This window comes from Numenius arquata, chromosome 11 (genome assembly GCF_964106895.1).
Source record: "Numenius arquata chromosome 11, bNumArq3.hap1.1, whole genome shotgun sequence".
Lineage (NCBI taxonomy): Eukaryota > Metazoa > Chordata > Aves > Charadriiformes > Scolopacidae > Numenius > Numenius arquata.
In genome coordinates this window covers 44,829,236-44,973,414 of record NC_133586.1, presented here as the reverse complement: position 1 = coordinate 44,973,414, position 144,179 = coordinate 44,829,236, and the positions used below count along the sequence as shown (strand labels likewise).

The 144,179-nt window shown below is 47.6% G+C and overlaps 1 protein-coding gene across 1 annotated transcript; it reads right to left on the bottom strand.

Moving 5' to 3' along the window:
- Positions 1–67,975: 67,975 nt before the first annotated feature.
- KCTD16 (potassium channel tetramerization domain containing 16) lies at positions 67,976–136,772 on the bottom strand. The gene is made up of 2 exons (XM_074156198.1): positions 135,941–136,772; positions 67,976–68,427 (listed from the first exon to the last, which is right to left on the bottom strand). The coding sequence occupies exons 1-2, from the start codon at positions 136,770–136,772 to the stop codon at positions 67,976–67,978; spliced, it is 1,284 nt and encodes a 427-aa protein (XP_074012299.1).
- Between the last annotated feature and the right edge of the window lie 7,407 nt (positions 136,773–144,179).

Below are 144,179 nucleotides of genomic sequence, written 5' to 3'. Positions count from 1 at the left end.
TGGCTGTCACTTATTTATTGGTTTAAAGATGCATTTTGGAGACCCTGAGAGAAAAGTGCCGGCTTTCACTTTCTGGAGCCCCATGCTCAGTAATAGGATTTGAAAGTCATCTGTCTAATAATGAGCGCTGTACGTGCCACTGGCTCCCTCCCCCAGCTCCAGCTTCCTGCACGTGCTATCAGCATGAATAAATGATGGTGTAAGAGATTAAGTATCTCTTTGATGAAGTTGGGGGGCAAGAGCTTAGAAATAAACAAGTCAGTCTGAACGCTCTCTCGCTCCTTCTGAAGTGAATTAGGGGCTATTTTCTGGCCGTCTTTGATCCTTAATAATGCTTAGTCAAATATTAAGTGGACTGTTAACTGGGGAATAGCATAACAAGAAGTTTAATCTTCTTTGTCAAATCACTTCTGGAGTGAGCTAAATATTTGTGGACCTTATGATTTCTGCATATTTTATAGTAAAGTCATATTTTATGCATCTGTCTCTTACACAGGTTAATCTCTAATGGAATCAGTCCTAGGGGGTAAAAGGACAGAGTTAGCCCTAAGTCAGATGTGCCTCCTGGAAGACCATGTTTGTGCATTATTTACCATTGTAGAGGAAGGCTGTTTTCAGAGCTGCCTGAGGAAAGATCAGTTGGCTTTGCATGTTTGAGCGTTAGAGCTGACACTTATTCCAGACCAATAAACTCTCCTTCAACCCGATGGTTCAGATCGGTATGTATGTGTGAGTCTTCAAAGTCTGAAACTGAAGCGTAGACAAATAGTCTTTTCCCTTTTTCATTTCCATTTTCATTGGAATGAAAAGGTGAGAATAGCAACAGCAGAAACAAACAGAGGAGGAAAACTAACTCAGACCCATAAAGAACAAAAATAAAGAAAAACAATAATCAGTATTTTGGCTTAGTTTGTTCCAAATGTTACACCAGAGTTGTTGGGTTTTTTGAAAGGAAATTCTTGCTTTTACATATTTCTGCAGAGTAGGGTCTGTGGAGAAGACAAAGACGTAGAGCCAGAGCCAATGCTGAGGAATAGTTTGGAGGAGGAGAGACGGGATGCAGAAGACTGGAGAACACTGTCCGAATTACGGGCTCAGATTATCACTGCAGGCAGAACAGAAAGGACACCTTTGCAAAGAAGGGCAGTGGAATGAATGCCATTTGTCATTTACAGTAGGTATGAACTGTTAAAGTACTTACCAGAAGTAGATGCCCCCGAAGAGTATCTGCCTTCTCCCTCACCCCTCCCCATGCACTTCTGCTTTCAACACCACAAGCAGTTCCCAGTAACGAGAGGCACAGAAGGACACAGGTCACCCTGCAGCCTCTCTTGCCGTGGTTATCTGCGCCCAGAATGGGAGATGCTGCTTTGATTAAAGTGCCAAATGATTCTCCCTCACATTACAATGAAATGTGACCACTGCTCGCCATGGAATGGGACATTTTTGTCACCTCTCCCCTCTCTTTTCTAATAGCAATATCCATCTGCAGCATGCTAGATAATGTGAATGTCCATTCACATTTCAGTTACAGTGCGATGACTTGTGCTTGACAGATCTCATTATGTCATAGATCATCCAGTTGAAAATTTACATAGCCTTGGATTAAAAGCCATTAGAGAGAAGTCTTCCACTCCGTGTGGTTTCAGGTAGGCAAACCCCTCTCCTTATGTCTCTATTTTTTTTTAAAGTAGAATCTAATACCGGAAAATTGCAGAAAAGTAACAAAATCCAATCAATGTAATCGGGGTTGTCAAAGACTGGGACTGGAAATCATAACCTGGATTTCCATGAAGCAGATGAGCCACAGCTGGTCTGAAAACAGTGTCTCGGTGTTCTTAGACCTTTAAAGCCAATATTCTTTCTCCTCATGAAATTTCATTATCCTTGAAGTGATGCTCTCCTGTTTTTAAAGCCTGCATCAGTAATTGAATACTGGCTCAGACATTGGCACAATGAACGTACACCTAATGAAAATCCATAACAGATATTCACGTAGTTAAATTTCTTCTCAATTGTCACCTCACAAAGTTGTTCCTCTCCTGTATGGAAGAATATTGTGCCAGAGATTTCAAAGTCCTCTGGGCTCAGTCTCCAGAGGGTACATTTGAAGAGCAGAGACAGTCTGTGCCCAATGAGCAAGCCAGGTGTACCTTTGTCCTTGCAAAATTGAAACATATGGTAAACGATGGGTGCCTAATTAGAGCCACTGAGGGAAACCTTCATTATGAGACCCAGGTATCTGAGCATGATAATCCAACAGATAACCAAGAGCTATTCTCCATCACTTGCTGCTGCTTCAACTTAAATGACCTCAGGATGAGAAGTTGACCCATCCCTTGCAAGTTCTGTATCTTTTTTTGGACTGCATCCTCCTTTGGATCAGGGCTCACCTTCTGCCTCCATGCTCTCTCAAATTGGGTTCTCTCCCCTCTACTTTGTTGTAGAGGTCATTTTAGAGAACAAACAAGTGCTGGCTTTTTTTCCTGCTTTTAAAAACATAAATACTTAGAGCTATGTCTGTCAGTCACCAAAGAAATACTGCAATTGGCTTAAAATCTGACTTCTTGCTTCCATTGCATGTTTATTGGAAAGAGCTGGAGACTTTGCAGGGAAAGAAAACATTAATCCACTGCTGCCAGCCAGCCTTTGTCTGAAAGGAGGGACCCTGGATTTAGTTTTGTTTTCCCAAACTATATTTTATGGGACCACATACAAATTCTGCAAGTTTAAGCTTATCTTAAATATGTAACCAGCATCCTAACTCCATAATTCCATATATATTCTTATAATAAGACCAGAAAGAGGATTATTATGTAGAAAATGTCTCATAGGTTGTATACATAAATACTCTTTGCATGTATTTGCAGAGATGTGGAAAACACAGAACTGGGTGGAGAGAGACTGCAAGCTGAGACTAGTTTTAACCACGGCGAACAAATGGCTTAAGACAGGTCTGTAGATCAACTCATTTAGACGGCAAAACCAGACAAGTGTTCAGGCACTAAAGCCTGCCTTCAGGGACGAAATGGAAACAAACTTCAAGGTAAGTAAAAGCTTGGAATAGTTACCCCGAATCACTCATTTTCTGAGATAACATGAGAGAAAAGCAAGGCTGACACCTGAGGAACAGAGGAGGGTGTCAGGAGAACGAGAGGTGGTAGAGTCATTTCCCCACAGGACAGAGGATGGACAAGCAGCCATCACTTACAGAGACAGGAAATTCTGGTGGAGGGTTCTGTAGAAAGCCATATGGGATTGGTTCTGTAATTTTTAGTATCCGTGGCAGTTATGAATTCTTGTTCTTCAAAGGTATTTTTAGGTCTCTCGAGAATGTCAAGTGAGAAGCTGACAATGGAGTGACTGTTATTTGGGAAAGATTTGCTCATAGGAGAGCAGGAGCTTCTGCCCTTTGCTGGCCATATGAACTCCACTGGACACATGGGGGCTGGTGGCTCTGGCGAAGTTTTGGTTGAGCCTTGAGTGATAGATGCTATGTGCTGAGACTGCATATGTGTAGGAACCAGGGATTTGCTGGCAGTGGGGATCACTGTGGTAGCTGCAGAGTCATGTTGGCAAACGTATGTCAAGGTATGGTGTAGGTTCGTTCTGCGTGTATTGGGCAGCAATGTCCTGACCTCATCCGTAGACAGCACGTGCTGCTGATCACTCTCACAGATGCAGTTTTTACTGTGTTCAAAGGAAGGTGAATTCATCTCTAGTATACAACAACTTTAAAATTCCTATTGTGAAAGGTGTTTCAGCCTTTCTTCATTCCATTGTTCATAATCCATTGTGATGTGTTCTACAAACTTAATGGGATTCTGCTGTCTCTCAGGAGATGGGGGAGTGAAGTTGGGTCCTCTCAGCAGTAACAGCCAATACCTGGCCAAGCTTTTCTTGGTTTCAACTGTGTCCAAGTGCATTGATGTGAAAGTATTCATTGAACTCATATGTCTCCTTTTAAGGTCTTCAGTACCTTTGTGTCATAGTATGTGCATCAATGGCACCAGATTAAAGGAGTACCTAAACAAGGATTTGTGCTGCTGATGGTTAATTGTTCTCCAGTTGCAGCAGTTTTTTTCAGTCATCTTTATTTCACTTTATTTCACATCTTTCGTTTATTTATTTGTGTCAGTGTAGCCATGTATTTTTCTCCCCTTTCTAGGGAACCGGCAGAACTGCTCAATTATTCCATTGCTGTACAGATAATAAAGGGATGAAGCTAGGTAGGTATCTTGTACTTTTGGAAATCTGCGCACTAATGAGATTTTCTGCATGGGCAATTTTGGAAAAGTTGTGTTTCTGTACTCAGTTTTACAAGCTAGGCAAAACCTTCTCTTGATGTTCCACCAGAGGATTGATTAAAATGCCTCAATTTGAAAGATTTCCAAGGAAAATGTAAATATACAGAAGTTGAAGCGTTTATCAAGGGTGTCCTCGAGTCCGTGGTATGCAGCATACAGGTACAAATCTTGAGGGACAGAGCCATTTTTTGCTGCAGGAGATGTTTGGGTGGTAGCCACCACTGGGCAGTGAATGTCCCTGGCTGCCAGCTGCTGGAGCGACCAGGGCTGGTCTGGAGGTCAGTGCTGACCCACATGTAGTAAAAACCCACCTCTCCATTTCTGATGACTGAACAGACCTTTTAAATGGAAAATTGTTAAGAAGTCTTCAACAAATGAGCTGAAATAATAGAGGAAGGGTTTTTGTAGTTCTACTTAATTTTTGGGTCTGGTGTTCTTTGAATCTGTGCATCAGCAGAAGTACCTGGGAAATCGTACGAGTGTTGGCCAGAAAAGGGAAAGGAGAGAGAAAGTGTCTCTGCATGAGGCACATCAGGTGGAGTTGTCCTGCTCAGAGGCACGCTCAGATTAAGGATCTTGGTGGCACTTCTTCCTCCTACATCTCTCAACCAGCGTTTGTCCGTTCCAGGCAAATACAGTCCGTGATGTTTCTGCTGACAGAGAACAATTTCAGACCCATCTGTTCAAGCAGCAAGAGACCTTTCCTATAACTTTGGAAGTCAGCAAGAATGACTTTAGGGTTTGCTCTTTTTCCCTTCCTCTTCCTGCAAAATGTGGGATTTAGGTTTATATTTTGTTTAAATTTTTAGGTTTTTTTTCTAAGGTATACTCCGGATCGCTCTTTTGTGCTTGTCCATCTCATGCCCCCATTCTGGCCATCACCTCTATTCACTAATCTTTTTTTTTTTTTTTTTTTGCAGGAGGATTTGGTTTCTTTTTTTTTTTTTTCTGAAGTTTTTTCAATCTGGTTTCAGTAACGTCTCTTCTGTCTTTCTGGACAAGTTTTGTCTGAGCTCTCCAGTAGCTCCTCATGAAATATCATCAATCTGGGCTGGATTCTTTGGCTGTTTTACCTAATCATTCCATGATGGGAATGTATTAAACAAATTTGAGGGATTACTGTGGGAGGGACTTTTGTTGTTGTTTATGGTTTACCTGTTCTTTGGAGAAAACACTTTCATTGCCAGCACCATCAGACTTTTATGAGCACTGACTGTGTTAATGAGAGTGAGAAAAGAAATTGCGTTTGTGCCAACAGTGGGAACAAAATACGTAATTTTTCCATTAGTCTATCAGGTTAGCTCATGTAAACAACATGATTAAATTTGCTTGGGTGCATCGTGCTATATAAATAATAATGAAAATTAAAAAACCATGCAAGGCCCAAAGATAACAAGATTAGGTTAGGGAAGAGCCAGGAGGGCAGTGACAATGTTGAAACAAAGAAAGATCGGCTTAATTCATCCGTGGTAGGGACAGTCAGGACATCAGGGAGTGGTGGTGCCATTTAGGGGCTGGAAAACAAATGCCGACCCAAAGCTGAATTTCCCACCAGCCTCCATCTCTGGAGTGCTCTGTGTCTAAGGGACACAACGTCACAGAAAGGAGTAAAAGCTTTATCTCTATGGACACTTCTCACGCTGGAAATCAATTTTAAAGAAGCAAAAGAGTTTGAACAAGAAGCAGGCTTCAATTTCAACACATCACTAAACGCTTCTCTGAGCTAGTGCTGTCAATACTGTGTTCAGGGGCAAGAGAGGTGGCAGGTTAATTCATTGTCTTAGACCTTTAAATAAGAGTGTGGAGGGAGTTTGTGGTTATGGGATTCCTGCGTGGAACAAACATCTTGGCTGCTGTTTAGGACTTTTCATAAGACGTGCTATATGAAGTCGGAGTAGCTCTGATAACATGTCAGTGGTGATATAGGCTCCTGTCAAATGGTTGTCAAATATTTCTGTGGTCCCTGCTAAAGGCAGAATTCTCCAGATTTTGCCCAAGACCTTGTGGGAAGAGTGTAGTATTCCCTTGCTCTCCCAGGCAGGGTTGGACAGAGACTGGACACACTCGAGCCCGGTGCAAGGTGAGCAGGAGCAGCCCCGTAGAGCTTCCTTAGATAAAGGGCTCTTGGCTGCCATATGGAGTTTTCCCCGAGCTCTGATAGTTCTGCTGAGTGCATACATAAATTGGAAATAAATTGGAAATGCACAGAATGAAATAATTCACAGGCTACACTAAATTATAGAAATGGTCAGTGCTTTGGCTCATGCAGACGAACAGCCGGTAGATGAGTTCAGCAAAGCTGCCTCGATTTTGGATTTAAAGATAAAGCTGCTGGATCACAGCAAACTTGAAGGTGAGTTTTTTCACCTCCTCTCTGTGTTTGCTGATGTCTCCAGCACGTACAAATGATCTTGGGCTCCAAGCTCTTGCCTGAAAGAAGCAGAGTTAAATAAAAAGGAAAGAGAGGAGTGTATGAAATTATGGAAATGCATCAATGAAGCATTATGGAAATTGGTGGATATTTGCAATAACATTGTTTATTTAATGTCATGTTAATCTGATAATAGTTATATTTTCATTATGGAAAAAGAAAAGAGAAACGTAACTTGATGTTGCTTTATCCTTATGTATTCCCATGAGACCCCCTTGACTGTCAGAAAGCTCAACATGCAAATGTAAAAGTCTGTGATTTAAGGGCGCAATGGACCATGAGAAATCCATGAGAGTCTCATGATCTGCTGTAACACCATCTGTGTTTGCTCAGTGTTGTTGCCTGCGGAATAGGAATAAGGTGGTCCCAAAGCTGCAGAAGATGGAGCATTGCCCAGCCCGCATCGCGGGAACTGGCACTTTAAAGTTTTAACATATACCTACTCACGGTCGCTCTTACAGCATCTAGTGGACCTGCTGAAAAATGTTCTCTTCACACACTTTGGAGGTTTCAACAGTGAAGACCATATTTCTTCTAGGAAGGAAATTCCCATACAGACATTGCCTGGTGGCTTCTTAAGGATGCTTGTGTGAATAATATTATTTATGTAGAAATTCAAAAATCCATGGATGCTTGAGGATTTGCTATTCTGATCACTATTGAGATTTTATTTTAATCAGAATTCTTCTAAAGTTCAGTAACAAAAACCAGAAGTACCAGACGGACTCTGAAACACTGTAGATTTGGGTCTTCACTGAAAGCCCCTAGAAGATTTAAGAAGTTGGTGTATTTCTGTACAGTGGTGAAGCATCTTCCTATTAGCGAGTGCAACACACAAACCCAAATCTTCAAAGATAATTATAAATCCTATTGAGCAAGTATTAAACATACAAATATTGTTAAAGGTCGGGACCTCAATCTTTACTGTGAATGTAAGAAGATTATTGTGATGGTGTAGATTAACAGCACTGTGTCTAGAGTAATTAATTTCAAGCTTTAAACCCAGCCTGCCTCTTATGCCTAGGGTGGATGTAAGGCACCATCTCCGTTTTGTGTAGAAAATGTAGACACACGTGGATGGGGTTGTTTCAGTCTCTCCTATTCTCATTTCCAGAGGTGGCCGAGGGTCGTTGTGCTCGGCCTCTGAACCCCACTCTCACCGGAGGAGAAAAAAGACTTTCCTGGAGGTGACAACACCGGCACCCCAGCTCCCGACCCAAAACACGTCATTTCTCCCATTTGTGATGCTTTGGATCCTCTATCCATCAATGACGGGAACCAAATCTGCCCCTCTGGAGGCACATCTGTCCACCCCTGGATGTGAGGCACTGTTACTGGCACTCAAAGGAGGGGATGGCCCCGGCGAGGTTTGGGATGAGCGTGCCGCTGTCAAACGGCTCCGGTTCCTACTCTTTGATTCACAGATTGGTAGGCAGCTTAGCAAATCTCCACAGCAACCCCATGTGTACCATAAAATTGTGAATTATCTTGTTTAGAAGAGGTTCATTAGGAAGATTAATGGGGTATTATTTTTCTCTCGTTCAATGTCCTGATGCAGAGGGGGCAGGGTAATTTTCCCAGCTGTGCACAGCAGCAATTGGTCCTCTCCAGGGCCCCCAGCATCACTGCACTGTGATCAGTTAAACTGCTCAATCTTTGGAAGCATTATTTGTCAGCTTAATTAGCCCTAAAGGAAGCACTTTTTTAAAAATAGGACAACAGTTTTGTTTTTTCCTGAGAAGGACGTAACATTATTAGCAGTGGCAACTTGTTTAAATAAAAGAGCTTCTAAACTGCGATTTAGAGGAACCCTTAAGAGTCATTTAGGTTTTTCTCTCTTCTGCCCCTGAAGTCACCGGTTTGTCCCTACCCTGTCTCCTGGGGGCTGCCATCATCGGTGTCACATTAGTGCAATTACATGGTTCTGCAAGGGGTCAGGTACTACCACACAGTGAGGGAAGAGAAGTAAGATGTCTTCATTAAGGAGACGGCTGAGCTATGGAATAGTCCTGCTGCCTGGCTCTCGTCTTCAGCTGGGATGTTTCTTTGCAGAAGAATTCATAGCAGAATTTAATAGCAGAAGAATTCAGAATTTCTTATTGTTCTGCTCTTCCAGGGTAAAAGGGTCAGAACAAGTCTCGGAAAAAGCCACAGGAAGTCATAACTGTGGGTGAGTCTGACATTATGTGTTTGCCACAGACAGATGTGACTGCAAAGATCCGTTCAGGCTAAAAATAGCTGGTGAGGTTTTAGATAGAATTAAAATATGCGGAAGCTGTGGAAGGGCTAGAACTTGATGAGCATCAACAGCCGCATCTGTGGCCTATTCCAAACCCAAGGATGTAGCTTCAATAGACTTCTGTCTTCAGCGAAAATTAGAACTTTTTTTTTTCTTTTTAAAATCTTTTAAAAAAATATTACTTGAACATTCTATTTCAGTCAAGAAAATGTCTCCTCAGTTTAAGGAGATGTTCTGTTATTATGATTGCAGTCATATTTTTTTTCTTATTTATTATTATTCATACCATGTGTAACAATTGATTTCAACTTAGGTTTTTTTTTTAGTGCTGCGCTTAAAAATACCAGGCTTTCAAATGTGTTTGCTGGTCTGTTTTTTCTGTCCTAAGCAATTATTTGCGAAGCTACAACTCCTGTAAATTAAAATGTCATTTTTAAATCACACAAGTTGAGGCTGGTTTTGGAGTGCATAGGAGGGAGAAGGGGTAGCTGCGCGCTGCTTCAGAGAGGATGCTCCTCCAATGTGGGTGATCAGCGGGGGGGAAAGAATCAAACTCCTGGGTTTCAGTGCTGTATGAACGGTGATTTCCCCTTCTGAGCTGGAAGGGGGGACGGGGGAGATGAGAGTGCAGCACATACAGCATCCCCCCGGGCTGGGTCTCCGGCCAGTCTCTGGTGGTGGGATGGGCTTTGAAAGTAGAACAGCCCCTGGGCGATGGGTCCTTGGAACCACTAGTGATGGTTTTTCCCTCCAGTGATGGGTTGTTACTGCTGAGCTCTGGACCATCGCTTTAATCAAGTGCTCTGGCCCTTAGACAGAATCCTGGATTTGGTTGATTGGTGTATTGTGTGGGGTTTTTTTTTTTTTTTTGGCTCTCCTCTTCCTCTTTTTTCTTTTCTTTGTTGTTGTTGTTGTTGTTGTTGTTATTGCTGTTTAGTGATTGCATTTTTGTTAATTCCCTGGAATGGCTGTAACTGCACCAGAGCCTGGTGCCGTCTCCCCATGCCGGTTGCTCTGCAACCTCGGTCCCCGCAGCTTCGTTGGGGACAGGTACACCACCGCTGCAGGGGCTCCTGGTCTGCAGCAGGGTGTTACAGAAGGACTGTCCACCGCTGATTAATTGCGATTTCAGACAGTTCTCGTTATCACCATGCTATTAATTACTTTAATGATGCATTCATTTAGATTGAAAATATGATACTAGTAAAGTTTAATTAAAAAAATCAATAACTCATTAACACTTTATTGTTACACCTACATGCGTCACCATATTAATCTCCTGTGTTGCAGAAGTGGTTGCGCTTCAGCTCTGGTTCCATGGATCTTTTTGTTAGAAGCGATTTGTTGATGGGACAATCACGAGAGTGTTTCAGTCACCACGTTCTTTCTGCAGAGACTGCGGGTGGCGAAGTCACATCAATTCTCCTGTTTGGGCTGGGCAGAGCTGACAAGTGCCCCAGGTAATAGTCGTTCTTTCTATTTTTGTTCAAAGAGAAAATACCGTTTGGGTGTTTGTGTGGCTGGTTGAAATTCCATCCTTTAACAGTATATGGGAAGGGATAAGTCACCGAACTTTGAATTAGGGGCCATGGGTTTGGGACAAAGCCCAGGAATTTTATCTATAACAGCACACCTTGATGTTGGGATGAGGTGTCTCCTCTCCTGCTATTCCACCTTGATACCTGACATTGACTTTGGTTCGACATCTGCCTGGCTCTGAGGGACCTGCTGCTGCTTTCATGGGCCTGAGAGGTGTCAGATGGTGTGGCTGAGGGTTTAGCATCATTTTGGGCTTACATATGAATGTATATGTGCGTACATGAGCAGAACAATGTTTTGTATTTCTCACTGGGACAGATGGGAGAAGGAGCAACAGGGAGCTACTGGAAACCATCCAAGTGTTTAAATGAGTGAACTGAAGAAAGAGAGTTTCTGAAAATGTATTTGTTCCTCAGTGGATAAAATACGCTCATTACTGGTGTGTTCCCACACGTCAGTTAGTATAGTCTTTAATTAAATTATCCCCAGTTGAGGGTTCTTCTAAAGAACCAGAATGTCATGGACAAGATGTGACTGATCCTTGAACATGTCCCCTCTCCTCTTTTGCCCTTCGCTCCTGTTCATTCAGCTGCAGCAGGACGCGTTTCTGCTGGGGAGTGACAAGCTCTGGTCCCACCATTGCCAGCGAGGTCACCCCTCCAGATCTCCTCTATCCCTCTTAGAAGAGTTTTTTTTCCAGATAATTGATTTTTCTTTTAGGGGATTTGTTTTGTTTGTTAATTCATTGTGGTTTTTTTATACTTAAGAAAAAGGTACATTCACATCTGCAACAATTAAAACTGGATTTGTCATTTCACTAGACCCCATTTTCTAGATTCTCCACCTGATTCCTCAAGCTTAAGATCCAAGGTTCTCAAGAGAAGCCCTTACGCTATTGCCAGGCATCAAATCACACACCAAGTTTTCAAAGCCATAACCACGCAAGCAGCGCTAACAACGATTCATTATTAATAATTATGCTCTAGCCAACGCGCAGTGCTTTTCATTTTCATTGTGTTGTACGTACATTAACTAATAAATCTCCATGATATCCCAGTGAGAGTGGTAAGTGCTGTTATTCTCATTTTATGGATGGCAAAATGAGATACAGAGAGGTTAATAGCAAGTCTAATTGGCCAATAATTACCCACTTACCACACTGAAAATTAAGAAATAATCCTCCCATTGTCATTACATCAGCAGAACAAGGAGAGAGCAGTGCTCATGTCCTCCCTATCCCACCATTTAACCAAGCAGCTTACGTGCAAATGAAAGAAAAGCGAGTGCAAGAGCAGATAAATAAGTTGTTCTATTTTTTGTTTAACATCTATTTTCCATCACTGAGTCACTTCAGGATAGAAGAAAATTATTAAATATCCTCTGAAATATGTTAAGTGATGATTTAAAGCAAAGTCAAGCTTCATTTGTAAAACATATCTTTTGGAAAAGAAATGGAAGAAATATGATTTAATTATTGTTATGGACCAGTTTAACTTATTTTTTCTGTGGAGGGAAAAAAATGTAGCAAAACATTGCTCAATTTGGAAATACCTTTCAGTTTTACATGGTGCATATCCACAGGGACCTTGGCATGTATCCTTAAAAATTGTGTTTTACGTAATGAAGCATTAATAGTGCTTCATCCAGTTGCCAGAATATGCCCCTAAAATTCCTCTGCTGATGTGAGCTCTTACAGAAAGAGCAGCTCCTGCAAACATCTGGCAGCCTCATGGTCATCTGTGTCTGACCCTGGGACCAGGCTTCTTTAATGGAAGTTTCTCTTCTCTATGGTTTAAACAGAGTTTGCACTGAAGGAGAATCTATAGCAATTAGTGGGTTTAGTGTGTATAAAAATAAATGATAGAAATGTTTTTTAAAATGGATTCACTGATGGCCAAAGACCTGGCACAGCTGACAAAAAATGTTAATTAGTTTGGTTTCAATAAGCAGTTCCTTTTTGTGGCTATTCAGGACATTAATTTTAAACACTGACTTGTTTCTTGCTTGTCTTTTTATTAATTGCTGTCTGTTTGACGTGCAGGAATTTCATCATGGCTTCCATGTTAAACTGATTCCCGTTTCGCTTGCTGCCTGTTCCCATATGTCAGTGTATATATATATCTGTATCTCTCCAACACATGTGAGTGTGCCAGCTCACACACACATGGATGTTTAACCAATAAATAGAAGGCTATATATAACAGCATTAATTATCTAGATCTGAACAATCAAATCAAATATAAACAATTAATTTGCTTTATTCCTTCTCTCCACACGAGAAAAGAACAGCTGGCAAAACCATAATAGTTTGGACAATTGCACCTATGCTCATGAAAGAGCCTGCCTGCTCTATGCTTAGATTTCACTCCATTAATTCTTTGTTTCTTAATGTTTGCTCTTTCTTCTACCAAGTAAATAAAATAAGACCATTGTACCAATGGCAGTCACTGTATTAATTTAGTATTCTGAATATTAGGTCTACAGTGACTCAATTCAGAACAAAAATTTTTCTTCCAAGTCAGCATTTCCAAAGCTGTTTTGATATACGGTGGCTTTCAGTGTTGTGAATGGAAGAAAATCATAAGGTATATTGGAGAAAATGTTTTATTTCATTTGGGGTTAGCATTTTTATTTAAGCTTTCTTTTTGTTTCCAGTTTTTAAACCAAAATACCTATATGGAAGACGGTACTTAGAAATCAATTTTTAATGAAAAGCACTAATTTCAGATTTCCCATGGGAAATGAGAAATTCAGCTTGAATTTTGATTCCAGCGGGTGAGCGCAGGGGGTTCTGTGCATCGCGCCGTGAGGTGGGTCCATCTTCCACAGAGGGGAGAGCGCTCCAGTAAATCCTTTAGTCGTTTGGAGGAGATGTGACAGCAAAACGGCCTTAACGATTTTCTTTGGTGACTCCACTTAATCCCTAATGGAATTGTTTGGAGGAACCTGGTCTCGGGCACAACTGGCTGTTTAATGGACTGGAGCTGGATGCCAGGGGTTGTGTCTTCTGCTGGAGTTCGTCTCTCTGGTGCTGCTGGAGCGTGGTAGCCCAGGATGGAGGATGATGTTCCTCGTCCTCGGGGGAGCTTTGGGGGAAGGAGCCGACGTGGTCCAGCCCTGTGGCCAGGCTTCGTGGGCTGGGACTTCCACTGAGAGTGTGATGTCCAACATGGTAAGCATGTTGAGTGTCAAGGCTCTGCTCGGCTTAAAAAAGTTAGCTTTAAAAAGCTTTGCCAGACCAAATTGTCAAAGCCACCTTTGTCAAAAACATATAAGAGAAGAGGTAGTAATCAGTGATTATAAAAATTCAGACACTGCAAGTATTGTAGAGTTTCTCAAAACTTTATCTCCAAATTAATTTGAAAATGTGGGTCAACTCCTCTTTTTAAACCTCAAATGCTTTCTAAAAGTCTTACCTGAAGATATCTCTCTGTCAGACTCCCAGACTGGACAGTAGTAGTTGCCTACAGGTAGAAATAAATGGCTGCCTATGCAGCCTGGGTAGATTCCTGGTGTAGCGTGAGCAGAACTAAAGCATCAGGATAACATTGCCTAAATAGTCCTGTTTCTGTAGGTGTTTCATGATCAGTAGCACATAGTTTACTGAGAATGAAACTTATGAAATTCAAAAGAAATGTAATAGTATTTTCCAGATGTTTTTCAAAAATCTCTAACGGCCAGCATAAAATCATCTTTATCTAGTTGTGAATTTTGTAGCAAAAATGTAACTTTTGATTAAATTCTATAAAGGCAATCAATAAATCTGCAAGAATCTATTATTTGCAATTAAATTTTGTAGAACACTTCCATAAGTACACAAATTGTGAGCTCATAAATGAGATCAGCCTTTTGATGCATCATTTTTTGATGTGTATCCTCCTTCTACTAAAAACTGGTGGCAAACAAAAATAGATTTTCTGTCATGGGTGGAATTGTTCTTTTTCTTCCTGTACTCTGTAAAACATCATCTGCTCTTTAAATACATATTATAGAACATCAATGAAAGCTGCTACCTTTTGTCAATGAGTAGAATATTAAAACCAATGATCTGACCTGTTTCTTATTTAGCTATTGATTCTGCCTCTCTCTCTTTTTTTTATATTTTCCTGAAAAAACACAAAGTTAGGGATTTGCTTTTAGAATCAGAGACAACAGCCCAGGTTGTAAGGGACCTCCAGAGACTGTCAAGTCCAACCTCTCATGGGAAGGGAGCCCAGATGAGATGATCCTGCGGCTTGTCTCGTCATGTCTTGAAAACCTCCACGGCGTCCCCGGGGAGGTTGTTCCCGTGACTGATCTCACAGTAAAAAAAATTTTTTCTTATGTTGAGATGAAACTTCTCCCAGGACAACTTGTGCCCATTGTCCTTTTGTCTTGTCATGTGGCCACATGGTTTTCTTTACTTAAAACAAAGTGGAAGGGGATGAAACGTTTAAAAGCTGTTTCAGCTATTTCCTCTTGATCCAAGAATTTATTCTGGCTATTTTTCTGAGCCAAAAGTTAACAACAGAGTTTATTCTGGTCAGCTGTAAACAAAGCAGTGTGTGCTTCTATTTATCAAATTACTTGGCTTTTATCTGGAGGTCAGGCTGAAAAACACTGACTGAGCACCTGAGATAAGTGGGAACTAATGCCAGCGCCCAGTTCTTCCCAGTGTTCCCCAGTGCCCTGCCTACAACTCTGGCAGCCCCTCAGGCTTTTCTCTGTGGACCGTCTTTCCACTTCATGGTGTGTTAGAAGACGCGCTTTTTGTCCAGGCTGGATTTCTGATGGGTATGTTTAGTTCAAGAAAAGGTTATCCGGCTGTGGTTTCATGGCTGTTTCTGCTGCTGTGCTGAGGCTGTTCCTGGGGAACGTGGCTGCTCCGTGCAGGGCGGGCTGGCTGTGCTCTGGTGGCCCCACACTGAGACACGCTGCCTGTCCTCTTGTGTTGGCATTGGGACACCTCATGCACACCCATCCCATGGGATGAGGCTGGAGTCGGTGAATGGGAGCATTGCCCAAGCTGGAAGGTACCTGGTGTGGGAGCGGGACGGGGTGTGGGGAGTGGGATGGGGCACAGGGAGGACCATCGCACCGTGCCAACCCATGGCCATGGTGGGCACTGCCCTGTCACAGCAGCTGCTGCTGCGCTTCCACTCTGCTGTCAGAGGGTTTATTCAATGGTTGTTCCCCTTCTGAAAGGTGAATTAAATTATTCTTAAGTTGCCTTATGTGAATCAACCCGTTCAATATGGTGCTGGAAATGTAGGGGCTTCTACTTATTTTATTTACATTGATGTTGCTTTTAGTGGGAAAATGGTAGTTTTGGTGTATAGATTTTAATTAAGACTAAAAGAAGCCTCAAAGCTAACATTGGATGGAAAAAGCCTTCATTGGATGGAAAAAATTATTTCTGTATGAGTTTGAGCTGCCTGTTTCGGTAATTCAGATGATTAAAAATTGAACTGGACATTGAAGATACTAGATTAAATAAACAATAGACTAATTTAAGTTATTTTAATGCTCTTGTGAGTGATTTAAATAAGTGGCTGGCAGAGGAGTGAAGGGAAAAGAAGTAAAGTTGTTGGTCCTGCTTTCTGAAGGGCGACCTGTTCACTTCAACATGAGATGGCTTAACCCCCCACACTGTTTGAAACGTTCCTGAATTATCATCGGAGCTGCTCGGGGAACCCGCATTCCCACGGTAACGAGCTGTTACCTGTTGCCCTCAATCATTCTTAGGTTACCGAGTACAGTTTAATGGTATGGAAATGTAGTCAGCTGCGAAGAGGGAGGGGCAAAAACCCAGAGTCCAAGAAAGGCAAAACGAATTTTTAAAGGTTTAAACGGGCTGAGCAGCACCACGGGCCGTGTGTCACCGCTGCCGCCTTGGGACACAGAGGACGTTCTCAGAGTAGAAACGGGGATGACAATCCTCTACAACACTTAGAGAGAGCTTTGCAAAGGAATGTCCTTTGTGCCTCGGGGAAGGTGTGTGAGCCTTCTGAAGGCAGTGCTGGGAAAAACAGGCTTGTAAACATCTGACAAAAATGTGCCTTTCTAATAAATATTGAAATACACCCTTCCCAGAACTTGGGAGTATTAGTTCTGGCACCGCTTCAGGCCTGTCTCTCACTGAGTGATTGATTTCTTTATTTCTGTTCTCTCCTGCCAGCCCCTGGGAACGTGAGCGAGTTAAATCTGGAGAACCTTAAATTCACTGCGTTTTTATCAGGGAACTGAACGAGGGGAGTTGGGTGGAGGCAGGGCAGGGTCTCAGGCTGTGTACTTCCCCAAGTCCTGCAGAACACAAAGTGATCTTGAAAGTCTGATTTCATCTGCTTATTTGAAAGAGGCTGGTCTGGGGAGGTCTGGCTATGAGAGATGGGATCATTGACCCAAGCGGGATTTGTGCAGGGGTGTCTCCATGCTGTAAAACACCACTGCTTGGTGGCTGGTCATCACCTGGGTCTCCATCGGCATCAGTCAGCTCCTGCCAGCGAACTTCAGAAACCCATTTTGTGTTTTTGTGAGAGAAGGTGGTGTAGAGCGAGTCTGCCGTGTCTGGCAGGGTAGTTTCATACCCTTAAACTGGACTATATCATAGATAAGCCTGTGTGTTTCTTGTTCATTCTTTCCTTCTCAGAGCACGGTGCTCAGGCTGAGGAGCAGAAAGATGTCTCTGCTGGAAGCTGGGGCAGAGAAGCTGAAGATCTGATGCCGAGGACAAACAGAGATCAAGGTGTGTGCAGGTGACACAGTTACCGGTCAATCGGCATTTACCGCACAGTTTCTGTATTTCGGTTACAGAATGTAAAGTTTAAATCTCGTTTGTAATAAGCACAGTGTCACAACAGAAGGAAGCGGGGACAAGTGACAATAGGCAGCGTCTCTTCCCTGGTGCCAAGAATCCAAATGCAAAGAGCAGGTGCCGCAGCAGCAGCCGTGTGAGGAGGATGAGCCGCAGTTGGCAAAGCACAGAATTCCTCAGAAGGAGAAAAGAAGCACGAGCACCCAAAATGCCACCGGGGAAAGCTGGAGAAGCACAAGCACTGTCTTCTTGCAGATCAAGACAATTTTACTAGCGTCTGTCAAATAGCTCACATGTTGGATTTTTGTTCATCCTTGTTTCTCGGAAAAGGACAAGCTGCCACCTGGCACTATCTGCTCCGGCGCAGGGAGCATTATCTTGCTTTGCAGCCCGTGCTGCATTTTCCTGGAGCAGATAAATTAGAGAGGGTTAGTGACTCTCTGCTGTTTACACATGTAATGTTTTTGTTTCCTCTGCGCCGCCTTTGTCACAAGGTTTAACCATCTTGGTAATTGCAGCTGACGGCTGTTGGCTGACGTCGGGGTCCAGAGCGTAACTCGGAAGTGCAAGGAATAACTAAATGGTCAGTTAATTCAGCACAAAAACACTTCCTCATGGGCAACATCCAAATAAGTTCTTAAGCTTAAAGCATTTGGAAAAACTGCACTAAACTCACTTAAAAAGATGGTTATCTCACCAAAAAGGTTTTGGCAATCATTTTTGTTGTTGTTTATTTTGCCAAAAGCTGTATTCTTTTATAAACCGGGGTTGGTTTTATACCTCACAAGAATTATAAAACTTAATGGGTTTTGGTTAGTTTTCATTATTATTTGGGTCAAGTCTTTTCATCAAGCAAAACTGCTGTGAAGCACAGGATGTGATTTTTTGATTAACCATTTTCTTGCTAGAGCTGCAGGTGCCCGGGACTGCAGCAGCCCGACAGTGTCCTCCCAGGAGCTCTCTGCCCTCCTGGAATTTCTCCAGAAGCCTGGAAACAGGTTCAGGCAGACGTTACTGAGACACGGTCCAGAAATATCCTGTGGACAGAAGGGATAAGGGCAAGGTTACTCTTCGGGGATTTTGGACTCCTTCCCATCTGCTGTCAAGGTAAACCATCCCCTAACCTTGCAGAACCTCTTACAGCTCCAGCAGAAAGAGTATCTAAAGTGATGGAGTTACATATGGTTTAGCAGGAAAGTGAATGGTGCAGAGAAGAAAAATAGCTTTTCGTTTTATACTCAGTTTCAATTGATTGCTTCAGCTAATCTCTTTTATTTGATATCTACCTGATGAGTGTTTTAGCCTGTTTTTTTTAATGAAGGGTTGAGCATTGGGTAAGATCTTTTACAAATGTGACTAAGGAAACGCATAAAATCAAGATGACTGTCTAATTCTGCTCTGCTCAGCCAACAGAGCAGGAGAGAGAATAAATGTTAAATGCAATTTAATATACAACACATTTTCAGTATATGGCATGCAAAGAAATTTTGCTTCCTTCTGGCCAGGAAAATGTCCTATTCATATTGCTTCAAAAAAAAAAAAAATTGCACTGCTCATGCTTGTTTACACATTTACAGATTGCTAGAAACAGGCTGATTTTCCACCAGTCACTTCCACAGTTCTTTGAAGAAGTCCTGCTATTTCTGTATCAGCAAAACTGTACCCGTTGGAGGGTCTAGTAACCACACAAGACTGAAACACTTCTCCTTCCCAGACACATCCAACGACCATCTATACTAACGAGAAAAAAACATATTAAACACATAAATGTTTGAATTGAGATCCTTATTATTCTCCTCTTGCAAACAAGGTTGCAGAGGAGGGATTTTTCCGGGCTGGCAGCAGGTTGCAGCCCCGTTCCCAGGCTGGCACGGTGCCCCCAGGCGCCCAGCACCGCTCGCCCACGCCTCCCTCCATCTGCCCGCACGCTCGCCCCATGGGGAGGGCTGAACACAGCCCCGAAACCTTCCATGTGAGCACAGGATCCTCTCTGAGCACTGTGAGGAAGGACCGGGAGCCCATCAGCATCGCTGCTCCTCTGGGGACGCAGCGCTTGATCCGCGCTCTGCCTTCAGGGTTAAAGGAGTGGAGGACCAGTTGCGGCCAGTTCTGCAGGTGGCTCAGACCCGTGGGGACCATCCTCAACCCTGTCGTGTGTCCTCTGGTCCAGCCCAGGGCTGGGTGAGCGCTGCCGGGGCCGGTGGGCATCAGGAGGACACGCCGGCCCCTTCAAAGCCATTTCAGCACATCTGCTGCACATCTGGGCTGGGGCAGCATTATCCTTAGTGACGGAAATAATTTTCAAGCAAACAGATGGCGAAGCTATTGCCATCTTAACCTGGCAGCAGTTGTTCTGGCTGGCGGTCACCTGGCGGGCTGGCAAATGCATCTTGTTGCAGGGAATGATTTTGCAGCCGGTGCCTTTCCCTGTACCTCGCTTATTGACCTTATTCTGACACACGTGAAACCCGTGCTCCTGAGCCGCAGCCAAACCCAGCGCCCGTCTCTCAAAATCTTGAGGGAAAATCTCTGCCGCAATTGGTTTTCCTTTCTGCGTGACTCCATCCGTACCAATCAGGGGCTGTAATTAATTGGGCAGAGCCAGGTTCTGCTCAGCTTGGAGCAGACTAAGAGGAGCCCGTGTTCAGACCTCATCCCAACCCTGCTTCTAGTGACAGGGGGGTTTTGTGGTACATGCCTTTTACAAACATACAATGATGTTGTGACCAACGCTCTTGGAAGACTTTCTGAATTTCTGTTGCTGACTGGCTGTTCTAAAGCCTCTTCTCCTTTCCATGGAGGCAGGGTTCTGACGAAAGCCTGTCTTTTGGGTTTGGCACTCAGGTGCCGTGAGTTCAGCGCTCTGCGCCGGCTGCACTGAATTTCTTCTTTAGGGCTCAAATGACCCTATTCGGTGAACGTTTAAATTTTCACAGCAGCATTAAGAGTCAAAGCTTCTGCTTCTGGTTATGCATTTCTAAAATGTTATTTATTATCTTTTTCACACGTCTAGGAAAAAAACAGTGACTTCAATTTAAAAACAAGTCCTCCAGAATACAGCAGAACCAAAGAAGGTTTTCAGCAGGTACCGGCACTGGAAGGGAGTATCACTGGGTGAGGGGAGGGCTGGGATAGCACGTGTCAGAGAGAACACTTGTGCTCAGGCATGTCCCCAGTATTTACGTATCATCTTCCGCATCCTGTTCCTTTTCACTGTGGAGCTCACAAAGCAGCGTGTAGGCCTTATGTATGGCCTCTAAGGTCAGCAAGAATTCTTAAAACCCAGTGCAGCGTAGGAAAACTTGGATCAGTAGAAGCCGATCAGCGGTGGTGCGTGCGGGGCTGAGCTTATGGGTTTGCAGACACGTTTCTTGTTGGTGACTTGATTAACTGGGGCCACCTGCTGAGAAGCAGGGAGCTGCTGGCACCAGGCAAGAGAGATGTTCTCTTCTGAGGAAAAGCCACGAAAATGTTCAATATAGCTTCATGACAGCAAATCAGTGACCCTCCTCCCCTTTTTCCCACATTAAGTTTAATGCGGCTTTTCACTTTTCACACACGGATATTAAGAAACAAATTAGCCTAAAAACTTCAATTAGTTGTAATCCCAACGAGGCCCTTGGGAAGAGATAACCAAGAAACAAACTTCTTAACATTTCCCCAGCCAGGCCAACCGGCAGGACAGAGCTCTCCAGAAAATTAATCAAACCAGTTGCCCGGAGAAAGTTGCCCAAGATGACTTTATCAGCGTTTACAGGAGCTTCTGCCAGGTGTTGATGCTGTTCATGCCGTGTAGGTGAGTGGAAAACTATAAATCATACAAATAACAGTGAGTTTACATTGCCCTGATAAAGATCACCTGTGCCTTCTAGAGAAAGTGGAGCTTCAGCAGCTCCGTAGCTGTTTCAGATGATCCATGTCAAGGCAGGACTTTGGCATTTTGCTGCACAATTGATCTGTATGCTCTGGAGGCTCTCAGCCTCACTCCAAAGTTTCTTATGTGAGACTATTTAAGATCATAAGCCAACCTAATGGGCTTTGACATACTTTATGTGGCAGTTCTCCTGTTCCAAACAAGGTGGAGCTAGACAAAATCAAAAATTATTGTGTGTATTTGCCTTTTATAGCAGAAGATCATGCATACACAGCTTCGGATGGTAATAAAACCATAATAAATAAAACACAATCCCCTCTCTGGGAATCCTTTTCCAGGCATGTCTCCTGTGCGCCAAACCCTGTGGGACGAGGCCAGCCGTGACTCCCTGTGGCTGTGACAGCAGTGCTCGTCTTCCAAGATGTAACCCATATGGAAACGGAGAGCTGTGAGGGTAACGTACCTGATAAGGGTTACTCATGTAATTTACTGTTTGTGAGCTTTTCTGGCAATTACTGGAGTGAGATAAAAGTGTTCCAGGAAGAAAGGAGCAGGAGATAAAAAAACCAACCCACATCCAAACATGCAGAGGAGTATCTTTATTTTTTTCAGATTCAGTTTTACAGATGCGCACAGCATCAATCAAAATGCCACCTGCACACCCTGGCTGGTTCCCTGAATTATACAGTTCCCCTGAGCTTATGGGATGCATAAAATACACGTTTAATGAAGCAGTCACCAGTTTGGGGATCCAGAGGCTTAAGAAGCGGAGTGTAGGATATATGTGCCCAATGCTTGTTCACAACAGGTTATTTGAAAGCAAAAGAGGAAAAGGGATTCATTTCATCATAGTAACTATCTTTAATTTCTATGAGTTAGTAAGTGGAGTCCCCAAAGTGTTCAAAATAAGTTATTTTGGAGGTTTTTTTGGGAAAATACCAGTAGTCTTGCACATTTAGTGACCTGGGCATTTTCCTACTTTAAGGGAACCATTCTGCAGCACAAGCCAAGGTCCTACCCCACACATCAAGCTGTAGGAGGAGGTGCCGGGACCCCCCCTTGTCAGTGCAGGGGGAGGCTGAGCCATGGTGCAGCCAGGCAGAGGTGAATGTGGAGGGGGATAACAGCCACCATATATTGCTGTAACATGGAACCTGGTCAAGACTTTTCAAAAAAAAAAAACTTGTCTGAAGTCAACCTGGGTACGCACTCACTGACTGGTGATGTTCAGGTACTGAACTGAGAAGTGATGGGCCATATCACCATTAGGGGTGCCTGCATCTCTGACTACAGAGGGATCAGGCAATGGCTGCAGTTCTCTCTTGGATGTCCTAGGCAGGACGAGACCAGCCCTGAGTCCATCTGTGCAACTCGATGGCTGGCCAGGTTCCTCACATACCAGAGGATTTGCAGGCTTTCTGTGGAGACCATAGAACCGTAGAATGGTTTGGGTTGGAAGGGACCTTAAAGCCCCCCCAGTGCCACCCCCTGCCCTGGGCAGGGACACCTCCCACCAGACCAGGTTGCTCCAAGCCCCCTCCAACCTGGCCTTGAACCCCTCCAGGGATGGGGCAGCCACAGCTTCTCTGGGCAACCTGGGCCAGGGTCTCACCATCCTCATAATGAAAAATTTCTTTCTGAGATCTCATCTCAATCTCCCCTCTTTCAGTTTGAAGCCATTGCCCCTCATCCTATCACTACATGGTGAGAACTGTGGGCAGCTCAGCTCTGTCCTCCTCCTACAGCCCTTTCCATGCACCCCAGGATCCCAGCTCCTAAGCTCCAGGCGGGAGAAAATTTGACGTAAAAGTGCATCTCTCATTTTCAGAGCTCCTCTGGAGAGAGCCCGGTGCTGTGATGCTGGGGGCAGGCAGAGGCAAGGAGAAGCAGGCGGGGGTGTGTTGTCCTCCCTGCCCAGAGCTCTGCTCATCTGTCCTCCAGCACCCACATCTGCTTGCAATCGGGATGGACTACGTAGTCATGAAACATTTAGGTTCAATTTGGAATTATTTTCTGTAATCGTTAACAACAATTTCTAAACAGAATGACATCTGCTGATTGATGATAATAGTCCCCCAGAACTGAAATGGATACTTACTGAAATCTTTAGTTCAATCCTTATTAAAATGTCAGGGACTGCCAGTTTTAAATACACATTTTTAATCGTGAAAATTGTTGTTATATGAATTACAATCAAGTCCTAATACGCCCAACTTAGAACAAAATATATTGGAAAATACATTTCAAGCTATTGCTTGGACTGCAGCCTAATACATCTTAACTGTAATAATTGCTTTCTCTGAATAGATTTGGTCACACAAGAAACACTTTGCTAAATTTTAGGAGGGAAAAAATGGAAATAAAGGACGGGCTTTTTTTCACAGTAGTTTTATTTCAATGTGCATCAAATCCTGTTTTTATAACTTATTAATGATAAATTGATCTCAGGAGATATTAGCTCTGTATTTACAGAGTGTTTAGATGTGCTGGGGGCTGTTTTAAATGTACCAGCTGCTCAGTGCTGATTTAAGCACACAGATGTTCTTATTAGCATAACATTCAAATTCGATGCCCTTTTTATCTGCATCCTGCAAATGCACAAAAACAACAGCAGCAGCAGCGCGGGAGACCCGTGCAGGAAAAACTCCTTCTCCCCTTGGAACGCCCCCCACGGGCTGAACTGGCAGCAAAGTGCAGCTTGAGCATCCCATCGTCTCTCTCTGGGTCCTCTCTGATGGTTAGGTCACCCCTGGGGATGGGGACGGCAGTGTGGAAAGGGGCACGGTGGAGGTGATGGAGAGATGGGGCTTCTTGCAGAGGATGAGGAGAAGCTGCGTGGGCTCCGGGCTGAGCAGCCCTTGGGATTCGTATCAACAACGGGAAACGGAGATGACCCTCGACTTGGCTTTGTTTGGTGCTTTGTTTGCACGGCGCTCGCTGCTGTGCTTTCCCTGGCGCTGATGTTTTTCAGCTCTTGCCCTTGTTTGGTATTTTCGAGACAGGGGCTGTAATGGGAAGTAATGTTAGTGGTCTTTGAACCAAAGGAGCTGCAGATAATGACAGCAAATTGGTGTCTGGCTCCGAGAATTGCGCGTTACAGAAATGTGTCTGAATCACAGCTCAAGACTAGAGTACTATAGAACTGAAAAGGTCAAATCCAAACCTGGAGTGACTTTTCTGGCATCTCTTAATGTTGCGGGAAGGTCTATCCAGCTCCTCGGTGACAGAGCAGCAGAAGCCTCGTTACAGCTTTTCTGAATCATCTCAGAAACCTCCCAGGCTTTCACAGTCATCTTCAAAGTTAAAAAAGTTCATTTAAGTTTCCTTTCCTTATTGGGTATTTAAAAATATACTTTCTATTGCTAATCATGATGAAAATTACAACAATTATGACATACTTATAAAGCAAAAGTTATCGCAGGGGATATAAAGCCCTTTTACAAAGGGGCTGTTCTCTCCAGGTAGCTGAGGTGTGAGAAGAACCCTTAGTCGCTCATTTTCAGTTTTTCCATTTCAAGTCCTAATCAAAAGATTATTTTCAATTGATCCGTGATCAGGAATTTTATGAAATTTCAGCAAGAAACCTCCATTTATTTCAGCTCAGCCTCCTAAACCTGGACTTCTGAATATTTTAGGTCAATATCCAATTTTTTTTCTTTTTTTTTTTTTTTTTTTTTTTTATTATTTGACCGTCCACTGTGCTTTACGTCCATCAAAACAGCTTTGGTCCCCAGCCATTTTCTCACTGGGTTATTTTATGTATATGATGTTCCACATCTATATTTTTGTTCTTCATTTTTCCTTGCAGCAATTTTGAGCGATACCTCAGAGCACCCGATGCCTGCATCTCAATACCTTGTGGTTTCAGACTCTATGCTTTCAATAACTGGAAGCTTTACTCCAGAGACCAGGACCATACAAGGAACAGAGAAAGCGAGGCCGTTTGGTTGCTCCTTGCTCCCCCATTAGAAACATCCAACTACCCGGTAGAAATATAAAGTAATGACAACAACAAGACTGGAAATAACTTCAAAGTCAAACCGACGTCTGGCAAAAGATGAGGAAAATGTCGCAAAGAAAATATCAAAGGCTCAAGAAGGATTTTCCTCGGCACTTTGTTACAGAAGTCTTTACCACCCCCTGCAGAGGCAATCAAGACTAATGGGAACATTAGTACAGCAGAGGACTACATATCAAAAGAGTCCCTGGAGCAAATAACACCCAGTAACTAGAGCATCACTGGTGCCGTACTCCAAACCACCCCCCTCTGTCACAGAAATGAGTAAAAGGGTCGTAAACAGCAGAGAGAAAATTTTTGCCTTGTGACTGCAAATAAGCACCCAGCAGAGCTGTTAAAAGTTGCTTGCTGAAGAGAAAAATATGATTCTCCCAGTTTTATGGGCCGTGTTCAGACAGCTCTTACTCCTGTACCATAAATCCAATTTTCCCATAGATTAAATGGAAAGCCATCGCAGGCTCTGCTGAATAATGCACTGGATTGTCGTGCCTCTGCTGCGTGACGTGCACCAAATCAATCCTCTCCCACCCTCATGAATGGCTTTGCAATGCAGTGGCATCCACGGCTGCAGTGGTTGCCAGCCACGCTGCAATGCTTGTCACCTTGGGTGCTTGGCTTTACAGCCACGCTTCCTGCTCTAAGCATGAGAAATACCACAAATACCATCACAGCTGTTCACGTGGGGGCTCAGTTCCTGCATAAACTTAATTTAAAAAAAACCCACAAGGGGTTATGGCAGGGTTTAACCTAAGAATACACAGCCAGAGGTGGCTTGAGCAGCACTGGTTCCCCTAGAAGACTGCTCAGAGGTAGCTGCAATGGGGTACAGTCAGCTGTACTGGGTTTGTGTGGCAAGGGTTTGGTAGTGGGGGGCTACAGGGGTGGCTTCTGTGAGAAGATGACAAAAGCTTCCCCTGTGTCCAATACAGCCAATGCCAGCTGGCTACAAGACAGACCTGCAGCTGGCCAAGTCTGAGCCCATCAGTGATAGCGGTAGCACCTCTGGGATAACATAGTTAAGAAGGGGGAAAAAAAACCTCTGTGTGACAGCAACCAGGAGAGAGGAATGAGAGAAACAATTATGTAGAAGGTCAGTGAAGAAGGACGGAAGGAAGTGCTCTGGGCACCAGAGCAGAGATTACCCTGCAGCCCGTGCGGAAGACCACGGTGAGGCAGGCTGTCCCCTGCAGCCCATGGAGGTTAATGGTGGAGAAGATATCCACCTGCAGCCCGTGGAGATCCATGATGGAGCAGGGATCCACTTGCAGGTGGGTGCCCAAAGGAGGCTGTGACCCGGTGGAGAGCAGGACCTGTGGACCCATGGAGAGAGGAGCCCACACTGGAGCACGTTTGCTGGCAGGACTTGTGACCCCATGGGGGAGCCACTCTGGAGCAGTTCGTGGAGATTGTCTTCTGTGGGAGGGACCCACTTTGGAGAAGTTCGTGGAGGACCATCGGCTGTGGGAGGGACCCCACGCTGGAGCAGGGAAGACTGTGAGGAGTCCTCCCCTGTGGAGGAAGAGACAGTGTGTGATGGACCGACCACAGCCCCCATTCCTGCCCCCCTGCAACCGCTTGACGGGAGGAGGGAGAGAAAGGGGGAGTGGAGTTGAGCCTGGGAAGAAGGGAGGGGTGGGGGGAAGGTGTTTTAAGATTTAGTATTTAATTTTTCATTACCCTCCTCTGATTGGATTGGTAATAAACTAAATTAATTTTCCCCAAGTCGAGTCTGTGTTGCCCGTGACGGAAATTGCTGGGTGATCTCCCTGTCCTTATCTCAACCCAAGTTGAGAAATGTTGGTTATGTTTTCTTTCCCCATCCAGCTGAGGAGGGAACGAGAGAGGGTCTTCGGGTGGTACCTGGTGTCCAGCCAGGGTCAACGCACCACATCACTATGGGGTTCGAGGGCACACGAGGAGGAAAGCAGATAAATGCACCTCACAAGTGTGGCATTTCTCATCGACGTGGAGAGTGTGCTCTTGTGCACCGGTGGCAGCAGCTCACAAAATGCTTGGGTTTGCCACCGTTGTGGCAAAGATGGAGATCTGCCTGGAGCTGATGCTACACTTATGGGGAACTTTTCTTTTGCAAAACCCACTTTTTCCAGGTGTAGCCTTAAACATTGGTTCCCTTCTTGAAAATCACAGTGTCCCAATTGGTCTCTCAAGTACTCTGATGTTTGCTGGTATCTCCATGAGTGTGAACAACACAGCTCGAATCTTACCAATTTGCAAGAACTTAGGAATATTATGAATATGAAGTATGCTGTGCAGGGGAAGGTGGTGCCACATGGAGCGTGCTGTGTGCCATGATTAAGGCTAAATGAACAGAAACACCATTAGCTCTTACGTGCTCCGAATAAACAACCCCAGTCAGCTGATGCAGCAAGAGGTTCCCTGAGGCTGCTCCTCGTTATGTTTAGATCAAAGGAGGAGATCAAATCTCTGGCCAAATACTGGGAGATGTGTGTAAGATACCATGCATGGGGCACCACCTCAGTCACATATCGATATTTGTGTCTTTTTCTCAATTTTGTTTTTGTCCTTCAAGTCTTTACAGGTATTTGAGGCATGTGGCAGATTCTCCAGGTGCACATCCATGGATGGCCAACTTGAGACACTTCTCTGGAGGCACGGTCCTGATCACGTTGCCACCAGTGGGAATTTAATCCCCCGCGTTCAATAGCCACAGGGTTGGACTCATTTGTCGTTCTGCATTCCTGGTACTGTTCCTTCTGGTCTGCACATGTACATTTCTGTTAATGGTGGTAATTTCCACTGATTTGCTCTTGCCCTGATTGCTGACCTGTTTTGCTGGGTGCATGTGCAGCAGGCAGTATTTGCCTATATGCTTGTTTCTTCATTTAAAATGCTCTAAGGGAGGGCTTGAAAAAGGCATCTCTATTTTTAATATTCACACCTACATGTTGAAATTAATATTCTCATACTAATGTATGAGAACAAAATCCCATGCAAATTAAAATCGTTGGGTTTCGGGGGTGTCCTTGGACTTCACATGAACCAGGCTTTCGGCCGGGATTGTCGTACCCCTGCTCCTTAAGCTGTTTTTACCGGTCGGTGTCTTTGAGGGAGCGATACCTGGTTTAAATGTCTGAAACCGCAGCCAGGCTGACCCAGCGCAAGGCACCTTCTGCTCGAAAGCTTTGCGGAGAGATCGGTGTAAGCGCCGGCTGTTCCGTGTCCCCCGGTTCAGCGCTGAATACTAAACAGGTTTTGTTAAAGCGAGCTCGGATGCCTTGGACTTGAATCTCATGTGAACGTGGGTGGCTAAAAATAAACCTATAGAGATTCCTGGAAGCAACGCTGGGGTGTGGGTGGGAGAGATGGGCAGGACGTTTTTGAGATGTCAACTCTTTTCTCACTCACTTGGGTTGAAAAATTTAAATTCTAAAAAATTTCCTGAAACACTATTTGGCATTACCCATTTGAGTTCCCCATCAGAGCAACGCATTTAGGTGTTATCACACTGCAATTTCTACTGGGTTTTTCCTTGGAACTTCTTTGCACCAGAATTGAGCAACAGCTTCTAAAATGTAAAGTCACTTCAAATCAGAAAATATTTTTTTTCCAAAAAATGTTATGAGAGAGACTGTTGCAAGAAGCTTGTCAAAACTGCCCTTCCCATGTTAGTCCCTGGTTACTGAGCTGATATTGCCCAATAATAAAAATGGGTGTTTTGCAGAAGTGATGGTGAACAGGGTGCTGTGGGTGCTACCCGGTGCCCAGGTTTCCCATCATTTCCCTGATCCCCAGGGGTCAGAAATCACTCCAACGCCCCTGTTCCAGGTGAAGCCCAGCTCTACAGCAGAATGTTTGCCAGACACAAATGCCTGTGTTAATGAAGGAAGCACTTTGACGAGTTCTTTGTGTCCTCGTTTCTCAGGCTGGGGGCAGGGCACAGGCTCTGCTCATCTCTATGATTTTATTCAGGGGACAATTTCAGCTGGGTGTTGGCAACTGGAATCAAATTTGTGCGGGGACACTTGCAAAAGGCCGTGTTTTATTGCAGTGGCATAGATGAGGCACAGTGCTTCTATAAATGTTTTATGCTGTCTAGATTGCAATTCAGTACAGAGACTTAAAAAAAAAAGTGCAGTAGTAAAACCTGCCGTGGTCGTGCCGCAGTTCTCCTCGCCTGCTTCTCTCCTCGCTCCGTTCCTTCCCTTCCCACCCAGCCCCAGAGCTGTCACCAGCCCGTTTCTCTCACATTTAACTCCCTGTCTGTCTGTCTGTCGTCATCTCCCTCTCACTATTAGGACCTCAGCCACTTCCCCACTAATTGTGCCGCCTGACATGACACAGGTATTTTCATAACTCTGGTAAAAGCTGTTTGTTATTTCACATGGTGATCTCCAATCTGTTGTCAGGTTGGTTCCTGGCAGCCTGAGCACGAGGCCCTGGCGGCTGGATGCCTTCATGCAAGTTTAATGAAGCACAAGGTAAGTAGAAATACAACGCCGAGAGGAGGTCAGCAAAATCGCTTAATTAATTAAATAAGATAGAATAACTTTGATTTCGGTAAGGGAGTGTTATCTTTCTGGAAATGCACCCAAATGCCAGCCCAACCGAGAAGTGACACATGAGCTTGGGTTTTGGTGCATCTCCAGGAAGATAAAGGCTCGTCGAGCGTGTGAGAGGGGACATTCCATTTCGAATGAGACAGGCAGCCCACGCGCTTCGGAGGACACTTGGATGTGTGAATTACAGATAAAGCCAAGGTGCTTACAGCCACCACTGTGACCTTATATTTCTGAATGACAGAGAAAGCATCGCTTAAGTGTTGAGAATAATTAATATTTGTAGCTCCCAGCAAGATCTTTAATCTATTGCCACAAAATACAGGACAAAATAGTAAGCTTTAGGAGATTTTTTGTTTGGTTGGTTGGTTTTTGGAATGAGGAAATTGAGAATGACACAAAGGTGAAGGATCTGTTCCTTTCCCCCCCAGTTCTGATGGAGCATGCCTGGACCGGGGCTGGGGAGGTGACAGTGCCACAGTGGCTGTTCCCCCCATCGTCCGACTGTTGTCCCTGTGAAATCACTCTGCTCCGTGTTGACTTTGCTGTTTCTCCTACTCCACCCTGGCCTGGGGAGCCCTCCCTCCCCACCGCTGTGCCCCAAAGCAAGGACAGACCCAGCGGTGACCACTGTGGTGCCGAGGGGACCCTCCAGCCTCTACCTTCAGCTACTTCACCAAAGGGGTTAATTTGTTTTGAAACACGGTTGTTCTCATGAGTTATGGGCTGACTCCTGCCAGCTGAGTGGAAAAGTGATTTAATTTCCCAGTTTAAGCATGGCAGATGTGTGTGTGGGAGGGCTGCGAGGGAAAAGAAGGGGGGTGGTGTTGTTTTTAAGGTGACCAAAATCTGGTCCACCAGATTTAATCTAACCTACTTTCGGCCCTCTGGAGCGGTGAGGGCTGACACAAGACTGCTTTTGCAGCAGGGTGTGGGTGATGGGGGCGTGTGGTGGGGGGGTTCCCACAGCTATGGATCCGTGGTGGGGCAGAGATGTGGCTCCATGGTGGGGCAGAGATGCAGCCTCCTGCTTGGGGTAGGATGAGCCCTAAGGCCAAAGGAGCAGGGCGTGAGAGCATCTGTTGTCTGCTCAGACCCTGCTTCAGGTCTCCCAGGAGCCATGTCCCTGCTGTGTTTTCCTGCAGACCTGGCAGCAGCGGGACAGGCTCGTGGGCTGAGCTCTGGAAAACCCACTTTGTAACCTGTTCTTCCCTTTGCAATCCCCTCTCCCCCCGATGCACGTGCTGCAGCGGATTTACACGTTATTTGTTTAACTTAAAGTGTATCTTGCTTTAGCATTCAGTCGTGTGTTGTGAAGGTCAGAGGCCTGCTTTGGCCTCAAAGGTGAAAAGCTGTGATAAAAAATCAGGAGTTAGTAAGCTTTGTCGCTTCCCACTGCAGGTAGAGACAAGACTTGAATGATGCCAGCAGCAGTGTTGGGCAGGAGCTGAAGAAGAGGTGAATTTTATTTTTTTATGCTTTTCTTTCTGTTCCCCTTCAACAAGCACAACCAGTTGTAAGTACTTGGGATGTCGGCTTCAGTAATTGAAAAGATAATTTGGCACAGGGAATATCCAAAGACAATGTCTCATGCTAATCAAAAACCTGTGATAAAAGAACAGTACAGTCTGTTATTCATAATTAGCCCTATCTTCAGCTCGGGAAGCTAACGGGATCCAAACCAGCAATTTTAGCTGCGGAAGAGTGAGCCGTAGCAATATGCAGCGCAGCAGGAGGCAGAGCTGCTCACCGGCTGCCAGCTCCATCCCCGCTGCTGCCGCCCCTCCGCACCCATCAGCATCCAAACCCCTCACCGACCTGCACCGACCCTCCTCTCCCCGTCTCTTTTCCAAAGAGCCAGCACTAAGGGGTCAGGGGGGTGCAACGGCAACGTCCTTCTCCCCTGGGAACGGCAGGCAGCGGGGAACTCCAAGGAAAAGCAGTTCAAGGTATCTCCCCTCCTGGGTCTGTAGCACTCAACCCAGGAATCTAAATTTCAGTGTTACTGGTAACAGCTTATTAACAGAAAGAAGAAACCAATGATCAAGGATCTCACCGTGCAGGAAATGTGACGTACTTTGAATTATTCTGCACAGAGCACAATCTTCAAAACCATCGTTTTTCCTTTACACTTGAAAATTACAGTCTCTGCTGTTGAGTTATTGGATGAGGAAACAAGCGGCAGCGTTTGTGTGGTGACTGAAAGGTTTCTCCACAATGTACAAATGAAAATTCATTACAAACATAACGCAACAACAAAGAATGCAAATGTACAGACATGGGTAAATAGCAATAAATTCAGCAAGGAGAAACACTGTGTATTTAATGGAAAATGACACAGTAAGGTGTCTCTGCACACTTCAGATTGAGAACCACATTAATTCATTTCAGAGTGGGTTCATTACTATATTTTGATAACAGCGCTATTGGCGTGGTCAGGGTGGAATTTGCTCCACAAGCCTGCTCCATCCTTCAGGAAAACAGGAGCGTTCGGCACTGCAGCAGCAGCAACGGATGGCAAGAGAGGGCAACCTGGTTCGGAAATGCTGGGAAAGGCGCAGAGCGCTGGGTTGGGCTGGTGGGTCAAAGTATAACTTGAGGTCATGGATCTGGAGATCTTCAGCCTGCCCCGTCTCACTGGAGGTGGCTGGGAGCGGGACACAGAGCCTTCCCCTCTCCCCCATTGTGTTTGCAGGTGAGGACTCGGGTGCCTCGGATCAGGTATGGGAGAGTGAAGGGGAGACGATGTGAAGGTTTGCTTTGCTCATAAAGCACGTTAAGGCTGCCGTAGGTCACGTAGCTGCCAAGGCCAGAGTTGGTGCGTTTCGAATCATGTGCTGCAGACACAGGGTACCAAACACCCCACCGGACCCCGAGTGAGTGTGACCTCGTGTGCCAGCACTTGCCTTGTGAACCCCCTGCACCAGACCACGATGCTCTGCACTGGGAAGGCTTCGGGAGGTCCTTTCAACACATCTCAGCAATGCAAGGGTTGGAAAGGTGTCGTGGTTTTGGTTTTTTTCTTTAACTCAGTACAGGAACTGCTATTGTACCATTGCTATGTCAAAAACTGTCAGCTGGAGGTTTGAGGAGGTTGTTTTTTCTCTGCCCCTTTTAACCTTCTCTCTTTTTACAAATTAAAAGAAGTTTTCCCAACAGATTCAATTTCTACTTCAAATAAGCAGCGTTTATGCTGGGGAAAAACTCTTGGCTCAGAAATTGAGCAGTAAATCAATGGCAGCTTCAGAACAAGTTAGCGACGCTGAGGAGCTGAAATGAAGCCGCGGATTGATGGGTGGGTTTTCAGAACGACACACGAGTCGAAACCACACCTTTTCAGTTCAGATCTCCAGGCGTTTGTCCCTGGGAAGCTGTTCCCTCCCCGACTGACTCAGAGAAGCGACAAACCACCCATGAGAAGGCAGCTGGAGTTTGTACTCGGAGGGTACCCAATTCAGGAGCTATTTAAGCACACTCCAGATTTTCCAGTGCCAGACAAAATCCCACCGACGACATGTCTCCATGCCCAATGTGAAACATTCACTTACCTGCCTGCTTTTAGATAGGAATAAGCCCCTCCTTTTGCTTATTCATGAGTAATATAATTACGTAGAAACAGGGAATGTGGAAACCTACTTTTAGGTGCTCTGAGCGCCAGCTTCCAGCCCCAATAAAACTAAATATTCGGGGCTAAAGTTACAGGAGGCGATACTCTGCTGGAATTCCGGAGTAAATGAAGCATTAAGAGGGAACCAGCTGTTTGTCGAGCGGAGCAGCACCAAGAGCGAGGCTGTGCCCCCGGCGGCACAAGCTTTTCTCTTCCTCCTTTTCTTTTTTTGGCTCTACCTTGCAGCACTTGCAAGCAAATGAAAGGGGAGAAATGACAAAGAGATTTGCGGCTCAGCTCTGATGGCTGTAGTATTACGTGTAGGTTTCCCAGTGGAGAAAGCGCTGCAATGTATCTTAAGTATTTTTAGGGTAAAAGGACCATTGAGCAAAGATTAACTGTTCTGGAGCACTAACACTGCGTGAAAAGGCATCATTATATTTGGCAAGTGCTGCTTTCTGTCGACAGCAACCTGTTATTTGACTCCAGTTATTTATTTTTGTTAAATGAGGGGTACATTTCCATGCGATACATTTTTGAAGTGTTAACTGGAGGAATGGGATATATTTCAGGGGACACGGGGGCTATTACCTGTGTTGCCTGTCTCTTTAATACGTGCAGCTCATCGCTCCATCCTTTTTCATCTTGAAGCTTCTCTGGAGCGGCTGACACTGTTTGTGGGTCAGGCAGCAGCAGAAACACACTTTCCTTTAAGTACCTCACTTAGGAGCAGGATATGGAAATGATCCAATTAATCATCTACGATTTCTCACAAGCACATTAGAATGAGATCACAGTGTTCCTCCAAAGGAAATATTTTCCACAGCCACACTTAATTTTGCTGAGTAGTCTCAGCGCCGTCACGTCCTGACTCTCCTGTACCTTTTGGTTCATGCTCAGGCTTCTCTTGTTCCTGGTCTCTTCACTCAATTAATCCCTCTTCCTTAGTCAGCCCTGAAATGTCATCATCTGCACCAGTGCAACGTGTCTGTTTTGTGATTAATCTGCCTCATGCCTGAGCTCTGAGCCCATTTAAAAAGCCTCAGCAGCCTGGGACTTCCTACAAGGTTTTCCATTTCCTTTTCTTATTTACTGTAGAAAATTGCTGATGGAAGAAAAAAAAAAAGAATTTTCCCCTTTGCTCATGGAAAATATATCAGAAACTGAATATAGCTTCAAGGAATAGCTGAGGTCCATCTGGCTGAAACAGGAAGGCAGAAAAAAAAAGGGGCAAATGAGAGTGAGAACATCTGGATTTTAGTCCCAAGACATCCATGTAATAGAGTGAAGCACTGAAATAACTAAAGTGAGTGTTCTTACTCACCCTGGTGCACATGGGCCCTTGCCGAAAAAGGGGGATAGAGAAAGGGGAGAGAGAAAAAGCAGGGATTATATAGAATATCAACCAATGTCAGTTTATCATGCAGAAACCTTTTTCCTACTGTACGTTCTTTCCTCCCTCCCTGAGGTGGGTTGTTCTGAAACGCTCGCCCCGGTGCCTCGGTAGAAAGCTTCAGCATCTTCACGATGGAACAGGGTCCGGCAAGCCTGGGTTTCTGCTGGAGCCGGGCGATGCTGGAGGAGGTTTCCGTTCTGCTCAGCCCCTCCTGTGGCCTTGGGAAGCCTCTTGGTGAGACTCCGTTCCTCACCTGCGAGAGGCCGGTGCCTCCTGGCTGCTGCGGCGGCTGTGGGTGCAAAGGCACTCGGGGGGTGCAGGGGCTCGGATGGGGTACAGTACGATGACGCCAGCTAAGTTTTCTGCACTGAAATACTTGGAGGTGACTTAAAAAGCAAATACGTAGCATTTTTACGGTTGGATGTGTTTATCCCTGTATCACAGCAGTATCTCACGATGGGAGTAACGGCTGTAAAAGCACTTGGAGCTTATTTGACAGTAAACGTTTTGTGGTGATTCTCTATTTCTTCCCCTTGTATTTTAAGCTCCTGAGCTGTGTCATCGTTATGTATTAGCATCGGAACTCCATCAGGATGCACAGACCTGTGCTGGGTGGGAGGGAGAAGCCGATGTGTGATGGAGGAGCAGGTCCCGGGGGGGACGGGGCAGGACGCTGCTCTGCGCAGCTCGGGCGGCCCTGGCTCATCGCGCGTTCTGCGGCAGAACTCAATTTGGATAGCCTGGGAGCAGGAGGGTTTCGGGAGCAGCGGAAATATAGTCACTGGCTTTCGAGCACTGTAAATTTTCAGGTGGGCAGAACCGAATGGATTGCCCTTTACCCAGAAATGTAATTTCTCTATTACAGAAGAGTGGCTTTTGTAAAGAGCTTTAACCTGGGTAGCCTTGGTGTGCAGCCTCTGACCGGTGACAAAGCAGTGTCTCAGGGGGTACAAAGGCAGCAATAAATTCCATATTGACAGTAGACAAAATTTAGTATCTACTGCATTTTCCTCTATGTAGGAGGGAACTTACTGCAAGATAATGTTCCAGCAATTCTGAATAATTCAAGTAGCCAAAGGCACTTCTAGATACAGGCGTATGCACTTCAGACCTGCATCCCTTCCTGAGGTCTCCTTCAGTTCTGGTACCCACCGAACCTGCCTTCTCCTCTCTGTGAGGATGTGCTGCACATCTATTAAATGATGAAACTTTACCTTCTTCAGCCTGTGATTAGATTACCTTTGCTTTTACATGGAGTGCCAATTAAAAAAGAACCCCCTGCAATCTTACGAAAGAGCATGAAAGTAAACAAAGGAGGCTTGTCACGAGCTGCTCCCTCTCTGTGTCCCCACGCACACCGAGCACGACTGCTCCTGCAGTGACAGTAACTGAAACGGGTGCTGGATTAATATTTATAAGTCCTTACTAAAGCACTATTTGATCTCCTCATGAGAAATGCTGCACGTGGAGCACTTTCTGTGACCTGGCTCTCCATTCTCCGTGCTTCTTGCCCACATTATGCACGTTGCCAGTGGAATTTCACATTATTCATAACTTGCTTTTTGTATCTCGAAACGTCTGAAGAGAGACGTCAATGTCTCTCTTCTCCCTGGAGTTAGGCAGGGAGCACTGCTCTCTAAAAAGGAGCCTCTGCTCAAACAAGCTTAAAAATAATACTCAAACAAGCAGGTCTAAAACTGCTGGTGAGCGGCTTGGAGGATGCTCTGCCTCCAGCGCAGGCTCGAGTCTGTGGGATTCGGCACGCCCTGCTCTGCCGGTGCCAGGAGGGAGGAAACGGCATTTTCTCCACGTATTTCTACCATTGTTGGGTTTTTCATGAATGACATGAGTGGGGAACGTTTCTGACCCAAAATGGCCAGGGACAAACCCCTCCACCAGAACCTCAGCCCGTGCCTGGCTGGCAGCTCCCTGCTCCATCCACATTCTGCTGGTGTAGCATCTGTAAGCACTCGCCAGTTCCTCTCAGCATGTCGTTACTGGGCTATTAGCTGCTTGGGAACTGTGTAATTGAGACAGAGCGGGTTATGTCTACACACGAGACATTACCTCGTGTCCTCGCCTTCCCCCAGACCTGCTGGTACGTGTCCACCAGCAGTGGCCGCGGCAGTGGCCGCCACCTCCCACGACATTGCTTGTTCATTGGGACTGGTGTCACATGCTATTGTTTCTGCATCTGGGTTGAATGGGCATAAAGACAGGAGAATAATGAAAGGTGAATATTGTAATGGCTTTTCACATGAATTCGTACCAAATTCTGTGAGGAATGATGAATAACTTTATGAATAGGTTGCAATAAACCAGATACTCATTTAGTAGGAAGCAGTAGAGCCAGGTGAGCCTTGATTACACAACTCTTTTTCACTGAAATGTCAATGAGCTAAGTATTTTTCTTGCTTTTTTTCTGTTGGCAGACTCAGAAGCCAGAAGGAACCACTGTGAAGTCTCAACTGACCTCTTGAGAGCGCAGGGACAAAATACTTCCCAGCCAAACCCACCGTGTGTGGAATGATGTGCTGCAGAACTGTGGGGTCCGATTGAGGGTGATCTGCTGTCCTGGACCACCAGGTGACACTATGGATTTTAAATATATATTATTTTTTCATTAACAGTTTCAGTAAAAAGCAGAATAAGAATGTGAAGCCTGGGGGCAGATGGGCAGGAGTATTAGGAAGCATCCATTGCAGAGGCTCAAAGAGCAGCACAGGTGCAGGACAGTGTCTTGCTTTGGATATATTTTGCAACCTTTTCCAATTTATTATTTTGTGACAGTAGGATTCAAATATCTAAACACAGGTGTGGTTGCAGCTTACCACATGCCGTGATGCCTTCTGGTCAGCTTTGTACCAGAAAGTAAAGGAAAAATAACAGTGCTTGCAGAGCAGTGGTTTCCAAATGGTTTCTTAGGCATTTAAATAATTAGGTCTAAGAATTCCAGCAGGGAATGGCATGCCAAGGTGCCTAGGAAGAGCTGGTCGAGACATTTTTTTATGAAAATAGGAAAAATCTATTTCAGTAGAATTTTTTTCTCCTGGATATAATAGAAATAAAATTAAAAATTCCCATGGAGGAACACGGACTCTTTCACCAAATGTTGAGGAGGGCAATAAACATTCTTTTTTTTTGGTGACTTCCTCAGTTTTTGGTCCCTGTCACCTCATGGTGGCCAGTGGAAGATGCCGGAGGCTGCTCCAGAACCTGCCCGGAGCTCCTGCCCACAGCAGGAGACAACCTGTGGTGGTCCAGGTACCCGGTGGGATGAGGCCACCAGTTCCTCCTCCTCCCTAATGGGCATCTTCCTTGTGCTGACATGGGCAGCAACCTCCCATGGCCCCCAAGGAGTGAGGCTTCCGCCGGCACCTTCTGCTTACAGACCTGTAGAAAGGAGAAACTGGTGACGATGGTGAGGTCTCACTGGTTATATTTCTCAGGCAAGGCACCATTTGGATGAAGGGAAGCACCTTCGTGGAGATGCCCAGAGAAGTGAATGCAGGTGAATATAAGTGTGAATTTAACTAGACTGGGACTAAACCCTATTTTGAATCTCCTGAATGAAGTTAAGTTGAACCAAGGCCCCTTTGATTCTGAAACCATTTTAGAGAGTTAGTGATTTGGCTAGTGGTTTTGCCTGGTTGATAATGCATAATTCATTGTGAATATAAACTCCATGGAGTTCAGGTTTTTTTGTGTGACATTTTGTTTTGGTTCTTTGTCCGTTGGGAATGCTCACGTGGATGTAGGGAGGCAGAGAGCCAGAGGGAAATCAACCTGCTGGAGGGTCTGCAACAGAACTGGAGTCGAAAAACTTTTCAAATTTGTATTGATTTAATATTTTTTTTATTGCTCTGAGCTATGGAGGGTCTCCATAAAGCTGAAAGGGGGTTGGCAGCCAGAGGGATCTTGTACGTTCTGTTGGTGGTGCCTTCTGTGAGTGAGGTGGGTCAGGTCCATCCCGCACTTGGGCTGTAGCGCTGGGGAGATGAGACCTACTGTGACGATGGCTGGGGGTCCTGGCACAGGGCTGGGCGTCCCGGCACAGGGCTGGGACTGTTGGGGCTGGTGGTATGTCCTGCAGCTGTAGGCATGGCTGAACCTGTGTCTGGGAAAAGAGATGCTACTGATGAGCAACCCCTGCTTAGCAACAGGACCAAGGCAAAGGCTCACGCTATTAAACAGCTCACTTTGTTAAGTTCAAATCCATCATGTTTGGAAATGCCTGTTCTCTGTCCACCTTTTTTTTTTTTTTTTTTTTTTTAAATCATGGAGAGTTCTTTGCTTATCATAGAATAGCGTTGGGCTTAAGAGTCTGCACTTGGTTTGCTCTTCCAGGCTTTTGCCTTGTTCTTGTCCACCCGGTACTGCTCGCTGTTACTGGCTCAGATTGAATACACAGGAACAGTCTTTGTGCTCCAAGTGCACTTGGAATTATAGAATCATGGAATGGTTAGAGTTGGAAGGGACCTTAAAGATCGAGTTCCAACCTTGACACCTCCCACTAGACCAGGTTGCTCAAAGCCCCATCCAGCCTGGTCTTGAACACTTCCACTTCTCCTTGCTCCCACGGATTCCTACAGGCAGCTGTAGTAAGAGAGATTTCTCCCTTCGTAAAACCCGAGTAGAGGTGAGGAGATTTGTTCTGCCAGTGCAGTGATAAACCATGAGAAACTGAGCTCCGTCTGCCAGACCCGGCCAGGCAGATCTCCACAAGCTTTCACATCTGAAGCGGGACCAGCAGCATCGTGGCACTATGTGGGCAGGAACGAGCCAGGGAGACATTTCCCAGCATGGGGAGAACAATTCTCTTCCTTTCCCAGGCAGTTTTTTAAGTATTAGCAACCATGGTAACTGGAATAGAAATGTAACCAGCGCGCTGTGCATTCAGCTTGACACGATTATCTCTGCAGAACAGTCAATGATAAAAATAAACACAACTTGCACTGGATTCCTCAGCCACCTCGCTCTGTGCCCTGCAGGAGACCTGCGGAAAGTTTGGTGTAGTTTGGGTGAGCCCGTTGCACGCCGAGGCCTCAATCAGTTGGTGTTGATGGCATCGTTGCCCATCGCCATCATTTCTCCTTGAGCTGGATAGGAAAAGGAAGACCTCAGAGGTGCCCCTTGTCCATGGCCATGGAGACTGAGCAATGGAGGGCGATGGCTCCGGGGTGGACATGCCCTTCCCCAGTCAGGAGACATCAACATTGTGGGGGTGACGGGGCAGCAGAACCTCTGGGTGCCCGGGAGAGGTAAGGAGCTGTGTGTGTCTGTATGGTGGGTGACTGCCTTTGGGGCTGTTTGTGGCAGCACAAGCTTGGTGGATGTTAAACCCAACATACCGAAGGCTGAGGGAATGGTTTCATCCATTTTAGCACTGCAGCTGTAGCTCTGCAGGCCAACACATGCCAGGGTATTTTGCTGGTAAGCTCTGTGCAGACTGAAGCACACCGTCATCTTTCTTTTAACGGTTATTTCTGGTTTCATGTCATTCTTACGTTATTTAGAGAAATCCTTAATGTTCACTGAATTTATTGGTACACCAATGCATTTGCGCACTAAGCACAGCTATTTTTCCACTCAAGAGAGCTTTTGAAGGAGGTAGTTAGTGTTTTAGCAGGACTTACTGTACTTAATATGGCATATGTATTGCCATGCTAAAACGTCTGGAATCAATGTTTGCTCTTATAGCTGCTGGCCTAGATCAGTAATAATGCAGATTTGATTGATAACAGCGGACCTGCTTTGGAAATCCCAGGTAAGATCAGTTGAGGGTGCACAGATTGTAAGATGCGTCTTAAACTAATTGCTGGAAATAAGTATAAGAAAAAAGAAAGGATTTGGATACTTCATTTTGTCAATGAACACACTGTGATTTAAAATTCCAAATAGTTTGGATTTGACGTTTCTGCCTCACATCAGTATATACTCTACAAGAGATGGCAGAATGTGGGGAAAAATCATTACCAGATTGGTTTTGTTTGAAATCAGTCATTCATCGTTAGTTTGTGCATTTCACCCTGCATTCACCCGCAGAGCTGGGCAGTATAAACCCGACGTGCTTTTCTCATTTGTAGAAGGAAGAGCACCTCATGCGCCAAATCGCTCCCTGCCGGAGTACCAATTAAATCATCAAGCAAAACGTGTGGAAGGAGTGAAGAAAGTTTGAGTTCAGGAAGGATAAAAATTATCTTTTTTTCCCCTTGCTCTTTTTAGTAAACGTTGTGGAAATCAAGGGAAAGGCAGAGATTGCAAGCTCTTAACCACGAAAGATTTTTGCAAGAGTCATTTCCGCAAATGTCTTACATTCCATATATAGATCTTGAATCTATGCTTTTAATGGACTGACAAATGTACAATAACCCCAGATGACTGTTACTTCATTGCTTGGCTGTAGAGATAAGAGGAATGCTTTCTTTTGATTGAGATCTTCAATCAATTGTTCCTTTACCCAGTGTCTAGTGGTTATTATCCAAGGAGAAGATAAAGTTCGGATGGTAAATTGTTAATAACATAAGAAAAATGTCTGTTGTGTCCTGCTTAAAGTTTCCCATCTAGATGAAATACATTCTCCTATAATATTTAAGATTGTGTGCAATTCATCAGAGTACATATTTGATCAGTGGCCGTATTCGCTTGCTCTGTCACTGCACCGACAGGTTTTACAGTGCAGTTCTGTAAATGTGCCCACAGCTCTCCTGGCCTCCCCTGGTGCTTCTCCTGTGCAAGGGATGAGCTGCTGGAAAGGGGAAGGGAGCGAGCCAAGATCCCTTTGTCCTGCACCAAAATATCAAGGACTGTGCTGCCTCCAGCACAGAGCTGGCAAAAAGCCCAAAGGGGTGACTTGCTTCGCGCTTGGCCATCCCTGCCATCTCCCGTGGGCAACATGTGGAGAAGGAGAGCAGGAGCTCTAGGTCAGCCTCCGGGCAGGAAGGCTGTGGGATGGAGCGGTGAGGTATCCTCCCAAGCCAGTGCCTACTTGTGTCAGGAGAGAGCATCCTGAGCTGGGCCACCTCACAAGTCGATGTCGGTGTTCAGCAGCACAGGGTGAACACTGAGTAGGTGAACAGATCTGGTGGGATCCTGTGTATTCACCTGCATTTCCTTCAGCTCCTCCCCAGCGTTACATACCATGCAGTGCTGTGCTGTGATGGGGGCTGGACCACTGGACCATTTGCTCTTGAGCCACCAGCTCTTGGGAAACGGAGTCCTTAAAATGCTTTCTGGGATTATTCGTTGCCTTTTCAATTACCATGACTACAGTAATAAACGAAAACCACTTGGATGTTCTTCCTTTATATCTTTATATCTATGTTACCAAAGATAACAAATTTCCTTTCAAGTGCTCAAAATACATAGTCTCACTTTTGCTTCCTAAACGAGCAACAGCTGTAATCCTTCATCTACTCATCTCTGATTTAGCCTAGGTCATAATTTTTCATACCAATTTGCTATTGAATTTTCACCTTGTGTCACTGAGAGAAATAGCTTTGTTATTTTCTAATGGTGACTCATGTTGCACCTTATGAACTTTAACTAGTCTCAGGGTCATTCTCATTGACAAATTGCTGTGGGCTGCTCAAGTAATTATTCGTCCTTGGGAAGATGTATATCCTTTATTGAAGTTATCCTAAGAATAAAACAATCTCACTATGAAAATATCTGCTCTATCACTAGAAGATTAAATACTTATCCTTTTGACCAATTCATGCTAGTCCTTGAGAAGCAGAGATCTAGCAAAAAGTACTAAAATCTACTCCATGAAATGCTAGATGTTAGAGAAGGTATATAATTAATATGAATGTAGATAACTAATTCTGATACATTGCTATTTTAATTTCATTTTGGTGTTTCAGATATGACAGTGATCACCAAGGAAACTAAAAAACGTTGGTGGGTCTCCACATCTCCAGCAAAGCCGAGTTAGATGCTGCTGTTTGGGCGCAACGTGCTTCACTTGGGTCAGGGACAAGAAGCATCAAGTGGTCCCAGGTAATGGCTCTCCTACTTGTCTCTCTCTTGGGTTTAAAGCATCTCAAGCCTCCACTGTGACCCACGACAACCGTTGTTGAAAGGTGACCTCTGCCATAACTGACCTGGGACTGCAGGAGGCAGTCCAGGAACCCCAGCGTCTTCTCCTGGCCAAGAGACAGGCACAGGTACAGACAATATCCAGCACATGGGACTCTGGTCTGGCTGATATCTTTGGGTGCTCCCACAACAATGTGTACACAAGTTGACAGCTAACCTCAGTCAATTTATTTGAGCTCCTTCATGCTAAGTCTGAGCCCACACAGATCTGGCTGTGAGTCCTGCTTTGGTAAACAGCTGGAGCAAGGGGGACACCCTGACTCTGAAATGTGTCTGCCAAGATAAGAGCCCAGTGAATTAAAGCAAACCCTAGTTCCACCAAAATCAATAGAAAAACTGAAGGAAAGCTCGCAGTCCAGGATCTGACCCCACATTTGGTAAGGGAGCAACAAAGGCTGAAGGAACTCTGCCTTAGCAATCCCCAGTTCCTGCAGCCATGGCGCCCAGCTCCATGGGGAAATCAGACCCACGTGTAGGGGGCCGGATCCCTCCCCTCCCCTTCTCGGGCTGGTTCAGATTCAAGGACCTGACATAAAAGAGAAACCCAGTTTCCACGTTGCCCTCTCAAATCCTCTTTTATTTCCTGACTCCTTAACCCAGAATTTGTGGCAGTGTCAGCTGCTGCTGTTGTGACAGATGCTGAAAGAGGCTGGCAATATTTTTGGTGCTAAAAACAGTACTTCTTTGTTGACAAACTGTTAAAAAAAAAAAAAAAAAGATTTACTGTTATGGGGCTGTTTCCTCTCAGGGTCATTTTCTAGAGGCAATAAGTTTGGCTCTGGCAGCTGGGGACGTGTGGGGGCACAGCAGCAGGGGACGCACAGACACAGGGGCCCTCGGGGAAGGACAGTGTCCTGCGCACTCACCCAAGTAATTCACAGTAGCGCCTTCTCTGGAGATGAATATCTCTTCACACCAAGTTCCTTTTCAGTTTTCTTGCACTAATGAGATTCAGCTCTAAGTCTGGTTCTTGCTGAGAGACAAAGTAGTGGCCAAGAGCAGGTCCTGGTGAGGCAGAGGAGGAGGGAGCAGCGACCGGCACAGTAGGACCAAACCAGCTTCTTCTCCTCCTCCAGCCCAGCAAGGGGAGGCAGCTGGAAATGCCTTCTCCATCCACCCCGGTGGCTGCTGGTGCTCTGCAGAGACACAGACAGGATGGGCCATCAGGTGTGTTGAGGGCTGATGCTGCAAGATCCTGGTCCTCCTTAGGGCAGGTGCTCTCATCTGGGCTGGGGTCAAATGCACAGGTAACTCTTCTGGACTTCAAAGGATCTTGGTCAAATCCATGCGCTTACATTTTTTTTCTGTATTGATGTTGTCACGAGCGGTTTCATTAACTTCCCTGAAGCTGAAAGACAAGAGCCCCCTCCAGGACTCATTTTTCCTGCACGTCTTTGCTAATGACTCTGCACCCGTAGCTGTAAGTGCCTGTGTCCCCCCCGTCTGTCTCTGCCCAAGGTCTCCTCATCTGTCTTCCTTGGAACTAAAGGGTGATTTTTCCCACTGCTCTGGTTGATGTGCTGGTGATGAACTGATGTGCTTAATGTGCAGCCAGAGGAAACTTCCAAGTTATGCCACTTTATGGCCATCCTGATGATGTCGTATTCCATGCCCCCTCCTCCTAGCAGTATCTTTTTTCTCCCCCCCCCCCCCCCCCCCCCCCCATTATATCACTTGGCAAGCTTGTACTGCACAGTTTGTGCTTTTCTTGCTTTGGGAATAAATAGATGACAGTTGTCAATCTGGGACATTTCACCAACGTTGAATGCGATGGCTTTTTTTTTCCTCAAAGACACTTCGGGGATTTTAAATGATCTTTTTGACTGTGAACAGAAATCATGTAGCTACGCAGCTCCATTAAGGCTTTGCAAAGATTCATCCACAATAAGTGTCTCCTGCTTGTTTGGCATTCCTGATTTTTTTTTCTATTGACAGGAATCAATAGCAGCATATATGAGGAAACAGATAAATATATATCTAGCTAACGAGAGGTAAATGGCTCTTCAGAGCAAGTTGGGCTCACAAATTTCCACTTGTCCCTGCATTTTCTTATTTTTTGGATAAATATTCAGCTATGCATGTTATCCCACTCACCTTGAATGTATCTGAAATCTCCAATCTCTCTTCAACATGTTTTCAGCATTTTGCAATGTCAGATGCTGCTTCCAGCTGCAAGAGAAATTATCTTTTATACTTCTTTAAAGTAAAAGCAATTTAGAGCATCTGCAGAAACAGTAGCTCCTTGTGGAGTCCAACACCCAAGAGGTGCTTGTTTTTATACACTATTGGACTATATCAAAGGCAGCATTGTAGAGTACTTAATGATTGCCTTTTCATGTCAGTTTTAAAATTCTTGTGTAGTGTCTTTATTATTCATACCAATCTGTCTTTTAGATCATCTTCCATAGACACTCCAGATTAAATTTTCTTCATTATCATTATAGAACTAGATGAATAAGTGGCACATCTGTTCATGAAGTGGTTTATTATCTGTTCTGATGAGGTTTTGGATGAATAGTGGAATGACTTAAATATGGAGCAGAGAAATGCATACAGGTTTATGCATAATCTTAAATTCATAACCAGTAGCGCTAACTCGAGGAATCTGATTTTATACAGAAGAGGTAATTATTAATTAATGATCTGGGCCAATTTATCATGAGGGCCAACTTAATGAAGGGACAGAAAACAAACCTGCATGTGCAATAGCACTAATGAAGACCCACGCATTGTTCAATCGGTTCTCGTTCCATCACTGCAAAGGAAAACTCTATAAATATTTTATAAACACACCAGTCTAGCCATGTAACACCAAATTGCACCAATAAATCTACTTATCCAGAAGTTATTTCCTAATTTCTTACAGCTGCATCATTTACAAAGAAGGATGGTGATCATTTGTCTATCGAAGAGACAAAAAGGTTACGTTTTCCACACCCTTATGATAGTGGTGGTTTCCACGAAGACTCCAAAATTGCAAAGCCCACACTGTCCCCTTCTCCTTTGGCTGGTCCACAGGGAGACAGAGCCCTTGGAGGCAGCTCAGGATGGGCACGGGAACCAAGGTTCTCCAGCTGCAGGTCAGGCTCCCTTTCAGAGTGGTTATTTTGCTCTTTCATGCCCCAAATGTTGCTTGAGGTGCTGAGGAAGATAACCCAGTCCCAGCTGGGTGCCAAGGTGGGAAGGGAGTGGAGAAAACACTGGGGTCTCTTGCTCCCCTCGGGTGCACCAAGCACTCTTTGATGTCCAAAATGCTTCATGAGGCACCTAATGGGATGAGGTTCAATAAGGCCAAGTGCCAGGTCCTGCATTTCAGTCACAACAACCCCAGGCAACGCTACAGGCTCGGAGAAGAGTGTCTGGAAAGCTGCCCAGCAGAAAAGGACCTGGGGGTGTTGGTGGACAGCCGGCTGAACATGAGCCAGCAGTGTGCCCAGGTGGCCAAGAAGGCCAATGGTATCCTGGCCTGTATCAGGACCAGCGTGGCCAGCAGGAGTAGGGAAGTGATTGTGCCTTTCTACTTGGCACTGGTGAGGCCTCACCTCGTGTGCTGTGTTCAGTTCTGGGCCCCTCACCACAGGAAGGACATTGAGCTGCTGGAACGTGTCCAGAGGAGAGCCACCAAGCTGGTGAGGGGTCTAGAGAACAAGGCATATGAGGAGAGGCTGAGGGAACTGGGCATGTTCCCTCATGTTTGGAGAAAAGGAGGCTGAGGGGGGACCTCATTGCCCTCTACAACTACCTGAAAGGAGGGTGTAGAGAGGTGGGTGTTGGCCTCTTCTCCCAAGGGAATAATGACAGGACCAGAGGAAATGGTCTGAAGCTGGGGCAGGGGAGGTTTAGATTAGCTATTAGGAAGAATGACTTTACTGAGAGAGTGGTCAGGCACTGGCTCAGCCTGCCCAGGGAGGTGGTGGAGTCGCCATCCCTGGAGGTATTTAAGAAACGTGTAGACATGGCACTTCAGGGCATGCTCTAGTACCCGAGATCGTTGAGTTGTGTCTGTTTGTGGGTGGGTGTGGGGTGTGGTTGTGGGTGTTTGTTTTGGTTTGGTTTTGGTGTTTGGTGTTATTTTGTGGTTTTGTTGTTTTTTTTTTTTTGTTGGTTAGACTCGATGATCTCAAATGTCCCTTCCAACCAAGAAGATTCTGTGATTTATTGAACCCCTTCAGATAAGGGAAAATGAAGCATCAGATTCCCGTATGATCTTTATATGTTTACTTTGGGCTGTGCAATGTCAGTGGATTGTATGTAAAATATGGGCCTGTGTCAGACGGAGGAGTTGCATCTTCAGCTCCCAGTGACAAACCACTCGAGCTGCAGGAGCTGTCACGGTGCACAAGGTTGCCAGGAACAATCAATGAAATTATAGCCTTGTACTACACGGTTGTTTATCTGCTATTATGGAAATAAGGTACCATCAAAACTGTTGAAAAAACTTGAGGATTACAGTATGCACAATTTGGGGATGTGACAGCAACATTTAATCATGTTATTCTGACAGGTTCTGTTTAAAAAAAAAATAAAAATCACAAACTTCTGCTGTTGTTGCCTGCATAGAGCTGAAAGGAGAACAATTAATGGTATTTGTCAGATGTTATGCAAGAACAAATTTGGAAAATTGTATAGTGTCTCAGAAAGCTGAAATCCCCAGCGTAGCACACGTGGTATAACAAAGAGAAGGATGCTCATTATGAGTATGGCTTCTACCAAGCCAAAGTGCCCAGCAGGTAAGTTATTCTCCTGGATTTCTGTGAAAGTTTTACGTGGAAGACCAGGACGGTGAGACCGGGTGCAGTGCAGTGCTCCGGGCTGGGCAACCCCGGCCCCACTCGGCTCTGGAGTTCTCATTTAATGGAGAAAAAACCCTTCAGCTAATCCCTCTTGATTGTCTTTTGCTGTCTAGAGCTATGTGGAAATATTTAACTTCCATCTGAAAGTACATAAGGGAAGTTAATTTAACGTATCATCTAAAGAACCGATCATTTTACACTCAAAACTCTCTGCTGTTAATAAGGCATTAAGAGCTTAATTTCGGGCTTGAGCTCGGATCTGGGAGAGAAGAGGCATTTCCAGCCCCCGGGCTCAGGCCTGGGGAATCTCTCAATTACAACATGTCAGTATTTTTAGGAAATAATATTAATTGAATAAGTACATTTTCAAAAGCAGTGCAGAAAAAGCATTTTGCACCCAAACTGTAGTCACATCACACTGGTGCCTACATTTTTTTGAGATACTTTCCTTTTCTTATTTATTTTCCAGATTTTACAAGTCAAAAAGTCTTTACTGTGGCTTTCATGCAGAGGTATGATTTGAACCTAAATTGCTATTGTAGGAATTTTAAATATTTTTAAAAAACGTTTCATACAGTTTAGCTTTAGACCATTGTTTTTGTGATCCATCCCACTGGCAGATACTGTACTGAACATTTTTGTCTACTTCTGAAGATAGTATCAATCACCTCTTTTCCTGACAAGCCCTAAAGAGAAGAACATTTATCAGTATCTATCAGAATAGTCTAAAAAAATTCTAAAAATGACATTTTACAGGGAGAGTATGAACTGGTTGGAAAATAGCAGAAGCTTGATCCTTTCCCTCAAAAAACTCTGTGCTGCCTCCTTATATAGCTGCTGTCATCACAGCATCCCCACGCCTCACCACTCTTATTTTAGGACATCCTTTTTATATTATTCACGTCAATCCCATGGGGGAAGATTCCAAAACGGGAGAGCAGGAGGCCAGGCCCGATTCAGCTGGCACAAAACCTACCCAAAGCACTGAGCCCACCATTTCCTGTTGGCTCCAGCCCCTAAATCCCCAAAGCCAAGCACTAAGCAACAGCTGATGCAGGGATTTGAGACCCTGGCCCAGATTGCCCAGAGAAGCTGTGGCTGCCCCATCCCTGGAGGGGTTCAAGGCCAGGTTGGAGGGGGCTTGGAGCAACCTGGTCTGGTGGGAAGTGTCCCTGCCCAGGGCAGGGGGTGGCACTAGGGGGGGCTTTAAGGGTCACTTCCAACCCAAACCATTGCATGTTCTCCTCTTGAAGAAGGCGCAGGGACGGGCACACTTTTTTTCCAGCAGACACAATGTTTGCCCAAGAATTGTCCAGAACTTTATATGCTTAAATTTGACACCACATACATTTAGCTATAACAGTAAAATCAGTGGGACCATTAAAGTAGATTATGCACTAATAATTATGCAAATATTCCTACAGTGAAACTATAAAAATCTCATGAAGATTTAGCACATGGCTATTACAAGGAGAGAAATATGTGGAAAATGAAAATGAAGATCATTAACTTTAAGGAGTTAGGGGAATTTTTTTGCTATCATTTAAATACATGATTTGGGATGCCTTTGCAGGTTTAACCTGGAGGAGATGATTAGTTATAATATATAAGTGCTAAAATACAACCACAAGATGAAAATTCAGTCTGCCCGGAGAAATGGTGGCTGGAAAACAGAGCTCACCTGTTTTGTCCTTTTAGAAAGAACTCAAACACAACACGAGGGCATTTATAAAAAGCAGAGTAACATTTATATTCCTATCAGGTAGATCTAAAGGGAATATCCATTTTCCTATTTCAGGGCATAGATTAGTGGTTGAAAGGAATTACAAAGGGGTTTGACCGCTCCCCGCCTCCAATGCCCTTGTGTTCAGCTCTGGCTGGAGGAGCAGGAGACTCGCCGTGGCTCTGGGTGCAAAGCGGGTCACTCGCTGCCCCACGAGCCCATAACAGCTTGGTGTTTCACCATCAGGGATGTTATAAAATGATAAAATAGTTGGTGAAGAGACCACCCAAAAGAGAAAATTCAGTTTCGTTTGTTGAAGCTGGGTTCAGTGTCCAGGTCCTGATATAACACTTCGTACTCAATGAACTGCACACATATGGGAGCCACTGGAAGTGGAGATACCATGGTGAGAGGTGAGGCTTCAAGGCTGATGGCTCTACCCTGATGGACAAGAAGTTGGTTGGTAGGTTTTTGGGGTTTGTTACGCTGAAGTATCACCTTGTGTATGTTGAAGTCAGAAACCTGAAGTGCAGTTTGCCAGTTGGCCCTGGTGTGGTACCCGGGGCTGGTCCAGCTTCTGCCTGCCCACCTTGGCGCCAGGAAAGGATTATTGGGAAAGGTGTTGGGAGGAACACGCAATGTGCTGCTTCTCCAGGATGTTTGGCTGGTGGCTTAGTCCAAGGAGATCAGGAGGAGAGGTGAGGATGCTACGGATGCAGCTGGATGCATCACTAAAGGTTTAAAGCAGATGAAGATCTGTCGCTCCTCTCTGCATCAGGTCCCTGTGGTCCGGGGCACGCAACCGCAGTAACAACTACCTGCTCCTCCAGGGAAGCGGAGAGGAAAACGTTCTTGCTTGTATTTTGCTTGCGAGGGAGGCGGACTGTACAGCTGCAATTAAACTGCCAGCTTTAGCTCTGCATTGTTAGCTGAATTTATTTCTCATCCATAGTGCTGGAAAAATAAACATGCTTGTGAGTTAGAGATAAGCACTAACACTGCAACGCAACGGAGGGCATAACAAGCAGCACCAAGCAGCAGCAGAGGTAAAGAGTTGAAGAATATTTTATGTTCAGTGCAGCTCGTCCCAGACGTAAATGAAGGTATTAGACATGACATGAAGATGTGAGTGATTAAAAATATATAAAGTCATGAGAGAAAAACTTCAGTCCTTTGTGTTGGCTAAAAGCTGCAAAAGCATGAAGAGTGTGGAATGATTTCTGGAGATAATTAGATCAATATATCAGATTTGCAGATAGCTTAAAGAGAAATTGTAATGCAGTGAAAAATGTAGCAGTAGCTGTGAGGGGCAATTCAGGTGAGAGGAACAGTCCCAAGCAGGGTACGAAGCTGGAGGGAAAGTGGAGCCATCAGGGCAGAGGGAAAAGCATGGCTGGAGGCGTTGGGACTTCTGCATTTTAGGCAGCTACAGCTTGTTGTGCTGTGGTCAGGGACAGGCTTCCCTTAAACAATTTTACCATGAAAGAAAAGAGGGCTGTTGGGTTTGGGGGTTTTTTGGGGGCATTTTTTTTTTTTTTTTTTTCCCCTGTTGGTTTTTGGTTGGGTTTTTTCTTTTGTTTTCTTTTGTTTTCTGTTTTATTTCCTTCCTGCAGCTCTGGACACCAGTGGGAACTCAAGGATAACCTCACAGGGTTTGTGGGACCCGCTGTGTGAGGTTTAATTGCCCAAAGCAATGGTAGAAGGATACTATGACTCTCCCCCAAGAGCTGCCAGCCCTCGGGAGACGCAGACGGGTCCCTGGTTCTGGGAGTGAATTTATTTCCCTTCCAGTTCTCCTGCGCTGGAGGTTTCCCAGCATCGGGGGCTGCTCCCCAGCCGCTCCTCTCCTCCTCCACCTCAGCCGGAGCATCCCAGCGCGGACCGAGCAGGAACATCTTGGCGAAGCTGCCGTGGTCAGAAGGTGTTGGCACAGAGATAGTCACCCACACGCTGAAACTGGTGCAAATTGAGGGACCACATCCCGGCTCTGAGCACTGGGAACCAGTGGCTGCTCCATGCAGGGACTGGGAGCAGCTCATCCCGCAGCATGGAGCTTGGGAGGCCCGGAGCCACCTCCCACCCCTGCCCTTCCCGGGAACCCGGGCACAGCTCCCGTGGCCCGTCTTCGGGGTTAAAGGGATGGGCGGACACATCCAGGCTAATGCTGCTCTTAATTGAGGGGTTATTAGAGTAGAGACATATTTTTAATCCTCCTCTTACTGCCTGTGTGGGCATTGACCTTCACTGTCACCCGTCCCTGGCTGTACGTCACAGTCGAGCTGTGTAATTTTGCAGCCCGACTGCATTAACCGCTGGCAATCGCGCTCGCATTCTGATTATTACAAAGCTGCAGCCCTGCCTGCCTCCTCGGTGTTCGTTATCGTTTTGCCTAAAGCCATGCTATTTCAGGCCACGCTCTCTGCAGCTCCCCCAGGTTTAGATTGGATTAATTCATTAACGCAGGAGGCCAGGGAGAGATCGGTGGCAGCCGGGAAATTCAGGTTTCTCTCTCAGCTGGTGCGTGGTTATCCCAGCCACACAGCACGGGCTGTCCCAGCGCTTTTTACACCTATTTCACCACCAAGATCACAGCGTAAGTAAAATTCTGTGTTGTTCACGGAGCTCACAGTAAGAGAGAGACCATTTCAGAGCAAAGGAAAGAGGATCAGATGTAACAGTCCTAATGAATAATTATAAATAGATCAAGACCACTTCTTTCAGGCTAATGGTAAAAATAAAAGCTCACAGCTACATGAGTAGCACCATTTATTTTAGCACTGGTAATATCCCTGAACTACATACTATTCCCAATACATTATGATAAAATTACACATATTAGGCATCTTTATTGGATTTTAAAAAAAAATAATTAGAGTAGCTTAATAACAACTTCAAGTAACACAGACAAGATCACAGAGAAGGCAGAAATTACATTTTTCGCTCTGTGCCTAGGAGCACCTTTCCGATGCTCTGGGGAGGGGCTGTGCCTCAGCAGGGGGTGGGTTAACGAGGGGTTGCCCTCTGGGACTGGGTGAAAGAGAAGGGAAGCGTGGGTTTATCTTTGGGGGCAGAGCCAAGGTCATGGGGGCTGCCGTCGGTGCCTACAGCCCGTTACACCCTCGGAGCCCTGTGTCTGCTACCCCTCATCTGCTGCTGTTGCTGATCTTCACTTGGCATCAGCTCATAAAGAGGTAATAAGGGCAGGGAGAGCAAAGTTAATAACGATGTTAGAGTCAGATGAACTGAAATCACTCCGGTTCTGCGCAGAGGGCTGCGGTGCTGGGTTGGCCCCTGCTCCTCCTCTCCATCGCTCCTGCCACCAGCACGAGGGCGGTGGCAGAGCCCAGCTGGGGACAGAGGGTCCCACCGCCCCGGGTCCCACCCTGCTGGAGAAGCTGCCCACACCTCCCTCCATGATGGTTCTTCTCCCCTGGAGAGCTCAGACCTCGCTGGGTCACTGTTTTATCAGCACAAAGCTGTCGGTACCCCGTGCTCTCACCTCCAGGGCTGCAGGATCACAGAGCAGGGCTGGGGTGGCAGAGCCCACACAGAAATGGCCCCTCGCGCTACGTTCAGCAGCTCAGCAAACCCATACGCTGAAATATGTTTACATCGACGTGTGCTAAATAATTTTTGACAGCACCGTCTAAAGCTGGAAGAGCTCTGTAAGCACTTCCCAGGTGGTTCAAGGGGTTAAATCCTGAGCAGAGTTTCTCCCCGCATCCTTTCTGCTCCCCCGGCTCTATTTCACTATTTCACGGGTAAATGGACGTTCACAGGAATCACAGGTATTGGCTTCCCAGCACTAAGGCTCGAAATCGGGGAATGTTTTGCTTCAGTAAAGACTAAATAAAATCTGATAAAGGGTTTTAGATTTGGCAGCCCAGTGCAGCGCAGGCACACCTGACTGGGAATTCGATAAGATGAGATGGTTTTTAACACCTCTTGGCTACTGTTTGCTGAGATCTCTGGGGCAAAATAATCCTAATAGCTGCACCTCACTTTCCCCTCCCATAAAATGGGCATAATAATAAAAATACATCTGGAAAGATGCAAAATTTGTGCCGCAGAGAGGATGTTTATAGTATTAATGCTTTTAGTGATTTTTAACGAGTCTCTGCTGAAACCATTTTTCTCAAGCTTTTCTTTGGGAGGCAGCTAATTTACATGCAGTTAAATCACTCCAAGTTTTGTTTGGCTTGCTGTGCTTTAAAAATCCTGGGCATTTTGGGATAATTTGTCAGCCATTAGTGATATTTCTCTCATCGCAGTCCTGCTCCGGGACTCAGGGTTGCACCGACAGCCCCGTGGCAGAGCAGGACGCGCTCACAGCCGGCGACGAGTGCCCGGCTCCTCGTCCTGCTAAGCTCAGTGGAGCTTTTCTCATTAGTTTAAATGGGCGTAGGAGCAGGATTTTATGGTAATGTCACCAACCGCTTGGCAGTTCAGCTGCCCGTGCTCCACCGCTGCGGGGAGTCTACAGGGCAGACGTTGTCATTTGATTTTTATGCTTCAGATGGAGAAGAAAACCTCGTGTTTGGAGAAAGCCCTGAGCTGAGTAACGCTCAGGAGATGGAGTTACTGGGGCTCTTACCGTGGTCTGCACCCTCGCTGGCAATAGGAGAGGGCCAAGGGGTTTGTGGTGAAAAGAGTGCAGCGAGTCGCAGGTGACCTGCGCCTCTATCGCTGCCTCCGCTACAGAGTCCCCACGTGGCTTTAGGGAAGTCATTTGGACAAAAGGGACCCCGGCTCTGGGTGCCACCTGAAGCTGGAGGGGCCCCAAGCTCTTGGAGGGCTTGGTGGGGACAAATGTGACCTGTGTCAAGCTGTGGAGCTCCAGAGAAGGCGGTGATATCCTCACCCGGTGCCCGTTGTGCTCAGCAGGGTGTTCGCTGTGATGACTCTGTTTCAGAGGGATGCATCATCCCTCGTCTGTCCCAGGTGGGGTTTAAGAAATAAATACCAGGGTTCATACAGGCATCAGTGCTCGTTAACTGTCTGGGTCAAAGGATATGAGATGCTCTCTGTCAGTGCTTTCCTTCAGATGAAAAAACACTTAAAAATAATCCCATTTATGTTGACTCAGTCGTGGCTTTGCCTTCCAGCCCCAATGTCCTCGAAGGCTTGGCTGGTGCCCCTCAGCTGGGCAGCATAAGGGGCTGTTTTGGGCTCGCTGGTGGCTCCAAACACATAATTTGCCAACAAGGCTGTGTGTGGGAATTATTGTTTCTTCGCTGAACGGGTCTTTTCCTGCTGAGAAGAAAGCGCACGTTGGGTGTGTTGCTGCAGGGGTCTGCTGGAGCCGCCCCCTCGAGGGCAGTTTACAAAGGCTGGGTATCAATCAGCTCGCTGATAAAATAACCTCTTGGTTCCCAGCTAAATGAGTTCTGTCCTTCCCTTTGGAGGACCATGGCTTTGGTGTCTGACAATGTGGGCCAAATAATACACAGGTTCCAGGGTTCAATCGGTGCCAAGCAATTCACGGGAGCAAGATGAATAGTTTTGGTGTCATTCACAAAGGTCTTGCCCCTGAGACACCTCTCGGGCCACGGGGAAGCTCCTCTCCTCTTACACCGCCCTCCACGGCTCTTCCACAGCCCGGCCTCAGCTCCTCCAGCTGAAGGGCTGCTCTCATCGCCCACTTCTCACTATTTCTGCTCCTGGTTCACTCCCCGGTTTGTAATCCTCCACCTCGCATCTCCCTAAATGAATTTGCCTTTCCTCTGCCAAGCTCTCCCCCACACAGGAGAGGCCAGGCTGGAAGATGCCTCCGGAGGTCATCTGCTCCAGCCTCCCGCTCACGGCAGATGAATTTCCCCTCCGGTTTCACACCCACCTCCAGGAACATCTGAGCTGCCGCTTTGTCATTCTCCTCTCAGCAATACAAATATTGCTCTCGGAGACCAGGCGGCAGCAGGAGGGCTGTTTTTAAATATATACAGTGTTCTCTCTCAGGTTGGGAACCGACTTGATAAAAAACACTCTTAGGTCCTGCTTCCCCCAATTTGGAGGGACCAAACTGCAAATTCCAGGTATTTTTTTTTCTTTGTTAAAATTCTGCTAAGCTGATGGAATTTTGCCCTTTCGTATTGCTGTGGTTAAACAAAGAATGAGTGGATGAAGTACATAGCATCACACTTACATCAAGCCTAAAACCTACCAAATTTTCCTGGTTTTCCATTAACCTTTAATGGTTTATGTATATGCATATTTTGGCATGAACATAAAGGGCAACGTGGAGCGGCCAAGAAGGGAGACTTCAATGCCAGTGGTAAAGACAAGATTTATATTTTAGTATTGTTCTTATTTTTCAGCCCTGAATCAGTTCATCCCACCACACTTCTCTACAAGAAGTATTCTGGTGTTAATATTGAAAAGGACATGTTTGCAGAGTGTACAAAAGCTGCTGAGATGATCGACCGGAGACAGGCAGAGCTCAAGCATCGGCACTTCAGCCCCTCGGCACGTCAGCTCCGGGGGGGAGGGACCCCCTGTGCCAGGGGAAGGTGCTCCCATCCCCCGGCTTCGCTGGCTGCTTTAAACATGAGTATGAACCACTTTGAGATCTGGAGTCTGGTTTGGTTTGTAGTCAGCATCCTTGAAACCAACCCCTGTGCCTCCTCAAATTTAGAAATACTTTTGTTCAGCTTTATATTTCTAATCTACGCTTTTGATTTTTTTTAAATTCTTTTCTATTATTATTTCTTATGTGAAAAAAACTCTGGTTTGTCTTGAAATTCAACTTCTGCATTGCATTTTTGATCTGGGAGTGGGATATAGCCTGATCTCAGCAGACATGCCATGTGCTGCCAGGAATAAAAAGGGACCATCTCAGTGCCCTCAGCAGACAAAGAGCCTCCTCCATCCCTGCAGCTCCCCGTGCCGGGGGTGGCAGAGGGACCAGGGAAGACACAGGGATGATCATGGACATCTTCCTGGCTTTGATGCAGGATGCCTTATTTACCCCCCGTGCTTGTGGCTGGCTAGGTAATAGGTGAGTATTCAGCTGCTTAATAGTATGTGCTCCACAAATGGCTTTGAGAAGATGGTCTCCCCAAATTTTAAAGTGTCTGATGATGTGCTCACCAGTGCTCACCCGCCCAGCACTGGTTCCATGTAGAATCCATGAAGATTAACCATGGTGTAGCCAACAGCCAAGGATGGGTTCCCCTGTTGTCACCCCCAGAGCCTTCCGGGAGGTGTGGGACTCAGGGTGAAAGGGGGGGCTGTGCAGCCCCTCCTGGGACAGGGACTGTCCCCTCTTGGTGGGCAAGCACACACACAAGTGGCCTGGTCCGGGTCAAATAGACGATGCCAAATGCCTTTTTTTTGTCTTTGGTTGATTTTTATTTATCAATAAAACAATACTACAAAACATGGGAAACATCTGCATTAAATACAGATCTGCTGTTACTTTGCCAGTTTTTAACCTGCTGTATTTACAGAGTTCTCCCCTGCAGACCCCAGCTGAGGAGCCCGAGGGGTGGTCGCTGCCGGGCGGGGGCCGGGGCAGCACCAGCTCCTGGGCGCTCCCCAGCAGCGATGGGAGTGAAAAGTCCAGCAAGAAGCGAGTGTCTGCTGCTTTCTGCTCTCGCAGGAGAAATCTCCTCGTCTCGGTTCCCTGCAGTAGGTTTCCTCTCTGCCCTGCCCTCGGCACAGTGGGGAGAGGTGGTTGCTGCAGCCTGGAGGGTCCCCAGTGCCACCATCCCACCCAAGTCCTGCCTGACACTGGGAGGGATCTTCTTTCTCCACTGGGTACCACCAAGATGCTGAGCTCCTTGTTTGCTCTGGTTTGGGGGCACAGTAATGTTATCCCCATTTCTCTCAAGCCCATGGATGACTTGCAGGGTCACCCCTCACCCTGCCTGACCATCACGTCTGGTGGGAACTGCTGGGATGAGGGAGCAGGAAGGGTGACACTGGTACCTTCCCCTCCCACACCTTCTCTGTACTCTGAGTGCCTGGGCAGCCTGTCATTGGGGTTACAATTAGGGAGAGGTCTCCTCTCCTCTGAGAAGGGTTTGACCGAGTGACGCGTTTGGGCCGTTCTTCCCACCAGCACTTACCTGGTTGGAGCAGCCCACCTCCGGGCACCGGGAAAGCCCAGACCCGGCCCGGGGCTGCTCGCTCTGAGCACGGGCCAGAAGGACTGTAACTCTATCAGCAACAAGGAATATATATATGTGTATTTCTCTATATAAGCTCCTTTAATTATATAGCTGTAAGGCAGATTAAAGTTATATTCTGATGTCACCTGGTATCAAAGGAAATCTCTCTGATTTTCCATGCACATCGTACAGTGCTGTGCAGTGAAGGTAATTAAATCCTCAGTAATTATCGTACAGGTTATTCTGACCTGAACATCCATTGCTCTTTCACACCTGCCCTGACATGAAAAGAAGACAAGACAGTACTCAGAAGTGCGAGGAATAGCAAAATTCAGCTTCCTGCCCTAGAAAATGTGTGGGAAGCTGCGGAGCTGAGCTGCTGCCGGGGAGAAGACCCGGCACCACTACCCCTGGGACCTCGGGTGCCTCCCGTGTGGTCTCCTTTGCAATGGGATGGACCAGGAGAGGGGGAGAGTGATCCCAGCCTGGGCAGGGGAAGGTGGCGGGAGACGGAGCTAGAGCCTGGGCCGAGTCCTGACCAACGCCTCCAACATCTCCTTCTCCTCCTGACTGCGGGAATTTGTCTTCACCTCAGCAGTCAAGAAAGAAGAACAAGGTTGGTTTTGTTTTTTTTTTTTTTTTTTTCTCTCCACGTGAAAGGGAATGAGAACAATAATATATTCCATAACAGTTTAGCTTTTCTTAAGATTTATTATTAGGGATCTGGCCGGAGCCCTGTTAATTGGTACTGGGCTGAGCAGCACAGTGTGTGCTGGTGCTGAGGACCAGCTGCTCTCACCTCGTACCCGAGCTCCCGCAGGCACCACACGGCTCTAACGAGCATGTTCAGAGAGCCCAGCTTCTCAGGAACTACCCCCAGCATCGCCTAAGACATAATGAAGTATTACCATAATTAAATAAAGTTGAAAGAAGTGCAGGCACAGGTACAGCGCTGCTGCTCTGCTTGTGGTCTCTTGAGCCACCACAGGGAAGCACATCCTTTTCACGAAACAAACTTTGATTTTGGATTGCTTCCTTTCATTTTGTCTTTATTTGTCTGCCCAGGCAATGGAAATGGCCTGGGAGATCTAACTGCACCGCCCAAAAGCTCAGGAGCTCTCAAAGGACCTTTTCCCTGGGACAGAGTAGAACGCTCACCCTTGGGTGTCTCAGAGGGGACACGCTGCTGCCCCAGAGCCACCTCTGCCAGGTTCATGCACCCCCACGCCCCACCTGCACCCCACAGCACAGCTTAAATCAGCATGTGCCAGCAAGAAAAGCCACTTAAAATACTTCCAGCAAATTGTGCTGTTTTGAAAAAGCCACAGTGTATTACAGAGGCAAATAGGTGTTGGGACGAGTGGGGTTGTCTCTTAATACTGGATGTTCAGGTTTGTGAGCATCAGCTATGCTCACACTGAGCCCACCCACCGCCTGCTGGGGTGGCTACTGCGGGGCCAAAGCGGGTGGTCAGGATGGGGAACAGGTTATCGACAGGGCCATGGCAATTAGATTATTCAGGAACGCACGGTGAGTCTGGGAAACAGGCCTGGGTGGGAAAAAATAATATGTGTGGAAGGGGGACATGGTGAAATGTGCAAAAATGCACACATTGCTGTTCTAAAAGTGAAGGATTTCAACTTTTGTTCTCAGAAGTTCTTATTTTTCCATTCAAAACTGACCTAATTCAAACTAAAAAAGAGCAAAAATGGGTGTAATAAATCATTATTAATGTCTTTTTTGTTTGAAGAGAAACATTTCTTTAATTTTGGGCTAGACAAAAATGATATTTGTCATTTCACATTAAGAAAAAAAGGAAAGAAAAAGTTCAATTTTTTTCTTTATTCCAAACGGCCATTTAAAAAATAATAATTGGTCAATAATGTCAAAAGCCATTAGTCACAAAGATCTCGTCCACACACAAGGGCAACAGCTCCACAGCCACCCGGAGTCCAGCTATTTGCGGTTACTGGTTCATGCCACCGGCACCAAACACCTACAGTAATTTAGATCTAAGCCATTAGCATAAACAAGCCCCCCCCCCCCCGAGAAGTCACCCGGCTCATTTCTGATAAAAAACTGGCGACAGCAGCATCGCCCCTGTTTGATTCGCATGGAGAGGAGTGCACCGTGTGCGCGCTGGTCCTTGTGGTTGCCCTCCAGGCTGCAGTGCCCCAGCCTGGCCCTGCCCAGACCGGCCCCAGTGGGGACGATGCTGGTGGTCACCCAACGAGCCAGCGGCAAGCTCCAGGTTCCCAGGGCCACCCTGGAGAGAGCAGGCAGGAAAACAGGGTTACAGACCACTGGGGCTGTTTAGAAACAGCAGCGGAACCATCTCCTCACTCCATCCCTGCCTGTCTCCCCACCTCCTTGGCTCCAGACAAGGGGTCATCGATGTGGGAGAAGCTCCCCCGAGAGCTGTGACGGCAGTTCAGGGACCACCGCTGGCTCTGCAGGCATTGGCCCGCTGTCACCCCATGCAGAAGGGGAGGTGTCTCCTGCAGAGTCATCTGCTGGGGATGGGAATGGCATTATCCTCTGTCTGGTGGTCCTTCCAGCACTGGCTGGTTGTGGGAGCAGCAGGCTGTGACCACCACATGGCGAGCATCACACCATCCAGGAGCCAGAACCTCCAGCAATGCTCTGCTTCCCATCTGCTTGTGCAGACTCTGGAACATCCAAATCCCTGCTCTGGGGAAGCACCATATGGGGGGAGCTCTGCAAAGACAGGGTTTTTCACCTCCTCCCAGGAAGGGGCCATGGGAAAGGGCTGCCTCTGAAGAGCAGCCAAGTACCACGGATTAAAAAAAATAATTATAAAAAAAAAAAAAATCATTCTGGGATACTCGGCCCCAGAAGTGAGGAATTGTCTGGTTTTCTGGCTCTCTCAGACCCAGCCCACCCACAGTGATGCCTCCCGACCCAAGTGGTGCCGCGGGGGTTGTGTGTGGCTGGCAGAGCAGGGAGAGCCAGGCCCTCCAGTGCAGTGATGGCCACGGTACCAAGCTCCTATTGCCCCCCCGACAGCCATGCTGAGGGGAAGAAGAGCCGACAATAAACCCAACTGATGGGTCTGTTGTTCCAAGGACAGCACTGCTGAGGGTGGTGGTGGGGGGGGAAGATGGCAAACAGCTCCCTCCTGCCCCACCAGCCCTTCTCTCCCTCTCTCTTGGCAGCAGCTGCTGGAGGAACCTAAAGCTTTCGCAGGTGGGCACCGTTCAGACCCTGGGACCTGCCCGGGATGGACAGAACAGGACCAGCACTGAGAAGGGCCACAGCTCCGCATCCAGAGGAGATATCCTGCCTTTTCCTCCATCCTTCTCCTGCTATGCCCTGCCTTATCTCCTCTGTTGACTCAGCCACGGGCTGTGACGAAGACCTCCCTCGCCAAGGCATCTCTAAAACGACAGAGGATAGAAGTATTTCAGAGTATTCTTGGGAACACTCGAGCAGGTAACCCCTGATGCAGTGATGGCTTGTCCAGAAGTATTGCTGCTGGTGACTGTACTCTCAAACCCTGGCATCAGAGAATCTCTGTTCAAGACAGGGAGGCAGAAGAGTCTCACCCTGCGACCACTCAACTGCTATTTTCAGCCCGAGCCAGAAATAAATGAGGAAAAAACCCCAGCCCACCGCCTTCGAGGGAGAATAATCCCCAGCCTGCAGGGGAGGGGTGAACACGAACTGATGCTAAATCACAGCGGGCGAGAAAGCATGTATGTATCTAGCTATATATTTCTGTGTCTGTATATATATATATGACAGCCGAACGATACCAACTTATTTATTCTTGTCTGTGCTCTTACAGTGTATACGCACTGATTTATTGGAATGGCAAGACACAAATCAGCTGCAGTTTTCAGCCGCCCGACGCCACACCATGGATAGCTGTACCATCCACCAGCGCGTTGAACAACACCCGACCCCGCGCGGGGAGCCGACGGGCACGGAGCGGCTCTCCGCAGTCATCCTCCTAAACTAAAGGTCAGCTCTTCTGCCAGCAGTGACGCTGGAGCAGAAGGCAATGGTGACACCTCCGTTTATCACCTCCCAGCCTCTATAAATAGCTGTTTTTTAGCAGTTGGCCCCCAGCTCCCCGGCAGGTGCCACCGCGCCAATGACTCCACACGGGTCACAGCTATGACTTGTTTGGTTTTTTTCCAGGATGTCTCTCTTTCTTTCATATTAATTGTATTAATTGTACCAGGGAAATACAGCAGGCTAAAAGCTACATGGTTTGTTATTTCTTTTTTTTTTAACATACCACAGTAGAAACAGTTACTGAGTTATATTTGTCAGAGTCACAGTAGTTTATGCATATTTGCTATTCACAGACTGCAGAATATTGCCAATAACCTCACTGGTGGGGACTGACAACACGGATACATGCATTCATGTGAGACCATAATCAATGATGTCTATACTGAATTAAGCACATTCATTTTTTTTTTAAACACCTTCCAGTAAAATCGATTCCTTTAAATTTGTAGTTAAAACTTTTTTTTTTTTCCACAATTACGCACGAAATTACCTGTAAACAATTTGACATTACACTTATGTACAAGTGAACCACGTTGGAAAGTAGAGAGGTAATTCAGTGGGTGCCACTTAATCTACATCAATGTGCAACAGACTGACTCAGCCTCGGCAAAGTCGTTAAGTGCTTGAATGAGGTCCGGAAACGGCACATGAGCAAGGCCCCGAAGAGAGCACGAAACCACCAAAAACCCCCTCTAAATCCTGTGTTGGCTGGGAAAGTATTGCACTCGCGGCTCCTCTAAGGCGGGGACGGCTCTGCAAACCCAAACACCGGCGCCAGTCGCTTCCTGTAGATGTGAGGAAGGGGCCAGTCGTCCCCCCCCCAGCCCCGTTCCCGCTCCCCGGGACCAAGGTGGCACGGCTGGGGACAAGCGAAGGGACATCACCCCCCGCTGGAGTCCAACAATTCCCGCTCATCCAGCTGGGCCCTGCCGTCCTTCTGCCTCACGGTGGTAAGTTTTGTCTGTTTAATTCTGAATTCTGCTTTTTTCGCCTTTGCTTTATCATTGCTATAGTTTAAAATCTGTAATATACTTATAAACTGATTATTTTTTTTAGCTAAGTGATATCGATGCCAAGAAAAATAAAGAATGTCTTTTTATAATATAAATAATTTAAAAGTGCTTTTTTTTTTTTTTGTTCTTTTACTATTAATCTACAAAACCCCCTTGGGGCATAAACTATCCATAAGACTGGACAATTATTTTGTACCATGATATACATGGGGCCTTATGCATAAAGTTCTCTGGCGGCGGGGTCCTCGTGCGCGCTGGCGGGGGTGGAAGGGGCTCCGGGGCAGGGTGAGGCGCTGGGAGGTTTCCTCCGGCCCCCGCGGGGCTGGGGGAGCAGCCCGAGACACGGCTGAGGGCTCGGGCACCTCACCGTCGTTGCCAATAAAAATCAACCTTGTTCTCTCCTTCAGCCCACAGCTTCGCAAATAAAATTAATACACGGACTCAACAAAAGTAGAATTAAAAACCCCAAACGTGTTCTCCAGAGTGCTGTGGTGCCTCCACACAGCGCGTGCGGATTCAGGGAAGAAAATAAAAGGATTTGGTCCCCGTGGGTCTGTGCAAACCCCCGTGTTCTCCCTTTGTCCCCTCCCTGAGGCTTCAAGTCCTGCTCAGGCGTCTGGGCAGGTGACAAACTCTTGGAAAAACTGGTGTTTCTGACCGGGAAAGGCGGATGCGGGTGCCCAGGCCAGCGGGGATGTGGGTGGCCGTGATGGGAGCTGAGCTGTAGCACCACATGGTCACGGGGACAGCTGTGGGACCCCCATGGGGGACACCCATCCCACCGGGCATGGTGCAGGGCTGTGGGTGCCTTCACCCTCCTTCAGCCCAGCATCCTCATCAAAGCTCACTCAAGACGACTAAACAGCCCGCGATAATTAACGACCGGCTGTGCAAGGCCATCCCCAAACGACCAAACCTGTTCACCCCCCACGTAGTGATGAACGTTGTGAGCAACATAAGTGGATGTGAATTTTATAACAACTTAATGGCTTTGTCTCCTCCTCACAGACACAAGCGCCCATTTTTCTTGAGAAAAGGCGTGTTGGTGGAGTCCTGGTCCCACTGAAGTCAATGTAAGTTTTCAAATTAGTTTCAATGGAACTTATATTTGGTATTTTTTATGCGTGGAAAATAGCTCAAAGCCCAGTTTGCTCCCCAGACACCTCAGAAAGAATAAAGCACTCTGTTAAAATGAGTTTCATTTTGCCTTGCAACTGATTAAGTGACCAAAAATGTCCTAGGGACAGACACAGCTTCTCTGGCTGAAACAAAGCAGAATTGAGCTGAATATTTCTAGAGCTCAACACCCAGCTACCTTTTAGACAACTCTGTTATTCCAATTTCATTTCCCCCCACTGCGCTGCATCCATCTCCCTCTTTCCCTCCTTGCCCTGTTTCAGCAGGGGAGCCAGGTACCACTTTGACACCCACCTATTGCAGGAGCTTCTCCTGCCTCTCCTAACAGCGAGCGGGGCCGTGTCCTGCAGGCGGAGGAGAACAACCTCGCCAAAAAGGCACTAATCCATGCCTTTCACCCCAAGGTGCGTGTGTACATCTATCTAGCTATATATATGTATACGTACTGGTATGTATGTGTACATGTCTATGTACATGTGGATGACACCAGTTTTGGGAAGAGATCTTCCAGAGTTAATACATCACTCTCCTGTGCTAAGAACCACCACCACCTCTGTGCCTGCCCGGGGAGGACACCACCACCAGGTGAGGGTTTGGTTGCTCTTTCCTGACCTGCTGCTGCCCACATGGGAACTACGGGGCCGTTGTGGAGCAGCATTTTTAACTTCTCCAGTGCCCATCTCTACCTGGATGGTTTCTCCACACCATCGCACAGTGTCCCCATTCTCTGCCTGCCCCCAGCTCTAGCTGCAGAGCCAGCTGCAGGGTCCTGTGCCTGGTGGTGGTCCTGTGGCCACCTTACAGTGGCAGAATAAGGTGCCTGAAGTGTGTCTCTTTGGTGGGGTGGGATTCTTGCCATGGGGTATTGGTGGTGAGGCAAGAAGGGGACCTTTGAGGAGCAGTAACCGATGCTCAAAGATTCCCTTCTCATCTCTGGAGGGGTTCAAGGCCAGGTTGGACGGGGCTTTGAACAACCTGGTCTGGTGGGAGTTGTCCCTGCCCAGGGTAGGGGCATTGGAACTAGATGAGCTTTAAGTTCCCTTCCAACCCACACCATTTCAGTATCCCCCATTTCAGCTCACTTCACTGGGGAGGGCTGGGCCGCTCCCCACCATTGCCAGGGACCCCACCTACAGCCAGCCAGTCCGAACAGCAAAAACCCTCAAAGCACAGCCCCAACCCCCTTTTACACAAAACCACCCTGTAAAACAACTGCAACACGTAGTTCAATCAGAGCCGAGTCCCCGCAGGAAGGCAGCAGAAAGTGCATACAGACACACACACACACACACGAGTGTGCACACACGAGTGTGCACTCACACGCCGGGCACCTCCTCCTGCTCCACTGAAACAGCCGTAGGTGTTGTGTTTCCTGGCAGGTCTGGCCTGCCTGTGATTACTGGAGTTTAAGACCTTTATTTCTGTAGCACTGGAGAGTAATAACCATTTCATCTAAAACTGAAGACATGAAGGCCACATAAATCAAGCCCATTCGGGCGCATTTCATTTGGTCTAATTTTTCTACAGTTATTAATCATCGCGCAATCCTGAACGTCAGCCTGGCAACACACACACAGCGCCTGTTCTTCCACTCTGGCACACATTTTATAGCCCAAATATTTTTGATATTAAAAATAGACAGGGAATGACCTGGAGCGGTGGGAAGGACAAGGTTTCGGCTGCAGTTTTCTGCCACGGAAGAGGGGTGACCATCCCGAACTGGGTACTCTGCTGGAAATCCCGAGGGAGAGCCCTGTCTGTTCCCCAGTTTTGTTTGTTTGGTGCCAGAGGGAAAGATGCAGGAAATGTTGAGTAGGAAAAGAAACATGTTATAGATTAACCATTAAATAACTAAAAGGAGCCAAATCTGTGGATCTTGTGCAAAACATCGATTTCCATGTGATAATGTGCCTTTTGAGCAGGCAAGGGAAGGGCTGCACAACTACCACGCCTGAACAGGAGTGTGAGTGAATGTCTTAAAACCTGAATTGGGTCTAGAGCCTGCTCCCAAGAAGTGCTGAGTTCCCTGGGGATCTGAGAAATGAGCCCAGCATTTCCCAGGTCAAACCCTCTGTTTCACAGCCCTCCCTCCGCGTTGCCAATGCTGCACGTTCACCGTCAGAAATAGTGCCCTCCTCGCCTGTGAAACCTCAGCAGAGACGATGCCAAGTGCCACATCCAAGCCCTGTTCTCCAAAGACCGGGAGATGTATTGCTGGGAGGGTTTTCCCCCCTCCCTACAGCCAGCTCGTGCTGTGGGATCCCTCTGGACAGGTATTGCTTCCTTTTTTTGCTGGTAAAATTTGCATCCTCACCAATAAACACCTGCACAACGTCTGCAGCGGAGCAATGGGTACGGACCTCTGTCTGTGTGCTCCTCGTGATTCTTCTGGCCAAACAGAAACAGGGTCTGACCTGGGAAATGCAGACAGGTGTGTGGGCACACCGGGGCCCTGCGAGCCGACAGACACCACCCTGCTCAAACCGCAGGGAGACCCACAGAAACAATCTGTGCACACTCGACATCACCTCCCACAGCAGCCTCTGAAATTTAAGAGGGGAAAAGAAGCCTTGGAACCTGCAGGATGCTAAAGAAGCCAGGAGCAAGGTGCTTTGTGTTACCAGCACTATCATTTCCCATATAATTTATATATATCAATGTATATGTGTGTATATATGTATATATGTATATAATCATCTTCTTGTGCCTTTAGAAAATTAATAATTTATCTCAAATGCCCTAGCTGTTTTGTTCCCAGCTATGGTCAAAGTAATTCATCTGGAGCAATTAATTTCTCCTCTGCTTTTGCAGGCTCACCCTCCCCGGCAGCCTGAACTCCCCCTGGGGCCAAGCCCCCCCTCTGACACTGGCCTGCTCCCGGTTTCCCTGGCCCTGCGCCTTTGACCACTTGCTAACACCGGTTCCCGGCCACTCTCCGGTCCATGCTCACGCACGGCCTGGCACCGACAGCCTGTCACACCCACAGACCCGTTGCCCTTCCCCAGGGGGCTGTGGGACCCCTGCTCCGGTCAGTGCGGGACTGGCCTTTCCCACGGCTCCCCGGCTGGTGTGCGGTGGATGACATGGGACGCATGGCACCGTTTGCTGGCCAACGTCCCACCACCAGCTGCAGACAGGACTGACATGGAGATGGATGTCTGGGTACCTCCTGGGGTTTGCGTTTTCTCTTGAAAGGCAAGAGCAGGCGCCTGTCCCCTGGCAATGGATGCCCTGACACTCAGAGAGCACCAACGTGCCTTGTCAGGCGGATAATTGGTGTTTGCTTCTGTGCCGGAGGGGACCCGGTGCCCGCTCTCCTGCCAGAGCCACACATCCCTGGCACAGACCCCTGATGAACCTGCAAGAACCTGCCATCATCACCAGCACGACCACTCCACCACCACGACCATCGCACTCGGCCCCCGCAGATTTCCTGCAGCTTTCCAACTGGGATCATCACGCCTGTGACCCACTGGCACCGGAGAGCCTTGAGGAACAACACGAGGCGTGGGAAGGACACGGGGGAAGAAGATCATCAAAAAACAAATGGGATATTTTGCTGACGGCAACAAAGACCCACACACTGGTCCCTGGTCTCCACGGAAATGCATTTACAGCGTCTCAGAGAAGGTGGGGGGGCAGAGAGAGGGAGGGAGCGGGGCAGGGACAGCGAGATGGGTTTTCTACTGTTCAACCCTCAAAGACCTGAAGAAGAAACAGAACATCCACAGACAGCTAAAAAATGCTCTTTTCTGAGAAAGTGCAGTTATAAGGAGAGAGCCAGAAAATCTTTAAGCAATATATATCGATATATATATACATATATATATACACAGAGAGATCTATACACACATATATATATATATGCACATATATATATATACACATGCTTAAGGTAAACTGTCACGGCATAGCTTGTTTCTGTGACCTGTGTACATCCCTCCCAATGCAGGCAGGGGGAGGAGGAGGAGGCAAAAGGCATGCGGTCCACAGCCCCGGACACCACCCGCCCACCAGCCATGTCCCCCCCGGAGCCTCCCCCGGTGCCGGTAGGGTTGTGCCCTTAAGGTATTCAGCTTGTGTAAGACTCAGAGTTGACAAATAAAAGCGTTTGTCATTGTGCTTCCACGACCGGAAAAATATCGTTACCCTATGACTAGAAATGTTAAGGTGAAATAGGCAAATTAGGCAGTACTATAGAGATGCTTTTTTTTTTTTTTTTGTGACCTAACAAATAATTATTATTGGGAATTATTTTTGTATCACTTAGAATCTTGCCCTAATGGTAATAAGGTTGTGTGCTTTCCCCACCCTGCACCTATAGGTGGTACTTCCGCAGCAGTTCGGATTGCCAGGGGTGTTTCCTTTCCGGAAACCTGTCAGGGATTTTGATTTTGAGGAAATCCTGGATACACTTTTCTAGCTCCTCCTCGATGGAGAGCTTCTCCTTCACCGCTTTTTTCTTGCTGGAGTTGGACTCCCGGGAGCCAGAGGTGAGAGTCCGGAGCAGGTCGCTCTTCCTCCGGATCTCGGACTGTTGGAGGAGCTGCACCGGCCCCTTCTTGGCCGGTCGGTCCAGAGTCTGTATGTTGGGCTGGCGGGTGACGGGGCCGCAGATGACGGTCTCCTGGGGGGAGCTGGCCTCCGACTGGCTGTCGCAGCTGGAGGTGGAGAGCTCATTGCAGGACGTGCCGCTCTCCCCCTCCTTGTCGCCTTTGCCGTTCTTGCAGCAGCAGTCGCAGTGCGACGGGGACCACCGGGAGGGCTCGCCTGCAAGAGGAACAGAGAGTGCCCTGGGGTTACCGACAGCTCCGAACCCGCGCCCACAAACAGCCCGCTCGCCCACCCCCGGGGGGGCTCTCCTGAATGTCACCACAAAGCATCAGCAAAACCTCCGCCCGCTCTCAAGGGAGGCTGATTCCCATTGACTTTGGAGCTGCTTCACCCACTCCACCTGCACATGTTGCTCAGGTCCCCTGTGGGTCCCCTGAGGCACCCAGCGCGGGTCTGAGAGTTTTCTGAGGTCCTCCGTGAGAAACAGCCACAGAAGGACCCAGTCGGGTGCTACCCAGCAGCAGCAACCACCATCCCAGGAGCACTAATTGCCTTTCAGGTTGTAATGAACTGTTATTACCTCCACCCACCAATCCAAGGCTGAGCCCTGAGCAGGTCACATGGGGCTTTTTCTCCTTTAAGAGACAATCCTGATGAAATCCACAGAAATTTTGCCCGAGGAAACAGAGAAAAAAACCAAAAAGAGTGCTTAGATTTTGTCATTCCTGATCCATTCCTCCAAGTTTTACCTGTGTGTGTGATTCCTTTGAAGCCAATAAACTCATAGGTGTGAGCAGAGGTTATGGAGCCAAGGCCAAGGTTACAACTTCAAAACAGAGACAGAAATGAAGAATTTTCGGCTGCCAGAAGGCATCAGGACCCCAAAGCCTGCTGCCCCTTCCCAGCCCAGCTACCGACTCCACAAACACCGGGGGACCAACAGCTCGTTCCAGCACTGACCTTCCCCGCACTTGTGTTCAATAAAGGCAGGACTGGACAGGAGGGAATAGGACCTGTTCTCACAGGAGGGGTGGGTCTTCACAGGTCATGACAAAAGAGAGGCTTTTGGGAAACACGCTCCTTCATCTGCATAACCCATCGGTGATGGGAACCCCTGAATAATACTGAATTTATTTCCTGACTCACGCAGCACATTGCTTGATTTTTTTCTTTTTCAGCTGGAGACCTGCCCAAAGGCAATAATCCGTGACAAAGGGGAAGAGCTGGCATCGATAACAACTGTTCCCTGACCAATAATCATGGATTTAAATGTCATTTAGAAGCATCCATCTTCCCACTAAAATGTAATTATCATTTCCAACTCATGCAGATTGGTAACATTATCCAGAGCAAGAGAAGCAGAATTTAGCTTAGCGGCTTCGGACCAGCAGCAGAGCCCCCAGTCTCACCCTCCCCCAGGAGAAGGGACCCCGGCTGGCATCGCACCCTGGAGCTTGTGGCATCTCTGACAGGGGTGTGGGTGCAGGAGAAGGGAACGGGGAGGGGATGGCGGGGGCAGAGCTGTAGCCTGGGGCTGGGGAATCTCCTCCTCACACCAGGTCTAAGTGACCATTTGGTGCCACTGCTCCAGAAACGGGCCCCCAACAAAAAGAAAAAAAAAAAAGGGGGGGGGGGGGAGGGGGAGAGAGAAAGAAGAAAAAAGAAAAAAAAAAAAAAGAAAAAAAAGGCAAATGTTGCTGCTGACTTCAAGCCCCCAGGCCGTGGGTGCAGATAGAACCATAGAATTGTCCGGGTTGGAAGGGACCTTTAAGATCATCTAGTCCAGCCATCAACCTAACTCTGATAAAAACCATCACTAACCCATGTCTCTAAGCACTATGTCAACCTGGCTTTTAAATACCTCCAGGGATGGTGCCTCAACCACTTCCCTGGGCAGCCCCTTCCAAGGCTTAATAACCCTTTCAGTGTAAACATTTTTCCTAATACCAATCCTAAACCTCCCTTTCCATCCTAACCCCCGCTAATGCTGGGGAGGAAGGGGGTTTTGCAAGCGCATGGCAGCAAATTCTCCAAAAGCTGCACTGCTGAGAGTCACTGCCCTGCTCTCCCATTGCTCCATCTTTTTCACAACCACGAACACAACGCATAAAATTTACAGAAACTGGTGGAAAAGCAAAAGTCGGGAAGCCCCTCCTCATCCCTTCCTTCCTCTTCCTTGTCAATAATGAAGGAGCCTTTCAGTCTGTGAGCTGTGTGGCTAAATTTAATTTATAGTCGTGCTTCAAGACCTGTTCTGTATCTTGTCTGAAAAAAAGTCAATAATGGCTAAATTGAAATTTTTTATCATTTGCTTGGCTTTGACAAAGGCATTATGTACCGTGCCTTTGTAAAACCCTGCTCACACGTGCTTCTGAACAGCACATCCGTGAGCAGCTCCTCTTTGCAGTTGCCATTTCAGCTGGGTGAGGGTTTTTCCTGCGTGTTCCCGCGAGGGGCTGCTCCAGAGCCTCTGCCCTTCCCAAACACACAACCATTTATTCCAGCAAATAACCACCAGCGCTTGAAAGGCAAAAATTAAGCAGGTGGAAGGGAAATGGAGAGGGTGTTTCTGGCCAGCCCAGTGGGAACAGAGAGGTGCTGGGGCAGGGGTCCTCCTCCCGGCTCTCCCGGCCGGCGGCAGGGCAGCTCCCGCTCTCCTTCCCTGTCTTTGCTCTGCAATCGCCTGGAATTCATTTTTCTCTTCTCACCTCTAAACTCAGTCATTTTCCCTGTGTTGGTTGTGTGGATTTAAGGATGACAGTGAATCCTGACAGAGGAAATACATTCGATGCCACCGCTGCTCCCACCAGCTCTTTCAGGAGTGTTCTCCCTCCTCTGGACCCATGACTCCCTCCCAGCTCATCCCAGAGGACAGCAGGGATGAGCTGGGGATGCTTGCCCGCTCCCACGCCGGGATGATGTGCTCCGGCTGCCTTTGCCACGTCCCTTCCCCACACTGAACCGAATGAAGGCTGAAAATAGGTGAAAAATGAGTGGAGAGGGAAAAGGTCTCTGTGAGGTCGGTGCCCATTAGCGCACCCAGCATTCTCCTCCTACATCCTACCCGGGCTCTCAGCGTGGCAGATTTCGCTGCCTCCCTAAGAGTGGCTAAGCAAATTCATAGGGACTAAAGCTAAAGCCCATCCACATCCCATAGCAGTGGGACAGCCAAGAAACCCAAATCAGGGTTGTGCTGGCTCAGCCAAGGAACAGAACTCCAACAGGCACCTGAAGTGCCCAAACAACCCGGACACCGACATCAGACCCCAAACATCAGACCCCCGCAGCGGTGTGGGACATTGCCACAAGCACCGAAGGAAACTTTCCAAACCTGAGCTGATGTTCGGCACACACTTAGGTCGCAGACACCTCTTCACAGCTGTAACTTCATGGCTATGGGGAAGAAGAAGGGGTCCAGCCCCTCGTGCCCTGGCCAGAGGGAGCGGACCCTGCTTGGGGATGGCCAGTTGGGCAGGGGGACCCACCAGCTGCCAGCGGGCACGTCTAGAGTATATACTTCATTACCACCAAACCAGCCTTTTATAAGTTAATTAAGACCTGATGGATGCTAATTTCACTCAATGAATATTCACCAATGACGGGCATACTGCGGGCGACCCGGGAGGCAGAAATTCATCTATTCGTGAGGCTGAACAGCAAAACCCAGGCATGATGCAGGTGCTGGGAACAGCCGCGGGGCTTGGAGAGGTTTCCCAGGCAGAGACCTCCCAACAGCACCGGTGGCCAGTGAGCGGGGCTGGGCTGGCTCGCCGGGAGCGGGGCTGGTAGCCAGCAGGAGACGTGGGGGATGCAGAGCATCTCTGCGGGGGATGCGGGCGCAGATCCCCAAACACCCAGGGACACCAGACCCTGGCTCAGCAGCAGCCAGGAGAGCTCAAACCAGCGAGCTCCGTCCTGCAGCCTCAACAACACTCTGTGGAGAAAGAAGGGGCAAAGGCAAACAGATTTCTTTTGGATAAATACAGTTCTGACACCTTTAATTGGAGGGAAGTCTGTATGGACAACTAAACACGCTCTCACAAGCCATCCGGCCGGTCTGGCTTCCAGCCCCCCCGAGACCCTGCCCTCGCTGGCCTCAGCCCAGCGCAGGCAGCCAGGACCCCAGCGGGTGCGTGGGCAGCGCCCGACGTGGCCTTTTACTTGTAGCTACAAAATCAGCTTAAGTTTTATGCTGAAAAGACCTCGACATAATCATTACAAGAGAAACGTATCAGGCTAGCCAGAGCAGTACATTAAGAAAATCTAAAGAGAGAGGGAAAGCTATGGAGAAAATTGAATTGCCCTTTAGCATTTAATGAAGTAGAGGGGAAAAAAATAATTTTGATTAGGCTATCTACAGATAGCAGAGGAAGAAAAAAAAAAGAAAGGTTCCAGTATTAAGCAATAATACATGAAAAATACATCTGTGCCAATCAGGATCAAAGTACTTACCACGGTAGGAAGTTGGCTCTGTTAGTTAAAACGGGCCTGCAAAATTATCTGGTCTCAAGTCAGGGAAGCGGAGCTCGGCTCTGTGCCACAGCACGGCCAGAAGGGAGGCTGTAGCCGCCTCCTTCCCTGCTTTCCAAACTCCCTTCGCCTGATTGTGACTCTGCCGGGCACGGGCTGTGAACCCCCCCGCCTCTATCACCTCCTCGGGAGCCGGGGGGTGCCAGGGTGTCCCCGAGGCAGACTTTCCAAAACACATTAAAAAGCCTAAATCCACAGCCAGGGACAGGTCCTGGGACCTCACTGCAGGATACGCTCCTTCCGCCCAGAGAGCATGACAGACTGTGGGGTAAGGAAATACAACAGCATTCTAACAAGGAAAGGAAGTTGGAGATTCCAGACACATCACACAAGATCTAATTTTATCACTTTAAGTAACTAAATTACTCTCCGTATTACATCAATTAGCTGACACCAAAGTGAGGGAGAAGGCTGGGTCACTCTGACAGCGAGACGGGGACCGGGCTGGGGAATTGCAGATAACGGCACGCACGGCTGCAACCCAGCCTGTTAGGAATAACGTCCTCAGCACTCTCATTAGCCAGGAACAGCCCTTTGGGAGCCAGGGAGATGGGCAGCAGGTTTCAGAGCTGGGCTACCACCGGCACACGCTGGGTCCCGGCTGCTCGGAGGTGAGGGGGAGCTGGCGTGGGTCAGCACATGAGCCCGGGCGGGTACGGGCCAAGAGGGACGCAGAAGAGCTCAGGATTTAGAGGAAAAAAAACAAAAAATAAAATAAAAATCACTGCTGTTTGTTTCAGGCTGATTTTTTTTTTTTTTCTAGCAATGTTAAACCAAAACACTTCAGCCCTATTTCCCTGCATTTTGCAACAAGAGGAAGGCGTCTGCGGCGGCATCAACCCAGGCGGGACCCAGGGCCGAGCGAGGACGGGTGCTGAGCCCTGGGACCGGCCGCAAACCCAACATCGCGCTGATTTAACCACAGAATTCATTAATTAATGACTAAACGCTCTGAGATTCTTGGATAAAAGGGGCTAATTAATTCTGGCCTGGCTTTCCTGCTTTTCTCCCTGATCTCAGCACATTTCTCTCCCAGTGCCCTAATTATAATTATTATTATTAGAAGCTTCTGAAGAAGCAGGGAAGCCTCTGATGTATAACTGACACACAAACCCTCAGCCATCCAGTTTTCCTCTTCTCCTCTCTCTCTCCCACAACAAACTTGCTGCAGCCAGGGAAGGGGAAATCCCCACGAAGGGGGACGGCGGGTGTGCAGGAAAACGGGGAGGAGAGAGAAGTTATGACGTAAAATAATTAAGACAGGACCTTCAAACCAAAAACTAATAACATGTCTACAACTGCCCCAAAGGCCACTGCTGCAGCAGGTGGGGACATCTCCTCCTCCTCAACTTCTAGGAACTTTGAGAGTAGGTCTTTGCATGAGCTCATCCAGAAAAAGGCTAACGGAGAATTTAACGCTACTCAAAATTAACCGCTACCCACCAGTAACTCCCAGCCGAGTGCTGCCTCACCACGTGGCTGGCACCGGTCTCAGCCTCTGCCTGCCCCAGCTGATCACCCCCACATTTAATCCCCCCAACAAATTACCCAGCTGCTGCCCTGGAAAGAAACCATCACCCCTTTGCTCTCCAAGCCCACCTGGAAACGCAGAGGGAGCATAATCACGTGTGAAGCCTGTGACAGACCCCAGGAGAGAGGGCTGAACACTTCTCAGGCAATTTTTCCCCTGATAAATGCTGTTGTCTTGGAGTAGAAATATTCTAAAGGAGCATGGTGATTTTGATGCCATTTGCACTGGGAAAGTGCCCAGCTAGATCACCCCAACACCTCTTGGCATTCTGACATCCATATTATAACATTAATTTTAGTATCACACTACATATAGTTAATTTTCTGTTATAATGCTTTAGACTTATAAAAATGAAATGTTGTGATATTTCAGAATGATTGTTACAAATTAATATCCTACAAAAATTTTGAAAAATTTGATTTTTTTTTCCCCTACTGAATTTGGAATGAAACATCGATGTGGGAGAAAACGCAATGGGAGGGAGGCTGCTTTCTCACGCAGCTCCGGCCTCAGGGGCAGGAGAGCTCCTTGTTCTCAGACCTCTAGTCCTTTTATTCAGCTCCTACAGTTTTCAAGCTCTTTTTCCTGAGGGTTGGGGTGGGGGGGGTGTGTGTCTGTGGAGCAGGGCTATGGTCTGGGGCTTTGAGGGCTTTTTTTTGGGGGGGTGGTTGTTTGATTTTTTAGGGGAAGAGGGATGGTTGAGCCTGTCTTACAAAATACCAAACGACAGATTTACTGCTGCAGATACGGAGATAGTGATGGAGCAGTGACCAAAAGGGACGTTCGTTACCTCTCCCGGTGTGGGCTGCACCAGCCTTCCAGCCTGGGAGCAGCCTCACTGGAGCCATCTTCAATCCACTCTTGTCCATTTACCTTGTCCTTTCACCTTTTATTCTTACTGCTGCTTCTCCTTTAGGGTTTTGTTGCTGGTTTTTTATTTCTATTTCACATTCCTTTTCTTCTTCCTCATCCCCGTGACCTTGATCTCTCAACTACTCTCAGTAGTTTCTGTTTCTTCCAGACTTTATCTCTCCTGCTAATTGCAGCAGCTGATCCCCATTTGGGCAGTAATTAACAACCCTGCCCAGGTAGCCAGGACCATTGGCAGATGGGAACAGAGTAGCCCCTGCCCTGAGCCAGGCAGCCCCCCGGGGCCACCTCTGGCCACCTCCCCATCACCTCCGTCCCACGGGGTCCCATCGCCTGAGGGGTTGGTGCCCTCACCTCCATGCTCACCTTTGTTTCCAACCTTGTGAAGTAAATATTCACCTCTCAATGCCAAAAAAATGAAGTGTTGAAGCTTTTAAAAATATCACACATTATTCGTATAGTAAATAAAAAATGGGTTGCCTCCAGGTCCGGAGATAAGGTGATGTCGGCAGAGTGACAATTTGATTTAGATCACTCATTCATGCATGCACAACACCTCAAACAGCTTTTGCATCCATGCATGAATTAAAGGTGGTGTGATTGATGAGAGACCAAGGTCTAATTGGTGTTTTAATAAATACATTCTGACTTGGTAATCGAGCTAGATTTATCAGCAGAAAATGCCCCTGTCTAAATAAAATTACCAAGGTAAAGCTTAGGAACAATGACAAATGCCAGGCAAGTAATTGGCTCCGGGATCAGTGCTGGCAGCAGGACGGACACACGGTAGATTTATTTGCATTTAGGATCAAGAATCTTCAGTAAAATTTCAGCAAGCAAACAAAACCGGGGAAGGACTTGACAGGAACGATATTGGTTTGAACTCTCCCGTATGTTCAAAGGCAGCAGCAGTGGGGGAGGAAGGGACCGGCACCGGCTGTTGCCAGGCTCAGTTAGTAGAAAATAATCCAATTTTTACCCTTGGATGCAGCTGTGGCCAGGACTTGAGCTGCTCTCCCCAGATACCTGGTTCCTTCCCAGTCCATTCTACTCATTTAATTTTTCTATTTTAAAGGTTTTTCCATTTAAATGTTCTGAACTCGCCAACTCAGTGTAAAACCCACATTTTTTCACCCACGTTCTCTCTGTCTGGGCAGGTCTACAATGTGTGCAAGGAAATTCCAGCCAGTCCCTTGCCAGCACATACACTTTCACCAGGAGTCTTCCAGCATTTTCTTGTTTTACCAGCACTTCTGTGATCTTTCCTAAAATGCTCCATTCTGGGAACGAACTTCTGTAAGAGTATCAGATTTGTTTGAAAATAAAAATAAGCTCCCCAAATGGCGGAGAAAATATGAGACCTGGTGTTAAAATACCAGAAGGCATATTAAATGAGCCAAAATATTTACGTATGGATCTTTCTCAAAGTAACACGTGATGAAGTTAAAATTTGGAGTGGAAAGAGAAGCACGGAGCGTGAGCAGCCGCAGGGTAAGGAACAGAGAGCATTTAGAGAAATTGGCCAACCGTGGTCACTGGCCACCAGTGTCAGACCGTTTCTCAAAGCTGTGATGTTCCCCAAGTCCTACAGGCTCCTCCTTGCACTTCATGACAAAAGCCTTTTTACCAGAGGAAACCCACTTTTGTGGTCAATTTATTCTTTTGGGCATCACTTTGCTGTGCAATAAGTATTTTTCACTCTACCTGGGATGCCCCGTGCTGGCTTTCCCGCGGACACAGCCTGGCCCCGGGCTACTCAGCACCGGTCTAAAGCAGCAAACAGGTCCCGGAAGGACCCTTCAGTCTCATCATCTCCCACCGAGGTGGGTGGTGGTGACAGCCCCCGTGTGCGGTGATACCTCAGCCAACGTCTCTATCGTTAATTCAGGTCATCTGAAAACTTCTAATTGTTTCTGGTTATGGTCTCTTCAAATCAATCCTTTTTTTAAACCTTTTTTTATCAGCCTACCCAGAGCTGTCTGCTTAACCAAATCCTTCACTGCAGAAGTCGTTCAGGCTTGCCCAGCCCACATTTATCTGCCTTTTTACCTTTCAGTTCTCACCCACTCAGTAAAATCTTTGGCCAGACCGAAGCAAGAGCTGAGCGATACCCTTTCAATTCTCACCTGTATTTTTCACTGACAGTTTAGCAAGCATTTAGCCCTGAAGAAGAAAAGTAAAACGAACAGTCCGGGTTGTAGGAAGAGCTGAAGGGTTCTGACTGTTCAGCATTTCTAATATACGAAGTAATTCCAGGCATAATTCCGTGCTGCTGCCTTCCTTGCTTTGTACTCCCCTTCCCAGATACTGTGATTAGAAGCAATACCGGACCATCAGGACTGTGGTATTTAAATGTATCTTCCTCTGGGAAAATTACATTGATACGAAAAACTGACGCGTAAGTTTTCCTCTGCCAATAGTGTTTGCTCTTTCTGTCCTTCTGTCAAACATCTTTAGCTCATTTCAGTTTGGTGCACAGAGAACTAACAGCTGCCACTCCCAGCATCTTCCTTCTTCAGGTGCAGCCTTGCCCCCTCAAATTTAAGACTTTTCTGTATCCTTTTTTGATTTATTATTGCTGTATTAATACCTTATCTTAATACAATCTTTCCTTTTACCTCCTGTTACTTTAAATATTCGCTCCAGGACTTGAAAGTGAAGTCTGATGGAATCAAGCCAGGCTGGGTTCACGAGTGAGGGCTCCCCTTGTCTTCTCTGGACCATCCCCTGGAGTTACGGATGGCGTGAGACCTGCACCGTTCTCTGTTAGCAAAAGACGTGAAATCCTCTGGTAGGACATTAAATCCAGCAGCCAGAAAGCAGGGCAGTCACGCAGGCGGATGGGGAACTGAACCCCCCACTTGCTCTGCACTGACGTTTTCCTGATGTTTATTAAGAAAGAAGTTCCAGTCATCCATGAATTACAACACAGGTAAAACCAAAGCAGTCTGAAGAATCGGAAAACTCGTCCCTTCCCAGTGCCCTGATTTGAGAATTGCCCCCGGGAGCATTCCTGCAGACCGCTCCGCAGCTCAAGTGGAGAAATTCGGAAGGAGATGAGGATCGTTAAAGCATTATAGTGGAGCCGGGGCAGCTTCCCCAGCGCGGCTACGGCCCCCTCGGCACCGAGCCCCCTTGGGATACACACTTATACACATATATATTTGCATACATATGTGTAAAAAACACAGTTTGCATTCAAACTTGAGCCCTATTTTGAACACCTTTTTAATTAGCAAGCCAATGTGTCTATTACCCTCGCTTCTTGAAGATTTATATTATAAAGTGGTGACAGATGGTTATGGTAATATGGGAGAAACAATTCTTGAATTTTGGAAAATTAGAACTCATGAACTCAAAAATGCTCTGGAGATACAAAGCTATCATGTCAGCCTATGTTGTTCCAATTAATTGCAATCAATTGCTAATTGAGAGCTATTTTAAGACTTGTCATTACCCTGAACATAATGTAGAATAATTTGTGTGTTCCCCTTTACCCCCATCACAAATGACATCGATGCAGAGAAATCTCATGAAAAAGAGTAAAAAAGAGTAAGAGGAGCCTGATTCCACCTCCCACCAGAGCAGGTTGCTCCAAGCCCCCTCCAACCTGGCCTTGAACCCTTCCAGGGATGGGGCAGCCACAGCTTCTCTGGGCAACCTGGGCCAGGCTCTCACCACCCTCACAGCAAAGAAGATCTTCCCCACATCGCATCTCCATCTCCCCTCTTTCTGTTTGAAGCCATTACCCCTCATCCTATCACTTCATGCCCTTGTAAGAAGTTTCTCCCCAGCTTTCTTGTAGGTCCCTTCAGATACTGGAAGTCTGCACTCATGCTTCATATGGGAATATGTTCATATTTTAAAAACAAGCGCATACACCCACGGGGAAAGGAGGCACCGTTTGGAACTGGATTGGTTTGGTTGGTGTCTTTAGCTCGACTGGCTTCACACCAAAGGCCCCCAAATACCAACAGAGTTATTTTGACATAAAAAAATCAAATGACCTAAATAACTGCACAGCGTTCAGCAGCAGACTGGATGCTTTACTGCAAGAACCAGTGGAGCCGGCAAATCCAACGGGGATAGAAGTCTTGGAGGCAGGAGGCATTTACGGTAAGTCCCCTGTGCTCAAAGACACGCTGTCTGTCATTCACAGCCGTGTCCCGACACGCACCAGCTTGACAAGCTATTTCACGATGTCAAGTAGAAAAATCCCCAGGCAAAGAGATAACTAATTCTTAGGCGAGGAGTTTCTGCTCACAGCGCTGGTTTCAACCAACTAGTGAGATATTTCTGTAAATCAACCTACAGTTCTGCTGTCTTTTCATTGCATTTTATTATGCTTTTAGTTGGAGCAAACTCAGCTCTCCTTTCAAAGGACCCAAGTTAAACTTTTTTTCTCCTGATTGTTTAATCACATACTCTCTTCCCTTTCATTTTCCACCTTCATTCATTCCCCATATATAAATATATACTATATATAAATATAGTATATATTTAAATCTGCTTGGGTCCTGCCAGAGGCTTCTGTGGACAATTACTCTTGCCATCATCACATGGATAAATTCACGCCCTTTCACCTCTCATTTGTTCTGATCCTGCAGTCTCTCTCTTGTTCCAGTTTCTTCCCTCTTACCTTTTAGTATCAAATGATTTGCTATTCTTAGAGCATCCTCCCATTGCCGCTTTGTCTCTACTCCAGTGCTGCTCCCAAAAGTCACCCTTTTCCTTGGTCAGGTCTCCCGCTGGACTCTGCAGTTTTCCTTTTCCTTGGGGTTACTGACTTCTCGTCTCTCCTCTTTACTAGTCCTTTTCCTTCGCTTTACACATGGGCAGAACGGGGGTTATGATGCTATAAATTAATAATTAAGCTGTAATAGTAGGCAGCGAGCTGTTATAACTCACAACTGAAATGACTCAGTTGAAAAAGGGCAGGGAGGGAGAGATTTTTTGACATTAAAAGCAAGGTTGCTAGAGGTTAGTTAATGCAGCCGTGCTCTCATCCCTGAGGAGCCAGGAGGGCTGAAGAGCCTCCTCCTGCCATCCCCTGGGAGAGCTGCCCTCGGCTGGGGGACCAGCACAGAGTTATCAACCCACCATGACTTTATTCGCAGTGTTTCTTTCCTGCCCAGTTCAGCCCCGTTTGCTGAGTCCCCCCGGCCCCCGAGCCCGGACAGCACTGGCAGAGCCCAGGGCAGCAGCTGCTCTCCGGACGGCGAGCAGGGAGGTGATGGATGTCGTTATTATGGAGTGAGATGAACCGTGGCCCCTGCAGCTGGACCGGGCAGCAGCGAGAGGGGAGAGGACCAGCCACGCAGCCAGAAACGGTTCTGCTGCTGAGAGACCCAACGGGAAAAGTCACTCCTTCAAAACAACTGCTTTGGAAATCACTTTCCCCTTCCCTGCGTAAAGCCATTACTGATCTCCTGATTGCCGTGATATGGTCTTATTCTTCTCCTGGAGTTTTTTTAAAGAATCTAATGTCCTTCTCTTATCATTTAGTGTTGTGCAAAATGGGCACACATGTCCCGCACGGGGACACCAGCACGGATGCGCTGTCAGGCACCGCCCGGCCGAACAGGCGGCACGTTGGGCGGTTGACACAAGGTGCCGCTCCTCATCCTAAGGATGTATCCCCGCAGGAAGCCGCAAATTACTTCCCTCATTACCAGGAATTAATGTTGCGAGGAGCGCGGTGGGCTGCCAGACCTGGCCAGCGGTGTCTGCAGTGCCTGCCCTGCGTATTTACTGCTGGGGGCCACAGCGGTATTTCACTGACAATGGGCTCACCTTCTTTGCCGTAGCAGTGCGTTTCCAACAGCATTGAACCAACCCTCATTTTTCATAAATGACTTAAGGACAGCTTCCTGCGGCGCTGGATGCCAGCCTGGGACTGGGGGTGCCAGCCCGGGAGCCGTGCTGGGGGGAGCGGGTGGGTGGTGGGGGCTCCGTGCTCGGTCCCACGCTCATCCCACACTCATCCCACACTCATCCCACCACCAGGTCTGCTCAGCTGCGCTGGGGTAAATGCGGCAGCTCCGAAGCAAATGAGATGGTGAGGGGCTGGTGGATAAGGGGGCGGCCCTGCAGGGCTGGTGTTTGTTAATTACCTGGAGCGTGACAAAGGCAGCCTCTGCCAGGACAAAAGAGGGAACCCCAAACCCGCAGCCGGGGCACGGACGGTCCCCAGCTCTGCATCGGGGCTGCTGTTTTTCTGGGAATATCAGACATCCCTTTCCATGGGGGCTGATGCCTGGGTTTTATGAGCTATCTAAGACACTCTCTCTGGAAGTTTGTTGTGGTTTTTTTTCCCCTCTCTCTGAACCTCATAAAGCAGCCTTCTGCTCTATAGAGATAAATTTGGTTTATGCGAGAGACACATTCCCAGCCACAGTGGGCTTTGCCTTAAATCCTGTATCTTGCTGTTTAATGTTGCTGTGGCTTAGCTTGGTTTATTTTCTATCCTCTAAGTGGTGAATTGAACTTTAAGAAATGAATGGTTTGGTTTATCAGTTTGAGCATCTAGACCAAAGCAATTTTGCATCAAATAAATGCATGCAGTGGGAGACCCTCCAGACACCGCTTTAAAAAAAATCCCGTAGTTTATTCCAAACATTTTTAGCAGCAGCTTCAAGACCAATCAAGTTACCCTCGCTTGGGCAGTCTGAAACGCTCCGAGATCACAAGCTTTTCCTCTCCCTGAGGCCTCGAGGGGGGCGAGGGGGTGCCGACCCTGGCAGGGACAGCAAACACCGAGCCGGGCTCCTCTCCCACGGCAGGTCTCTGCCCAGGTCACCGGGAAGCTCTCGAGCTCAGCGTTAGCATGAATGAAACACCCGGCTATTTCTATGGCTGCAACGCGTGAAAAACAAATGTAGAACCCAAGCAGAGCCTAACCTGCCCCATGGCTGCTGGGGGGCTGGACTGGATGAGCTCCAGAGGTCCCTTCCGACCCCACATCATCCTGTGATTCTGACTCGAAGGGAGGCGCCGCGCAGAGGGGACGTGGCCTCAGAGTAGTAACGCCAGAAAATGAATCAGTAACATTTGTGAACCGGCTCCGTGGGAGTAAATCCAAGCAAAATCTGGAGAGAGTGACATTTCGAGGTGGAAAACAAAGCACAGCCCCCACGCCTGGGTGACGGAGGGGACGCGCTGGAACACACGGAACCGGAGAAATCTCTTACTGGAAAGAGAGGGGAGACGGGCACAGAGAGGCAGGAGGGGACGTGGCATCCTCTGACATGGCATCCTCTGCTGCCACAGCCCCGGGAGCCGCCCGAAAATCCTGTGGCAGTGACACCGCTGGGTACCAACCAGCAGCTGCACACGGATCCCACGGAGAGGGGTTTCCACAGGTTGCGTAGGGTTTTCCCTAACGGATCTAGAGGATAATTTGATTTTTTTGAGGTGGGCACACTGGGTTGGATCAGTTTGGGGAAAATAAACTGGCTTTGGTTAGCTAATATACGGCTCTGCCCTGCATTTAGAGAAAAAGAAAATCCTTTTTTTTTTCCTTTTTTTCTGCCGAATCTAACAGATTATTAGATATTCTCTTCCATCTACTTTTACAAGAGGCTGCAAAAAGCCTTTAGAGATGTTAGTGGTTCCTATTAAACTCTGTGGGGTTTTAGTGTCAGTTACAGAGACTCTAGTGGCATCAGCATTATTAAATTCCATATAACTTCTCCATAAGAATGCAGAAAATCTCAACGATTATGAGTCCAGTACCTCTGTGGATGGAAACTATTCACAGGAAATCTCAGAGCATTACAGATGTATTCAAAATAATAATAATGGAAGGATTTTTCTACACGCTGTTATGTGGAAATGCGTCAAACATGGAAAAATTGGACTAACTCTCCTTTGACCTGGAAGAAATGTTGAAAATTTAAGTAAGCTCTCAGCTATGTAAAGACCTGATCCTAATCCCTCCAGAAATAATGTGAGCATTTCCACTGACTGAAAAAGACTTCAAAAGAGCACCCCAGCTGCGGCGCCGCGTGGGCTTTTGCGCTCTCTACCTTACAGACACTGTACGTCTTCAGGAATCCCTGCACCTCACAGCTGTGCAGGGCTAATAAGGCAGCCTGTGAAGGCAGGTTGAGACTAAAGAAATCTGCAGAGGAAACAAAAATACATATACAGAGTTAATTTGGGGATTGGATGTCAGGCTTCCCAGGCTGGTGTAGTGATTACTCCCCAGCACAGCACCCAGCAGGCTGGCCATGGAGCAGGGCATGGCCAGCAGCAACCTGGCTGTGGCCACTTGGGCAACTGCTCTGTTTGCACGACGTGATGTTTCGGAGGAAAACAAGGATGCTGCAGAGGAAACCTTGATACGCAGGGAACAAGGCACAGAGAGGAACACAGGACAGTCAGGTCCACCACCACCACCGCGTTAGTGATGGGAGGGAGGTTCCAGCGAAGCCCTGGAAGAGCAGCTGGTGCCGCCTCCATCTGCTTGAAGTGGTGGAGCCGAGGAGAAACTGGACATCCAATTTGGGTTTTCCTGATTTCTGTTATTCCTTTTAGCTTTGACCAGAAGTGCTTGTAATGCTTTTCTGGAGTGCCTGAACGCAGCACCCCCAGCAGGCATCGTGAGCCAGGAATTACAGACACCTCTTGCACACAGTCCGTGAAACACAGCCCTCCACGCAGCGGAAGCCAAGGCAGACCCAGTCCAGCCCAGTTGGTCTTGGGTCTGAGCGGGGACCCAGACTGGTCCCACCAACCCACATGTCGAAAGGACACGACTCGGAGAGAAACGAGGTCTGCAGCAGAACCGGGGAAACCTCCCCAGTGCAGGAGAAACAGCCACAGCTTCTGCAGGTGCTCAGACCCACGTCTCTCGTCTGCAACAACACGCGGGATGTCTCCCTCACTATGGTCTTCCACGATTGTTTCCCTTAGTAATTTTTTCCCCAGGAAAAAAGGCAATTTACGAAACTAGATCCAAGATCCTACAGAATCCTCCAAGACGTTTTTCCTCAGCTGCCTGTGGGTCCTGGTTTCCTTTCTCTCATCACCCCCGTGGCTCTTTCCATAGGGCCCTGTGCACCTGCACCACCCCCGGCTGCTGAACCAACACATCTCCATTCACCTCCCCGCACACGCATTTCCTCCTGGGATGTCTCCACAGAGAGTAATGCTTATGGGCTGTTCTCCTAATTAAATCCAGGGACCTCATATTTTGAAAAACAACTATTCAGAAGATGGAAAGCAGAGGCAGGCGGGGATCTGAGATGCCGGAATTCAGGCTGTAGACAGGTTTCTTTGCCTCTATCCTATAATGTCTGAGCACCAGATCACATACACTTTCCAGTAAAATAAAAGTAACTGATAGAAATACATTTCTTTAAACACAAAATCTTTGTTTTGTTGAAAAACTTCGCATTGATTTTTTATTGCATTTCAAAGAAAACAATCATTATGAAACCAAATTTGGAGGAAAAAAAATAATGTTTGTCCTGGGTTAATTTTGCACTTAATTTAGAAGTTTCCATTCATGGCAAAATTAAGAATTAGCTGTTTGCGTTGTGATTTTGAGTGATGTTTTCCCACCAGTTATTTCCACAAATGGAAACCGATGGCCCGGGAGCTGGGGCCGGGCTCTGGGCAGAGCTGGTGGGGAGCGGTGCGGGCTGGGGGGACATGTGCCAAGGGAAACGTCTCGCTCCTTCCAGCAGTTCACCGAGCAGCACTGGGAGGTCCAATCCTGCTCCCAGGGTCACTACCTGCTGCTCCTCGCTCCAGAGCCCCCCCCGGGCTCACAGAGTGATGCCTGTCCTCATCTGCTGCCCCAGGAGCGGATCCCGCACCACAGGGTGTTGGGTTGGTGAGAAACCAGCGCCCCCAGTGGGACCCTCATGCTGGTGGGGACAGATCCTGGCTGAGGGATCGCCATGCTCACAAATATAAAGGCTTTCTGAAATATTAAACCACATGTAGCTGCTGAGCTGAAGTGATAAATGGGCAACACAAATATTTCAGCAAATATCAGATAGTGCCTTATGGCTGCCACAATAAGACAAGCTATTTCAGTTGGAGCTCCAGCAAACACCTTGCAATGTTTTCTAAATATTTTATATTGGAGGAAAACACGCTTTCCCACATGTGCCTGAAAGATTCATAATAAAACATGCACGTTATGGGTGTTTTTACATTTTTTTTCCCCCACATATTTAATTCTGGCACTGTGAAAATCATTTCACCTGTTGTTAGAGCCTGGAAATGTTACTCATTACCTCCGGTAGGGCCCTTCCATTTCGTTTGCCAGGGCGCGATGGCGTTACCTTGAGGAGCAGGCTGGGGAGGAAGGCCCTGGGGAGTTCCACGCGCGGCTCACGACAGCGCAGCAAAAAGCACCTGCAAAACTCCACCTTGACTAAAGCTCTTCCTTCAGCCGCCGTCCTCTGTTCGGATGAAAAGCAGTTTAGCAGACGACGATGATGAGGAAACCAACTGCGCACTCTTCTGCTCGGCCCCGTTGGAAGAGATTTGCGCTTTCAGGCTGCCTGTCGGGGTTTGCACGGGGCAAGGGACCCCCTGGGGCTGAGGAAACCTCCCTGCAGAGAACTCTGCCACTGCCCAAGGGGAAAAACTGAACATCTGGAGGAAACATTTGGGAGTTACAATAACTAAGAATACCTGAGGGGATCCTGCCCCTCTGCTCCACCCTGGGGAGACCCCCCCAGTGCTGCCTCCAGCTCTGGGGCCACCAACACCAGAAGGACATGGAGCTGTTGGAGCGGGGCCAGAGGAGGCCAGGGAGATGCTGGGAGGGCTGGAGCCCCTCTGCTGTGAGGACAGGCTGAGAGAGTTGGGGGGTTCAGCCTGGAGAAGAGAAGGCTCCGGGGAGACCTTCGAGCCCCTTCCAGTCCCTCAAGGGGCTCCAGGAAAGCTGGGGAGGGACTCTGGATCAGGGAGGGGAGCCATAGGAGGAGGGGGAAGGGTTTGACACTGAAAGAGGGGAGATGGAGATGAGATGTGGGGAAGAACTTCTTTGCTGTGAGGGTGGTGAGAGCCTGGCCCAGGTTGCCCAGAGAAGCTGTGGCTGCCCCATCCCTGGAGGGGTTCTCTGGTTCCTCGCTCCCCACGGCCAGGCCATGGCACGGGCAAATGGGCTGCAGGGGAAGGCAGAGGCACCAGCCCAGCTCCACATCGGGAGACTCCCAGCCTCCGCCTGACTGGGAAACATCCGCACTAAAGCCAGGCAGGGGATTATATAGTAGAAGCCTCCCGAGAAAACAGGGCAGTTTCAGCAAAGCAGAGTCTTCAGCTGCTCTAATCATACTAATTACTTGAGACATTTCCTTTCTCCCTTCCCTCCTGCACCCTTTTGCCTTCAAATCAGCTGCAGAAACAAAGTAATTTGGTCAAGTAAGCAGCTTATTAACCCGCGGTGCGGCTCAGCGGCGCGAGAAAACACAGACCACCACAAAGGTCCATCCACCCTGAAGTCCTGACAGACAGACAGATTGCTCTGGCAGGGAGGGACTTGGCACGGGGCGAGGAGGAAGAGGAAGATGGTGCATCCTCATCCTGCACCTGAAGGGCTGCAGGAGCCAGCTCAGCCCCCAGACACCCTTGTCAGGGTGGCCAACCTCCTGCTCCACCTCCCTGAAGATCACAGGCTTCATCCCAGCCACGGTGGGGGGGCCTTGGTGCCAACACAGACCCCGAAATCAGCCCCCCTCTGCTTCCCCAAGGCTATTTGCTCCTTCTCCCTCCTTACCTCAGCAGCTCATGGTTTAAAAAAATCTCCCTCAGCTTTTTTTCTTAATTCCCAGACACAGGGAAGTGGTTTAAGGTGGTTTTTGGGAGTCAGTTTCTGTTCCATCAGTCACTGATCTAACACAGGGACCGGCTGCTCACGTCTTTCCTATGGCTCTACTTCAGCTTTATCTGCTGAAACCCAAACGCTGCAACCTCCTTCTATTGCTCGGGAAAGATAGATTATATTCTAAAGGCATGCACGACCTGTAGTGCAAGAGGCTTGTTGTAACGTTTTATGGTCTTTATTTATTGATCAGCCAGGAGATCCAAATCTGGTACTCTGAGCTATCTGGGCTGGGTGTTGCTGGGAGCACTGGGTGGGCAGTGGGATGGGGAGCTTGCTGGGGGCTCCCCTCGCAGCAGGGGATGTGCAGGGTGGGCTCCCCCTGTGCATCGCACCAGCCTCATCCCAGCGCTGCCCAAACCAGGATCAAGCAAGCTGGGAATCCAGTTTTTAAGTGGTGCAGACAAACCGCAATATGACGGTTACGCTGAAGAAAAAGGCCCGAACTGAAATTTCAAGAGTCTAAATGTTTCAACTTGAACTCAATGCATTACTGTGTACGAAAAGCTACTGCTTCTCATCTGAGCCCCAAGTCACCGCCGTGCTCCGTCCTGACCTGTCTCTGGTGGCTTCGCACCCTCAGAAACCCGCTGTGGGGCAGGCGTGAGCCCGGCCAAGGGCACCTCCTGCTTCCTGGGGGGAGCCCCCCATGTTCCCCACAGCTTTTTGCTCCGCAGCCGTTAGAAGAAACTGCAAATCCAGTGAGTCATTTCTAAAGGGAGCTGTTAGACCTGAATTAATGCGGAATAATGCACCACAGAGCTCATCCCAGCCCCGGCAGGGCTGGTGCTGGGGTCCCAGTGCGGCCAGAGAGATACAGGGGGGTCCCCGGACTAGGATAACAGGATCAGCAGAGGGGAGCCGGGAGTTTGACCCATGGGGCTCCGGCTGCAGTGGGTACAGCTGGGTCCCTTCCTCACAGAAAGGAGGGAGAATTTCGGCAGCTTCCAGCCAGGGGAAAGCACACCCGTCACGCCAGGGAAGATGCAGCCCCCCCGGGGGCGGGATGCTCACGGCTGGGCGCACAGGTTAGCAGGATTTATGCACTCTCCGGGGCTTAATATTGCATTTCACACTCTCAAAGTTCAACCAATTGCCTTCAAAAAATAAAACAAACTTGTATTCAACGTGGGGGATTAATCTCTAACACAAAATATTTAATTAATGCAGTGAAATTTCATTTCATGGGTACTTGCATTTGTGCTACGATAAGCATTAGTTGAAGATCAGTGTCTCACCAAATACCGCCTCAGACAAAGGAATCGTTCATCTATATTGGAGTCAAGCACAACAAATAACCCAGGAGTGCTTTGGCACAGCTCTGTGCTGTTTGCTGTATCGGTCCTTTACATGAATAATTCACAGGGAAAGGTCTGTCTCGTTGCCATCGCCAAATCCAAGCCCATTTGCACTAGTTATGATATCACAGTGACATCCTGGTGGGAGCGGCTCTCCCCCCGCCAGCACAGGTATTTCACTGAACTTAATGAGTTTCTTTTACACGGTAAGTGAAAATAAAACTAAAACAAACATTACCCATAACCAGGAAAGATGCACAAATTTTCTGACAGATCTTCAACCTCACTAAGGAGGGGGTTTGGTGCAAAGGGACCTCCTCCCCCCGTGTGCTTTATCTGGGGTGTCCCAGAGGCAGGTTCCCCAGGGTAGGGACGTGCATGGCCGTGATGTGCCCCGCTCCTCTGCCAGGACCTGGCCCTTTGGACCAGCAAAGAGGGCAGACAAAGCATCGAGACCCCAGCCAGGTCCTGCCAAGTCCTGTCCCACCACCAGTCCCCTGAGCAGGAGCCCAGGTAAGCGATGTGAGCACAGGCTGCTCCTGCAGCACCCTCCGCACCGGCAGGCACCCATCGGATGCCAGGGAGAGCGTTCCTCGGGACTCACCGAGTCTCCAGCTCCACCCAAGCGTCCTCTTCGGTCTCTTGCCTTACCGTATTACCCAGGCCCTTCAAAAAAGATCTACCGAGCTCAGAGACTGGAGCCAGAGCTGTGTTACCTGTCTCCAGACACTGCTTTGGAAAACTGTCCACCGGCAGAAGGTGGCACTCTGTTCCTTTAACGGTTGTGGGGGAAACGTTTGACTTGTTTGAGGCTGTTCTACAAAGGGGATGTTTGGTGCTTAACACGGGGGTGGAGAGGGCTGTAGGGAGCACAGGCAAATGATGCTCCAAGCCTAAAAACCACTCCAAGTTTCACTCGTTTTTAAGACATTGTTTGACGACCAGGGGATGAGCTGACCCAAGACACCTCGCTGGGGCCAGAGCAGCCCTGGGGACTGGGGTGACCCCAAGGGGGCAGTGGGTGCCCCGTGGGACGGGGGTGGGGGCAGCTGGCGGGGGGGACCCCGGGACCCCTCCGGGATGGGGCAGGGAGCAGCTCTGCCACCGCAGGCGCTGCCTCCAGCCAAACCCCACTGACTGCAGGGAGTCTGTCATTGGAAAGCTTCACAAATCCAAAACCAGTGAAGTCAGACTCTCATTTACACATTAAACCTTTTTATATCTCTCTTACTGCATACGAGGGCCATAAAATAAGCAGCGATGTAATTTACTTACGCTTCAAGGCCCCTTTATAGAGCCAAAATGATTTATAGGGCCTCCGTGGAAATGACCGACAGGCCCTTAATATTTAACAGCTGTAAAAATATTGCAAAATGCTACGTATTACTGAGTCAGTTTTGGCCTACAAACATATTAAGATAACTCTGCACACATTGCAACTGGCCAAATATTAATCATTGAATAATTTATCCTGTGAATTTATTTTGTTTTAAAAAAAAAAATAATTCAGCAGATATATTTGTCCACTGTAGTGCAAATACATATTTATGATATAGTTATTGGTCTAATATATGTTTTCTGGTATCCTCCTTTCAGGATATACATAATCAGAGTCAAATCCACCCCGAGGAAAGGAAAGGGAGGGGGGCCCAGCAGAAGTTCTATTCGGGGCTCCGCTTGGTGAAACGCTGCTGCCTGCGCCCGGGGAGCTCTGGGAATGAGCGGCTGCAGCCTCTTTAAATATTGATGGCTTCGCTGGAACCGTTAGGAAAGCGCTGGAGCCGATGCAACCCCCCATGGCGGGCAGCAGAGCCCGCAGGAGCCCCGGGGTACGTGCTGCCCCCGGCACCTGGACCCCGTGCACCCCGGACCCCGCTCCGACGGGCAGAGCCCCTGCCGCCCTCCAGCTCCACACCAGCAAAAACGTTAAAAAATGGGAAATAGGAATTAAAAAAATGAGCAGGTACACGTAAGAGTAGCAGGAGGTGTTTGTCTCCCGGCGCCTTTCAGCCTCTGCAGGAGAAGGATGGGGATCTGGTGGCACAAGGTGCTCTGGGGTAGGAAGCAGGTCCCCAGCAGCGGCTGCCCCAGCCTGGGCACAGCCCACAGGGACAAGGGCTCCGAGACACCATCCAGCACGTCCCCTCTATGCACAGCGTGGGGCTGAGGGCTCCTTTCAGCCAGCTCCGGCACCGGGGACATCCTCGACCCGGCTCTGCCTTTGCTGCTTGAGGTGGGGCCATGCCAGGTCCCATCCGAAGAGGTCCAGCCGCCAGCACGTTCCCACCACACAGCCGGCTCGCTGCCGGGCTGTTAGGGGAGCAGCGCCCACCCCAGAAACCCATCCTGGCTTCCCATCCACCGCTAGTCCTTGCTTGGAAGGCCCTGGCTTAAAATATTTTGAAGGCAAAGCTGTGGAATCCAGGGAGTCATTAACATCCTGGGAAGAGCAGCGTCAGCCCGGAGCCTAGATCTACCAGAGCCCGCAGCACGTCTGAGTCATCACGTAGACAAGCCCGAAGGGACCAGTGCTCAGTCTTTTGCTGGAAACGGCTTGTACAGGCAGCTAAGAGCAGATAACATCCTTCTGCCTACCATGGCAGGCCTATGCTGCCCTGAGTCCGGAAGCACGTACCTGCGTGCCTTTTAGGGAAAGAAAATTCACATGGAAAGCAAATCCTCAGCTCAGGCTGGGCTCCCTGCCCCTCCAATCCCAGCACTGCCCCACCGCCTTACAATTACCGACCGCGTAGTCGTGCTTGATAGTTGTACGATACGCACAGAAGAGGATTAGAAGGCGGCAACGCGATGGACGCTGCCTGATTAACCTCAGCCAGGAGCTGAATCCCAATTATCAGAAGTACCACGCTACCGAATGAGAGGTGGCCCCCTGCATTACCTACCCCTTCGCCAGCCCATCCCTAATAAAGGGTTTAACTAAAGACTCCAGGTTGTGCACTATGACCACGCAATGCGGAGGCAGGTCAGCTCAGCCCATCCAGCAGAAGGAAGGGCTGAAGATCTTGGCCGGCAGGAGGGGCAGGTCAGTTCTTCTGCCTGTTCTCTGCCGCCGAGCAGCACCGGCATGGACAAAAACTCCATCAACTACATCAAAGAAGTAAAGCAAGACGGAGGCCTTGGAACAGGGCTGCTGCAGCAACACCTGCTGCCCGTCAGCCTGTGCTTCCACACAGAAAGCCAAGGGCAAGTCAAGCAGCCATCAAATCCATAAGCACATCCGAGCTCCGTGGCTGCTCTGGGTCCATCCCCCAAAACCCTGTCTGAGTCCCGACATCTTCTCTACGTACAATCATGCTCTGAGGCATCCCCAGCCAACAGGCAGCTTTTAAACAAACCAAAGCAGTGTGATTATCGAATTAAAAGCCATCAGGCTCAGTTGCTCCAGCTGCCCTGCTCTCTCCATGGCAGCCTGCGGAACAAGGTACCGCCTTCTGTGGGGCCTGACCCTTCGCCCCTCTCCCCTCCGCGCTGCCCCACGGGTCACATCGGGTCCCTGGGCTGAAGGTGGCCCTCGTCCCCCAGCACAGCCCCGGTTTGCAGCCGCCGATAGCACAGCCCAGCAGGAGCAGGTATCTGCTGGGCACGTCCGCTGCATTCAAAGGACATGAAAACTAGAATGAACTGTGACCCCTTGTTCCCACAGCACCCCAACGCTCACAGTAGTATTTATTTCACTCATTTTCATTTCTTCATTATGAGTTGGTTGGCAACATTCAGATTTTTCACTTGGAGCAAGATTTTTCTCTCTCAGGTTCACGCTATAATGAACGAACGGGTGTCTCTAATCACCCCAATGACTCCTCAGAAGACAACGGACTCGCCCGGGTAATGATGCCATCCTGCAGGAACGGGCGATCTCAGCCACGTTCGCACCAGAGGGGTCAAAGGAGAGGTCTCTCATCAGAGCAAAAAATACCCTGGAAGTGGGTCCCGAGTCCCCAGGAGCAGTCTGCGCTGCTTTGAAATTTAAATCACTTGTGATTTGAGCCACGAGTGTCAGCCTGTCCCCGGGAGCGGCTTCGTGCTTCTGCAGGTGCCGCACACAGCTCGGGCAGGACCTTGCCCTGCGCCCCCTCTGAAAGGCCCAGGAAGCAGGAGCTGGGCTTTGAGCCACCGAGAAAGAAGTTTAAGCTTCTTATAAACCGGGAGAGATCTTCCAGTTCCCATCACAGCAACGAGCCTGACATTCTTGTAGAAAAACCTAAACTTAATTTTAAAACATCTGGGAAATTCCATTAAGTGATTTATCATGCAAGTGATGAAACTGCAATTTAACTTCAAAGCCCTAAACAGCATTAAAGGGAGCCTCATGTGCTCAAATTAACAGTAAAATATTTGACACTGAAAATGATTGTAACAGCAAATAGCGTTGTTCTCCAATCAGCCTAATGCAATAGATCACTGTACGGGCCAGCATCCCAGCAGGCACTCGGAGCAGAGATCCTGCTGCATCCCAGCCAGCTCTCCCCTCTTCCAAGCATCATCCTGGGAGAAGAGATCCCGTTCCATCCCAGCCAGCTCTCCCCTCTCCACAGCATCATCCTGGGAGCAGAAATCTAAACACGACCAGCCATCACCGGGCAGCAGCCTGGCCACCGGCCGTACCTCAGTTCTGCGGCACCACGGGCAGCAGGAGGATTTTGCAGGAATTAAGGCTGCAAGAAGAACCGTTCCGTGGTGCTGCCGAGCCTGCAGCCGCCCGGGGCAATGCGAGGGACAGAGACGGAGCATCAGTGCTCAGCCAGTGTTGCCCTAATTAGCTCACAACTGTCTATTTCAATAACTGGTGAATAAGATCCCTATTGATCTAATTAGCAGTAAGAGAAGAAAAATCTGCTTTTTTAATGTTTTTTTTTCTTTTTGAAAGGTGACAGCTAAAGAGCTGCGGCAGCTCCATGAAGGCGTGTGTGGGCAGCAGGGAGAGCTGCCCCTGGAGATGCAGCATTTGCAGCCAGGGGCTCTGGAGGGAGCTCAGCACAGCCAAGGGCTCTGAAAGAGCACACCTTGACGTGCCCGAGAAGGACAGTCCTGAGCCAGGTCCATGGCTGCCTGCAAGCTGCCTCCTCCTGTGGAAACTGCCTTATTTGACAGCCTTGACCCTGATTTCAGGCTGAAAATGGAGCTTAACGCAACCAGCAGGAGACACAAGTATTTATCATAGAATCATAGAGTGGTTTGGGTTGGAAGGGACCTTAAAAATCATGTTGTTCCAACTCCCCTGCCCCTGTCTGGTGGGACACCTCCCACCAGACCAGGTTGCTCCAAGCCCCCTCCAACCTGGCCTTGAACCCCTCCAGGGATGGGGCAGCCACAGCTTCTCTGGGCAATTTATTGCCCACTCTCGTGCTTCTTAACGTTATACTCAGATAATGCCATGGGTTGCTCTAATTTAGGCTACCTGGAGCAATCCCCAGCAGAGCTGAGCAGTGGCCCCGAGCAATGGGAGCTGCTGGACCCATCCCACGCTCCCACCCTGTGCTGGGGACACCGCAGGGATTCAGGGCTGGAGCCACCCTGAGCATCAGCCTGTACACATCCAATGAGGATGTAGAATGGATGAAGAATAACACTACCTGGAAATGTTTAGTTTCAAAAAGGCATGAATGGAGGTGGAGAGGAAGAAGAAATACATTGGTAGATGGTATTTATTTATCTTCTGAAAGGAAACAAAGACTGCCCGGGACTGAATGGCTCAATTAAGCACTTGTTGGAATGACAGATTTACTGCTCACTCAACAAATGCATTTCAAACCAGAAGTAAAACCGGGACGAGAGAATGAACTGAGAGAAGAAGAGAGCCTCAGATAACCCAGGAGAGGATCTACCACCCTGCACAGAAACCTGGAGCTGCTGCAGAGCTGGGTTCAGACAATTTGTTTTGCAGCTCTTCATCCCTTAGAGGGAAGAATCACTCTGAGGGGACGATGCAGGTCCCCAGCCCCTGCTCAGCTGGGCCATCCCAGAGACCACGAGGGTCCCAGCAAACCACCCCAGCCCTGAGTATGCTGGGGGTTCCACCACCGAGGGACCTCAGCCAAGGTTTGCTCTATCAGCTTCGAGATTCATCTCCATCTCCTCTTGTGGAGACTGTTATCCTAAAAATAATTCTAAAGCAATTACTTGTTAGTTTTCTTCTTATTGGTAGGTACTTTTATTTAGAGCCTCTGAATGGGGCTGTAATTAAGAACATGCCAAACTGCCGTGACAAACCCTTGATCCTCCGGTTACGCCAGGGGCAGAGCACAGCCCTGTACAGACTCTGCAGCTACATCTTAATAAATACTCTGCTAGTTATTTAAACCTCAAATATTAGGTGCAAGTCCTTCAATTTAATCCTGTGCCTTCGGGGGTCATAGAAAGCGCTGGATTACACACCCCTCCAGGAGCAGTAAAACATGTACTTTTTATCACGGGTACTCTTCTGAACAACAATCTCCAGCTCCATTGAGGAGATTTTTGATTAAACCAGACAGAGGATCGCCTACATTAGTTAAGGTAAAACTGTTCCCAGCCAAGCTGTCTGGCAAGCATTTTTTATTTCAGCAAACCAGCAGCGATGGCAGGAATTCAAGATTTGCAGGTGCCCAGATAGAAGCTCAAATCCTCCTATTACTAAACCTCCATGCAATTATGGCAGACAAATTACTATCCCTTCCTTGTTGCCCAGACTTAGAAAGGATTCATGGGTTTTCCATTTCAGGCAGGTTTTGAAAGGCACAAAAGACTGTTGTGTGTAAAACTCCCAGTGAGAATCAATGACATTTGGGTCCTTATCAATCATTATGTCCTCAAAAATCTTCACCTTTGTGATTAACATATTGTTTCTCTGGCTCTCTTCTTGATTAACAAGAATCACAGAGAAACGATTATGCATCCTATCATCACTTTCTAAGGGAGCTCCACAATTACATCTTTTAATTAATATCCTTGTTCAGTTCAGAGAAACTTTGGGTTTAAGTTCACTCTTTTGGCAGTGAGACTGCATCCACGCATGGTTTGAGAGCTTTCCTCCCGCAGCCTGGGAACAGCGCAGATGATGTAGAACATCATCCACGAAAGCTTTTTTCCTTTTTCAGATGAAAATTTTGAACTTAACCCAAGACAAACAGGAGCCTATTTTTCACACCCTTGTTTGTGAAAGGCTTCTCTTTTGTGCCATAACAAATTTACATTTGCAGTTTTGGGTGAGGTCACCATGACAACTGCCAGAAGTCACTCTTCAAAGACATCTCAAACCTAGACCTACCACCACCATCCCCACTACACCATGGAACACGTTTTGAGCTGGTTTTCTATTATGTGGCTCACAGGTCAAAGTGGATCCCTGAGGATGCCCTGGCAGAAGTCTGGGACATGCTCTGGGGCTCGGCCCCACATCACATTGCATTAACCCAACTGCAGGGGGGTTTCTCAGAATCAGGGTTTTAAAGCCGAGCGTGGCCAGGACCCATGGGATGCCACAGCTCCTGCATCTGCAAGGAGCTCTTTTCCCCCCTTTTGGACCATTCCCTTTCCTTCTCATCCTCTCTCTTCATCTTTCCTTTCCACAGTTGGCATCTCCTCCACAGGGGGGATGCAGCCGGTAGCTCAGCCCCACGCCCCCGGGGGCTGACGCGGGGCTGGGAGGGGGTTCCTGCAGCCGAATGCCGAGCACAGAATCCTCCTCCCGATCACATTATACAGCTCATCTGTATTGCAATTTGCTGTCATAAATTCTCTACTCCTTCAATACACTGATTGTACCAGGAGTGCCATGAAAGGAACAATTGCACAAAGCCTATCGAGTACCGGAGTGTGAATCAGAAATAGGAATTTTCCCTGCAATTAGAAACAAAACGGTGCTGTAACCTGCCTCGCAAGAGGGTCACGCGTTCAGAAGCGAGGCAAGGGAACCATTTTATTTTTAAAATAGGGGAACATTTTTGTGGAGAAATACAAAATGGTTTCAATTTTGAAGTGTCTTTTTTTTTTTGCCAAGTCTGCCTATGTGAAAAATTATGGTTCTTCTTATCTCTGCTTTGTCTCCTTGTTGTACGAGTGAAAATGACCTAGTGCCCATTGCCGGATTCCAAACTGAGGGTTGTCAGCGCTTGGATTTAGGATCCAGTTTGTCCTGCTGGAAAGTACAAGTCATGGAACTTGCATTTTAGGCACCCTCAAGATTCAGAGAGAGGTTTTTTTCCTAAATGAGGAATCAGCCAAGCAACCACTGAAGCTACGAATTACTTTCAGTGTGAGCATCCATTTCACCGCTAGCCTGCAGGCATTTTCCCTAAGCATGAGCCTTTTCCTTGGAAGACTTGGAAAACAGGGTCAGCAGCTGAGGACAGGCCACCCCCCATCTCTGGGGCTGCTCCTCTCCCTCTCTGTGCTGCGGGGTGCCCGGGGCAGAGGGGCCCATGCACCCACCAAACCCCCCGTGTGCTGACGCCGCTCCCCACGATGACGGCTACATCATCCCGTGGCATCCGTAAACACACCGTACGCGCCACTCAAAACACCAAGAGCAATTATTTAATTGCTTTGATCCGTGCTCTGATGAGATCCACGGAGCATAATTATATTCTTGCTTTAAAAAGAGCGAAGAAGAAAAAAGGCTTTATTTTGATGTTTTAGTGTTTGCTTCCCAGCAATATGTGCTTAAAGGGAACTACGGTAATTTATCTCTCCAGTGCTTGCTTTCCACATCTGAAAAAACCAGGAATAGCTGCTGTACATTTGCATCTCAATTTTAGCTCGAGCAACTTGACAAGGATTCAGGGAAATGAATCGGCGCAGTTTGCAAAGAAAGCAGCTGAAGTAAATAAAACCTCCGGGGATGCTGACAAAAACCAGCATTAAAATCAGGATCTGCTCTTCCACAATGAAGGAAATCCAGCCCTTCGAGTACTATCTGACATTTGCTGAAGTCCTTCCATCGGCTCCAGCGGGGTTGGACGGCACCCAGAAGGGCCGACCATCGATCACAGCCCCTGCGGCTGGAGCCAAACACAGAGCAGGACCCGAGACCAGCCGGGGAGAGCGGAAAGGGGAGATCATCAGCCCCTGCCCGAGGGTTTGGGGTTGGAAGAACAGGAGGAGCAAAGGTGAGTCTGGCTCCCAGGGCCCGGACAGCCCTGCGGCATCCCCACCTCCCACCACCGCTCCCGGGACAGCGGAGGGGACGCGTGGGGCTGCGGGTACCACCGATGGGTGTCCAGGGACCAGCTCAGCTCCCACCCAGCCCCGAGGTTCTGTTTGGAGCAGCTCTCTCTCATAGTGTCATCTGAGAGTGTGAATAATGCCCTAATTCTCAATTCACGCAGGAAAAAGTGAAAAATATTGGCCAGCTGCACTTTTTATGGGGAAGTTACGAGCACTGATCCTTGAGAGCTGGAAAATATGTACCACTTTTGCATAACAATTAACTTTTATGTTTTTCAAGAGGGCTGTTCCCTTTACTGCTTCCTCACTCTGGGCCAAATTCTCTCCCGGTCTCCATCTCCGAGGCTCCGCCGCCTCCAGCCACGCTGCGGCAATTTACCCAAACTCAGGCTTTTACCCTTTGTTTTAACCCTGCCTTTGTCTGAACGTCACGCACGGCCTCCGAGGGAGATGTTTCAAAAGCGTGGAGGACTTGGCTGGCTAATCCCTGGCTTCAAGGGGAGCCGGGGAAGTTAATGCAGCTGCTTTCAAAAGCCCTTCCCGGAGCCCCCATTATCTTAGAGCGCAGCGTGTCGGAGCGGCTGAAAGCAGAGGTGGGGCTGAGCTGGCGGCCGCTGCGGGACCCGAACGGACCAGTTTAATTAGTGAGACTGAGCCGAGATGGAAAGCTTTCATCTTTTGATGCAGCAGAGAGGACACAGAAGAGGCAAATGATTTAAAAGGTGCCCGTTGCCCCCGGGCTGGCTTTCACTGGGAACTGTTCCCTTTTGTTACTCACTTCCTTTTGGTCCGGTGAATTCGGCCGCTCACAATGGTTTGCTTATTTGATTTGAAAGAGTGGGAGGAAAAACTGCTCCTATACACAGGTCTGTGATCAGGTTAGATCAGCCCCAGCAGCAGCTCCCAGATTCCCTGCTGCTTCTTTCACCACGGCTGCCCAAAACTGGCCAGGCAGCGCCAGCTGTGGCCAGCTGGAGGCTGGGTGGGAAAAGCCAGTACCACAGGAGTTATTCCAGGGCGGAACAGCAACAGGCATCATTTAAAGTCCCCGTTTACCACCTGTGTATCTGGGTCACACATGGTATTACTCCAGCAGAGGGTGTCTACACAACCCACTGCATCGGCACTCGCTGTCCCAGCTGGTATTTACCGGATCAGGCACTTATTTTCATTTTACAAAGTATAGACGTTTACATATAAACTCAGCAGTTTTTGTGCTCTTGGAAGCAAAGCCTGAGGACTCATCACAGAGCTGTCATCACCACGGCATTTCAAAGTACCCACGAGGAGAAGAGTGTGCTGCTGGTGCTCCCCAGCCCTGTGCCCTGCGACGGTGGCACCGCTTGTGTCACCCAGGGGTGCAGGGAGGTGTCACAGCAGTGTCTCTCCTACAGACCACTGCAGAGGTACATAAAGCCTTCACTGCAAACCCCTCATACTCAGAACAACTTGATCAATTGTATATTGTTGTACAACATCAAATCCAGAGCACCTTCCAGGGAAGGGGTCTCTAAGGCTTAGAATATTCCCAATTAATCCAGGCCATGCAGGGGCTGTACATCAGCAACACCCAGAGTTCACCTTCCTGCAGGTGAAAGGGGACACCCAGTTCTGCAGCAGACTGGTAATTCATAGAATCATGGAATGGTTTGGGTAGGAAGTGACCTTAAATCCCACCCAGTGCCACCCCCTGCCCTGGGCAGGGACACCTCCCACCAGACCAGGTTGCTCCAAGCCCCCTCCAACCTGGCCTTGAACCCCTCCAGGGATGGGGCAGCCACAGCTTCTCTGGGCAACCTGGGCCAGGCTCTCACCACCCTCACACCAAAGAAGTTCTTCCCCACATCTCATCTCAATCTCCCCTCTTTCAGGGTCAAACCCTTCCCCCTCCTCCTATGGCTCCCCTCCCTCATCAAGAGTCCCTCCCCAGCTTTCCTGGAGCCCCTTGAGGGACTGGAAGGGGCTCTAAGGTCTCCCCGGAGCCTTCTCTTCTCCAGGCTGAGCAGCAAATTCAGTGCAGTCCTAATGAACTTTGGACTTTGATGATGTCCATCCAGCAGATGAAAACAAACAGCCATGAGGCTGGTGTCAAACCAGGCTACCCAGTGTCCCCATCCTCCCCGTCACAGCAAAACCCTTCCTGTCTGCTGCAAATAGCACAAGTCTGACCGTCCCGCACCACTTGGCACACTGTCCACATCAGCAAGAACCCAAGCAACATTTTGGCATTTTTTGAACAGAAAGAAAACGATCCAAAAGCATTTAGTTTTGCTAAGAAAAGCTTCACACAGGAAAAAACCCACCAAACTGTTCATCCTTGGAACCATCTTCAGACAGTTGTTTCCCCAGAGCAAGATGAGGCAAGTGGCACAAGAAGCTATAAATTACTCTTTTCAGAGAGCACATGAATGGCCATTTTTATCCGAGACATAAGGAAGGAAAGGCCTTCGACACACAGTATTTTCAGTGAAATATCTCCAGAGTACTTTGAGCCAGGAACGAACACACAAGCTCCCCTCTAGCAACAGATTGCTTTCCAATTCTCAGAATGCAAATGCAGATGCTGTTCTTGGCGCTGAACCAAACTATTGCACAACACATTCGCTTCTAGAGTAGCGGCATTTAATACAGTAGCAATAAAAGGGGAAACAATACCTGGCATCCACCTGTATTTGCCTGGCTTTGTCATTTTTCCATATGATACTATGAAGATCCTAAGCTGAGAGCAAAACCCAGCCCTGCAGAGACCTCAGGCTGCCTGTCCTGGCAAATAATGAATAGGGAGGAAAATTAACAAGCGTTTCCCTGATGTCCGAGTGTTCCAGCACTACAGTCAGCTTTGGGGTCATTCTGTATAGTGAGGTTACCCAATATAAATGCTGCCTGTGACTCAGTCAGGAGACGAAATGGTTAAATTCTAAAAAATGCTACCAAAGCCAGTGGTTTAAAGCCTCTTCCACTTCAAAACATTTTGGCTCAGGACCAACAGAAGAACAATTAATCTGCATTACCAACACACGAGGCCCGCTCTCCGTGATGCAGCGATGACAGATCTCAGACACACGTTCGGACCAGGGGGGCTGACTCCAAGGGCCAGGGACCACTCCACCCCTGCTTTCTACAGACCAGAGCATCTACTGCTGCCAAATGAACACATTTAGGAGGAAAAAAAAAAAAAAAAAAAAAGAAGAAGAAGAAAAAAAGAAAACAAAAAGAAAAACACCCCAAAATCCCTTTGCAGTGGGAAAGCTGCCCAGGGCAGCCCGGCACCTCCTGTGCCCCTCATGGCAATCCAGCGGGCTCAGGGGGGAAAACACCTTCTTCAGAGGCAGAAACCCCCACCTCCAGGCAGCCAACACTCCCACCCCCCTCCTTTCAAGGGGTGAAAACTTCTACATTTCCTGACATTTCAAAGCAGTTAAGTGTATCAGGTTCTAAATGCAGGGGTCACCTCAATTAAGCTGAAAGTGAAACTTTTCCCCGTGAAACGAGCCCTTTTCTGGCCCAGAGGTACCAGCCAACCGTCTCCACCAGCACAACCTTTCCCTGTAAAGTGATTTGGAAACACTAGGGATTTCTGACTCGCTATCACCTCACACAAATTACATCTTATCAAAGAAGCACTGAAGTACATAATACAATTACTCAAAGAACAATTTGCGGGTGCCAGAGACGGTATTTTACATATGCCACTGAATTTACAGTTTCAGACTAAATAGTGTCAGCGAGCACCGATCTCATGCTCCCCCTCCTTGGGCGTTTTGATTCCTTCCTCCTTACGTGAGCCCGAGTCACACGTAACGTACAGCTGGAATCAGTGACAGGCTGAGGAGCTCCTGGAGAGAGGAATGGCCAAACAGGAGCCCTGGCAGCAGCCACGGGGAGAGAACCCCGTGGGAACCAGCTCCTGCCTTCCCAGAACACCTGGAAAATGGAACAGTGTGGTCCAGACACTGGATTTCATTCTCCTCCCACCTCTGGGCAACCCAGAGCAGTAGTATACAATAATATAGATAACGTTTATATTATATATATATATAGTATTTATATTTGTAATATTACTTTTGTATTACTATACTATATAACATATCTATTATATGTATATATATCTCTATTATCTCTATATTTTTGAAATATATACACACACAGAACTATACATCTGCAGAACACGTGTATATTCTGCATTGCTTAAAAATGAGGACCATTTGGTGCTCGCACTCACCAAACCAACCCAACCTTTTGAACCTTTGAGGTCCATTTCATAACCAGGACCCTGGGAACTGAAGCTACCTCGTTTCAGGTGACAACACGACACCATTACCCCGTCCCAAGGACCTGCTGCTCACCATACGCTGCTCGGTGCAGTCACAGCTCCTGTGGTACAGTTCAGGACAGACAAACTCACCTTCTACATCTCATCTGCTGGTTAATTATAAACATAACTTCCAGATTTTCATTTATCTATTTATCCAGATTTATACACATACAATGACCTTATTTACCTAGAAAGGGTGTTGTATAGACTAGTAAGCAAATATTTGATGAGTATTATCTGAACCTTAAATGTTATTACTAATAAAAATGTCAGCTTGAAAAATCAATTAAGTCCCATGGAACCAGATCCTCAGCAGAGATGAATCGGTTTATTTCTGTGGAAGTCAATGAAGTTAAACTAATTTACACAGCTGCTAATGCCATCCACATTTCTGAACAGTAATAAATAGTCTGGTCTTTCATTTATTTAAACAAAAATGCATTACTTGTTTAAAAAGAAAAAAGCCTTGCTGTAATAGCTACTGAGCTTTTTGCCTTTTTCTTTTTTTTTTAAACTAAAAAGCCAAAATGGTTTTCTGAATGCTTTGCCCTGTATCGTATCAACTACACTTGACACGACCGTACAGAAATTCATGACAAAAAGGCAAAAATGCATCCTACTTTGGTCTCTGATTGATTTTCCTTTGTTTCAGAAATTCCCACTTACATCTTTGAATTTAAAATGTTGTAACTTTCAAGTAAGCCCTTTTTCTGCCGCCCGGGAGAGCTGTTCTGATGCGGGACAGCGGCAGGAGGACATGGAAGCTGCTGTGGGCACAACTGTGGGAAGCCTTGCACAGTAAAACACAGAGATTCATTTTTTATCAAGCAGTCCCTTTTCTAACTAATTTGTGGATTGGGAGACGGAAGCCTGGGTAAAGGAGTCCTTTCTGCAAGGACCCCGTTGGGGCAGCCAGCGCAGCCGGGGGAGACAGACAGGGCTCTGCAAGGAAAGAGTCTGACAAAGACTCTCTCATGTCACACATTAAAATCTGATTAAACCTCCCACATTTATAGCCCCATGAGGTCTACCACACAAGTATTTTATGCCTATTTTACAAGCCTGAATTACAAACACTGACAGGGTGATTTAAGAGGACAAACACTAAATGCTACACCGCCCATGATGAACCAGTGCACATCCCGACAGAAGACATTAATTTAAGAGAAATAGCAGAGCCCAGGCAGAGAGAGATCACTGTTGTTTGCCCTTCCTGGGGGCTGCAGTTTATGTTCTTGGTTCTCACGACCAAGCTGGTCCCAGTCCCACGGTTGGTTCAGAGCCCCGAGTTCGACAATAAATGTTGGGCAGAGCAGAACCCAATGGTGCTGAGCATCGCCCGGTGTGGGACACAAACCCAACCCCAGCCAGGGTTACACCGAGCCTCCATTTCCAGAAAACATATTTCTTTTCTGCTCTCAACATTTTATAGAAACTTCAATGTACTGTAGCATAAATATTTAATTACAGGTTGCTAACAAAAACACGGAAGTTTATAAAAAATCTCAAGGTAGCGGGCAAAAAAACCCCCAACAAGCCAAGGAACGTTTTCACATGCAAGTGAAAAAAATAAGACAGCATTTACTCTGGGTAAAATGTTTAATGCCTGCTTAACTAAATTCATTGAGGTTAATTAAAAACTTCTCAAACAATTGTTTGTTTGCTATTTGTTACAGAACACACCACAAGGCATCTTCCTCCGCTGCTGTGTATTCAGCAGTTACACCGACATTTTGATAACTGTTTTATTTCATATGTCAGATTTTTTTTCAGTCTTTCTAAACTCTTGCAAAATACAGGAGAGAGAATTTAAGCATTTCCACAGACGTATCTTTCAGAGGCTGAGATACTCATCTTGGTTTAAAAGAAAAGGAGCATAAGTACAAAATGTTAAGTTCAGCGAGAGACCAAAGCAATTTTCCGAGGAAACCTGCCCTTTCCCCACAGGACTGGGGCTGCCGGGCACTGCTGCGGCCGGGAGCAGGCACAGCTGGAAACACAGCGGTTTATGATTCATGCCTTTGTGAAACTTGATAAACAAGGGGTTTAGATGTATAAAATCAGCAGATAAAATTCCCTGTTTCAGTGCATGGAGGAGTCTCTAACAGAAACTATTCCCTGTGAAGAGCCAATTCCACAGGTACCTGTGGGAAAGACAACAACTCGCATCTGCCTCCGGAGCACCCGTGGCTCCAGACAAGGTGCCATCAGCGCTTCTGCTCCCCGGCTTCCCCCCGTCATCAGCAGAACTTCTCCTCCTCTAAAATGTTTTAGTTGCAATGGCATTTTCTTTAAACTTCAAATTTATCCCAACAGTTATGGAAATTCTGTCACAGTGTTTGCTAAGTAGAAGATCCGAGAAGTAACTAAATATAAACAACCGTGACACTGAGTTGTCTAGTCTTTTAATCCAAACTTAGTGAAATTCAGAAATTTAGTTATGCGCATAGGATGTGGAAAATAAATTAGGTTGCGCAACATTTTTTTTTCTCCATTTGACAGTCAAAGAAGCTATTAGAAAATTGATGGCAAGATGTTATCGTGAGAGCAATCGCCTGATGCTGCTCAGGATGAATGGAATTCTCTCCCTCCTCAGGAACCTGCTTCTGGAGACCCCAAGACAGGAACAAAGTACAAATGGCCAAGGACCTGGCCCCGCAGGGGGTTTTCCCCCTTGGTGACCCAGCTCCTCCATGAGGGATCACTCCCCACCAAACAGAACCCAACAGCCTCATGGCCCATTGACTTCAGTGCTCTTCAGATAAAGCCCTGGCTAAAAAAATAAGGAAAGCCAGCCCCATTGCTTTATAGCTCAGTTAGAGTTTAAGTGAAATGTGGTGTCAGGGCCAGGAGGGACCCTGAGGTCTCCCCCATCACATCCATCCTGTGCCTGCCTCAAGCATCCGTGAGATGTTCATCACTGTATTTTTAAGAGACATAATAAAAGGGATTTTATTTCACCATTTGGAAGTTGAGAATGGGTCTAATCATGGGAAAGAATAATTAAGTCTTTGCATTGAAGTCTAGAGGCAGGTGGAGATGAGGATTTTACCATATTTATCACACCTATACATTACCTCCACTTGGCAATGGGAGCTTTAAACTGGGTTTAAACTCTTCAGTGGGCTACAGCATATTAATAACGGCTGCTACATATTATTCATGATCTTTAAACTACAATCATAATATGAAGCAATTATCAATACAGAACTAGAATAATTAGCACATCATTACTAATGAAACAGGGTCATCAAATAAAAGATACAAGACAATTATACTACACAACCATACAGCTAAAAAAGCATGGAAAATCTATAGAAAATCAGTGAAGACTAAGAAATGATGATGCCGACTGGAACTCCAGTGATGTAATCACAGTCAAACAAAGCAAATGTCACCGCTCCTCCTTGGGGGCAGCGGGAGAGTCACTGGCTGTGATTGGACTCTGCGTTGGGAAGCAGCGCTCTGTGATCTCCATCATCCTCTCCCCGGCACAACCTGCGCCTCCCGGAGCCCATCGCACACAGGAAACAAATCGATGAGGAAATTAATAATTACTAGCTTCTAAGCAAATTCCCTGAACATGCAATTATTTCACCTTGAAACACTCCGGAGCGATCAAAGACAAGATGGAGAACAAAGCAGTTAGCATAAATTGTGTAATCAAATAATTATTCATACTGTAATTGGCACTCAGAAAAAGACATGTATGCGGGACTAAGTAGGCAGGGAGGTAACTCCGGTGTTACAGAGACCAGCAGACAAGCAAGCCTGGTACAGAGCCACAGACCCAGGGCTGCTCATCCATTCCCTCCTCCGCAGGCTCCTGCCCACATCCCATTTGTTTTGCTCATTAGGGAGCAGCCAAGCGGAGCCAGCAGGAGCCGGGCTGAGATCAGCTGTCGGCAGCACACACCGGGCAGAAAGGATTGCTGCTATCTCAGGATACGCTTCACTGAGGCTTCTGCAGAGAGGAAACTCCACAAAACAAGAAGATAAATCACTCCTGAGCATGGGAAGCAGGAGCAAGGGGTGGATGGGCTTTCCCTGCGTCCCTTGTGGGCTGCACCCACCTGAAAGCAGCTCCTGGGGAGTGGGAAATCAGGTGCCAGGTGCCCACGGGCTGGTGGGCAGCTCAATGAGCTGGCCGTGGGTGCTAGGCATGGTCCTCAACTCCTGAGCACCCGCACCCCCCAGCACACCCTCCCCGGGCGAGCAAACATGGGCTCAGAGTCGGTTCTCCGTGTCCAGCCCCACTGCCCACGAGGAAACGAGCCGAGGGTCTGTGGTCGAAGGGGTCCAGCATCCTCTGAACATTCAGTTCAGGCCTCAAGCTCTTCTGCCTTCATTGCTGGGCAAAAAGCATAGGACAAGCTAAAAACCCATCTCTACACCCTGGATACAGCCATGCTGCTCGTGGGATGGACCCAACGAGGGGGATCCACGGAGCCCTGTCTGGGGAGGTGCCTCCCAGCCCAGCAACAGCCAGAGCTCCAGGGCCCCATCCAAACTCCTCCAAAAATCAGTGTCTCCCCACTGACTTGGGTGAACGGTGAATTCAGACCCTAAAACTGCACCCCAAATTACTTGGGGCATCCAAAAGGGTAAAGATTTACTGATATGCATTCAAACACAAACATAGACCTCAAACCCCACTGTTCCAGCTCTCCAGGGAGAGCAGGAGCACAGCACAGCCACGCTGGCTGTCCTCAAAACAAACCAAAAAAAAAACCCTGAAAACAAGAGGAGAAGAATCCACCTTTAGTACACAGGTTTGCATCTGCTAAGTGTCTGCATCTCCCCCACCTTACACCAGTTACCGCACTGGCATCTCCTGCACCCTACCCAGCAGGGGCTGCAGAGAAGGTACGATGCTGAAGCAGCTCCCAGGCCCGTGGCCATGTTGCGAGTCACAGAATCACAGAGGTTGGAAGGGACCTTTTAAGATCATCTAGTCCAACCAATGAAAAAAAAAAAAAAAAAAAACAAAAACAAAAACCACCACACACGCAACCCACACACACACCACCACACCACCCAACACTAATCCATATTCCCAAGCACTATGTCAACTCCTCTCTTGAATACCTCCAGGGATGGTGCCTCAACCACCTCCCTGGGCAGCCCATTCCAATGCCTGACAACCCTTTCAGTAAAGAAATATTTCCTAATATCTAACCTGAACTTCCCCTGGCGCAACTTGAGGCCATTGCCTCTTGTCCTATCATCTGTAACTTGGGAGAAGAGACCGACCCCCGCCTCTCTACAGCCTCCTTTCAGGTAGTTGTAGAGAGCGATAAGGTCTCCCCTCAGTCTCCTCTTCCCCAGACTGAACAACCCCAGCTCCCTCAGCCTCTCCTCGTTAAGACTTGTGCTCCAGACCCCTCACCAGCTTCGTTGCCCTTCTCTGGACCTGCTCCAGCACCTCAATGTCTTTCCTGTGGTAGGGGGCCCAAAGCTGGACGCAGTACTCGAGGTGGGGTCTCACCAGTGCCGAGTACAGGGGGACGATCACCTCTCGGGTCCTACTCACTACACTGTTCTTGATACAGGCCAGGATGCTGTTCGCCTTTTTGGCCACCTGGGCACACTGCCGGCTCATGTTCAGCCTGCTGTCGACCAACACCCCCAGGTCCTTTTCTGCCAGGCAGCTCTCCAGCCATTCTTCCCCAAGCCTGTAGCGCTGCCTGGGGTTGCTGTGACCCAAGTGCAGGACCCGGCACTTGGCCTTATTGAACCTCATCCCGTTGGTCTCAGCCCATCGATCCAGCCTGTCTAGATCCCTCTGCAAAGCCTCTCTACCCTCCAGCAGATCAACACTGCCACCCAGCTTGGTGTCGTCTGCAAATTTGCTGAGGGTGCTTTCGATCCCCTCGTCCAGATCATTGATAAAGATGTTGAAGAGAATGAAGAGTCAATGCGCTGAGCGCGAGCTCTCAACACAACCGCCCCATCCCAGCTCCTGCGTCTCAGCGCTCAATTAATCGTAAATGGACCGTCTTGGTTTTGCTCCAAGAAGAATGAGGAGTAAAAGCAAACCGGGAGTTTGGGGGCCCTGGGCAATGCTGGTGGGGAGTCTCCTGCAGCAGAGAGCACGTCGCTGCTGGTGTCTCATCACCCAGGTATAACCCAAACGCAGCTTTTAAAGTACTCCTGATGTTACCTGGGCAAGTACAAATCCATACCAACACTCCCGTGGATGCAGCAAGCTCCTCTCTGCAATAAGGCAGGTGGGTGGATGAAAGCAATAAATGAACGCAGACCACAAATACTGTATCCAGCTCTTCCTAAAAGGCTGCTTTTATCGGATTTTGTTGGCTTGTAGAGCCACTTGTGCATCTCCTCCTTCTCCCGGCTTCCCCACGCAGCCTCCAGCTGAGAGCGCTCCCCCTGCTCACTAATTGCTCTCGGCAGCACTCCCCACCCCCCAGAGACTCCAGCCCCTCTCGCATGTTCTTTTTTGTGGTGAAAAAGGAGATAAAGTGGAGCCAGTAAATACAGGCAGGGCACGGGGTAGCGCTGGCAGCTGTCATAGCATGGAACACATTGGGAGAATTACAAAGCCGCTGTGTTTGGCTCAGGGAAAGCACCCGTAAACCCAGGGAGTGACCGAAGGTGTGTTATTGGTGAGGATCATCAGCTCATGGGGGATCTGCTGCTTCCAAATGATGGGGCTGCAAGAAAGGAGCAATTGCATTCGGCCCAGGGAAATCCCTGTTGCCCCCCAGGTCCTCCATCCTTTCCTCTTCCCTTAAAGCCTGCTTTTTTCACCCACCCCCCACCCCCACAAGCAGGAAGGTGTTGGCACCCATAAAAATGGAAACACTAAAAGGCTGGTGGAAATTGGGAGATACACAACTGCAGACAGGCTGGAAACGCCTCCATGTGCGGGACTGCAGCGTCCAAAGCATCCTGTTCGGGAGTCAGATAAATCACAGGCTGAAAGATGATCTCTGGGAAATGACTTTATGGAGGAAAGGCGGCCAGGAAAGATGGCAGGACGGGGCTTCTGGTACAGGGGAGGTAATGAGTGCGGGAACCGCAGCGTAATAATGCGCCCTCCTCCCACAGCAAAGGGCATCGAGCGGAGGAGCTGAGAATCCCATTACATGCATATACCTGCATTATCCTGGGATGAATTACACTTGACAAAGTGCATTTCGACATCTCCTGGGCTTCTTTCAGCCCTCGCACATACATCCCAGCATTACCATAACGTACAATGCTTCCCACAGGCAATATATTACATACATCATTCATGTTTATCATGTGTATCACACTGATTCCCACAAGCAGGGACAAGAATGAAATCACCCCATTTAAACAGAAAATCTATTCTCATTCTAGGGCTGGACCATCACCGCTGTGCGAATGGAGTTTGTGCATGTAATTATGGCAGCCATAAACATAAGTGCAATACCCGCACGTTGTAACGAGCTCGTCTGCCCAGTGGGGCATCCCTAGTCCCAGCAGCGGGGCTGGGGGGGCCATCAAGGACCGCTGGGACCCACAGGGATGCCGTGGACGTGCGAGCATCACGCTGTGTGGGTACCACCCTGCGCACAAGCGCCCCCGCCGGGGCAGGTCTGGCTTTCAGGGGCTCGGGGCTGGAGATGAAGCCACGGCACTTGAGGGCATTAGTGCCATTTGTCCAGAATCTGCTTCCAGACCTCAAAACGCAATTACTGCCGCTGCCAGCTCAGCCCCACTCAAAGCCTGGGCTTCCCCCAGGGCCCAGCACAACATCCTACCACCGGAATTACTGCGTGCGCTGATGCAGACTCAGGGCTCAGAAACTTTGTACTCTTCTTCCACACATTATCTCTTCCACCCTTTTTCCCCTCATACGCTACCCCTGCGTTTGCACAGGTCTCTTCATGGCAACATCAATTATCCCACATCATTTCTTCTGAACTATACAAACAAGTGCTAATATAACCTGTTTTACACTACCCCTCCTAACCGGTTTCAGAGGAATTTATGCATATAGATATGAATTATATAATTATTCAAATTACTTAATTATTCAGTTTTAAAACTCATGAATAACCCAGGTTTAGAAGACGATGGCTGCTGGGGAGAGGTGAGCGGAGGCAGCACACACTTCCCCTGCAGCAGGGCAAGACGCTCGATTTGAAACTACTGAAGCAACAGATTTGTGGGACCAAGGGGAAGGGCAGCGCCCACGTGGCAAAACTGGAGGTGGTTGCAAATACCAAACTGGTATTTATGGGAGGGAGTCTGCAGCAATGCCATGGTGCGTGGTCTGTGGCACCACGTTTCCAGGGCAAACACCGCAGCGGGGCCCAGGGATGCCAGGACACGCGGCTCACCCTGCCCCTGTTTGGGGTCGGGATTTAAAATACTGAAAAACGTGAGCAAAGGAGGGAACTGAAGGGCTGGATGCAGGAAGCGAGCCGAAAATTTAAGAGGCATTATTACAAGTCTGTTGATGTCCTCAAAAATCTTTTTCAGCATAAGGTCTACTGTGCTGCTTGTGGCCTTCCTCGAATACCAGCTAACAGGCATTGATTTTTTTTTTTTTTAATATCCATTTGACCTGAACGCTTGCTTGGGTTATAAATGCAAATAAAAACAGAAGTGAAAGGAAAAATAGTTCCCCGGCTGCTAAACAGAGGACACGTTCACCTCGATTGCATTGACCGGGGCTTCTCTGATACGCCATTTCTGAGCCGAGGAGTAATGTAACATCCCCAGTCTCTCCTTTGGGACATCAGGACATGGACCGTGTCCCAGGGCTGCCCCAGCCCAGGCAAGACAAGGCACAGGCACTCCTGTCCCCAAGCCCTGGGGACAACGGGGGGGCCCCAAGTCCAAATGCATATCACCCCACCACAGCCAGCACATTTCAGTGCATCTGGGAAAGGTACTTCCATGGGGACCATGGTTCCATGGGGACCACGCGTGCTCCAGGAGGAGCAACGAACACCACTGGGGCAGCTCACACTATCGAGCGTTAAACACAGACTACAAATGAAGCCACTTAAGTGCTGCAGGGAACGAGAAGAGCACAACCCTGCGAGAGCCCGTGGAAAGCCTGATTACAGAAAGAACAAGGCATTAAAGCTTTTCTAGAGCAAATCCTTACCGGGTCTTTCCTGCAGTCAAAAGTCAGATTATCGTGACACATTTCATGGACACACACTGCGTGTTTCCCACCAGCCACTATTGCATGACAAGTCCCTCAGGCAGAGGGAGACAGTAACACGTCAGGACACCCAGAGCTGCCATTGAGAGCAGAAGTGCCACCAATGGTGGCTGTGCCCAACCTCTTCGCATGGAGAGGTCCCCACCAGAGCCTGCACCATCCTGCCTTGCTGAGGACCTGCCATCCCCTCCTGCACTCTCCCCACAGCCTGGGGAAGTGAAGGGGCTGAGAAATACATACATAAAGCCCAGAAGCCGACAAAACACACGTGCGCCAGCTCTCAGCGATGTCCCTTCGTGTGTGCAGCTGTTCCCAGCCAGAGGGAACAACGCTGGGAACAACCACCGCAAACTGGAGACTTCCTCATACGTGACGAACCCCGCTTTCCCACTCGCTTTCCCACCAGGCCAGGGGGAACGGTGACAAATTAAGAGCCAGTGACTGACATTGCAGGTCTTGTTCGAGGTGTGCAGCTGCGGGAACCAAGGCGAAGGGAAGACGCACTAATTCTGTAATTGGAAGGTGCTTGGGAGTCATCAGTGCTATCAACCGAGAGGCAATTGCTGTTTAAAAATTAATCTTTTTTGTTGTTGTTGTTGTTGTTACTCTATTGTTATTCCCTTTTTAATGTCAGAATGAGGAAAACAGGAGATTACCTCGCGATGCTGCCCCACAAGGAAAAATGCAGTTTAAATGCAGACGAGCGCGTGGCTCCAGCACCCACTCTTGCTTCTTCACCAGGCGTCCCACAGCAGCTCAGGGAGCAGACTGACGTCCTCCACCCAGAGTCCTGTGCCAACTCTTTCATTTTCATCCTTTTCCAACATAACTCTACTTCTTCATTGCCACCAGCCCGGCCACCCGCAAGCCCATTGTCGAGGGAACAATATCCTGTGCAACCTGCTCTAAGTGGACTTGCTTTCAGGGGAATTGGACTAGATGATCTCCAGAGGTCCCTTCCAAGCCCATATCATTCTGTGATTCTGTGATCCCCGTCACCCCACGCGCTTTTCAGCTGCTTCCCCATTGTCCTTGATTTCTCCCAGGTCATTAAAATCACAGCTTACAGCTCTTGGCTCAGTTGCCAGGTGCCCTTTCTTTCACTTCCACCTCAAACCCTCAGTCTCAGTCCTGGTCACCACACACTGCTGAGCCTCTCCTGACCCCCCGGTGCCTACAGGGGAGGACATGTGTCTGTCACCCCTTTGACTCAGAGGTTCTGAGAGCTCCTCTCCCTCCCCTAAACTCCACAGACTTACAGGAAATCTCTCCTGCAGCCCGTCATTCAGAGAATCCTCTCCAACACCTTCGTTAGTTTTCTGTGCAATTCCCAGCAAACTGCCTCGTTTATCTCTGCTTCTCATTTGTTTCTGCATAATTTCAGCCACCAACACATCTTTAATTAGCAGTTCTGTGTTGATGATTCACAGATGCACCTTTTGGCTCCAGACACTTCTCCTTCAGTTCAAGTCCCAGTTTCAGGCCCCCTCCCTCCCAGCCCCAGCAAGGTCCGTCCTTCAGGACAAGCGAACACTGAGGAGGTCTCTCACTCTCACCACATTCTTCACACACTTTTCTCCATCACTGGTCAACACCTCGACCATGCAAGTAACACAGGTTCACACTCTGGGATCACCCTCAGCTGGGGTGTCCCAGTGTCCCCATGTCCTGGCCACATCCACACCTCGCCAGCTCTTTACCCCCATGATTAAATCTCTCTCCTGTTTCCCTGTAAACAAAATTCTCATCTCCATAATCGCAAAACTCTTCTCTCTGGATGTTTTAGCTTCTTGCAGGTCACCAGGAGATCCCAGGAAAGGTCATACCCCCAGGTGGCACTTCAGCCCTGTCATCCTGCAAGCCCTTCCTCTGCCTCCTCTTCCTCACAACCATCAGCTGCTCCTTCTTCTCACCTGAAGTGGGGCTCATGGCTGTCTTCACGGAGACCCTCGTGGGAAGGATAGCCTTGCCAAGGCTACTGGGAACAGCCTCTCATACCACACCTGAAAGCAGCAACCTCTCTTGGGAAGGAGCTCCACAGCCCACGTTTATCCCTGCGAATACCCAACGTTCCAGCCTTCAGGAGTTTTGCCCTGGGGACCATCAGCCAAGTTATCTCATAATTCTGGTTGTCACCACTCACAGAAAGCAACAGAGAGAGTCGCAGGCTCCAAGACAACCCACTTAAAAATTGTGTGCGTGGGTAGGGGGGAGGTTGTCTTCACATTTATCCCATGTAAGTAAAAGAAAAGCTAAGCTTTGGCATCTTTAGCTAACCATGCTTTCAGAGACCAGCATCCAGAAAGAAGTAAAAATATAAAAAAATCGAGTTCTTCACGCAGCAGAGGAGACCATAAACTGCAGTGGGTGGCTAAGGAGACTGGGAAGGAGAAGGAAGGGAAAATTGCAAATGGCAAAAGGGATTCTTGAATGATGTCTGTTTCTTATAAAAATTAAAAATAACAATAATTAAAAAAAAAAAAAATCTCTTCCAACACTGACTGTTTTTGGAGTCCGTGCTGTAAACAGGCTCATAAACACACCAGATGCCTTTTCCTCTGCTGTCCCCACTCATTAGGAAGCTGCAGCCCCCTGGGAACAGAACTGCCATAAGTAAATGATGAGAGAACATATTGCTTGGTGCCAGCATTCACCTTTTTCCAAGATGGAAATAATCACGGACATTTTGATTGTTAGGGTGAGAAAACCGTTAATGATGTGTTGATGAACATGAAGTTAATTTCCTACAAACTGTTTCTTTAGGAATTTTGCTCAGAGCCCAGGAAAGCAGCTTTTAAAGAGCTACCATTAAATATTGACTGCTGCACTGGGATCCTTAGAAAAACATGTTTGGGCAGTATTTTCCAGGGCAGGTCGAGGAGGGTGGGTGATTTCTGGGAAGAGAAATACCTTTTCTACCCCAGTAAGGAGGAGTGGAAAGGGGGGCAGACTGAACTGGTTGCTGTTTGTTGTTGGTATTTCCCCTTCCCCAGAAACGTCAGTTAAAGCCCGAGGACAGCAGTTTCCCAAGCTGGGTCAAGCAGAGAGTGCAAATTCAGTAGCAAAATGAAATATCCTCCACTGCACCATAGGGGAAAGAAGGAGCAAGTCAACTGGGAGGGGGCAACAGACACGTGCAGAGGTGACTTTGGGACCAAAAAGCTTGTAGGAGAAGGAAAAGAGGACAATGGGGTGTATGACACGGTGTCCCAGGACACACTCCCCTCCACAGTGAGCAAGTACGACTGGAGAAAACGTAATGACAAAGGCTTAAGCAGCACTTAAAAAGGAGCTTAAGAAATGTAGTCTGAGAGGATGAGAAATTGAATTTTAAGCCCATAAAGTAGTGCCCAACCATATCCGTGACGGAGCCTCCTCGCCTTGCAGAGCCTCGGCTGGCCCCCCTGTGCGGCAGTGGGTGCAGGTGGACAGTGATGCTTAAGGGGAGGGTGCTGAGCTGTTTGAGTTCCAGCAGCCCACAAGGTGACCATTTCCTGGAATTTTTAGGAACTCCCAATATTAAAAGACATTCCCAGTATTGATAGAGAAAACAGGGGGTCTGAACAGGGAGAAGAACAAAGTTGAGCAACACACTCCCAGTGTGAAGCAGCTGTTCTCCACCCAGACCAAAGCCAGGTACTCTGCATTTCTGTTCCTTCTGAATGAGAAAGCACCAACTTAACAACAAAACCCACAGGCAAATAGCTCAAGAATAATGCAGTTATCCAATATAATTTGCACTATACGCTGCAGCTAGCATGTATTATGTTGAGGGATTGCCGATTCCCCGATTTTCCAGGCTTCTTAAGCCCATAATAAAGAGCCCATGTCAGGGATTTCATTGCCCGCAGTCAGGGGCAGAAGCTATTCTTCCTGGCTGGCTGAGAAGGTAAAACAGAGTTATGCGCTTCTGCAGTATATGTCATGAGAAAATACACATCTTTGCTGTAAATGAAGGCCCACGGAGCGGTACATCAGCAACCCCTGTTCAAAAACCAGCAGCACGAAGGAAATGGCTCAATCCATCAAGTTATAAGAGGATGTTAGAAGCGTTGGTCTCCTCAGCCCGGTTGCAGAGGGAGGGAGGGACCCATCCACATCACCCCCAGATCTGGAGGAGACGCACCACCTTCTCATGAGGGTAAGAGGCAGCAGAAGTTGGGACCCAGCTCCTCCACATCAGAGACAAAAAAGCAGGAGTTGGGGACAGACCTGACTTCTGCTTGTCTTGCCATCGGCACCGGTGCCAGGTGAGTCTAAGGCAAACATCAAACATGACCACCATGGACCACTGTGATCTTCTCACCCCCTGCTTCCCTACACACCCCATGGACCTGCTTCCCCTCCCCTTCCAGCGACACTGGGGTGGATCCGCACCCAAAGAGGTGAGGTTACTCTGGTTCCATACAGGAGAAACTCCGCATTTCTCTTTATACTCTATAACTTTTCTCCCCCCTTTTCCCTGAGGCTCTCACCCACTTACACATAAAATTCCTTTTCTGTCATTTACAGTTTATGATCCGATTTTCAGTTCTCCCCAACACAGAAACACTTGTGATAAAGGGTGGGGCAGAGACAAGTAACCCATTAATATCATGAGCTGAAATGCTTCCCATTCTTTCTTTTCCAAATACTAATAGGTACCAGCTACGGTACATTTTGTCCTTGTGTACCACCTAAAATTACTTGGGCATGATGTTTATTTTCCATCTAATACAAATAGTGTATGGAGGAGGGGGGAACAACCAGATTCATTTTGTACTTTGGATTCAATTTTATTTAGATGATTATCTGTCCAACATCACTACCCTGTTTTTTTAAATAATCATACTAAAAACATGGAAAAAAATCCCACTTTTTCCTTTAAAATTAAAATTCAGTGATGATACACACTCAGCAGTAAAATGGCTTAGTTTTGCTCATCATCATCAAGAAGCATCTGAGTGACAGAGCCAAGTTAAAGAGCCCTGATTAGCGCATGAAATAACACTTCAGGCAGTATTTTTCCCAAATATATTGGGCCTAAATTCCTGGCATTAGTATCATTACTGTCCTCCAAACCACATCGTCTTAAAAATCAGATGCACCATTTTCAAACAAAACTGCGCGATTCCAAGTCGACAGTCTGAGGACTGAAAGGAACTAGGAGGGAAAAGAGAGTGGTGGAAAAGCACCTCTCGCTCCCCTCGAGTCTTTCTGAAGGAACTTCATAAGCACAGCAGAGCACAAGAGAAAAAGGGACCTCATTCAGTTTTAAAGATATTTAAAGCCTGTTGTTCCTGATGGATTCCCATACTTTAAAAATAAACGAGATCAGGTGCATTCAGCTGAGCTGCATCCCATAGCACCCAGAGCTTTTAGAGCTGGCCTCAGAGCATGCCCATTAAAACTCCATCACATAATTACCATCAATTTGGTTACAGGTAGAGATTTAACCTCAGACTGCATAATTTGGGGGAAAATTCAAAATCCAGCTGTAGCTTCTCTACTTATTAAGGGCATTTTAATAGTCTGTTCTGCAGCCTCACACGCTCCCACTTGTGTTTCCTGGATATTGATGAGTCGGAATCTGCACAGGCAGAGCTCAAGTGCTCTGCCTTTGATCCTCACACCTGTAGTTTTGTGTTCACGGCATCCAACTTGGACAGAGAGAGGACTTGGTGCTATCAGGGACACTTCGTTATTAATTCCAGCTGGGCTTTTTCATTCCACTAGTCCAGATCCACATCAGGAGCTTCTGTCTCACCAAAGATGAGTCTGACCCCACGATGTCCCCATGGTGGGACACAAGAGCTCAGTGACCCTGGGACACAGCATCACCCCCCCATCCTGCCCCTCTTGCTCCCCAAAGGGCCACACCAACCCCACACAGAGTTCTCTCCCCTATGCTGCTACAGTGACACCGGTTTTATGGAGACATATAACGGGGTCCCATTTTAGTTTCAGCATGTGGATCAAATAATTGTTTGGATTTTAATATTGAGTCTATGTTTCAGTGATTTGCATTTAAATGCGTTGTCAGAGAACTTCCAGAAATCTTTAATAGGAAGACTGATTTGCATTTTAATGTGCACTTAAAGAATTTCAAGAAATCTTTTCATGTGCATAGCGTTATCCGAGTAATGTTTGCGGGGGGAAGCGAGCGCTGCCAAATTGCTAAGTACAATGCTAACAAAACTACTTTTTTTTGAGACAGCCCAGCTTTGGCAGACTCTGTTTGGAAGGAAAGACGTGGTTCACGGGGGAAGCTGGGAAGGCGGTGGTGAGACCTGGGCTGGTGCAGAGGAGGCTGAAGAGCAAGTGCCCGGGGTGTTCAGGCTCCTTGCAACAGAGAGCACTTGGGTGAAGCCCGAGCCTGGTGGGCAGAGACCCGCAGAGGGATTGGGAGCTTTAAAGGGCCATTTGCTGGAGCTCACAGCAGCTTTATAAATTATTCATGTGGGTAACGTCTCACTTCAGCCATCCGGCAAGCTAAGGAACCAGAAGCTTGTCTGCTGTGTCAAAAGTGAAGATAGACAAAAGTGTGATTTCTTTGCTGTTCTCCTCAATAAAATGAGTATTTTAACCTCCCTGTGACTCTCCCTATCTCTTTACAGCACATTGTAGTGTCTAAACCGCTGCTACATTCATGCCTCCAGGTTACAGGGCAACCCTCCTCTCTTCTAATCAATCCAGAACCACTTACAGCCATCAGATTGTCGGGAAAAGGAAGCAGAGAGGCTGGGTAGAGCTTCTGAGAATGAGAAATAGAGTAAGTCTTCACAAAAGCTAATAACAAAGAAAAACTAAGACAAAAAAGGAAGAGAAAAAACCCTCACAAACCCCAATCCTCTCACTCCAGCCAGAAACTCCCCCCTGAGGCACAGCCCAGAAGCCCCCCTCTAAGCTGATGTGAAAACAAGTCCTTTCTTCCATCTGTAATAGCAGCAGAGAAACGGCTCCTTTAGCTTGGGCTTTCTTACAAAAGATTCATATGTGTTTGAAGATTATCTTAACAGAAAACCAGGTTTCTACACTGTTCAGGTTCTTTATGTTCTCACTTAAGCACCAAATACACTCAGTATGTAGAAGAACTCTGCTGATCGTATAGTTAAATCATGCATTGAGATTTAAGTTTCATTAAGTTATCTTGTGTGTTTCTAGGTTATGAGAACAGACACAGGCTCCACTCTCCACCACAAATGCCCAAGGCAGATTTATCTTTAAAATAGACCAGTCCAAAAATTCACGCAGAAACGCTCAAAGCACCCAAGAAGCCCCTATTCCAACCGCAGACCTTACCTTCGCCCCCTCCAGCGCGCACACACCCCTTCGCAAGGGCTCTCTCGTGCACACACCCCTTCGCAAGGGCTCTCTCGTGCACACACCCCTTCACAAGGACTCTCTCGTGCACACACCCCTTCACAAGGGCTCTCCCCACCGCCGCTCCCCCCCTGCAGATAAATGTGCCTGACTTCAAATCTCAGCTGCGGCAAATAGAGAAAGCTGGGCTACAAGTGGCAGTAGAGGCTGTTTCCAATAAAGAGATGGAGACAGGCTCACCACTAGCAACAAGTGGAGGAACTTAGAGACTATCATAAGATTAAAATCAGCTCTTTTAGGCTACAGAAGTTCCCAGGAGCTCAGACAACGGCAGTGGAATACAGGAACACTGTCTTGCTGCTACACAAATGCAAGACTGAGGCATTTATCAAAAATAAATGACTTTAGGAAACAAAGACTTATTTTTAGCAGACGAGTCACTCCTTGACAAGGCTCTGTTTGGTTCCCATAACTTCACTGTACCGGGTGGCTCGGGGTGTCTCCCCATCTCCTCAGCGGTGCTGGCGCTGCTGCTCCCGCTGCGAATGCTGCGAGCACAGACCCCTTCTGAGCCGAAAGGGGAACCAAAGAGCTCGGATCCAGCCTCCTTGGCCTCCCCTCCCAGCCCGAACTTCGCTAAAATATAGAACACTCCTGTCCCGTGCACAAGAGAGAGATGTGTAATTGAGATGTGCCCTCCCACACGCGTGCTGCCCTCCAACACCACGCTCCCCCAGCCCCCCCAGCTCTGCCGACCCACTGGTGTTTCACAGCGCAATCCAAAGTTGAAAAACTGCAGTTAGCCACGTGGAGACATATGCAAGGAGAAAGCACGATAATTAGTGAAAAGCAAACTGGATACTTCAGAGTTTAAATTATCTAACGTGTAATTGGTGCACAAGTACGAATATTTGTTTGTTTACCCTCTATGGGGTCACCTACTGCTTCCCCCGAACAAAGCTGTCATGGATTTTAAATGGGACAGGCTTCTGCTGCCTAAGCCAATTATTTTCTCACCAGAGACCAGAGCATCAATAAAAATGAACAAATGAGCCAGTTTTTGATCAGCTGAAATATTGGTTATGTGGGATTTTTATCACATTCTTTATTGCAATAAACATAAACAGAGGATCACATATGCACCAGCGCTGCCAACTCTGGGAATTTTTCTGAGCACTTCCCGGCAGCTGATGTTTCCCCTCACCCCTCTCTGGGACAGGCTGCTTCGGGCTCGGGGCAATTTCTGTGGCGTTTTTTAATGTAAACGCAGTGTTGATGCAGGGGTTGCAGGAGACACCTGTAAGGTGACATCTCGGGGCTGGGGAGGGCTTTTTAATCATGTCAAAGACAAGGCAGCTGCTTCATAGCCACTGGTGTTCTAAGCAACTTCTCCCAGTTTGCCCAGCAAAACCTGCCAGGAAAAGGCTGATATCCCAGTGACAGGGAACATGGCTCGCTCCTGTCAGTAAATCCAACAGGGGTAGCAGGTGAGAGGGCTCCTTCTGCGCTGTTTTAGAGATCTGCTAATCATCTCAGAGTTCCTCTTTGGGCAGCCAGTGATGCATTCTCAGGGAATGCCACTGGCTGGTCTTTGACACCCAGATGCTGAGGGGAAAACAGGGTGACAAGACAGGGTTTGTGTTGTCCCGTATCCAAAGAACAGTTTCAAGCACAGGGAAACCTTTCTTTGTTGTAGAAGCTCTGTATTTCTAGTGAATTTGGGAGTTTCAAACAAATACACCCATCATCTGGCACATTGCTGTCAGGGGGTGCAATACACACCAAATAGAACTTCAGCTACGAAGGTCGAAAACAATTGAAAGGTCTTATTGAAATCATTTTACTAGTGTTGGTGAACAGGCACAGCAATCCTTCCCATCCCACAGTCACAAAGAGCTTTATGTGTTTTCACTCGGGTCCTGATGGTTGTACCTGTCAGCTCCAAGGGCTGACGAGCAGGGGCTCCTCTGACGGATTCAGTCTCCTTTGGGGACATATGGGGCATGTCCCTGCCCTGCGGAAGGGAATTGCTTTGTATGAGGTTATATCCAGGTGGACGTGTTCAGAACAGCTCAGTAAGAATGTGAATCCTGTACATCCAAACAGCTTTTGGCAAACTGTGTCTTTATGAATTTATCAAACCTGGTCTGTCCCTCTGAAGGGGCCGTGTCGCCGCGCGCCGAGGGAGTGCAGAAGATGATGGAGCGTATTATGATGGGCAGAAATACGGACGAGCACTTCGACACACACGCAGGTGATCGCTGGCTTGCGTTTTCAGATAGGAGTAAAAGAAAATGCTTTAGATAGAAATGCAGTGTCTGGTAAGGTCCACAGCTCCAGCCTGGAAGCGCCATGAGGTGGCTCCCACACCGCCCCGTGGGAAAGGGCAGGGGACAGGCGCAGAGGGGCATGGGGAGGGTCAGGTACCCCCCCTTCAGCACAGACCTCCCACCCGGCTCCCATGGCGAGGACACGGGGGGAGCAGCCCTTCCCGAAAGGCTCTTGAAATACCCCTGACTCAGGCCATGCATATGTATGTGTATATCTATCTATATCTATATCTATATCTATATCTATATCTATATCTATATCATCTATATCTATATCTGTATCTATATCTATATCTATATCCATGGCCTGACTTAGGCCGTGCACACATGTATGTGCCCACACTTACGGCATTGCCTCTGAAAACTGATGACTGTGCTCTAGCCATGAGCACTGTTTACATAAGCAGTAAGAAATACAAACAATAAAATACCTAATAGCCTTATGCAAAGCTGTTTTAAAGGAAATATGATTTTCCCCAACGAAACATTCTTTAAGGTTTAACTTAATCTGTTCCCTTCAGTTACTTCATCCCTTGGGAATAAGCACATTAAAACACTGACGATCTGTACAAGCAAGAAAAGACATTACGATGCCATTATCAATACAAACCAATTTAAAATGTTTCCAATATTTAGAGAAGAGCTACAGCATGATTGCAAACAAAATCTCTGATCACTTTTTCAAACAATACTTAATCTCCCCCATAGCCATGGCTCTCTAAAAGCTGCATCTGCAAACAAAAAGTACAGCGTGTAACTGAAGTTGTCGCTGCAGCTGAGCAAACACATTCTAGTGAACATTCTACTTATTAAATTTCACTTTTTTTCTTTTTGGAATATGTTCAAAGTCAGGTCACAGAACTTGCAAACATCTTCATCACTGATATTTTTTGCTGGGTTTCTCCATGCAGTGGAGAAACCTGCCAGGGGCAGGTGCAGGAAATTTGGGTACAGGAGGATTTCTCTCTCCCCAGCTCCCTCAGCCATTCCCCACCAGACCTGTGCTCCAGACCCCTCCCCAGCTCCATGTCCCCTCTCTGATGGCAGCCTGGGTCCTTGCTCTGTGCCTCCCCGCTGTCACCAGCTCCCCAGCAGGTAACCAGAGAGAAAACCCACATTGTCTAAAGCCAGGAGGCAGCTGCAAGGATGCGAGGGAGCGGATTGCTCTTGGATTCGGTGTTGTAATGTTTTCCCATGAAATATTCATCACCCATCCCTGTTCACCCTGTCTCCATCAGCACTTAAGCATCTCAGCAGAGGGGAGGGGGATGCGTGCCCCTCGAGGACACCATGTGGGGCAGCCCCGGTGCTGCACACAGCCTCCCAAACTAGCTCAAACACCTCTGGCTATGGCACAGGCTTCTCGGTCAATGTCAGCCTATCCAGGATAATTATGGAAAATACTAATTATCAGAAATAGGTAGGAGGGCAAATTTTGGCACTCCAGGGGATACCAAAAGCCCTTTCTGCGTCAGCGTGGCTGCCCCAGCAAGAGGGGACATGCCAGCCCCGTGGGGATGAGACATCTCGTGGCCTTTGGAGATGCGCTCCAGTGGTACCCTGTTCCCGCAGGCTGCCGGGGTGCCCCTGCAGCCCCCCAGCCAGCCCTGCTGCTCCCTCCAGCCCAGCCACCACCAAAACCCTTCATATTTTCCACCACAGTTTCCCAGGAAACAGAAAAAAATTGGGATTCAATGGGGACCTGGGGAGATGGGGTCCCTGGGTGCCAGGTCCCTGCTGCGGGAAAGGACCCCCATCTCATTGGCGCTGTGGTCCCAGCCCCGCTGCGATTTAAGGAGGGGAACAGTGTCTTCTAAACCACCGTGGGCTTTAACAAGCAGCAGGGAGGTTTGCACATTTGCATGCGAGAGGAATGAGTAATGGCAGCAGCACGAGGGAAGAATAAATGCACCTGATTATACCTACACCTGCAACTGGCATCTTTGCCCTTACCCATATGTTTGCATCGTCTTTCGTGGAAACCTTCCCTGCAGCCCATACTGCCAGGATGTGCGTGCAAAATGCATCAAGGACAGGTAACAAAGATTTATTTTTGCTGTTCCAGTCACTTGCTCACAGCCAAACCTCAGAAATATGTCCCCTTGTTAGCAGGAACCTGCGTAGGCACTTACTCGATGATTTAACCCTTGGGAAGTGTTGTTTTCCCCAGTCTAAAGATCTCAAATATCTACAACTTGTTTCAAATGCAGGAGGCACTGGGGCTCCCCTGCTTTCTGGACTGGGCTCTAAATTAACCACCAACACCACGGACTGGCACAAGCTCCCCCTGAACACAGCAAACACCCCTGGCCAGCAGGAAGATCAACGAGTCCCAGCAAACCTCACCCCTCCGGGGAGACGCTGCCAACGGCAGCCCCAGCAGGCACCAAACGGAATCCAGGCTGGAGCACAAGAGACTTGCCCAGACACGTGCTCACCAGTCCTTCCCCTGAGCCCATGACATGGGGCAGGAGAAACAGCACGGAAAATGTACACAGGTGCCTTATGCAAAACACCGGTGTCTTCGCATGAAAACGAGGACTATGTAGTAGGTGTGAAATATCCAGGTAGATGCTAATAATTTGTAGCAGTAGATTTTAATTTTTTTCTATAAAAGATGAAATGGTCTTACAAAATATGATGAAAATATAGCCCCATGTTTCAGGACAGGATTAGATAACACATATCAGATCCTTACTGGTGTAAAACTGGGGTCAATCCAGATTTATTCCAGCACGACCCAGACCAGAAAGCCACCTCAGCATCCTCAGGGAGACCGGGGGGACGTGGCCCGTTCAGCACCCCCTGCACCAGCCCTGCCGCTGGATCCGGAGCCACTCGAGGTCTCAGTGTGGGACCTGCTCGCCCTGGGGATGGGGACGGGGACAGGGACGATTGTCCCTGGGGGAGGCTGGGCTGAGCACGCTCTGCAGAGCTCCAGCCCCAGCCCTGCCAGGCAGCTCCTCCTCCCCACAGCTCTCCGGGAGAACAGCAACAGGTCTGCGGGGAAATAAAAGGGCCACTGGGAAGGGAATAGTAAATATTTAGAGAGAGGAGTTTTAGGCAGAAATAGGGCTGTTACAAGGGAAAGAGACTATGAGAAGACTTCCACGTGTGCACAGACACGTGAGTGCACGCACAGGAAAAGCAAAAGTGGCAAGTGGAGCAATAACAATAGTCAGAAAGTAATTTGTTCTTAACCTGTTCAAAATAAAAATAACTAGTGTACAAGTTCACTCCTTGGACCATCTGCATCTCATAAGCATAAGTTAAAATCCTGACACCATCTGTTCAGTTGGAATTTTAATACTCTACCAATATGCCAAATCACAATTAGGCGAGCAAGGACAGCAGCCTCCTCATTTACCAAACAACTTGCTGCCGTGCTTTAAGGGGGGGGGCGAAAAGCAGCCAACTTGGACAACTTGGAGCCAAATGAATCGCTGTGGTGAGGGTCCAGTTCCAGTTCCCAGCACAACCCAGTGCCCTTTGCTGGGCCACGGCAGGGGCTGTGGCTGCCTGGTCCTTCTGCACCAGGCCAGGCACCACCACCATCACCTCTGTGGCTTCTGGTTGTCTCTGGGATGGACCAAGAGGAGACGCTGAAGTCCCAGCAGGACCCAGAGTGGTTGGAATTGTGAATTCAGGGATCGGTTGGAATTCGATGGCAAAAAAAATGTCTTGTGAAGTGTCTAAGAAAACCTACCTTGCTAAATTAGCCTAGCAAGATTTACACCATCTTTTAACTCATTATCACTAGAGACGCTGTTGAAAGTCTTTGCATACTTTTTATTGGACCTAGTGGGAAAAAATCCATTTTGAAATGGAAATTAATATAATATCTGCCAAGCCTTCTCCAGTGATCTTTTTTTTGATTAGCAATATTGTTGAGTTACAAACCATACATCATGTCCTGTGCTTCTTAGGATCAATTTCTTCAAGAAAGAAAAATAGAAACATGTTCCCTTACCACCGCAGGATATAAAGTGAATGAGACTGAGGGAGGGGAGGAAGCCAAAACACTGTCAGGCAAGTAAATCTTAAAGACGTAGCACATATCCTTTTTTTCCTGATCAATGGAGCTACGTAGGCATGTTCATGAAATTTAATTATGTTCTGTTCCCCAAGAAATCTCTGTGCAATGTTTCCCTGCAATTATTTATTTACTATCTGCCATGTAGCTTTTAGCTTTCATCCAGAACATGGTTGGTTTCCGCTGCATTTTCATTAGCAGGCGCGCAGTGGAGAGGCTGCTTCCCTAACACTTCGTGGAAAGGTTTGTCCTTCTCTCCCTGTCTGTATGGGACTGGCTTCTTGCAAAGAAAATCTATTAATGTATTTAGACACACTTCAAGTATGATGCCATTTGTACCAAAGCCACCGGCAAAAGTTGGAAGATAAATGTACTAATGAACAAAGTTCAGTTGCGCTGCCAGGAGCTACGGAGGCTGCGGGAGCCGTGGCTTTTGCCTGTTTGCATCCGGACTTGGGCTGATCCCGTTGTTGCTGGATTGAGAATACGCAAACTCAAACCTCTGTGCTACGGCAGCAAATTTATCTGGGCATGGCAGCGATGCAGCGGCGTGCACCACCAGTCACAGGGCTGGGAAACATCTCGTGGGCAGGGGAGTGTGCAGTCTCAGGCGGGAGGTCTGAATCCCTTGGCTTCTCTGTTGAAATCAAAGAGACCAGGGAGCTGCCCCAGGAAAGGCAGAGGAATCGTCACCCTGCCCCCAGGAATGGGACTTGGCTGCTCATGTGCCATCTGCTTTGTAGCAGCCTGACGGGAAACACGGGGGCTGCTGCTGGAGGAGAGAGGAGGCAATTAGTAAGAGTTTCAAATGGATCTTTTTCTCCGGTTTCAGCACAGGAAAGGTTATTCTTGAACCAGCAAATCTTTTTAAAGTAAATACCGATGCTTCCTAAGTACAAGTCAAGTATTTTGAAGATTTAAAAGTAGAAGTAAGTTAGAGCAGGGTGTGATTCTCCCCATCAGTGACGTCCAATAGATCTGCCAGTCTCAATGGGATGCAGACTGCCACGGGCTGCCTAATCCCATAGCTGGGAAATTTGTGTCTTTATAACGGGAGGAGACTCATTTGAATTCATTGCCCATGCTGCAAGCAAAAAATATAAATCTAAACCAACTAACAGATATAAAACAGGGAAAAAACTAGTTGTGACATCCATTTCTATTTGAAGGCCAAATAACGTGACAATACTGTCCTTCTGGGAGGGAGGTTATTTTACTTATTTATTTATTTCCATCATGAGGGACATCAAACCAGTGCACGGAACAAATACCATTGCTAGTAATTGTTCATCCTTACGATGCCGTGTGAAAATGTTCATTGGACTTCTGAAATGAGAAGGACCCTTGCCCGGGCTGGAAGAGGTGCACTGGCCTTAGCCATGGAAGGAGCATGGGGAACCAGCAGCGGGGATCTCACTGGGTTGTGGAAATTCCTCCCATAGACCAAACTTAAACCAACTTTTCAATTTCTCTGCAAGCAATGATCTTTTGACTTCTGTCTTCACCTAAAGGACTCTTTAAAGCAACAGATTCTTTAATCAAATCTTTACTGTTGAAAGCATTTTTATCAGCATCCTTATTTAAATATTCTTTGTCTACTTAAAGTAAGACAGACCAGCATTCTACCTGCAGACTCTGAACTGAAGGAAGGGAATGATTTATTCCTCATGTAATATAAGTGCATTGACTTGAGAGAATAGAGGATTTATTCTCTTGAATGCTCACAAATGAATGAAATCAAGAATACCTAAAACCTACTCTCCCCCAGGTAGGAAACACGTGCTTTTGCATCTTGATAATTGTGGCTTCACCAAGGAAAGTGAAGATGCCTTTGGGCTGCACGTGGTCTAGGTTAAACAACATCCAAGGGGATGAAAGAATTTAATCGAGCCATGGGTACAAAACCTCTCTATCCCACAATTGTCGTGGTTTAAGAGGGGATGGCAGGATTGAGACAAAGTGGTTCCATCCAAAAATGTCAGGAGTGACAGAGGTAAATCAGACAGGAAAAATCACGCAGGTTATAGCATGTCATCGTCAACTAACGAGACAAAAGGAACCCAACTTTCAAGAAATTGTCAGCAACACCTTTCTGATAGTGACCTCTCAAGGAAGCACAGCTGTACTTAAATAAAGTACAATGAATATATCTGCTGTGTCAAACGATATATCTTCCACAGCAAGCCTTTCTAATCAGCCAAACCACATGGGAGCCTACACTTTTGTCAGGGGAAGACACAACACAGGGATAAGGGGCTGCAGAAATGCTTGGCCAGACCTTCACTGTGGTACTGGGCTCAGAAGAGCTTTTGTCATTAGCCTGAGCTCTTCATATTTACTCTCCTGCCTATAAATATAACATATAACACTATCAATATTAACAATAAATGTAATAAATGTTATAATAAGTAGTATTATCTATGCATAAAAATGTTATTACCACTGGCTCCTATTGGGCCATTAATTCAGAAACAGAATTCCCCCTTTAATTCTGCAAGAAGACAGTGATAAAGTTTTTTTTTCCACAATTATTTGGCAACATCGCACCAAATGAAAAGAACCAGGCACCCTCTTGAGGACCAGCTCCCTGCACTGACTTTGATGATCACCTGAAAACTAAGAGAATAAACCAAAGAAAACCAAAGCCAACATACTTTTTAAATAATCAGCAGCTCATCAAATCCCTCCTTATTGATTTTTGCATGTTATAAGCAAAGGGGTTTTAAGATCTTCGGTGAAGCATCTCAGTTTTTTTCAGAAGCCCCAGCATTCTGCTCTGACGCCCAGCCTACGCTCATTTGTTGTATGATGCTGCACTAAGGCAACGACACTGCAGAAGAAACCTCTGTTCAAATTCAATATGAAAGCACCCGTTATCGATACAGGTGTTATATTTAGTTTCACTGATGATCAGTAATCACATTTTCATATGACGATGCAAACAGTAAATTTGTGAAACGCCATCCTCCCTCCCCAGTCTCCGGATCAGCCTCCGCAATCCTTCCCCTCCTTTGCGGAACTAAATGTTGGACTTTCCCCAGCTACCGGTGAAAACCCTGAGCTGAGGAAAATGCAGTACAATTCCCTTCGTAGGAGCCCAAATAAACATTTTTTCAAGTTCTCTGATGGCATGCTCTTTGCTCACTCAAGCTTTGCTCTGAGTTTTTGGCTTTGAGAATATTTAAAGTGCAAAATTCAGTCAAAATCAGCATGTTCCACTGGGTTCTATTTCAGCCTGATTTAATTCTGGTGTAAAAATATACTCTGATTCAGTTTGATGGAAATTCAACCTGAAGTCTTGAAATAAGTCTCCTCCAAAATATGCAGAGGGAGGATTTTTTTCTTTAAATTTGGCTTTCAGGCCCTGGCCAAAGACTAATGCCCAAAGAGCAGCGCTGGGTCTCCATTCCCCTCCCAGCCCGAGCTCGGAGCGAGGTTGTCTGTTCGGCTGTTGCTCCCTCCAAAGGAATTCTGCTCTTCTAGAAGCACACACCAAAACTCGGGTTCATTTTCGTGTTTGAAATTAAAGGTTTGGGGATGTTGTAGTCTTTTTCCAACAAACTCCAGAGCCCCGTGTCTGGAGCACAGCCATAAAGATTTTCAATGCGGAATGAAAGGAGTTTGTGTTTGAGGTTCTCAGGATGGATCGCAAACCAGCATGGCCGGGGGTTTCTTCACTATATTTTGAGTATGGGAATTTCTTAGCTGCCTTAGCAACTAATCAATGAGTTCCTGTAAATCGCTAATCGCTTTGTTAGTAGATTCAGAAGCAGCACTGGCGAATTTTTAACGCTAGTGATTTATGAACCAGCTTCCTAAGTCCATGCAGTTCTCAGAGCTGCAGAGTGCTCACACCAGCACTGGCCTTACTGATGGAAATGCATTTTACGTGACTGATAGTCAATAGAAAGTGGTCAACAAGATCACGCTCTAATTGAACAGTTTATATTTATGGGTATTTCAACAGGGCTTATACCCAGCTATTAAAATATAAAAACTATTCTCACAATTCTAGACTTCTTGCTTTCTTTTAAACTTTATTAGAAAATTAATGTAACAAGCTAATTTGGGAAAACTAAGGAAAATAGCCTACACAGTACCATGATGCTCAGCACACTGCTGTTCATTCTCTATTTTATTTACCCGGATCTTACCAGCAGAGATAAAACCGAGGGACATTCATTCCAAGAGAAAAGTCCAAAGCTTTCAGGAAGGCCTTGATAAGGACCATTAGCCCAGAAATAAACACCAGGCTCCTACACTGGACCAGTGAAGGACGACGTTATCTTAAGCTTCTATATTGCATATTCATGTTCTGACCTGAATCTTCGTGGACTTAAGAGGCAGTGAGGTGTTCAGCACTTCCCAAACCATCAAAATAACACGTTCAGGTGCATCATCAGATGTTCCTCAAGCACTCGGGTCAACATTAGGAGGCATAATGATGGCAGCAGTGTTTTATTGTATTCCAGTATTAACTTGAGCATGTTTTCTGAACGTAACAGGGGGAAATCACTTAAGCAGGATTCTTTAGACTGGCCAATTCATTCACCATTATGCTTTAGTGACAATTTAAACAAGTATAACTCACTTCAGTCTATTTTCTTCCTTTCCAAAAAATACGGTTTTGAGCAAGTTTCATAAAAGGTTACTCTTGCTCTTTGCAAAGATGTAATTTAGATTTTGCTTCTTGTCTCCATATTTACTGTATGTTAGACTTGAACTTGAAAAGCCGAAGAAAAGGAGAAGAAACTGAGAAAATCTTGCTGTTACAAATTTAAACAAATCCAGGATGGCTGGAAAAAAAAAAAAACACCAACCTGCTGCAAGGAAGTGTTTGTCCGTGTATACAGTATGTTGCTGATATTCACTGAATGGCAAATAACCGTGTTATGTTTTCTTATTTACACTCCTTTGCTCTTTCTGATTCTGTTTTCATAAGAACCACAACTACATTTCAGCAAATTTTAAAACAGGCCAGGCCTCCCCCGGCTGAATAAAGCTGCAGAGACTGGTGGGAGCTGGTGGGACCCATTCCACGCCGCCCCGCAGAGAGCAGCCCAGGGATGCTGGGCCTCTTCCACCTGGGATTCTGCTGTCCCACGGCAGAGCGGGTGGTCCCTGGTTCCACACCTTCCCAGGACACCGGCGGGGAATATCTCACTGGCACACATCTACTTTTATTCCAGCCAAACCCTCCTCTGATCCATCAGTCTACAGAAATGGTGCACGCTGTTCCTGGAAAACATCCAGCTCAAGACTGCAGTTTAAAATACATTGATTTTTATTTTTTTCCCCCTAAATGCCAGCCCTCCTTGGTTAATCCTTTAGTCAGTACAGTCTCTTTCCTGATCGCAGAGCAGCAGCGGCAATGAAAACTTCACAGGTGAGGTTCTGCCTCCAGTCCGCACCCGCTGATCCTGCAGCGGCAGCGGTGGTGTCTGGGCACAGAGAGGACACGATGGCAGCCTGTGCCCGTGGCCAGACCCTCTTGTCACTGAACCCTGGGCGAATATTCCCGTTGCCTCCCCAAAACCTGCACTGCACGAAGCACATGCAACCCTCCTGACAGCCTGGAAAGGGAGGGAAGAACCAAACACCAGATCAAAACCCACTCAACAACCTCTTTGGGCAGCGCTGATTTTATCTCCTGACCCTGCAAACCTCCTTCCACTGCAGAGACCTCCTCGGGCACGGGACAGAGGGGTTGGGCTTTTTCTTGGCAGGAAATCTGTCTGGCTGCTGCGCAGGTGCTGTGACAGAGGGAGGATTTGCATCGCCAAACAGTATTTTGGAGTAGCAAGATAACAGATGCTAACATCTCTCTCAAACATTCAAGCTGATGAAGATGATATCCAAAGGGCTATGCAATAACCCACCATGCTGGGAATACTGGGTAGAGGCAAAGTCCAGTACCCAAAAGCCATCCTTGCCGGTTCCTGAACATCACTACCTGTACGTTGTTAGAATGAACGCCGAGTCCTATATCCAACCAACTTTTTTACCAATTTTTGCTTCAGTTATCCATTAACCTGGAGATTTTTAGACTGATCTAACAATCACTATTGTGGCACTATTGGTTTCTAACAATTAATAGCATTTTTTATCTGTGAAGTAACTCTTACCAAACCAACAAGCTCTACAGGCTTTTCAGTCCTCTATGACAATCCACAAAAAAATCAACCATCACTCAAGTATGACCAAAAAAGCTGGGAGCAAGGTTCTTCTGACATGAACACGTGAGCAGACTTGGCTGGTTACAGCCCCACCACCTGCAGATGAGCATCCTTGTGTGAGAATTTTGTTTGGCAAGATGGACCAGATTTGCTGATGATGACAATAATTACCTGGAAACAGAAACATCTCCTGTGAACAGGAAAGGAAGCTTGCATGATTCATTGGATCAGAATTATTTTGTAATCTTTGGGGTCATTTTGATCTTTACTGATTTAAAACCAGACAGAGCCAACTACTAGAACATAGAACACAATCAGTTTAGAGCAAGGAAAATAGGTGGTATTCCTCTTCTACATGTAACCCGTTTGTCAGCACAGCTGCAGTTCTCTGGGCAAGAGCATTCAGTTTTATTAGTCAAACTCCTACCACACAATTCACTTAGGAGTCAGTGCTATGTACATCAGCATGGGATCGTTTAGGTCTGTTCACACATGCCAAGTGATGGGCCGCAGCTGGCTGCATTAATCCCAGGTGGATCATCTTGTATAAAGGACACCAGGATCATCCCAGCGATCCATGTCCAATGAGCAGCCATCAGAGTGCATTCGCGGAGGGTATCACTTGGCATTTCCCTCCCCTCCCGCACAGCCCCGCTCCAGAGGATTCATCTGTTTGTCTCAGGATAATCTGAAACCTGCTTCACAACCATCTCTGCACATCAGCCTCCTACCAGTGAGTGAAAAGCACACCCAGCCAGCTTCTTCTTGAAAGGGGCAGGTGAGAAGGCCAAAATTTACAACTGTCCCTAGAGCGAGTGCAGGCAGAACACATCCTTCAGGAGCAAGAGCCTTGGTAATTAATTTTTGGCTTTCAGAGCTACAGTGCCAGGAATGTCTCACAGTTTCCTTTGAACATCTGCAGGTGCTTGAGCTGCTCCACGTGTGCAGATGTGAAGGCACAAGGCAAGGCTTAAGCTATTCAGACCTTTGTCCTGATTTTTTCGTGCTTGCTCAGACTTTGAAACACGGCAGGGACAGTCATCTCTCTAAATCCCTATATTCTTTTCTGCTAGTGAGTTTGAAGGAGCATTTGCCAACCCCCCTCCACCTGCTTGTTGCAGGAAAACATTTGGGTTAAACTGAAAGCTTGACGTATCTAACAAATTCTCCCTCACCGTGTCTCGGTGTAGTTGTCAATACCCCATCTTTTCTTAGTGCTTTCTCTCCAGATTGTGTGTGAATTTTCTCTCCTTTTCCTCCATCTGTACTTCTTCTATATTTGCTCCTTTTTGCCTAGCAGCTCTCCTCTCCCCCTGCTTTATTGCTCCAGCTGAGCAGAGGGCAACCTGCTCATTGTGGTGCCAACCATGCTCCTTGTTGGTGCCACCCACAGCTGTGCAGGGCACCAGGAGACCAAAAGCAAGGCTTTGATGTGATGGATTAGAGTCAAGACCTCTCCTCTGTGCTGTCAACTGTTCTGAGAGCCTATCAGTCCCAGCCACTGACAAGCAGAGAGAGAAGGGAGGTGACATCAGGGTTTTGGGGGCAGTAGCAATACGCAGACAGGGGCTGACATGCAGTTTCTCCCCATCCCATCCCCTCCCGTCTCACTGCCATGTCACTCAGTTCCTGGCGCTCTGCAGACACGTGCACACAGCCTGCCGTGTTGCTGACCTGCTGTCTGTACTTAAAGCCTTCTCCTTTTCCAAGCTGTTATTTTGCTGTTCCAGCAATCACAACATCCTCACGTAGGACTGTCACCCCCAGTCCTGGCAATGCCGTGAGACTGGAACCAGGCAGAAAGGGCTGGTTTGTAGGTTATAGGAGGTGGTGAAAAAGAGCGTGCTACTGCCGCTGCGAAGTCAGGAATGGGGCCAGGCTACAAAAGGCTGAGCCAGCCCATATGCTTTCACACCCCTCACCCCCGCCACAGCATTTACCAGATGTTCAAGTGCGCATTTTTGATTCAACTCATCATAAAGGTTGAAAACATTTAAAAATGAAAATCCAAGCACAGGCTATCACCCTCTTTAAAAATGAGAGTGTTTGGAGATGAGGTTTCACTTCAAGTTCATCAAAACAACGGAGGGTGGGTGGGAGAGGGGGCGGAACCACAAAATGGTTCAAGTTAGAAATCCAACCTTAGCCAGTATAACATTTAAGTAAATGTTTTAGACATAAGGGAAAATAGAGGGGAAAAAAATGCATGAGCAGAACCTCCCCTCCTTTCCTCAACTCATATTCCACCCACGAGCAGGAGCCAGGCTGCAACTCCTGCTTACCCACCACACAGGAGCTGGGTTTCAAAGCACTGTTTAGCTACAGCTGCAATCTATCACCACATCCCGTCTCCCAACCCTCCTTTGCATCAGACTCTTTGAAACTGGAGCGGAGCCCAGCTGTGCCCCGAGGACTGCGCTGCCATCCCGAGCGTCAGCTCTGCAGCCCATCTCTCCACCCACTCAGCAAAACAGCTGCAGGTTTGCTGTACCGGGCGCTTCCTGCATGCCCTGCACTTCGGGAAAACCTCCTCCGCAGAGAACACGAATCTCCAATTAGCCTTAATAGCACCTACATTTGAACAAGTAGGGGAGAAAACGTCATACAATATTAATCGTGCAATTCTGTTACTAGCACACGCTGTACCCATGTGAGTAGCCGCACGGTTTACTCCCCATTCGGTCCATCTGATCTACTTTCAAAAGGATTTGCACAGGAAGAATGTTCTTTATCTTTGTGCCAACCACAGGCATTTGCCTTCTGAGTGGTATTTGGAGCACACAACGTATTTGGTATATCAAAAAAATATATTCTTCCCTCTATTATTCCTCCTTTGGAAAGAATCGTCCTTTCCCAGCTCTGAAGAGTCCCTCCAACTGTGCATTTCACAGGAGCTGCTAAGTGGCTCTGCAAGACCACCTCTGCATCTGCCTAACCAGTTGTGTTAGACACCGCCCATGTTTAGGCCCATTAACCTGATAACAACAGCTTGGTGAATCAATGCTTATATAGACACAGTTGGCAGCTTCTAATTAAATAATTAGGGCTAAGCAGCTGCAGAGAAGTTGTAATGTTCCACTAGAAAGCCACATGTCAATTTTATTGGTCCTCAAAGTTTCAAATGAAATTATTTGGGGGAGATTCGGAAAGGGGGTTCTTTTACCGCAGGTAAATTCTGTAGATATCGTGCCTGCTCTCAGGCCGACTGGCTGCAGCCAGACCCCAAGCTCGCGGCTGGACAACCTCTGCAGCCACCAGCGGCTCTATCACAGCAAGCAGCAAATGGCACAGAGCGTAACAGAATGATTTGGATCAAGATAAAAGACTGATTTGGCATCATGGTTGTTGCTTTAGCTTTTACCTAGGGAAGAAACCTTTGAAAAATCCATCTCTGAAACCGTATCAGTGTCAAAAATCCACAAAACTGATACGAGCCAAATGCAAAGCCTGTTGAAGTGGATAAGAGTCTTTCCAGGAACTTTAATTGGATTGGGCTTTCCCTGCACTGGGGAGAGAAGATTTTGTGACACCTTCTATAGGCTTTCACTCTCCAAAATTTCTAAGGCACCTCTCATGTCGGTGCCTAACCCTCGCTGTAGTGATGTGGAAGCAAAAAGCAATCCTTGAAGGTAAAAATTTGAGTAATATGAAAATCAGAAGTCTGTGTTTGCTAATTCATGCCAAACCCACCTTCATTCTCTCTTCAGTTAGCAAACCATTGTGCCTATGAGGAACTTATATTTTGTTCTGATTTTAAATATAAATGCAAACACAATTCATTCGAATCCATTCCTTTAACCATATTAATTCTCCTCCTATAACTTGTACAAGACACTGTGATTTCAAACAGAAGCCTAATAACAGGAATCATCCACCCCTGTCAGAATATACGCAGATCCATGACCTTAGAACCATTTAGCTAAGAAGTCCAGCTAGAGAACTAATTTTAAGTAAATCTATGCATGTCAAAACTCCAGATGGCCTTTCAGGGTGCTAACTTAAGCATCATTACATAAGCAGATTAGGGCTGCCTGTTGAGCCCAGACACGGGAGTAGATGGCGCTGAATCCAGTATTACACACAAACTATTCACTTCCTGATACATCTTTCATCTAAAACTTTTGTCAGCTCCCCACGTTCCCAAGCCTGCTAACTGTGAGCACCGCACGCAGCGCCGCAGGTCTGCCGGCACAGGAGTGATTCTCCGTCTCTAAACCCCACTGCCCAGAGCAGCAGCTGGCGAAGGCCCATTTCCACAAACGGACCAGAGAAATGTTCCATCCTTCACCCTCTTGAAATGAAAATGGAGGAAAACATCCTCATGAACCTCTCGAGTATTTAAGCACAGCAGTTTTGGAATGATTTTCTGATGCAGAATTAGAGGATCAAAATTACCCTAGTGTTACCATTGGTAACAGTGCCTCTACCTGAATATCAACTTAGAAAGTTAATGACCCTGCTAGAGCTATCAGCTAAAATTACCCCAGCAGTATGTGATGCGATGTGATTGCGGTAAGCAGGGCAGATACTTCGCATCGTGAGGATGGTTTGTTTTTCACGGGCATGTTGCATAACAAGGTGCAGCAAGTTCCCTCTCTCTGCTCCGAGCCCTCATTTCAGAGCACATCAGCTGGCTCCACCAAGGCCCCCTGTTGAAAAGCAGCCAGAGGGACGGGATTTTGCTTTCCCTTCCCTGTGTGTAAGTGTGTCAGGTTTGCTGACAGATGGCTTGGCTGACTGTGTTTGACTATTATCAAGCAGCTATTACCTTTGTAAATTGAATCCCATTTGAAGATATTCTGTAATTAAATCTGCAGTGTGTTTGCAGGGCTCATATCGCATCCTGCGCGTTCTGGGGAAGCGTGCAAGGCAGTCAGATGGCTGATTTACACAGCCAGAGACAGCAGCACCCTTCAGCCACAGGGCTAGGGCGCTTCTGGCAGTCTGTGCTGCCACCTAGCCAAGACCAAGCCATTGACTTCAGCCTCGCTTTACATTTTGAAAGCTTAAATCTAAGCGTATCCCCTACAGAACTAAATAAAGCCTCAGTCCGTGGCAGACACAAGGAAATTTGCACTCTTTGTGCTTTGAGAATTGTACAGTCAACAGAAGAGAGCAGCCTCAAACAGGTAGTTACATCTCCCTCAGAAATGTCTTGTACTTACGGTAGAAGACATATTCGGTGTAGCTGGACCAGACCTTGTCGTCGGTGTACTGGTTGACAAAGGAAGCCGTCACTGAGGAGTTACAGGCCACCATGTGGAATCCACACTCAGACAACATATCGAAAGCCCTCTCCAGGTGCTTGAACTTGAGATAAAACCTGGAGGTGTACCTTTCTGGAGCCCTGTCTGGGTCTCTGCTTTCATTCAAACTCTCTCCAAAGACCTCTTTGACCAAAGCAATCCTTCCACAAACCAAAATCCTTGGGACTCTCCTGAATTTGGCATCTGCTTGGCTCTCCCTGCCAATAGTGCACGACCCCCGGTACCCAATGGTAATGAATCCCCACTTTCGATCAGGCGGTAAGAGTGATGAGGGTGGGCATATTCTTGTGTCACTGCCTTGGGAGACTTCTTCATAGTCACTGTGGCAATAATCATCGGGGCTTTGCTTACTGTCATCGGGAGACAGGAGTTTGACCAAGTCCGGGAGCTGGAAGTACTCAGCCTCCCTCTTGAGCCTTCCCTTCTCTGGGAAGTGGTCGGGCAGAACCACTTGCTTGTCCCTGAGATAGTCCAGAATATAGCGGAAAAGAAAACCATCTCTGTCGATGAAGAATCTCCCCTTGGAGTCCTTGGCCAAATCATTGGCTGTGTCTCTCTTTGGGGTGAACATTTTCCACAGCAGGGAGTGAGGGGTGCCAACCAAGGTGGAGTGGCGAGTGAAGTAAACCTGGCCGCCCACGTTCAGCTCCACTACCTCCGGGAAGGAGTGCAGCCCAGTCCCCTGCTCTCGAGGAGGAAGGTAAGTCCTGCAATTGCCACTCAGAGCCATCGTACTTTAAAACAGAAATCAGCAGCACAAAGCAGCAGGAGTATCAATCACCTCAAAGTGTAGAATAAGGCTCCCAACATTAAGGAGAAACAGGAGGGAAAGGGGAAGTGAGAAAAGAAAAATAGCCAAAAGGTTTGCTTAAAAAAAATCTGAATAGTCCATGAGTGACAGTGTGGCAGAAGTGGCTTATACCCTAAGCCATAGAGGCTGGAGAGCAATCACTTCGTGAAATGCAATCACATCATTAGATCTTCCAACAAAGCCATCAAAATCAAGGTCAAGCCAAGCCTATGGTCATTCACAGGTCTGTCAAAAAGGAAAAAAAAATAAGACACAAATTATTCTTTTAAGCATCACAGAAGCTGCAACAGAGAAAAACAGATCAGTTTAGAAAGCCAAGCTAGATCTCCTCCTAAATAGGTCTGATTTTTGCAAGTTCTACACTTCTTTTTCACAAGTACTAATCAATGGAAGGACTACATATGACTCCACCATTGAAAATACACATTTCATCTTTAAAGAAACATCAAATTTAGACATGCACATGAGGGAACAAGAACAGCGAGTCTTACCTTGGGTACAATTAATGCATAGCTCTTGTAAAGGAAAGAAAAATTTCAAGACACTCAGAACACACATACAGGCACACAGAGTCCAGTAAGTATGAAATCCGATCCCAGCAAAGGACAGCAAAGGCAAGAAAAGTGCTCTTAGCAACATCCACGTAGATCTCAAAACTTAAACCGAGTCACAGGAAAGTTAACTGTGGCAGGTGACGAGAGAAAGCAATACATACAGCACGACGGGGGAGAAGGAAAAAAAAACCCACAACAAAAAACCCCGAATAAATCTTCTGGAGCTCCGTGAGAGCGGGGCAGGGGAGATCGCAGGGTGCGCGTTTTGGCTGGCTCAGATGACTTGCAGAAACCCCGCAGCCTGCGCTAAGGGCTGGCGAGCTCCGGCGGCTCCCGTGGAGGCAGCCACCCGGGCAGCGCGGCCGGCGGCGCGCCCATCTCCGCTGCGGGGCCGCCGGGGCCGGGGCGCTGCGGGGGCCGCCCCGCTCCGCTCCGCCCCGCCGCGCCGGGCCGCGGGGCCGCTCCCGCGCCCCTGCGCCGGGCTGCGCGGCTCTGCGCGGCTCTGCTCAGCGGCGCGGGGACGGGAGCGCGGAGGGCGATGCCGATTGCATCATCTTAAAGGAGTCGGGCCGGGATGGGCGCCCGCGCCCCAGGCCGGGACCGGGCCAGCACCGGGGACGGCGCCAGCACCGCGGGCAGCGCCAGCACCGGGGGCAGCGCCAGCGCGGCGGACGGCGCCAGAACCCAAGACAGCGGCAGCACCGCGGACAGCGCCGGGGCCGAGTGCCGCCGCGCCGGGGCCGCTGCCGGGGGCAGTCGGGGGGCGCCGCCGCCCGCTCCGCTCGAGTTGGGGGAAAGTTGCTCCCCGCTCCGTTCCTCTCCGTCCCCCGCAGCCGGCAGCGCCCGTCCCCTGTCCCCCCGCCGCCGAAACGTGCCTTTCCCGGCTCCGCGCAGCCACGGCGGTGGTGTCAGCCGGCGATGCGGGCGGGCAGGGCGGGAGCGCCCGGCGGGTGGGGGCTCCCGACACGCTCGCCCGTGGCTTTCAGGCAGGACCGTGGGTTTATCACGCCGCTGGCACTCCTCATCTCCCCAGAAGCGACCCAGAAAGGGCAGGAGCCAGCAGGGAGGTGATCCGCCACCACGGGTGGGACCCCGAAGAAGGCTCGGCGTGGCAGGAGCGGTCCCGCACCTACTTTATTTGCCGGTCTTTCACGGGTGGGGAGCGGGGAGTAGCGGCCGTGGCTCCGCGCCGGCACCGCCACCTCGCGTCCGCGGCGGCGATGGCGCAGGATCCTCCCCGCTGCTCTTATCGGGTCAGGCGCTGCGGGAGAAGGAGAGCCGAGCAGTCCCGGGCAGCGGGGGATTGGCGGTGCAGCCTGCTGCCGCAGCTGGGTGCGGGCTCCGGGCGCAAAATCGGACACCCCCGGCCCGCTCCGCTCAGCGGGACGTTAAGCACATGGCTCAGGTTAAATAAGCAACACGGAAAACATCCGCTGAAATCAAGGCATGAAGCTGCTTAAATAGCTCACCAAATTGCAACCACAATTGCACCCACCAGCGGTTTCACAGCTGGTCACACAATGGTAACAGGGAAGTCCAGCTTTGTGCCTAGCACACCAGTTCTGGCAAAAGTAGGTTACTCAGAATGATAAACCTATGGTAAAATAAAGCCTTTTACTCCAACATTAACCAAAACCAGGAGGGGAAGCTTTAGAGTGAATTCTCCTTGTGTGGAAGTTACCATGTGTAGATGGTTTTTGCTGACGGCACTTAAGTTGCAAATGCTTCAGTGAGATTCTTCTGAAAAAATGGCCATGATTTTTTTTAAAAAATAGTTAACGTAACATGCTAATGTAAAAAGTGCAACTTTCAAGGCTAAGGCAGAAAATCATTAATTCGTATTCTTACAGACTTCTTAAATTCAAACCTGAGAGTTCAACAGTTACTCAAACCCTCGATTTTTCACCTTAATCAATCCATTAATTCTGAAGCAACCGCTGGGCTCCTGAGCCAAGGTTCTGCCTCTTACTTCTGGATCTGATTTCTAATTTTCAGACCAGTAGAATCTGGTGCTGCTACAGAGGCTGCTCGTTGGAGCTCAGAAAGAGAAAAGACAAAGTACTGTGCATCTTCACTTGGGGTGCCAGCAGCCCAGAAGTACTCCTCAAGTGCTCCACAGCCCTGACAGAGGATTTAAAGGTGTGATGTGAGAACATGTGAACCCGGATGTCTTCATTACTTTTTTAAGAGTCTGATACAGTCAATGCATACGGGCTCTAACAGCTACATGACCACTCAGATGAAACGATAGCTTCCTTTGGGATTTAAGCTCATTAGTGCTGTCCCTGCTCAAAGCAAGGAGTGTTGCATCAGCTTTTTGAAATGCTTCAGTTATTAATGTTAGTTAGCATGCTGTAATAATTTTAAAATCAATTTTCATAAAGCCAGTGATGCCATATTGGCAGGGCTTGAAGAATCAATTCACTCTGCACAGTAAAAATTGATCTCGTTCAAACAAGCACCGCAGCCATTTGTGATCCCACAGAATGAGTGAGATCCAAATCGCTATGGCAGGGGCATAAAGATCACCTGGGTAAAAGTTCTGGGGTTGAGTGGAGGCAACACAGTAGCTCTGATGTGCAGGTGCTCAGGGAATGCATCTTAGAAGAAATTGTGATTCCTGACAAGCTTCTGTGAAGCATTCTGACATGGATACCATGCGATTAGCGAATACAGAGATATTTAAACTCTAAGTCTTTTTGAAAAATTAGAATCAGAATTGCCCTTTGAAAAGAACAAAAACCTTAGAATTTTAATCACAACAGCTTTAGAAATGCATCTGCACTTTTCAAATAATAAATGAAAGAAATTCAACTGCTGCCTTTATTTCTTTACTCAGGATGTTCCAGTCACTTTACTGTAACATAATATAATTTCCTTTGATGAAATAACTTCAGTAGTAAAATCATCGTGTTATGCTTCCCTGCTAAATAAAAGCCATTGGCCAAATCCACCAAAATGCAGCCTGAGAAGAGCGAAACTTTAAAATCTGGGCCAAATACACTGGTGACCTAAATGCAAAATATGTGTCAGGACCACACTAAGGTTCTTACCCATTCAGCTGCAGAACCAATGCAGCTCGCTTGAAGAGCAGCTGCAGTTCTCTGATGGAAAAGAAAAGCAGCATCTATCAAAGGGAGGAGGATGAAGCATGTTCCACTTTTAACAGATGCCCACATAACCTTCAGTATAGCTAGGGGAAAATATAGCCCGAGCTTTAAGTGTACGTTCCAAAAGTCACAGCACAGCTACGCATAAACCCGACACACTAACGATGTGACATCATTCACAGGTTTGAGGTCATTCCTTACGACAAAGTGCTAAATTAGCATTCAAGCTTTCAGGAGATCATGGGACAACTGACTTCATCAAATTCTGTGGGCGCTAAAAAAAGGTAGGTGTCTTAAAAGAAGCAGCAAGGAAAGTTAGAAGGAAAGGGTAGTATTGAGCTGGGGCTGTAGTAGCAGTGGTGTGTGTACATCTCACCTCCCGTCCCGCAGTGTGAACACAAGCTATAAATACGAACCAAGTCGCCCACACCTAACGAGGAATGTAGAAGCTGTTTATCAGCATTTAGCAACACCGTGCAGAACCTCAAGGCACTCGGAGAAGCAGCAATAATTTCCAGCAGAAATTGAAGGAGTAATTCCAGGAAGAAAAAAATATCTAGGTTGGATTTTGGACAGAAGATTTCAGCTAAAAAGCCACATGGGAACTTTCATCACTCTGTGTGATTTTTGCACACAATAGTTAAAATAAAAAAGGAAGAAAAAAAAACCCAGTACTTGCAGTTCTAGGCTTATGCTTTGATTCAGAAATGACTTCAAGGTGCCACCTAAGGATCCTTCAGCCACATACCCTGTAACATTCAGTGCTCCTCAGCAGTCTCATATCTAAATGCCGAGCCAATGTGACATTTTGCCAGGACAAAACTCCATCAGGCCAGAGAGAAGAGAGCAGTTTCTGAGAAGGGTGGCATGGCAAAGAAAAAAAGAAATGCCTGGCCCCAGCAGATGCATCGGGCCCAATTCTGGCTCAACACAGCAGGGCCCCTGGTTTCGCTGAGAAGCAGATGCCATGTCCTGTAGGCAGGTGCTGGCACTTCCAGACAAGACTTCTGATCCGATCATCCCTATCTCCATCCATAGCAAAGAACGGTGGCAGAGCCCCACTAGGAATAAATTCTGGGCCCTTGCACAGTTACAGATCTTTAACCCAGACCCTCTTCTAAAAGGTGTATATCATTCCTAGAGTGGAGTGGTCTTCACATCACTCAGGCAGCTCTCGAAACTGAGTTCTCAAGGAGGGAGCTAGGCAAGAAAAAGTATGATACTGAGCTAAAAGAGTAAATTATCCACTGATCTGGCAGCGTGAATTACAGACAGTGAAAATCTCATCTGCTGAAATCACAGAATCATACAATAATTTGGATTGGAAGTGACCTTTAAAGGCCATCTAGTCCAAATCCCCTGCCCAGGGCAGGGACACCTCCCACCAGACCAGGTTGCTCCAAACCCCCTCCAACCTGGCCTTGAACCCCTCCAGGGATGGGGCAGCCACAGCTTCTCTGGGCAACCTGGGCCAGGCTCTCACCACCCTCACACCAAAGAAGTTCTTCCCCAGATCTCATCTCAATCTCCCCTCTTTCAGGGTCAAACCCTTCCCCCTCCTCCTATGGCTCCCCTCCCTCATCCAGAGTCCCTCCCCAGCTTTCCTGGAGCCCCTTTAGGGACTGGAAGGGGCTCGAAGGTCTCCCCGGAGCCTTCTCTTCTCCAGGCTGAACCCCCCCAACTCTCTCAGCCTGTCCTCCCAGCAGAGGGGCTCCAGCCCTCCCAGCATCTCTGTGGCCTCCTCTGGCCCCGCTCCAACAGGTCCAATATCTTTCCTGCTGAGGGCTTGTGCAGTATCCAGCAGTATGTGGGAATAAGAAGCCCTAACAAATCAATCACTTTGAAGAAAAGGCAGAAAGAGACACTAAATGGCAGAATCTCCCTAAGAAAAGGATCTGCTTGCAAAAGAGTGCGAGTGCCATAAAGTGGGGTTTATTAACAAGTACATAGCAAAGGATTATACAGATTTGCCCTTGATCTTTTATTTAGAACTCAAGTGCGTAATATATTTTCATTAAAAAAAAAAAGGCAAAGGGGAAGAATATCTTTCACAGCTGCTCAGCACAGGAGCACGGGCACAGTGCAAGGCAAACAATTCAAACAGAAGACAGGAGACAACATTTTTTTCCCTCATGTAACATATAGAGTGTGGGCACAGCTTCTGCAAATAAAACTGTGTGCTCCTTCTGTCGAACACCACATCCCAAGCAAACTCATTGCACAAGGTTCTATGTTTTCAAAAACTGAGTCGGGGGAATCATGTTCCACTGATTTTGATAACAAGCGTTGTGCATCAGGTATAACTTTGACCAAGAATTTATATATATTCAACGCTGACAAAACCTTCAGAATTTCATGGACACCGTTGAACAAAGCAATCTCCTACACAAACAGTCCTGGAGATCTCTGACTCTTCAATCGACCCAGCACGTACAGGCGGACGTGCACTCACGTCAGCATGCGAGGATTAAACTCAAACAAAACCCGTTGTTTTCAGTCACCCTTCTGTAGGGACCTCCTTTCTCCCTTTCAAGTTCTGCCTTACAAAGCCTACCTCAGCAGAACTCTTCCTCCCCGTCTTTTCCCCTTCCTCCAACATTTCCAAAGTTCTTTGAATAACAGTTTTATTCACAGTCTGGTTCAAATTCTCCCATTACTAACACTGGTGTAATTATAGTGAGCTTTTTAATGTTACAGCTAAAACAAAGTTTGCTCCTGACTGGGTAGCATTATTATGACATTATTATGACATCAGTACTGTGTAACCCACGTACTAATATCATGAGTATCTTTATTCTTCCCATCTTGGAGCCGTTTCAAGGCCTCCTGCCGTGATGCCTTCCCTTGGACCCACGGGCCTGTATCAGACTGCACACTGCTGCAGATGAGCGCGAAATTGTCCTGCAAAGCTGAAACAGTTGATACCCTAAAGCAATGCTGAGATGCCTAGTGCAGAGAGAACTAATCAATGAAAGCTCAACCTAAGCCGTGAGTAAATTCTAATAATCTAAGCAAATCCAAATAGATTTCTAGCCAAAGAGCGTTTCACCAGCAGTTCACAATTACACAGCCCAGTGCCTGGGATTTGGGTCTCATTTTACTGTCTAGTGAACTGCAACGACGCTACACAGTTCAGCAAAGTGGCACTAAGGCACCACCATCAGATGCAGCCTGCGCACTCCACAGCTCTTCCATGAAAGCTGGGATCTTCTCGGCCTTCACACACTAATTTACCTAAAGTATAAATTCGTGAGCAGTGGCTTATACCACAGTTACTGATCTCTGCATTACCCACGGCTATAATTCCTCCACCGTTATCTCATTCAGTTCTATAGGCACGCATGCTCTCTGGGAGGCTGCTCACAGGAGATAGCATGTGCACCGCACCACAAGAGTAACAGGACTATAATTTAAATACAGTAATCTCACTAGGAGAAAATTACATACATGAGAGTTTGTAACAAAATAACTGCAATCGTGTCCTGAGCCGAAATGAATTAAAAAAAAAAAAAGAAAAAAAAAAAAAGAAAAATGTATATACTTCAAAACAGGGACTGACACTTGCAGAAGCACGTGTGCCCAAGGGGCAAGTGTTCAGACACAGGTGTGTAACAAGTCAGGGTACACGAAGCATGGGATTGGAACTCTTCACGCATGCACAG

Coding starts and splice junctions, on each gene's coding strand:
- KCTD16 (XM_074156198.1), bottom strand. CDS start 136,772: ATGGCTCTGAGTGGCAATTGCAGGACTTACCTTCCTCCTCGAGAGCAG. Junction 68,428..135,940: donor CACCGAATATGTCTTCTACC/GTAAGTACAAGA, acceptor TTCCTCTTGCAG/GCGAGCCCTCCCGGTGGTCC.